The following is a 144,179-nucleotide window of genomic DNA, read 5'->3' on the forward strand; positions in this document are numbered from 1 at the left end:
ATGATTTCTGGCAGCATCATTTGTAACTAATAGACGTGGTGGATCTTTAATTTTCAAACTATTTTCACAGTGAAAATGCTCTCATACAATTTGAATTTTTTTAATATTGCAACAAAAAGCAGAGTGTAAAGAATGACTTACTTAATGCCTTATATTATTAAGCGGTCTCATCTGCCTGCTACCTTTGGATAAATTCTAGTAGAAGTTGAAACAAATCATCCAAACATTTAACTGTTTTTCAGCTCATTTCCTATGTGATAAGGACAGTCTGCTTTAGCCAAAACACAGAAATAAGGAAGGAAGGAGACAATAGATTTGGGTCAAAAAAAGACCTCCCAAGCACATTTCTCTTTCTCTAAACCCTACTATGCTTGCCACATACAAATCTTGCATCTCGTGATCATTGAGAAACCAGTTCTCAGATTACAATGTCGCAAAGCTTCAAGATTTTTGTTTTTAAATGTTATATATTAGAAAGAAAGCTAAAAAGTTACAGGCCCTGTTATAATATCAGTGTTTGCTTTGTAGTTAAGAGCAGAAGACTAAAAAACTCAAAGTAATCACCATTGTGTTTATTAGCTATTTGCTTTGTTAGATAATATTTGATGAGTAAGACGTTTGTGGCTTATTGAACAGACTCTCTGTAGCAATTGATAAGAAGTTTTTATGTAGTTTATAGTTTTGAACCTTTTTCTATTTGTCCATTTTTCATTGTCTTGAGATCAGATTTATTTATTTATTGCTGTTAAAGGAGTTCTTTTCTTTTCTTTTCTTTTTTTTTATTCTTCCCATCTCAGCCAGGGCAATTTGTACAGTTTATTTTTTTCCTCTTAACAATTGTTTTATTAAATCATAGTGTACATTAATACATTTTGGGATACAATGTGCTGATTTTGTATACAATTTGGAATGCTTACATCAAGCATACGTGAGGTTAACATAGCCTTGACCTCACTTACTTCTTATGTTAAGACATTTTTACTCTACTTTTAATAGATTTGACATGTACCCTTGTAATATGCACCATAGGTGAGGTCCCAGAGATTACCCTCCCTCCACCAGCCTCACCCTGCCCCCCCCTTCTTCATACTGGTCTATAGTTGTGTTTTGTCTTTTGTGTGAAAGTGTGAGTAATTATATATTGGCTTTGTAATAGTACTGAGTACATTGGATACTTTTTCTTCTATTCTTCTAAGTAAAGTATCTCAAGAATGGAAGAAAAAATAATGTTACAGGAGTTCTTACTGGTGCATTCATGTTAGGATAATTAGAAGAGTCTGGAATAACAGGACCCTTGACACAGGTGCAAGCAAACCACAAAGCAGCACAAACCATCGTCTGTGGTCCCCCGGGCTGTGTCAGCATCCCTTTTGACCTCCCCAGGTCTGAAGGTGGCAGAGCAGACTGCATACCTGAACTCAGAAGGCAGACGTGTGGAGAAGGTTGTCTTGAGAGGAGCCAGTGTCAGAGGAACACAGGCAGCGTGATGCCACCATGCAGGGAGGGAATCTGAGTGTAAAATACTCTGAACTAACCTCCATTTTTCTCCATGATCTCTTGTGAGAAATTTCCAAACCCATTTGGCAGCCAGCCATCAAGGGACCCGCTGTTATCCACATGGGGCAGCGTCCTGAGGTGGTGAGCAAGGCAGAGCAGGTGTTTCTTTTTAGACTTTCCTTTTCTGCCTTTGCTGCCCGGTGGCAGAACTCACATATGAGGGGTTAAGACATGCTTTTCCCCTTTTACTCCCTGGCACTTATCTTGAATTTCTATTCACACAAATGTTAATAATCCGAAAACCATGCTGTAGAGCAATACCAAAATCAACCAATTTACTTGAATCTGCATTGCCCTTATTTTTAAGTCAGATAAAATGGCTTTCTTGTCCTGTCCAAAGATTCCTTTGGACTGGAGATGTCTTGTGCAGTGTCTCCACTTGGGTTGCTTCCTCTCTTGTGGTGAGAACATGACACTGTGGGCAATCTTCCACCTTGCTCCCTGTGGACGTGGGCAGGGATGGTTTTGGCAAAGTTACTTGGGCACATGCACCTGATTCACTCCACCTTTTTATTCTATTCCTAGAGAGAGTTGTAGCTGCAAGGACAGGGTGAGTAAAGGAATAGACTAGATTTTTAAAAACATGCTTGGGTTGATCTAATATAGTTTTGTTTGTATGAATTATTCAAGTATCACAGCAGAGAAAGCAATTGGCATTAACTTCCTCGACCTGCGCTTGTATTTTTTAAAAGACATGTAAATTCTGTTGAATTTTTCTTAGTAAAGGTAGTCAAGATATTATGCTTTATGAAGTGACATGCAGACTGAAGATGGTGTTTGTTTCAGCATGTTTTTCTGACAGCTTGTTTCCTATTATTGACTTTTCAGAATGTGGATACTTTTAGATAGTATTCTTTAATTTTATATTTCTTTTTTCAGTTTGGGACTACTAAATGGGTAGACATGATATTTCTTTTATCAGTTTGGGAATAGTATAGAGGTAGACATGATTTACCCCTAATACGCTTTTGATCACTTCAGTCAAAGTTGAAAGTGTTCTGCACCCCAGAAAGGGGCATTATACCAGTTAAATGTGAACTCACCTAACCCATCTTCCCACCTCCTATCTACTGGGTTTCTATTGAGTTTTACTTCCAGATGTGCACCTAAGTTTGGAATTTTATATGTCATGGATGAGATCCAGTTCTCCCCTAAAGACCATGGGGATTTGTATACTTTATAGATTGTGCATCTTAGACCCTTAGCACTACTTGAAATGTGAGGAGGCAATTAGTCACTTTGGCTGTCCATTGATTTAGTTTTCTAAAAGCCCTTCAGGCTCTTAGTTATTCTCAATTGTCATCTATTTTAAATGAAAGCTCTGGGGGAAAGAAAACTATGAAGAGCTTCATTAATAGTCTTTTAATGTATGCCAGTCAAAGGAATGCTTGTTGAGAAGTGAATGTCAGCACTCTGACTTATTGAAAAAGTTCTTGAAAGAATTCAGAGATTTCAGTGCAATTTTCTGTGGTGGATTTGTGCTTTGTGAACTACTGACATCATTTCAACAACTTTATCTGAATTAATAAAATTCACATAATTTATTTATCTGAATAAATAAATAATTCAGGGTGATTTATCTGAATTAAATTGGCCTCAAATAAGATGGTTGAGTGCATCTTAGGGTGGACCAACAGATCATTTCTAATGGCTTGAATAGCCTTCAGGAAAGCGTATTTTATTTTCTTTACCTTCAGGATAGTTGATACAGTTGTTTCCTTTCTTCCTTGTTATTGTTCAGAGCTGGAGAACATATGTCCTATCGCTTTTGAAGAATATTGTGTCCTAGGGCCAGGCGTGGTGTCTCATGCCTATAATGTTAGCACTCTGGGAGGCTGAGTTGGGTGGATTGCCTGAGCTCATGGGTTCAAACCCAGCCAGAGAAAGAGTAAGACCCTGTCTCTAAAAATGGCCAGGTCTCCTGGTGGACGACTGTAGTCCCAGCTACTTGGGAAGCTGAGGCAAGTTCACTGCTTGAGCCGAAGCATTTGAGGTTGTTATAAGCTATGACTGACCAGGGGACGCTACTGAGTGTGGCAAGGGGGGACTCTGTCTGAAAACAACGAACAAACAGAAAGAATATTGTGTTCTATATTCATGTTGCAATAACTGTTTGGCAAATCAAATCTGAGTCCTTAAGATAAATAGATTTCAGATGTGACTATGTCTTACAGTTTCTATTAATTTGTATACAATTACTATAATTTAAATACAAAAGTATTAAGTTGCCATTCTTTCTTTGAGAGAGCTCTTTAGCCTCTTGATTATATAACTTTGACAGCTCTAATTATGGTTAATTGGGTTATTCTTTGCAGAACATCAAGCCGGGCGTGTCTGGCAATGGCGTGTTCATCTATAAGGAAGAGCTGACGTTCTGTCGCTTTGACTGGGGTAACATCTCAAAGGTCTCCTGTAAGGGCAGTGAGTTTTTACTGAGACTGAGGTTTCAAGAGGTAAGCAATCGTTCATCACCGTTGGCATATCTAATCGCTTGCGTCAGTTTGCTGCTTTACAGCCTTGAGCTAAATAAATTCTTTCCCACTAAAATTTTAAGAAAATGAACTATTCTCTATTCCATTATAAAAAAGTCAGTCTTTTTGATGATCAGCCTACATATACATATTTTTGCTACTAAAAACACACACACACAGACATGCACAGAAAAAGTCATAAATTCTTAGCACACAGTAGGGATGGAACAATAGGTTTTTGTTATTAAATTAATTCAGTGGTGGAGATGAATAGGAATGCAATAAAAGGAGTTTAGTGGACACAGAAGTTGGTCGGTTGGTTGATGTTGAATAACTTCTCCTTGATTTTCATAGAAAATGGTGTATCAATCTCTGAAAAGTCCATTTTGTATGAGTACATTAGATATACAATATTTACCTTTTTCAAGAAGAAAGACTTTTTATAGAGCCATCTAAATCCATGTTTCTCAGTAGCTTCTCATTGCCTTTTATGGGAATATGCTGATAGATTTTGTGTATTTATTCCAGAAGAACAAATTTGATGGCACCATTGCATTTCAAATGCCAAGACCCCAGGCAGCCAAAAGGTTCTGGAAGGAGTGTGTGGAGCAACATACCTTTTTCAGGTAATTTTAGAAATATAGTGTGGTATTTTCCTTGATAGCCTCTACTGATTTAGAGACGGTAACATGGATAGTATATTAGGTTCATCCACCCTGGTGTCCTTGGGTTCTCTCTTCTACTCTGTGCCTTATCTCCTTTGTCTGCAGTCCCTTCCATGTCCATTTTTGTGGCCTAAAGCCCTGTCTTATACTCAGCCATTCAGACCTGAGTCACTCTGCAGCTGTCCAGAAGTCCACTTCCTGACTCAAACCACTTTCCTCCCACCACTACCACACTGCCCTGCACCTTCTACCTTTTTTCTCTCTATTGTCACTCATCTTAGCTTCCGTTTAGATGATCTTATCAGCTCCTTCTTGGCTTAACTTCTTTCCAAAACTAGCCTGAGGCCTGTCATCTTGCCTCCTGGCTACATCGTCAGAACAGTCCTTTCTCATGCCGAGACCTGTCTTCACATTGACCTTCCCAGTCTGTTGGTCCCGGATGAGTCTTTGTGCTGACTGTACCCCTTCTGTACCTGTGCTACCAGTTCCACCTTAAGCAGCACAGTGATGGCAACACAGGCAAAGTATTCTTTGTAACAGAACCTAACACAATTCTGAGGATTAGTGCTATTACAGATAAGTAAGTCACAGCATAAGCCAGATCCTCAGTGGAACTGGACAGTCAAGCAGTCTTTTTACTTCCTTTGCCATTCCAGATGTCCACAGTCAGCTTGAGTTCCTAGTCCCCCCGCCACTCTCCTCTGATGCCGTCCATCGTGTGGGTCACTGATGGTAGGCGTGTGGGTCGTGACTGTTCTTAATGTCGCACACCTTCTCTTTCTCCCCTTTTTCCCTGACCTGAGCATCATTCCTCCTCTCCAACTAGCTTTCATTCTTTTCCTCATCTCCTGTCACAAAGAGGAGATAGCGATTTCTATGCCTTGGTCCCTCATTTCGTGCCTCATAAAGAATCCTGCTTTATACAATAAAATTTTTACACTCCATTGCATGCTTTTGGCTTCCTTGCCCAATAAAAATATTCATGTCTTGATTTTTTAGAAACAAATTCCTTTGACTAACTATCCATCTTTAGCTTATGTTCTATCTCCTTTCGTACTTCTCTTCAAGGACATCTGTTTACATGTAGTTTGCTTATCCTTCTTTTATCCATTTCTGCAGTTTTCTATCACTGCACTCTACACAGCTTTGTGTCTAAATCATTCATCTTTAAGGTCTTTGCTCTGGGCTTTGGGGCTAAGGCTGTTCTACCACACACTAGCTGTGTGACTGTGATAAGTGGCTCAGCTTCTCTGAGCTCCAATTTCATCATCCATCTTTGGTGATAGCCATAATATCTTCCTGATAAGATTGTTCTGAAAATCGAATGAGGATAAAACACTCAAAGCAGAATAATTTTTAGTGGTTCATGCAGATTATCTTCATTATAATTATTACCATTATTCTTAGTTTGATAACATAACACAGTTTGTTATTTTGAAAGTGAGTTATCAGCTGGCACAAATTACTCCTTTGTAAAATTAAAATAACCCATATTTTGGAGACTACTCATCCATATTTCTTTTGAAGGAGAAATGTACCTCATAACAAATCTTTGAATCCATCTGACTCAGTTACACTGATCTGATAATTCTTTGATGAGTTGATAATTTCTCCTGGTAGCTATGACCAATTTCTGCTCAATTCCAGAGTAGCCTGTTTTCTATAAAGGTAGTAAAAGACATTTATGGCACAAATGTAAGACAGATGACAGCAGCTTTTGCTGTGCAATAATGTTAATAATAGCAATAATTCTTTAGAAAGGATTGACATATGCTAACATACATTGAGCATTGCTTGTTGTCAGACACAGAAGTGATTGGTTTCTATTACAATGATTCATTTATTTCTCATCTCAGGGAAGGCAGCTGGTGCTTATGGGCAGGTGCCTGCAGAAGAACACAGCAGCCAGGCACTGAGCAGAGACGGAGGCCCAGCCCTGTGACTCTGAAGCCCACAGATTCCACCACTGTGTTGTCCTCTTCTTACATTCTTCTAGCAAGAGTTTCTGAGATATGTTAGCATTATTCTCCTTCATTATTTTTGCTAATGTACCATGGACTCCAGTGTAAAAGTAAACCAATTTGATCCTGCAAACCATTGAGATAATGGTTAACAACATCCCTTTTAACATTTCAAACTTTGTGTAGCATTGTATTATGTAACAAAGCTATGTAAAACAGTATAGATAACAAAGAAAAGGCAAATGTATTTTGTCTACAGAGCTCTTTGAATCAGATCAGTGGTTTTTGTTTTGTTTTAGATCAAAGGCAAAATGTTTTTTTTTCCAGAAAATTATAGAGGCTTGCAGATTGAAGTCATTAAATAAATATATCTTTCTGTTGATAGTAGTGGAATGAGAATATAATAAAGCTGCTTCTTGTGATTGGGTATGTAATGGAATTGTAAGGGGTGTACAATGATTGTTTTAAGGTTTATATCAAACCTTTCCATATGGAGAGAATGAGGAACAGAAGAGCTATGAAACATGCCCTAAGGTAGTAAGTGGTGGATGTAGAATTCAAACCCAGGTAGTGTGGCTCCAAGTGTTTGTAAACATATCCAGGATGTTATACTGCTAAGTTGTATTAACAGCAGATAGGAACCTCTTTCTATTTTTCTTAATGCCTAAATTGTTCTTATTGTCATTTGAACTAGAGATTAACACGACAGTCTTGTAGCTTAACATTAAACTATCTCTTAAACTTGGCATTGTAGGGCCGGAGTAATCCCATGTGTGTTGGTGTCACTGGTGGCTTCATTTAGAGCTCTGTGGAAATACTTGTATTACTTAAATGTATGATTAACTTTAGTAAATAAGTGGATTTTTTTTTTAAATTGAAACTGAGTCTCTTTATGTTGCCCTCAGTGGACTGCCCTGGCATCACAGCTCATAGCAACCTCAAACTCCTGGGCTTAGGTGATTTTCTTGCCTCATCCTCCCATGTAACTGGGACTACGGGTGCCTGCACAATGCCTGGCTAATTTTTTGTTGCAGTTGTCATTGTTGTTTAGCTGACCCCAGGCTGGGTTCGAACCTACCAACCTCGGTGCAGGTGGCCAGCACCATAACCACTGTGCTAAGGAAGCTGAGTCAGATAAGTGGATTTTTAAATATTCTTCTATACTCCATAAAAATCATTAATGATATTTGATTTATAATGGCAATATTTAAAATATTCAAATGGTCATGTACTTCTTATGTATGAATTCCTTTTTGATGCATCATTGATATGCACATCTTGCTCAAGGCCTTTAAACTTTTTATAAAGTTTAGTCCTTTTTAGTTATTTTTATCATCCCAAAGTGAAATGATAGATGTCTTTAGTGATTTTGATGTTACAAAGGGAGTCTTGTAACTAGTCTACATTTCTGCAGTTCCAGCATTCTCATGGGAGACATTTCAATGCATGATTGGAAGCACTGACCATTGGCAAATTGCACTTCTCTGTAGCATCACCTTTGTTTCCTTTGAAAAGCAGGAAACACCTCTATTACTCTCCATGAATAGATACAAGCCAGGAAAGCCAGAGTGTACGGGTTCTTCTTTTATCAATTACTTCTGATATGCTGTTTGTCCAGGTGAATAGAGTTGATGGAGGATCCCTTCTTGTATTTATGACATTTAGACTCACCTGGAATTCCATAGCTTTCATTGCAGAAGATTTCTAAAAAATCCTACTGAAGATCTAGTAATACTTGAAATGGTAAAAAGCTGTTTAAGCAATCACTCTCTTTGGGCAAACAATAGGAAAATTTTGAAAGAGCTCTCCATATTCTTGTGTTATCAACTGAAGTCTTATTTAATGAATTGTATAAGAGTTATGAGACTGTCTTTGTTTAGTAAGCTCTTGATCAGATAATGAAAACAAAATAATGTCCATTTATTCCAAAAAGATTGTCTAATTTACTAAACATAAGCTTTTACAAAAGTCTGGATATATTTGGCCTCAAGGAAATTTGAATTGTACTGTGAACCCAGGGTTTATAAAGTAGAATTGTGCTAACAAGACAGCATCTTGCGTCCTCCAGTTGCATCAGTTGCTTCTCTGCAGAGCAACTCTGTGTTGTGTTCTTGAAGAATCATTGGATGGAGCAAATTCCCAAGTTAGGTGTTTTTTCCCAGAAGAAATAGACTTAAGCATTAAGAAACACTAATTGTAATGGACTGCTACTTAGCATGTACAGCTGGCAGGAAGAATTCAAGTGGGTATCTATGGAAATGATTTAATCTAATACAAATAAATAACCTTTGATAAACAGTGACAACCTCTGCTCCTTTGCTTAGGTTGAGAAAGACATCTCATTTGTGTATCCACGAATGTAAATTTACTCACACTATTCCTGTCATAAAGCTGTCTGTTTAGGAGCATTTATAATGTTCTTTTCTCATGAGAAAGCTTAGGTAGCATTGTTTTTGAGATATAATCTAATTTAACTATGTAGTTTTAAAGTTTCTTTAAGCCCTCTCATCTAACTTAGATCCTTTCTTTCCCATATAGGCTGGAGCAGGCACCTAAATCGAGATTTCTCACCTGGTCCAAATTTCAGTACAGTGGCTGGACCCTGGCACAGGTCTGCCTGGCAAACGCCTTCATCTGCAGGGAAACACCAAAGGTTAAGCGTACTCCTCCCATGTACATCTATGCACCTTTCATTGAAGGTAAATACATTTATGATACTTTCGGATTTCACTTACCTTTCCTGAAACTAGTAAGGTTAGAAAATATTGATATAGTTAACAGTGTCACCAGAAGCACTATAAAGGGATAGCCATTCCTTTCCTTGAGTAAAGAAAATGCTCATTACACATATTCACAAGGAAATAATTTTGTAGTGCTTTAAAAATGTCACTCTAAAGATACATTCTCTTAGTTCAGATTGAACATCCGAAATCTGAAATCCAAAGTGCTCCAAGGTCTGAAACATTTTGAATGCCAACAGGTGTTCAAAAGAAATGGTCACTGGAGCGTTTTGGATTTCAGGTGTTTGAATTTGGGATGCTCTGCCAGGAAGTGTACATAATGCAGGTTTTCCAAATCTGAGAAAATCCAAAATCTGAAACATTCCTGGACCCACACTTTTGGATAAGGCATACTCAACTTTGTTCTTAGTGAACAAAAATATTCCTTAAGAGTTCTTGCTTATGAGTTGTTAGACTTGATTATGGTGTGGTTTATTTGGTTCAATTTCTAGAACTTGGATTTAATGATAAATGAACTTGAATTAATAAATGAAATCCTAAGGGCTTTTAGCATATGCACCTTACTTCAAATTAACATAAAACATTTCTACCATTATCACATTTTTGAGTTAAAAAAAAAACTCCTACTGAAGCTTATAAGACTTCCCATAATATGAAATGTTCATTGTTTCAAGAGAACAATTTTAAATACAGCATTTTTACAAAAAGAAAGGAAATCAATTTATTTGTTCTTCAACCCAAGGGGAGATATGTTTAAATGTGAATTTTTTTCTATTATCATTATTATCAGCTACATACTTGTAGTTTTATATGAGTTACACATGGAAATAAACCGATGTTACTTCATATGTGCATCTCATTACCTGGTTTGCTTTGGGGTTAATATGTTTTCTATAAAAGAGTTAAAAGTAGATTCATATTAGAATGCCTTATGAAGGACTTAATTTTTATTTCTATGTAAGAGAAAGTGATTAGTATGGACAATATTCTACCTGAAGAAATAGTTTTCCTACATTTTTCATTGATTATTCCCATTTATATATATATATGTATATGAACACATAAGTTTGAGACATATACTTATATGTATATATGCACAGAAATGTAATATCAATTTTGAAATTTTATTTTAATACTGTTTATTAGCAGAAATCTTTTTGATTATTTCTTGATATATTGTAGAATAAGTAACAACTTATATTTTAAATAATTATGTAATATAGACCAGATACTGCTAAGAGAGAAGACAGCTCTCTCATCAGTGCAGTATTGGCATCCATTCGTCTTGATCTATTTTTCCTAGAAAATATCTTGATGCAGGTGGACACATGCAGACAGATCTATCCTAGAATTTGTTGCTGGGCATTTTTGTAAATAGTTATTAAATCTTGATTCTGGTGAAGCTCTCATGTAGTATCATGAGGCCACATAAAAACTATACAAGGCCAGGTGCAGTGGCTCACACCTGTAATCCTAGCACTCTGGTAGGCTGAGGCAGGTGGATTGGTTGAGCTTTGGAGTTCAAGAATAGGCTGAGCAAGAAGAAGACATCATTGCCACAAAAAAATGGAAAAAACTAGCCAGGCATGGTGGCACATGCCTATAGTCCCAGTTACTTGGGAGACTGAAGCAGGACGATGGTTTGAGTCCCGGAGTTTGAGGTTGCTGTGAGCTATGATGCCACAGCACTCTACTCAGGGAGACAGAGTGAGACTCTGTCTCCAAAGAACAAAAAGGAAAAAACATAACTATATAAGAGAACCATGAACCATGCTTCAAACAGATGTCTATACTTGCAAATAGTAAGAACAGAAATTCAGTGAATTATACTCCCCCAACTAACAGGCAAAATGTAAAGGTATATGGCACTCCTTTCGGGTGTAGAACACAACTACAACAGGGACCTTACCTAACTAATGTAAACACTATAACCTAATGATTTGTACTACAGTATTAATCTGAAAGAAAAAAGAAAGCGAATTATGAATGTACTACATCTGTCAGAATATCTTTTAGCTCATTACTAACTCTGAGCCCCTTTTTAAGGAAATAAAAGTGCCAGTCCATGTAAATATTTTACAAGCCTTACCCCTTTACACAGAGAATTTATGCAAGTGCTGAATCAATGAAGTCACTGTTGTTTAATGCCCCATGAGAAATTATTGCTCTTTCTGGAACTCTGTTTTCAGCAGTTATTTGAAACTCTGAGGCTCTGTAACTACTATATGGCGAATTTTAGTGTTTAAGAGAACAATAACCCAATGGATTTTTTTCTCTTTGTATAAACCATGCTCAGGGAAACCCACCATGTCGTATGGGCAGTTAGCAAAGAGGGTGACAGAAGGTCTGTATCTGAAAACAATAATTTTTATAAGGAAAAGCAATGAACAGCATAGTAATCCCTTATTTTTCCAGTTGTGCTTGGGACACTGTAATTTTTCTGATGAGCAAGTCATCAAAAGCATTATTGTGACTGTAAAAAATAGGAAGTCAAATTCAGGTGCCCTCTGCAATATGTTTGGCTCAGCGCCTATAGCACAGTGGTTATGGCATCAGCCACAGACGCCAGGGCTGGTGGATTCGAGCCTGGACCTGGCCAGCTAAACAATGACATCTGCAGCAAAAAAATGCCCGGCATAGTGGCGGTTGCCTATAGTCCCAGCTACTTGTGAGGCTGAGGCAAGAGAATCATTTAAGTCCAAGAGTTTAGGGCTTTAAGATTATTATGAGCTGTGACACTGCAGCACTCTGCCCAGGGCGTCATAGTGAGAATCTGTCCTCAAAAAAAAAGGAAGGCTTTGATGCCAACACATGACCAAACAATCAGTGAACTCTTGGTTTAGGGCTATGTTCTTTTTTTACCCCATGAAAAGCTAGGCAGTAGCCTGGAACTGAGCATTATTTTCTTCACCACCTCTAACTAATATTACCTTTATCTCTCATTGACATGTGCTGTTTTTCCTTTTTACTGTTCATATAAGTTAGGCTAGAATAATTTAAGTATATAAATAATCCTCCGTCTGAAGTTTGGCAAGGTAAAATAAATCCTCCACTAATTACATAGAAAGTAAAAATAAATGTTCTATCTAAACATCAAATATCAAAATAAAAATCAATGTTGATCAGCAATTTAAAATGGCAAATCCTCCAGGATTAGAAAATTTAACTAAAAAGAAGGCAAGTCATCCATTTAAGAGAAAAAATCACCAAGCTGCATGGTGACCGGAGGGGTGTGAGAGGGAAATAATTTTCTGAAAGTAGAAAGTATGAGCAGGGGCGCTATTTAGACTGGATCACAGAGGAAGGGAGGCCTACTGAGGAAGAAGCAAGTCCGCTGAGACTTGAAGTGTGAGAAGGAGGCAGCCAGTGGAACGGCCGGAGTTTCTAAAGCATTGTAGGAAGCAGAGGTGGCAGGACTAAGGGAATAAGTGAGGAAGAGCTGAGTGCTTAAAGGATGCAGAGTCAGCATTTTGTCAGCTTTTATTTTGACATTCCTACAAATTTTAATATGTTACATTTGAACCTGTATTAGGTCTTTTTTATTATTTCAGAATATTACAGGGGTACACATGTTTTAGTTACATAGTTTGCTTTTATACATTTTAAGTCAAAGTTGTAAGTGTGCCCTTCACCCAGAATGTGTGCATTAGACCAGTTAGGTTGAATTTACTCAATGTCTTTTTCCTCTCCCTCCTACCTGATTTCTATTTAGTTCCAGATGTTCACATAACTATCGATCTACTAGTTGCAATATAGTGTGAAGTATATGTGTTGTTTTTCCCAATTTTGTGATATACCACGTGGAATGGCCTCCAGTTCTACCCAGGTTGTTAAAAACATCGATGATCACCATTTTTTTAATGAATGATCACTACTGTATAGTATACATATATCATATTTTATTTATCCACTGATAAATTGATAAGCACTTGGGTTGTTTTGACATCTTTCCAGTTGTGAACTGTGGTGGTATAAACATTCAGGTTGCAAGTGTCCTTTTCAAGAACTTGCAGCCTAATCTGTCTGTTAGTGCTTGTTTATGGGCATGTCTCTGAGACTGCATAGAATGGGTCCTGACAATGTGTCAGAGAAAGGGGCTGGGGTTGAGTTGCCTTTGGGTTGCTCTTGGCAGTGACATGTGTGGGAAGGGCAGGAACAAAGTCTGTTTGCAGGAGTACAAATAGATGCCCACCCTGGGCAGAAGGTCCTTGTTCTGGAGTCAAGCAAATCACCTAGAACCCTGTGGATTTCACAGTCTGGGCTGGAGAAATCTGTGTGTGTGGAAAGAAACTGAACAAAACCTGAAGAATTGAAGACCTCTGAGGAGGACAAAGGCCCAAGTTAGGTAGAGAAGCAATATAGAACCTGCCATCCCCTTTTGAGTCTCTGGGGACAGAAAGTGCTCTCTGTGGGTTGGGAGGCCCGTGAGCTGTCCACAAGCAGTTCCCAGCTCACTGGTGGCAGCAGCCTGTGTGTTCATGTGGGGAAAAAGTCTCTCCAGCAGGTACAGAGCCCATCAACTGCCAGAGATGTGGGGGAAGGAGAAGAAATTGCTCTCTCTACCCTTCTCACTGTACACTAGGATGTCTTCCTCCTTTGTGTTCTACTCTGAAACTCTGTCATGGAATCATCTATAGGTTCTGATGCTTTTCTATAGAAATTATACCCAATCTGTGATTGATTCTTTCTTTTTCATCTAAAATACTTTCTCAGATGATCCAGCATTAGTGTATCTGGTCAGCCATCTTGTCTCTCTCTTTATGGCGGTGGTTCTCAACCTTCCTAAAGGCCTCGTTAGTACAAATTGAACAAAGGGGTCATGACACAAAAGTTGAGAACCACTGTGTATGGCATATTTTTTAGTTATCCAAAGATTCCTGAGTGTTTCTAATAGGTGCTTTGAAATCATAACCATAAGCTAAGGAGTTAATCATGGCCATACACATAATTTCCAAAGGAAAATTATTAAAATATTATTAAAGTTAGAAAGAAAACCGCTGAAAATTTGTTAAGGGATGATGTGTTCTTGAAAGGTGAAGTGGAACTAGAAAAGGGAAGAATGGTTCACATTCAGAAATGTATCGAAGGACCTTGTTGGGCATGATGGTAATGAGGGATGAAGAAGAGGCCTAGAACATGTCCAGGTCCCTGGCCTAAGAAAATACTTCAGTGGAAAGATGAGAGTAGCTTCCCTATGGTGTCATCGAGTAGGAGAGATGAAGAGAGACCACACGAGTGCCAGGGCTGCTGGGCGGGGGAGGTGGCTATATATTAGATTTACTGTCCATTGTATTGAGTCATGGAAGACAGAGATTTAAACAATAAAAAATATTAAACATGAATATAGTTAAATTCCTCAAATTCACCTTGGTTTTCTTATCTTTTGAATGGTGTTCACATTAAAAATGGCCTTATGGATTAATTTTAATATTTATTGAAGGGAATCATTTTAATAATTATATAACTATTCGTTGCAATAGATAGATTCAGAAGTAAATCCAGGCAAGATCAAAGCAACTCCAAAGAATTGTACTCTACAATTGTAATTCTGAAGTTTTGCCCAGATTGTGGTATTTCAGCTGATATTACAGACCCTCCCACTGTCCTGCTCCATGATCAGGGTATATCCTTTAAAAATCTGTGATTCGAGACCCTATGTAGTTGAGTTGTTTACAATGCTGAGTACTTTCAGACTTTGGTAAAAATCTAAAACTTAAGTTGCTTTTATATAGTGGCATTTTGAGAACTCAGTCAGTATTTCCATTCCTGTTAATTGTTTACATGCTGTCTGTTGATCTGTTTAACAGGGATTTCCATAAAATGTTAACATTTATATTTTCTAAAGTAATTGAAAATTTCCCTTCTTTACTAGATGAAATCCGTCCTTTGGACAAGTCCTATGAAGGATGTTCCTGTCTGTCCTGGAGAGATAATATCAAATGTTCCTGGCGTCGTCATCATTGCCATTGCATGACACAGGGCCGGCAGAAAGACACCGAGAAGACTAAAGACCTGCACTAATTGAAAGGTACAGAACATGAGTACCATATGTGGTTTTAAATGTTTGCCTAGACTCAAGGTTATCTGTGGCATTTTCTGTTTCAGAAATCAAATATTCAAAATTAGCCATTGTATTTTCTCTAACTGATAAAATTTTCCCACTTTCAAATATGTGTAGGCTATTGCTGGCTTTCAATGTGGTCTCTAACCTTTTTAGCAAGATATTTTCATGCAAATTGTTATTAATGGAAATAAGTAATTTACTGGACTTTTCAACTGTCTTCATAATCATCTGGCAAGATTCCTAAATTATGAGAGCTAAAATGATTCAAAATGTAGATTTGGTTTGTTACAAGTACATTTTAAAGTGGACCCTATGACTTGGTGATCTGAATTATGTTGACTTCAATTTTCAACAAGAACAAAGATGTTCTTTATGAAAAATTTTAAACTATAACTGATGAAAGGAAATGTAACTGTTTTGTGAAGAGTGAGTACAAGAAGGTGTGTTGCCCTTGGCTTTATTTTGTGCATACACCACAGTGAATGGACAAGTAACCTATAAAGTATTTTTCAAATACCTCTAAAATCACTGGAATATTGATTTGAAGAGTCTTGGATTTCTTCAGATCTCTTTCCCGTGTCTGCACAAAGTAATTTAAATTTTTAAACATAACATGGGAAGTAAGTATACTCACAAAAAAAAAAATGAAATCAGCCTGTGCATTTATAATGTTTTCTAATACTAACTTTGAAAATTTTAAAAACATGCAACATGAATTTATAGTGAACCTGCCAGATAAAGTAGCTGCCAGTGCCCGAGGAATCTTGTACCAGTAGCCCCTAGTATGCAGCACGGAGGCAGTCTCAAGGACCATGTGGACCTTGGCTCATGCCACAAGTACAAGTGATTCATATAGCCTGTGACATTAAATTGTTTGCATTTCATTGTAAAAGAATTTTTGGCTATCATCTTGAAATATTATTTGTTTAAACATTAGATTTGAAAACAATAGAAATTCTGTCCAATAAGGTGGTATCCTTCAACTTCTGAGACACTGTCAGAAACATGTTTTTGTAATCATTCCAACAGGCACCCAGTAGAGTAACTCCTCACATCTGAAACAGAAGAGCACAGCGTATCATGAAGTATCTTTTTCACTTTGCCTACTTAATTTAAAGCACCTCCACCTTATATTAGGTCATCTACTCCCTTCATATGAGAATTGAGTGCATTGGATTCTTGCTTCCCCATTCTTGTGAGGCTTTACTAAGAAGAATGTGTTCCAACTCAATCCGGGTTAATACAAAAGATTAATACATAAATTAATTAATACAAAAGAATACTATGGCTGCATAATATTCCATGGTATACATATACCACAGCTTCTTAATCCATTCCTGTGTTGTTGGGCATTTAGGTTGTTTGCATATGTTGGTGATTGTAAATTGAGCTGCAGTGAACAGTCTAGTGAAAATGTCTTTATGATAAAAGGATGTTTTTTCTTCTGGGTACATGCCTAGTAATGGGATTGCAGGATCAACTGGGAGGTCTAGTTTGAGTTCTTTGAGGATTCTGCATACTATTTTCCACAAAGGTTGTATTAGTTTGCAGTCACAACAGCAGTGTAAAAGTGTTTCCTTCTCTCCACATCCACACCGGCATCTGCAGCTTTGAGACTTTGTGATGTGGGCCATTTTCACTGGGGTTAGGTGATGTCTCAGGGTGGTTTTGATTTATATTTCTCTGATGATCAGGGATGATCATTGAGCATTTTTTTCAAATGTTAGGCATTTGTCATCATCAGAGAAGGTTCCGTTCATATCTCTTGCCCAGTGGTAGATGGGATTGCTTATTTTGTGTTGATTGAGTTCTCTGTAGATTCTAGTTATCAACCCTTTGTCAGATACATACATTACAAATATCTTTTCCTGTTCTGAAGGTTGTCTTTTTGTTTTGTTGTTGCAATGACGGCTGACGTCTTTGTCCAAAAAATCATTCCCCAGTCCAACATCGTCAAGAGTTTTCCCCACAGTTCCTTCCAAGATTTTTATCATTTAGTGTCTTATATTTAAGTCTCTTTTCCATCTTGCATCAATTTTTGTAAGTGGTGAAAGTTGTGCATTGAGTTTCAGTCTTTTACATGTGTTTATCCAGTTGTGCCAGCACCATTTGTTGTAAATAAAGGTTTTAAAGATCAAGATCCATTTCTTTCAATTTTTGTATATTACTGGATTCCTACAATAACTCTAAAGAGAGTTTAATTTTAGCTTTTCCTTACAAATTTATGAGTCATTAAAAAATGAAATGGTTATCTGATAAAAGCAGATTCAAAGAACTAAAGTAACAGTCAGAGAATATATCCCTACACATTGTTCTCCCTGTAGGTTTTCAGGTCCTGGTAATATCAGGGGTTTATTTTCTATGACATCATCTAGGCTGGGGAAATGGAAGCTGTGTTCAACAAATGCTGCACATTCACTGAGCAGAGAAGCACAGATACCACCTTTCAAAGAACAGGAACAAGCAGGAGGACTGAAGGTCTCATGTAACTGCCAAATCCAATTTGATCAGTAGTTTTATCCATTTCCTCTCAGCATCCACTACTTTCCTTTTTATAGTTGCTATCTTGGAAAAAGTGTTTGTGTTTTCTTCCTTGATTTTTTTCCCTTGCTTACAATCAAGCATGTGTATGTAGGGGAATGTAAAAGTGTCTCCCAAGAAGGCTTTTAATTTTCTTTTTGCTTCTTTCCTAAGTGTATGGCCTCATATATGCAACCTCTATAACCAACCTCTGATTGTCATACAGTAAGCTTTGGTATTCCGTGAGGCATGAGTTGATCAACCATTGATACCCTTGGTGTTCATAACAGTGACCATTTCATATGGTACTTGGACTCTTAAGTTTTGTCCCAAAGTCAACTTATCAGCCTCCTGCAGTAGTATGGCAGGGGCTACATGTGTTCTCAGGTATGGAGGCCATCTTTTCGGGCCCTTGGCAAGTTGCTTAGAGAGATAAGCAACTGATCTTGCCAAGGATAATACATTTGGGTTGAGCACTTCCTCAGGTGTTCTATTCCTCTCTGATACGTATAGTTTAAAAGGGGTTGGCCAGGTCAGGGAGGCCTGGCACCAGGACTGTTCATAGTTCTTCCTTTAGCAGCTCAGAGGCTTTTGGTTGGCTGATTTTTACTCAACTGGCCCTTTGTCTCCTCCCTTACTAATTTCATATAATGGTTGGCCAGTTTGTATGTTTCATTTAGTCTTTCACAGAAATTCTCAGGGCTTTCATCTGGCTTCTGCCTGACCTCAGCCACCTTGCATATGTTTGCGGCTCTCTGGCTTTCTTATACTGACAAGGCCATAGTCAAGGTTGGGTTCAGTGTAAGAGAATGAAACCATTTAGCAGTTAAGTATAAATATCGGCAAGTTCTGGATTTCAAGGCTAAGATTCACCTGGAAATTCACAGTGAGAACATTAGTATTCTTATCTACAGACTTAGCACAGTTTTTAAGATAATACCTAGGTTTAAGAGTTCCTATGGAACTGATCCAAAGGTCTGGACAATTCAAGTGAATATTCTTGCACATCAGTTGAATATTGGGCCTTTTATGAGGCCATGTTACATTCACATCATTTACTGGGAAAATCTCATTCAAGTTCCAGTTTTTTTTTTTTTTTTGCTCTCAAGGTATCTATATAGACAAAAGAGATAACGTTTAATACTACACAATTGTTTTCAGTGTGGCCAACAGGTGATCTTTGTTGACACTTAAGTCTTCAGAGTAAATATAATTACTGTATATAGCTTTATATTCTTTGGCCCATATCTTAGTCCCATTTAACAGATCAGTTTAGTAAAACAGCTATGTCTCATTTTATGAGCTGGCATTGCAGACAAGGCTGGAATCTAATACAGGTGGTGTACAGTTTCTTTTTTAGTTTCTTTTTTCTTTGAACTACTTTTCTCTTTCTAATTTCTCACTTTACTAAAAACAAATGATAGCAGAATTAATTCAATTGCCAAAATAAGCTGTACTTTCAGGATACTGGGTGTGATCATTGGCATAAAGTCCATGAAGAATAATTGTTAGTTACCTAGGCCTTTCTTCCCTTTAAAATTGCCTTTGCTGTAACTTTTTATAAGGAATCTCAGGTTAGAGTTGAAAGCCTTCCATGAGCCCAGATTTCATATGTGCCATTACATACCTACATGTATTGGATAAATTCTTTGTCTTTTGAGATCCCCAAGCAAATTTTGGTTCCCAGACCTGTCAAAAAGTGACATTCTTTATTTAATACAGACCAGAAAATGTTATTGATGGGTATCTGGCCAGTTTTTTCAATGAACTTATCTTTTATTGGCCTTATAAAGTCAACTTTAATTCCTTAAGGAAGTCTGGACACCTCTGAAAATGCTATTCCAGTGAAAGCCTTGGTAAAATACCAGTGTTCTTATAATATCCTATAGAACCAAATATATTCTTATTGAACTTATGCAAATAATTGTATTGTCAGAAATTAGGAATACTTACAGATGGCTTTCAAATTCAAGAGAAATGAAGGAGAGAGGAAAAACAAATGTTTCACCTTCCGCCTATCAGTATATACATTTCTGAAGCTCAAAAGACAGAAAATGGTTTTCTTGACTTCTGGAAAACAGAACACAAAGAATCAGCAATGTTTTTTTTTTTTTTTTTTTTTTTTTTTGTAGAGACAGAGTCTCACTGTACCGCCCTCCGGTAGAGAGCCGTGGCGTCACACGGCTCACAGCAACCTCTATCTCCTGGGCTTCCGCAATTCTCTTGCCTCAGCCTCCCGAGCAGCTGGGACTACAGGCGCCCGCCACAACGCCCGGCTATTTTTTTGTTGCAGTTTGGCCGGGGCTGGGTCTGAACCCGCCACCCTCGGCATATGGGGCCGGCGCCCTACTCACTGAGCCACAGGCTTAAAACAAAAAAATATAACAAACCAGCTGAGTTCCATGTAACTGATTTTTGTTCCGTTTGAAGTTAGGTTAAGAACACTTACAGACATGTTAGTTTTCTAATTAAAGTCTTAGATGTTTGCCTTTAGCGTGATGCTATTTAATTATCAAAGACACCAAAAATTTGAATTGGAGAGAATTCCTCAGTCTTTTTTAATAATTTCTCTTGAAGGACAAACTTTAAACTCAGTCAGTTACAAAACATACTTTTTATGATGAATTAAAATTATTAATGATAATATATATTAAGACAGACTAATATTTTATATATTGGAATATACATATAAAAATAATCTATATAAAATTATTTCATAATTGACAATATTTTCTATACATTTTTGGTATATTGAGTAAGTTTAATATGTATTTCTCAGATTTTCAGTGGTCTTGATATTTCAAAAAGAGCAAATTTAGAGTTTTTATTTTGGAAGGTTTGTCAAATATTACAGGCTGAAAACATTTCTTTAACAAGATGACAAGTCAAAAGATTTTAAAGGCGGTACTGGATACTCATCTGGATTATATGTAAATTCTTTCAAAAATAATCTTATGAACTTTCTTCAATCCTGCACAGACAATTGAAAACATTCTAAATGTTCTAGATTGTCCTGCCTATTACTTTCTTAAATAATCATTCTGTTTTAGGAGAAAATTTACCACATAAGATCCTTTTCTTACACAATGCTATTTTCCTTTCTGCCTATTTGTTTTTTACTCTCAAAAAAACTACTTATTAGAAAACAAGATCACAGTTTACTATGAAGTTAATTATTTACTTGGCTAAACTAATAATTAGAAGATTTAGAAGGCAAGAATCTTATTCTTTGACAAAGACTCAGTTTCCCAAATAATTAAAATAATCAAATTATTATGTTTTACAAAGGAGAGACATTTTGTGGAATATAATATTGATACAGGATTTTCCCACTCAGGGCTAGACAGGGACGCCCCATTTTTTAGGCTCAGATGAGCTCAGAAATCACATTCCCATTTTTAGACACAAACAGGCTGCACCCTGCAGACTACATCCTCTGAACTGAGCAAATCCAGGATTAAAGCAGCCTGAACAAAGAGTAAATATCCTAATCTCCTCCCTATGACAAAAACCTAATAACCTTGCCCCAGTGAAGGGACTGCATTCATTCATTTGTTAAAACACTCAATCAGTTTTAAAGGCATCTTCCCATCTAACAAGCCTGGCGAAATTTCTTTTAGTGTCAATATTAATCCTAGAAAAAGGACCCATTCAGGATTCCTCTGACTTGGGCCTCCTCCCCACGAACAGAAGCTCTGGCATAATTCACTCTGTCTGCCTGCCCCTCCCACCAACAAAATCAAAATTTATCATTCATCTGTGACCCATAGGCTCAACTCTTACTCCCTGAGACTAAGGATTCACTTAAGAAAGAAACTCCAGCAACAATACCATAACATAAGTATTCTTTTTGATGTCTTTTTATTGTTCCCTTAAGTCAAACACAGCCACGTAGTAAAGATGGCCATCAAGGACAGGATCTGCATCCAAAACAGAAAGCAGAAAACCTGGAACATCCAGTTTCTTTCAGAATAGCCAGTGGGAAAAGTTGGAGCAGGGAAGAAAGGAGCCATGTGGGCTAGGCTGTGCCCTGCAGTTGCTGGCCTAAGTAGGGGAATGAGCTCACCCAATTCAGAGATTTAAAATTAACAACACAAGCTCAAGGTCAAATCCAGCAAACTTAGAAATATTATAGAGGTAGCAGTTCTATAAACTTTGAACATTTTAACTTTAGTAACAGGTTTAAAACAAATTCTATCTTAAATGATACCACAATCACCTGAACATCAGGCATGTAATTTATTCTTCTTTAAAGTTCTCAGTCTTCCAGAGACATGTTGCAGTAGTCTCTCCACAAGAACTTTTCCAAAATCTTTCAGCACAGTTATTAACAGGGCAGCCTTTTTCCATGTGCTTCTCATCCCTTTCCCTCAGACAAACTGTAAACACTTTATATACAGGGATACAGACAGCAGCCAGCACACAGTTATTTTCCCTATGAAAAGGGGAAGGGGGCATGAACTCCTCCTGCCTATTATTACCCATCTCAGTTAGTTTCCAAGCATTCACATGCACACAATTCCAACACATTTCTTAACCTTGGTACCCTCGATTTCTTACACAAACTGTCACTTAGCCACAGAAGGTAAACCAACACTGTCCTGGTATTCGTGAGGGGAAATGGGGAACTCTACAGTTGGTGTCCAGTCTCAGTCCCACCACACACACACACACACTCTCCTAGACCTCTCAACAGTCCTGCCAGGAATCTAACATCCAGGGGTTGATCAGACACCTAATTCCATTAAAATAGTGGGGATCCTGGATCAATTCTTTGTTGTCTTAGACATTTCCCAGTGCAGATGTCAGTTTCTTCCAGCCAGTTGGTAGCTACCACGTGCATCTCAGCCTATTCTCTCCTTGAGTGGTCTCGCTTTTTTATACCCACTTCACATACACAAAGCCAGGGAAGGGGATTACGGAATAAAATCAATCACTGATCAATGTAGGGGAACTGGTCCAGGTGACCTGGCTTCCCAGTGACCACTTGATGGACCACAGTCATAAGAGTTGGGTCAAGGGAGCCAGTAGAAGGCCACCCTACATTAAATCTGGTCCATTCAACTTCACAGAGGAGTCGGAGATGGTTGTTAGAGTAGTGGACTCCATAGTCATTGGAGAAGCCAGCAGTGAAGTTTTTTAACATGCACTGTGGGGGTATCAGGGTTTCACTTTATTGAGTTCCCACAATTGTGAACCCAATCAAAAAGAATAGAAATCAGAACAGACACTAAGAATAGTCAGCACACTGATGACAATAATGACAAACAAACTCATGAACAAAGAACAAATCAAATGTGCCTCTGAGGCTGAGTCTCCCCACTGGCATCCTGCTGTTTTCAGAAACCTGGGACAGGTCTATCCAGCATGAGCCAACTCTCAGGAGCTCCTATCTTTCCCTCATGAGTCTCTCCCGGGCAGTATTCAGGAGTCCCTGTGCCTCCTTCTTGGGTGCCTGTCATTCTTCCTCTGCACTAACCTGGATCCCTGGGGCACTTAGCAGCATCCCGACAGCACTGGAGTCTCTGTGACTATTCGGTGGGCTGTTCTTGGTAATGTAAGGTTGCATCCTGAACACAAATAAACTACACTTAGAAAAAGAACACTTACCTCTTGAGTGGGAGTTTCAGACCCAGGATTTTGGTGGAATCCATCTGAGTTTCTTCAGAGTCCTCAATAGGATTTCAGGAAATCAAAGGGCCTGGAATGTCTCAGGGTGCACCTCACCTTAATTTCTGCCCTCTGCAGGGGGTGTCACAGGGATTTCAGACACTCCAGCTAGCGAGATCTCACTGGGGCCTCCAAATACTGTACCCAATGCAAGTGGAATTGTATAGAAAAACCCAACCCACTGTTTCAATTGAGTATCAGGTCCTTTTTCAGCTGGATGACCAAGAAAGGTTCACATCTGAAAATTCTCTGCACCTGCATGACAAAAGAAAAGAGTATTTATACCTTTCTTTCAGTTGGAGTGGGGAAGAAAAGCAAGCCTTTGCCAGGTTAGATTTACAGGGTAGGGTGTAAATCCAGGGGTTGATTTACACAAATAAACTGAACACAAATAAACTGAGGGGAACTGAGGATAGGAATGCCCTTTTACAATGATCTGCTGTAACTTTGGACTAATCCCCTGTCTCAGCAGGATATGTTTATTTAATAGCCCATTTCTGCAAGGCCTATGTGCTGAAGAGGATGGGAAAGAGAATGCAAATCAGGGTCTGTTTGCCTTTTCATTCCCTACTTTCTCCCTCCACCTTAACCGCTTCCTCAAGGGCAGGGATGGGTCTGCCCAATCTGACTATGAGTCCCCAAAGTCCACATTCTTTTCCCCATGGTGGTCCAGTGGCAGTATCATAGATCCCATCACTCCTGTACACATAAATACATCCATCCTTCCCAAAGGTTACAAGCTTAAACACTCACATTTATTTTTAATTTTCTGTCCCCAAACTATTAAAGAAAAAAAAAAGTAATGAATGGCCAATGTTAACTTAAAAAAAAAAATCACATAACAAAATGGATTTCCATTTTCTCCTGAGAAGTGAAAAGGTCTGGCAAGATCTTTCTGGATACAGCCACCTCAGTGTCTGGTCCTAGTGATAAGTGCTGCCTGGCATCCAAGTGGCATCTCTGCTGGGCTTCAGCAGCCAGACATCTGTGATGTTAGAGTTTCCAATCTCTGCTTTGTAGCACCCTTGTCTAAATACCAATGTCAGGAGGACTGCGTGATTTTTTGTGTGCTTTTTCTCTCAGCAGAGGAGTTCCCTACCCGTACATACCCAGTTAAATAAACTAGTGGGTGATCTCTACTGGTTCAATCATTTCCTGTTTTGCATTGTGTCACTTAAAATGAACACATTAACCCTTAATTGTAGTTTGTTTCATCATACAATTTTAAAATGGGAGGGGAGACAATATTGTAACTTGGCTTTTGCCAAGGTTGTGCTGTGCACTGCCTCCTCCAAAATGACACGTGAGGTAGGAGCAGACCTATGAAACCACCAACACAAAATGCTTTAAGTAAATAAATATCCAGTCCACTGAAAGCTGATACCCAAGGTTATTTGCAGATAATTTCCTACCTGTGAACATCTTTCATGAAAACATTAATGTATTTCTTGGAGCCCATATGGGTTGCAGTCATCTCACCAAAAACAGTATCAGAAGAGCAGTCACATTTATCAACATTCAGGGCCATTGTATTGTTTTAACGTCAGTCTAGAATGTGTGAGAGGGAATGGCACATCTCTCCTTTCATAAAGAAATGAGACACTTTGGTCCATACCCGCAGTCTATATCCATACAGATGGGCATATTGGATAAATTTAAAATAGTTACTCTTTATCATGCCCAATTCTACAAATCAGTACTGTGAACAACAGAGAATTACAAAATAAAAGGGGATGATGGGGAAGCATAAACTTTTCAATGTGCAGTCGTCGTGGAGCACTACAAATGTTAAATTTTGGGATAAATGGCCCAGATGCTAAGTCTGTCTTTTTTGGCATGTGTATGTGGGGTGGGGGACAGTAGAGGTGACCACCTAATACAGAAAGAGGCTGCAAAACTCTGCCTGTCCAGCTAGTCAGCCATCTGGATTAGTTTGCTTTTCTAAGATACCGGGGATTTTGTTCAGGAGGCATCTAGTCTACACAAATTGATCTGCTCTACCTGCCCCGTAAACTCCTCTGCAAACATGTTCTTCTACCTTTTGTAACTCAGACTGTTAGAAGCAGCCTCACTGACTCCCACCCCCAGGTCATAAAACTCCTAGTAGCCAGCCAGTATATTAAGTCAAGCTATGGAAATCCTTTAAAATGATTCACTAAAATGAAAAGGAAAGAAGATCCAACATTACCAAAATGGGGAAAAATCATTCATGGATGGGAGATTTTTTTAAATCAGATGCTATCTGTTTGTTTTAAGAATGGGATGAGAGATTGTGTGTCATTCAGCCCTAACACCACCCTAAATGTAAGTCCCATTATTATGATCCTCCCCTTTTTCAGGTGCGAAAACTGAGGAGGAAAGACAGTGAGTAATGTGCCCAGGTGAAGCAGGAACTGGGGCAGCTGTTGTTTGAAACTAGGTGTTGTGGCTCCAGATGCCACCTCTCTGAACTCCCAAAGAAGCCCATGATCCCGCTTTACAGGTGAAACCTAAAGGCCGAGATTTAGCTCCAAGGGGTCAAACAGGAAAATGTACATGATCATTAATAAACAACCAAAAGACAATTTACTTTGCAAATTCAAATATTTCTTTTCTGAATCTCAAAATAGACACAGCACTAAACAGAGACAGAGAGATTAGACATGAATGAGATCTAAATGAGCCTCCATTACCAACTTCATTGTGAGGGTTGATCATCTGGGACCAAGTTTGGGACTGGCCGTCTGCTTTGCAGGGAGAATCTTTTCTCCCCAAATGTAGTCCTCTAGCACACTAGCCCAATCTTTCTGCTATTTGTTTCCACCCACTGAATATGTAGCAAACATCCTGCACTCATTTTGTGGTTGGTAAATAAATCCCTGTAGTTTATTTAGTGAAGAGGTCTCAAGGATGTCCATTATGATTTTATAAATTGTAACTTGTTTTCCAGACTTCCTTAACCTGAAGTCAATTAAGATACTGTTTACACACACAGTTTCGTTAAAATTGGGGATGGTGAGATGTTTCAGGAAGGAAAGAGGGAGCCTCATTTGCTTTCAAAGAACCAGTAGGTTATTTTATTTTTTAAATACATGCGAAACAAAAAGCCACACTGAAAGTTTCACTTTCTAGTATCTAGAAATAAAACCCAATTCTGTTCCTTAAAGCCCTGAATGAAAAAGCATGTCAGCCTTTCTTTTTTGTTTTCCATTTCTTTTTCCTTTCACCATCACTATTAGCACCCGGCTGTCTCACTTGCTAAGAGCTTTTGCACACACTCTTCTGCATGATGCACAGGGTTGCAGCCTCAGGAAGTCTGATTCTGGTCACTGATGATCACTCCAAACACACAAGTGTATCCATGTACCTGACCAAGGCCTAGGCTGTCCTTTTTTTTTTCCTATCTGACAGCCATATTGTTGCAGCATTGACCACAACAAATCAGAAATGTTACCCACATGGTTAAACTCTCTAAACTCCTACTCCTCACCCCTATGAAAGAAGTTTAGAAAACTGGAATGGGTAAAGAGAAATGAGCATCCCTCCAAAAAAAAAAAAAAAAAGCCTTTTTTTGGCTGGGTAAGGTCTATCACATCACCTCTCTCTGCAAACACAGACAAGTTTTCAGCATACTATACGTCAGGGATAAATATTTCAAAACAACAGGTTAATGTCATGTCCAGCATTAGCTTGAAACCCCAAATTACTTCAAACACATTCAAATGATTGAACTGGCTAGGCTGCCACCATTGTGGATTCCCAGGAGCAAGGAGAGCACCTGGTTCTCAGCTTGGGAGACGGCTCCAGTTCCAGCACTTAACAGCTGCATGCTCTTGAGCAAGCTCCTAATGCCAAGACTTCAGTTTTCTCATCTGTCAAAGGTACTAATGCTTGCATATTTCTCAGAAACAGAGGCCAGGTCCAACAGACCAACACCGTTATCTGTGGCTATGGCCATGATGTTGGCTACTAATTCAGCATTCAAGGAGAAACACCTCCTCATAGTGGATGAGGACGGTAAACACCCTTTTCATGTCCTGTCCTATACATGGCAAAAGGCTCCTGGCATAGCGAGAACTGCAATTCATCAAAGTGTGGATTTCACTGGCTTCTCACAACCTTTATGTGGGAATGTGGCAGTGTGTAATTTATTTCAATTAAATTTTGTTTCACATACTCTTTTGCAAGTCAGGAATATGTGTCAGATTTTTCAAAAATGGGACAAAATAAAGAATGGAAAGAAGTTGCAGGGTCTGATCATTGCGTTATTAGCAGCCCAGTGTTTGCATGGTCTGGGTGGAAGCCTATCTTTGAATACTCAGCTCTGTGGAGTCCTCCTGGCCCACAGAATCACAGACTCTCAATTTCCTGGCTGAAGGGCCTATTTTTCTGCTGTAAGTGAAATCTCTCAATTCTCAAAAGTCAGTGGGAAGGACTGACTTCCCCTCCTTAGATGGGAAGGATCAGATAGACTACTCGAAATAAGTTTCACTAATCAAAACACATGACGTAATATAATTAGTATTTTACAATTAAGGGAGAAAAGATGGAACTAAAAGCCACCTGTCTCTGCAACTCTCAGTACATCTTATAATCACTCGATACATCCTCCTGCCCTGGGGAAACACAAGTTTGCCTCCAGGCCTCTGTTCATGGTGGGATCATGGGCAACCCCAAAACTTGGGAGTGTTCTAAGAGTTCCAATTATTATTTGATCCACTGACTGCCCAGGTTAGGAGTAGGTGAGACCCATGGCTTGGGGATTTGAAAATGTGGCTTTTCTGCATTGGGTGGTCCTCAAGCTTCTTCCTTCTGGTTTTCTCAGCAGGGCACAAGAGGCCACACAGGCTCCTTTGTCTTCCCTCCACTCTACTTTTCTGGGACTGCCCTGCCTTTTTCCCTTTTCTTTTCATGGTCAATTATGAACAAATGACTTACAGAAAACACAGTGGAGTGACCCCGTCTTCAGGAAAGCCTCCTATAGGACACAGTTAATGACTGTCAGAGTCCATATTGGATAGGCTGACACCACTGTGGATTCCCGGGGTGCTATTGTTTCTCACACAGTGGAAATGCCGTCAGGGAATGGGGGGTACCCAGCGACTATAAAATGGAAAGGGATCTTGAAGACTTAGCCACTTATGCTCCTGAGTAATTAGGAGCCATCAAATGAGAAAAGTTTGCAGGAGTCTCCAGCCTCCTAAACCAGACAACAGGCTGGCTTTCCAGAGTCCTAATGATGACAATAGGAGATAGAAGATCAAGGAAACCATTTAACACCACCAGCATCTACCAGGCAGAGTGATGCCCTAAAACCTGCGAGGAAGAGGCCTTAGAATGCCCATACAGCTTCCACAGTAGCATCCCAGGGAAAGCCAGCTAGAAATAACAATAAATATGAAGGCATCATGTTATCAGAATTCAGATTATACTAAAAGTCTATAATGCTCAAAATAGCAAGGTACTGGCACAAAAACAGAGATTCAGATCTATGGAATAGATTAGAGAATCTAGAGAGGAACGCAGCCACATACAGCCAGATGATCTTGATAAGCCTAACAAAAGGACCCACTTGGAAAAATAATTCTTGTTTAACCAATGATGCTGGGAGAACGTGTCAGCCACATGTGAAAGACTGAAACTTGACCTGCACTTCTCACCACTGAAAAACATTAATTCTCACTGGATAAAAGATTTAAATTTAAGACATAAAACAATAGAAATTCTAGAAGAGAGTGTGAGGAAAAGACACTTCAAGATATTGGCCTTGGGAAAAACTATATGAGGAATATACCCATGGCAAATCTAGCAACACTACAAATATATAAATGGGATTTGATCACGCTAAAAGTTTCTGTGTAGCTAAGGGTACCACAAACAAAGCAAACAGATAGCCTTAGGCATGGAAGAAAATTTCTCCTGTGATGAATCTGACAAAATCCTGATAACTAGAATTTACAGAGAACTCAACTTAATCACCACAAAAAAGAGCAAACAACCCCACTTCTATGTGGTCAAGAGACTTGAACAGAAACTTCTCTAAAGAAGACAGATGAATAGCCAACAAACACATGAAGAAATGCTCATCGTCTTTAATCATCAGGGCAATGAAAATCACAACCACTCAGGTGAGATATTACCTAACTCCAGTAAAATTAACCTACTTCACAAACTGTCAAAACTGCAGGTGCTGGTGTGGATGTGGAGAAAAGGAAACACTTTTACAGTGCTGGTGGGATTGCAAACTAATATAAACTATGGAGGTTCACATTGATCTCACAATCCCCTAATTAGGCATCTACAAATCATTTTACCACAAAGACATTTTCACAAGAGTGTTTACTGAAAATTAATTCATAATTGCTAAGTCATGGAAGCAGCCCAAACACTCATCAACCCATGAACAGATTAACAAATTGTGCTACATGCATACCATGGAATACTATTCAGCCATAAAAAAATAGAGACTTAACATCTTTTATGTTTACCTGGATGGACTGAAACATTTTTGACGTAAAGACTTACCATCTTTTATATTTACCTGGATGGAGGTACATTCCTCTTAGTAAAGTATCTCAAGAAAAAAAGTCCCATGTACTCAATAACAATATGAAAATAATATATAAACAATTACATCCTTATATAAATGACAAAAGAAAAATATAGACTAGAAAGAGGGAGAAGTGAGGAAGGAAATGGGAGGGGGATGTGGGAAGGGCAGTTGATGGGAGGAGAGAAGGTATTTGGTGGATCCCACCTAAGTGCACAATGATAGAGTGTTTAGCAAGCCCCCTTGGTGAGGGGTTCCTCTACATCTTGAACTTTACCTTGGAAGTGAGAACAATATAACCTAAAAATTTGTGCCCTCATATGAAATTGAAATAAAAAATTTATTAAAAAAAAAAAAAGAAAGAAAAGTATAGCGGGATAGAGACACCAAAGAGGGACTCTTTGCACTTTATGTGAACAGCTGTTAGGCTGTGCTTTCTGCTGGGGACATCTGCATCCCCACAGCTCACATGCTCCCTCCAGGAAGTCCCCTCTGAGTCCTCAGCACATCAGGCTCCACCTCCCTTGCTGGCTCCACCCCAAGCTCAGTGCTGCCTCTTGGCTGCTTGTTACTCAAACTTCTCAGCACCTGGCAGGGACCTAGCACACAGATCAGCCTAAAGCTTGGTAAATCAGGACCTTTTTGGGTTCCTTTCCTTCAGAAAAACCGAGTAATGACCCTCCTGGGCACTCACTTCCTTAAAGTAGATGTTGCCTGTCCATAAAGGATACAGGCCTATTTGTCCCAGATCTACTAAGGTTGCCTTGGGGTTTGCACAGCTGGGATGGGGTGGAGAGCCCCCCCCAGCAGGCTAGGGATCTGTAAGGATTGTAGAAAGACATTTGTTAAATGGGCCTATTGAGGGACAGCTGAGTCTACAGATGGGTCTTCGCCTTCTCCCCTCTTGCTCCTGGCATAACAGAGCAGGGCCAGGATGGTCACGTGAGCCTCCAGACCTGCGAGTGTCTCCTTTACTCCACCTGACATCATCCACCCCAGCCTTGTCCCATGTTCCCTGGCTTTCCCTGCCTCCCCTTAGTCTGAGTCTTTCCCAGTGGCTGAAGAAAGACCAGATGTTCAGGTGGCAGGAAGCCCACCCAGCTGAGCATATAGCATGGAACTCCGATTCCTGACCTGGTCTGGGTGGAACTGGGCACCTAGAGCCAGACCCTTTTTGTCAGAAGGCCAGCAGCTCTGGCAGACCATGGCTCATCAGCCAAACAGCTTGAGGGCCCAAATCCTTTTGAAATTTCCCAAGAAGCCAGAAACATATTTTTATGTGAAATCCCTGGAGTTCTAAACATCAACCAGCAATTCCAGGCTTTCAGAGGCTCTGGGTGAGTCAAGCCAATCAAGTCTGCAGATTGTTAGCAGTGGACATACACCTGCCCTTGGCTTTCCTGCTGAGATTGCCTGCTACAGCCACTTCACAAGCCCAGGCCTCTGGGCACCCCCTTGGCAAGGGCTCAGCCTCCCGTATTCAGGGCGGGAATGTTTTTGTAGGAGCAACACTCATTCTGGGCAGAAACACCTGGGGCCTCCAGCCCTAGGCTTTCCTGGTCTCCCTCCCCAGTTCCCCTGGTCTCTGCAGCAGCCAATAAACACACTTCTGCCTGCTCTCTTTCTCGTCATCACCCTGGGCCTCACTCAGTAGTCTAGCTGTGGCTGTGAAATCATTCTCTGTTCAGAGACATTTTTGGAGCAGTGGTTAAGGAGAAGAGCTATTGATAACCCACCCCGTGAATGTATTAATTTTCAAAAATAAAAAATAAGGCCAATGAATGGATAAAGAAAGACCTGAGCTTTTATTGAATGGCCATCTTGCAGTGGGATTTGAGGCCTGGGCAGTCACTCCACCCTTTCTTCTGCATGGAAGTATAAATCATGTGTTCTTCCACCGGCTCTGTGCTTAGAGAATGTACAGCCACCCTACAACTATTTCCTGTGATTTGTTAAATATTTGGCATGCATTTCTCTTTATTTTTGAATAAATATTTAAGTGACAGATGGCCAGAGAGCAAAAATCAGAAGTAAACCCCAAAGCGGTAAGGGTCTAAGGGTTTGAAGGAGCCCAGGGGGCTAACAAGGAGCTCTGAGGAATCCTGGAAGTTTCAGTAGTGGATGATGGCCCAGTCCTCTTGTCCCCTTTAGAGATTTTGCTGCTGAGAGGTCCAGTAGCAGAAGGTCCTGGGTGTTTACCTTTTACCCTGCATTTCCCCAATGCCTGGTAATAAATAAGAACCATCCATTAGAAGAGACAAAATGCAGGTATCCAGTCCCTCAGCATTTGGACTTCAGGATGTGTGGTAGCCTTCAGGGGGTGGTTCTCAGCATATATCTGATTTCTCTCGAGGCTCCCTGTCTGGCCCCAAGGTTCCAGCAACCAGGATAGTGACTCTGGAGGCTGCCGGCGCTGCCTACGATCTATAGTTTTGAAAGCACCTTGTAGGTGTCTGTGCCTACAGCCAGAGTCAAAGGCTGAACTGTAAAATCTCTCCGTTCAGCTACACCAGGCTCTGAGTCTCTTTGACCCTGCCAGGGACCCCGGCACCTGCAGGTATGGGCGCGTGTGCGCACGCGCACGCACACACACACACAGGTTGCCACTCCTGCCCCAGGTGCTGAGCACCACCCTGTTGTTGTCGTAAGTGGCTGAAACTTTGGGGGATGCAAGCCCCCTGGGAGGCTTCTGTAGCCCCTTAACAAAAACTTCCCCTTGCTTCTGAGCGGTTGGTAATTATTTCTAGATGCTGTACATATGCTTTTTGTGGATCATTTGCAGTCTGATTTCTCACCTCAAACACTCTTGAAATATTTTTCTTTTTAAATATAAACCCTGACTGGACACTCAAGCTTTTGACTTTCTCAACCACAGCAGGGAGAAGTGTCTAAACTCTGCTTCTCCTGCTTCCATGGAAGGACATTTGGGGAATCAGGGTGATGGCTGGGGGACTACCTGTGCCTGTCAGAGTGCTTCCCTCTGCTCCAGGGCCCTGAACCAAGAGGACTTAGAGACCCCATTCCCTTTCTGAGAGCCTCTCCTCCCTTTCCTGGGCAGAGTGTTCCTGGGGTTCACCAAATCTCCCCTGAATCAGAGGAGCCAGTTCACATCCAACACTCGGACTTGGCTTTTTCTTATGTGACAAGCACTTCAGGGGATTTTAAAAGGGTTTCTAGATTCCAGGGAAAATAAATTCACAAAAGAATCAGAGTCATTGGTTGTCTTAAGTTTGTAATAACATTTGATTCATAAAGTAGTGCAGTTATCTGTATCTGCAGCATCAGAAAAGCAGAGCCAGATAGGGCCAAAGGGTCAGTGTGTTGCCTACTTCTCCTGTTCCCCTGGATCTCCTTTAAAAGCAACTGCCAGTTGCCTGTTTCTTTGCACAGATCCAGCTGGCCTGGTCCCAGTGTGATCCAGGCAACCAACTGAATATGAGCCACTGTTTACTCCAATTGGACTCTTATCCTTAATAAACCATTTCTAGAAACTTCAGAAATTTCTTCAACTGTAGAAAAGATTCAGGTCATTCTCCCACAAACAATGCCTCATTCTTAAAAACCATCCACATTGGTCTCAAAAGGATCTTCTGTTTAAGTCCCATTAAAGGAGTTTCCTTGCAAAATACTCTTCAGAAATACAGTTAAAATCATACTAAAATCATTTTCATAAAATGTGTTTTAAGAAAAGACAAGCTTAATTCTCAAAGGCTCCATTATTGGAAAAAAAGTAATAATTGTACGGTTTCTAAATTGAAATAAAATTGCAAAGATGCAAATAACAACCTGTATCATCACGTATAAACCAGTCACAAATTTTAAATCAACTGTAAAAAGTATTTAAATCTACATGAATAATTTTAGTAACTGATATGAAATCATATTTTCTGCTACCTTCATTTATTAACCACTTCTCCAATAGCAATGAAGTTATAGTGGATATTTGCAATACAGAGACGTTCCCATATAATGCTGCTGATCATGACAAGGGTGCCTTATCCTTGGGGCGTTTCTCCTTGGAGAACCCCATCACTTTCTGGTATATGGTGCAGAGAATGGACTTGGAGAGTGAAAGCCACATGATTTACACACGCACAAATTTGCCATGGAGTCTCAATAAGCATGCCTAAGACTTTATGCACAAGGTTTTACATTCAGATTGTGCATAGTTAAAAGCAAGGGAATAATTATCTGGTAGCACCCAAAATAGCCTATGTCAAAAGACACTAAATGTCAAGTAATTTCTTGAAGCATTTGGAGTTTAAAAGCAGAAGACATTTCTGTGAACCCTCACTATTGAACACCACTTTCATAGAGAGAAGTTCAGAGGGTTGTCATCTCTGTCGCTCTAAACATGCCTTCTTGGTAAAGAATAACTAGACCAAAAAGTCTACAAATATCTCATCTTCCTTTGGGGTACCAGGAGTCACAGGAATTGGAGTATTCACTACTATTGCCTCTGAACATGAAGCAGAAACAGAAATCTCACGCAGAGAACACTGTAACTAAGGTTCTTTGAGTGTTCCCCACCTCCCTCTCTGAGCTTTCTGCTCACTGTCCTGCTGCGGGACAACAGAAACCTACTTTGGATCACTAAGGCTCTAGGCTCATTGCACCTTGAACACTTGAGTCAGCAAAATTGAGGGCAAATTTGTTTGTCTATTTACACAGAAGAAATGGAGATGAGCTGTGCTAACCCTAATAAGCATCTCTATCCCAAACTTTAAATGGCATATCCACATCCCTAGAGATAGGAGAAAACAATTCTAAGATTAGTAGTCATCATCCTATAGATAGCTACAGGAATCAAAGCCAAATAATATGAAGCCAGGTAGAGAAACTGAGCTTTGTACTGTTGTCTGTGCCTCCCAGCCACCTTCAGCTGCCTAAGTCTCTCATGGAAACTGAGGTTGAGGAAAAGGTGGGAAGGTGGGCAGTGCAGTCCAGCCTGATACCCAATGACCTGCTCAATCGGCCTGGTCTCATTCTCCTCCTTGACTGCAGGCATGTCTGGAGGGACCATGTCTGAGCTGCCCTGCCCTGTCTACTTGGTCCTCATGTCTAAATGCCAAAAGCCACCCACTGGAAATGCCCATATGACCACCTCACACGCTACTAGAGGCTTTCCTTGACGTCCCAAGGTTACAGAGACAAGCCTTCCCACAAATGGGAAGTGCCTTGGAGTTCATGTCTAGGGTTCAAGTTGGCCTCCTCCAAGGTGGGTGGTGATTTGTCTGGCAAATGGAATGTCCTCATCTCTAAGGTGGGGTAACTCCTGGAGTGCACCAAAGCTCCAGCTGCCCACTGGGCTTGACAGCACACACATTGCTAGCCTCTTTCCCTTCCTGAGAATAAGTTATTGATCACATCAGGTCAACCTGAATCCTTAACTCCAGTTCTGCTTCCCAAGAATTCACCATGAGAGCAGGACAAGCAGAATTCCACCAAAGGAGATGCCTTCACCTGACATGATCCGTGCCTGATTTTGCCTAACACACAGCACAACTGCACCCTCGCCAGCTTCAAGTGGTTCATGGTGCGTTGTGTTTGGTGCATGGCACAAGGCTCTTGGTGCCAGCAGAGAGCTCTGTTTACAAGACACTGGGTGATGCCCTGCCAGCAGTCCCTGTCCACTTGGGCCCCTATCAAACTGCTGCTTCAATGCTGCCAGCCTGCCTCCTCCACATAAATGTGTCAAGAGTTGACTCATCTCTGAAACACACTGTCTGCCTCCTGGAGAAGTTGTGTGACCTTGCACATCATTTTGCCCCTAAAGTTAATTTCCGTGATGGATGCAATATATTCAAACTTGTGAATCTGTCTGAAGGACTCAAATGATGAATTATTGACAGCTGATGGAACGCAAGTGCAGAGATTAAGAGAGTTTTCTTAAATTATTCCATCTAAATGTTGGAATGTTAGTATTGATCAAAATATAACGTGCTACAGAACCCAACATAAATCTAAACTGTTAGATTAACACAAGCTTTCAAGTAACGTAAAATGGCAATGTAGGAGAAAAGTGCTGTGTGTTGGTCACTGGGAGTATTTTAGCCATCAAGATGGGGAACCTGAAATTGGGGTGTGTGCTTGAGTGGGTTTTGGCCACACCGGTGTGTGTGTGTGTGTGTGTGTGTGTGTGTGTGTTTGTGTGTGTGCGTGTGCATGCGTGAGGTTGGAGGTATACTCCGGAGAAAGGGACCGGTGGCAGCACTGAGGGCACCAAGGCTTCAGCCTAATGAGGAAAGACTTGCTGTGGCTTCTTGGTTTGACTCTAATTTGCCATCATTTTCTTTTTAAACTTGCCGGGATGAGCAGGGCAATGGAGCTGTGTTGGTGGTGGCGATGCCAGTGTCCTGTCAAGTGTGAAGACTAAGACCTGAGTCAGCTCCTAAAAGACAAAGAGAACACTTTTTGTGGATTCAGGACCCCACTGTCGGGCATCTGGAATTGTCCCGGCTAGAAGAGAGCAGATAGCTGAAACTGAGCAGGAGTCTGGGAAGAGAAGACCAAACAGAAACATGACGAAAGGAAGGTAATGTCACAATGTCATGCATGAGTCTGTGGGGCCAGGTGAAAGACCCCAGCTTCCTTGGGTCTGACCTATATGGTTCCCATGCGGGTCCCCAGCAGGACTGAGGAAGCTACTGTGAGATTCCCGTGGCCCTGTCTCATATCCCCAGCCTCCCTTCTGCACCCTGTGATATTCTACCCCCCCAAAAATTGGCTACACCCAAATCTTTTTCTCAGGATCTGATTCTAGATGAATCCAGGAACTAAAATCTAAAGTCACAGAACTCGTAAGTGGAAGAAAGTAGAGGTCAGTGGTGTGTGTGTGTTTAAACCAGAGCTTCTCATCAGCCTCTCACATTCTTATTAACAGATTTTTGAGCTAGGAATGGACAGAAACCAGATTAAAACATCATTATAAACAAGAAGGAAGTTTGGAAGCTGAGCTTTCAGATTTGACCTTGTTTTCTGTATGGATCCAAAAATTCACTTTTCTGTAGAAGTAATACCCATGTTTAATGTGAGGCCAGGCTAAGGTCTCAAAACGTTTGTCGAATCTAGTTTGTGTTCATCAATTTACTAGTTCGTGTGCATGTATTATTACATAAATTTTGCACTTCAACACACCAGCTTGGAAATGCCCAGGACACAGAGGTGGAGGAAGCCCTGGGGATGACCTGAGTTTCTACATTAAGATCACAGTCTGGGGTTTCCCAACACACAGGAACCACCAGAAAAGGACACACCTTTTGGTAATCACTTGTCAGAAGTTCTGAGTCACAGAACAAAAAGGGAAGTTAATTCCTCTGTCCTGGTTTAGTTTCTCTGACCAAGTAATCTATTATATTTTTCTTGTGGAGAAAAAATGAACCCTAGGCTAAGAATGAGGTGATCAAGTGAATAGCTGCATGACCCTAGAGTAGCGGTTCTCAACCTACAATGTGTAACAATGAAAATAAATCGTGCATATCAGATATCTACATTAAGATTCACAACAGGAGCAAAATTACACTTACGAAGTAGCAACAAAAATAATTTTATGGTTCCGGGTCACCACAACATGAGGAACTGTATTTAAGGGTTGTAGCATTAGGAAGTTTGAGAACTACAAAGCCTTGGCTGGATGGGGGAGGTGTCCCACAGTGCTGAGTAGTACCCTTGGGACGCAAAATGCTGACTGGACTCATGAGAATCCCAGTGATGAGAGACCTTCTGGGGTGATTATTAGCAGGTCCACCTCCATCCTAGAGGCTCAGACCCTCCCAGCAGCCCTTCTAGTGACATCAGGCCCAGACAAATGCTCTGGGGAAGCTCACCAAGTGAGGGTCTTGAAAACTGCCAGGGTTGGAAGAATGCATTTTGGAATTGAGACCCATCGAGCTGATGCCATTTGTTCAACACTGCAGCAAATGGTTACCATTATTTTTAACATCCCTTCATGAGACACCACATGTGCTACACACATGAATTAGGCACATCCGAAGGTTGCTGTGAACTGCCCACCTCCTGCTACCTCTGGGTGCTGAAAAAGAGCCACCTCTCTCCAGGCCGAGTCCAGGCCCCTGCAGTGCTTGGGGTCTCCACTCTGCCCTTTCCTTTTCTGCTCCAATCACGGGTGCTCTGCCTGTGAGCCCCAGAGCCACCTGGATGAGGCGGCCATCTTCATAGCATGGTCATTGTCTTTCTCCAGCCCTGCTCCTTGTCCATGCCTCCACCCCTCCATACCCTCTGCATCCTCTCCAGCCTCTTGGAGCAGGGCAGCCTCCCTGAGGGATCAGAGAAATCTGCTCCCAGTTGTGAAGGCCTCGTTTGTGTCACAGGCACTTAATAACTTCCTCTAGGACTCAGACCAACCCCTTCCCCTAAAACAGGCCTGAACAGGTGTCACGGGGACACTGCCTAATGAATTGTAGTCACCCAGGTACTTGTCTGCCTACCCCACGGCCATCTCCTGGCAGACAGTAATAAGGATTTGTCCATCCTTGCCCTGTTGGGATCTGTCATGGGCCTGGCATGCATGTGCACTAATTGAGCAAGTAAACAGATGATCGAATGGGAGAGTGAGTCGTAGGGAATGGTCTCAAGGAAGTCTGAGGCTGGAACCTAAGGATGGGCAGGATCGGATGGGGGAAGAATGTAGGATAGAACAGCAGGACAGTCCGGGCCCTGCAATGGGAAATTGTCCGTTCACCCCAGAGAATGAACTGTGCACCTTCTGTATGCTGGTGCTGTCTCAGCCTCCCTCGCAGAGACACAGCTGACAGGTGGACACTGCCTCTACTTACTCATGTGCTGCTGGCACCAAGTCCAGAAATGGCTCGTGTCTTTGGGGACATAGGACCAGATTAGCAGTTGTTGAAAATCCCTTCCCCAACAAAACCAAACAAAAGTCTTTTTGAATCTCAGAGTGAAAAATCCATTAGCTGGTATCAGTCTCTTCAGAATCTCAGTTTCAAACCTGGCAGAGCGTAGAAGATAAAACAATAGGACAGAATAACAGCCTGTGTTCAGTAGGGGCTTACATGAGCTAGGCACCATGTAAAGAGCCTTCTTTGGATGGATTTTCTTATTCAATCCACATGGCTATCGCTATGCCAGAACAATAATTATGACCAATTTCACAGGCAGAACACTTCAGCCCAAAGGAATTGTGGAACTTTCCAAGGTCTCATAGCTAATGGGGGCAGAAGACAGGAGATTTGAACCCAGGCAGCTTGACCCCAGTGCATGCACTAACCTTCCCTCCTTATGCCACCTGGAGAAGCCATCCAGCCTTGTTCTAGGAAGGAACTGGAGCCTACAGGGATACCAAGCGAGAGGGTAGCCTCTGACACTGGGTGTTACTGAGCTCATGCCAGGCCCCAGACTAAGATGCCCTTGTGTCCTGGGAACATCCTCTCCCATCTGCACAAAATGAACAGAGAGGGACTGGCTGGTTGGAAGATGCATGGGTCTGTGTGACTCTGTATCCAGGTCTTTTACCCGTTTTCTTCTCCTCTCTCCTGTGAAAAGAAGGAACAACTTGACCTCACCCCACATTACACCCTCAAGCCTTGCACATGGCAGGCGCTCCATAAATGCCCATTGTCTCACTGAAGACATAATTGAACAGAAATAAATTGAGGTCTTTCTTCTTTTACATTTTTCCAAGAGTAAAAACATATTTTACCCTCATATATGTTCCCAATACCCTGGTGATGATAAATCTGGAAATTGGTCAGCTGAACTCCCCACCACGACCACACACAGCCCATTACAGAACAGTCTCCAAGGTTTTCTAAAATGGGCAGCCCACTCCTTCAGGCGTACGGTACCCTCTTGGGGGACCTCAGGATTCTCCCGGCTTAGGTATTTGCACTGGGATGGCAAATAATGCTGCGAGGCTGAGACCACAAAGACTGTGCCCAGATACTTAGTCCTTGCTGCCTTTACACTGCAAGATGCTGATGAAATTCCTTTGACAGGAGGTCTCCACCTCACAGAAGTTGCTTTGGGGGAACTTCCAGCTGGACAACACACTCCTGGAAAACAGAAGACTTTCTGCCTGGGGGAAATGGGTGGAGTAGGTGTACACACCAAGGCGGATCTGAAAACACGTCGTCTGTCCAGAGAGACAGGGGACACTGCTTCTGCTCCTGTGCCCCAGAAAGCATGAGGCCCCTGCTGCCACTTTTCTGAAATTCTCAGAGACTGCCTGATATGCTCTGTAAGATATCCTGGATTTTAAATACAGGAGAGGTTTTTGGTTTTGGTCAATTTTTTTGTTTGTTTTGTTTTTCTTTTACTAATGGAGCAATGAAAAGCTGTCCTGGGGCCCCAGCTCTGAAGCAGAGAACTAGACCAGTGATGTCTCCAGGCTCCTCCTCCCCCATGTGTGGGCTTCTGGGGATTCTGCTATCCCCAGGACCGAGCATGGTTCCTAAGAACACCACACCCAAAGCTCAGAAGTTCCAGGGTGCAGAGGGAGAAGAGCCTGTTGAGTTTTAGCCCAAAAAAAATGTGGGTGCCATTGCTGTTTAAAGGCTGCCATCTACTGGTCGAAGGAGGCAAGAACAGCCAGCATCCCCAGCAGAGGACCAGGAGAGAAGAGGGAGAAGGCGAGCAGGAGGGGAGAGTGGGGAAAAAAGAAGGAAAAGAGAGGGCAGAAGGGACATGAGAGACAGGAATGAATCCAAAAACAGGGGACTGACAGCTGGGGAGTTAAGGAAGAGACACCAAGATTCTCAGAGTTTTGGGGGGATGAAGGGGTAGAGCTTCACCTGCTGCTGAAAGGGGACAGGCCTGAGTACAGGTGAGCCGGTGGCAGTGAATCGTGTTCACATGTGTGTCTGTGGCACATCTGCACACAAGCTCCTCTTGTCTCTGGCCAATGACCTCTCCTCCCAACTCAGCTCTCTGAGTACAAGGGAAAGTCCCCCGTTGGCCCCACAGTTCTCTCCACAGCTCCTGATCAATCCCCAGCCTGTTTTCCAGGAGTGTGCCCACCAAACAATGACAACTACAACCAAAAAGCAGGCAGGCATTGTGACGAGCGCCTGTAATCCCAGGTACTTGGGAGGCCGAGGCAAGAGTAATCACTTAAGCCCAGGAGTTTGAGCTTTCTCTGAACGTGATGCCACAGTTCTCTACCCACGGCAACAGCTGGAGACTCTGTCTCAAAAAAAAATATATAAAGAAATAAAAAGAAAAGAAAACTGTGGTGTTATAATAATAGTGCATAAAACATTTTAATTGTGCTATAAAATTGGAAAGACAATAAAATTTTATACAGAGGTAATGTTAAGTTACACCATATTAATGTATCTTGTAAATTCAAAAGATTTTAGGAAATTCTCACGATAAAAATAAAGAATACTTACAGAGATACAGAGAAGAAAATGTGAAAATACACTATGTCTCTAAAAGTCAATGAGACACAAAGGATAACAATGAGAAAAACAGCAAATTCTGACAAACGTAGAAAACAATCAGAGAAAGAATAAGCTGTTGCCTTTTTAAAAATTACATGAAGTTGATGCAATAGATGCTCCACTTAAAAGACATATGGAAATCCCTTCCACAAAGGGACTATCAAAAATCCAACTACATTGTGTACAAGAGTCTCAACTTGGTATCTAATAAAAGCAATGTACTAAAATTGGTGTGATAGAAGAAACATGCCAAAAAAAGATGTTAAGAATAAGAGAGCAGGCTCAGCTCCCGTAGCTCAGTGAGTGCGGCACTGGCCACATACACACAAGGTGGCAGATTCGAGCCCAATCCCAGGCCTGCAAAACAACAATAAGAACTGCAACAAAAAATGGCCAGGCATTGTGGTGGGCACCTGTAGTCCCAGCTACTTGGGAGTCTGGGGCAAGAGAATTGCTTAAGTCCAAGAGTTTGAGGTTTCTGTGAGCGGTATTACCGAGGGTGACATAGTGAGACTCTGTCTCAAAAAAAAAAAAAAAAAAAGAATATGAGAGCAGAGGAGATCACAATTATTGTAGGCACATCACATTTTATGTTAAAAATATTACATTTTAAAAAATATACTTTAACTACTTTCACAAGAGATAAGGTTCATTAAATAATAAAATTGTCTTGCTTGGAAGCATAAATAATATATGTATGCATAATATATATATATCTTTCTCTTGAACTGAAGGTCACGAAAATGTAAACACATTGACAGAATTGCAGCAAGAAATAAAAAAGCATATAATAGAATACTTCAATATTCTACTTTCAGTAATAAATAAATTCAGATTATTAATAAAAAAAACTTGAAAATACTATAAAGCAATGAGGCCTAATAGGTATATAGAGACATAGAATATCAGAATATACAATCTTCTCATTAGCTCATAAAACATTTTCCTGGAACTACCAACCGTTCTGTCACAATTTTAAAAATTGAAATTTTATACTTTCATTTCTTACGAAAATGGAAAAGAAGTATAAATCAATTAGAAAGAACAGAAAAAATCCACAAATACATGGAAATAAACTCTTGTTCAAGCACTCGAAGATTTAATGCTGAGAAGATGCCCATACTGCTCAAATTTATTTGCTGATTAAATGTAATCCTTTTAAAACTCCCATTTTATTTTTGCAAAAAGAAAAACAGTCACCCCTCAAATCCCCTGGAATCCTAAGGCACCACAGAGATCCAAACAATCATTAGAAAGAGAAACAATGTTACAGACACCACACTTTCTGATTTCAAAACATTAAAAAGCTATAGTAATCAAAGTAGTTTTGTACTGACAAAAAGGCAGGCAACTAAACCAATAAATCAGAAGAAACATAGGTATAAATTCTTGCATGTATTTTCTAACAGCTATTTACAAACCCACATTAATGCACTAATGTTCACAAAAACCAGGAGATGAAAGCAATCCAAACTGCCCTTACTAAGAAATACAATTTGGAATATAATGTATTATTTTTGAGGTTTTCAGAAGCAGATAAACTTATCATAGATGCAATAGAGATATATACCTTGATGACATTATGCATATTTAAATATAAGTCAAAAATATACAGATGTAGCATATCTGATTGCACTTATATAATACTATTTCTGATGTAGTTACACTCTTGGAAACAAAATAAAATAATGATATTTTTCAGGGGTTAGGCAATGGTGAAATGGGTTTTTGTTTTATATTACTGAATTTTAGTCTCGCAAGATGTGTGCATTTTAGACATACATTGCATAACATTGTAAATATAATTAACATGACTGATGTGAATAATTAAATTGTGAATTTTATATTGTGTTTTACAATAACGAGAAGAAAAATTATATCTCAAATATACACTTATAAAACTTTTCAAAATTTCCCTTCAAATTACAAAAGTAGCTCTCTCACATAAATGTAATACATATTCATCAATATATAGTTGCAGAAATCACAATTTTCATGAATACTCACCTAGACCGAATCAAACACATTTTGACCAAAACCACTAAAACAAACATACTAGAGATATTTTTTATTCATACAGGCTAATAAACAGAGAGATATCAACAGATATCTCTCAAATAGAGAGATATCAAAATTCAGAGAGAATTTTATTGGAAATGAATAAATAAGTGATTTATAGTGAAATTTTTAATCATGCTAAACAATAGAGTTCAATATTGTCATATACAATTGTAACATATCAAGAGGGGAAGGTCAGCGGCTAGGGCACCAACCACATACACCAGAGCTGGTGGGTTCAAATCTAGCCCAGTCCTGACAAATGACGACAACTACAGCGCCACCCCCCCAAAAAAAGTAGCTGGGCATTGTGTCTGGTGTCTGTAGTCCCAGCTACTTGGGAGATTGAGGCAAGAGAACTGCTAAGCCCAACAGTTTGAGGTTGCAGTGGGCTGTGACACCATGGCACTATCCAGGGTGACAGCTTGAGACTCTGTCTCCAAATAAATAAATAAATAAATAAATAAATAAATAATGGGACAAGATGAACAACTAGAAGCAACATTCACCAAAAGCCCATGTCCAAAAGAAGAAAAATTAAACTGAAGGCAACTTTAGGAAACTGAAATTGGAGAGTTGAACACAATGACAAAAAAAATAAATAAAAAGGTACACATTATCCCCACTAAGGCAAACTGAGAGGGTGAGAAAAAGAATAGAGATCAGATAAGGAGCAACTAGACAGAATGCACCTGTTGCCAACCAGGAAGGGAGACATCCCCCCAAATGGGGAGCTTGAAATGGGCTTTCTGTGAGTGAGTCAGGAACAAAGAACCACTTTGAGAGCCATGAAGCCTCTTCTTTTATGCCAAGAAATTCTCACCTCTGGTTTCCCATGCTGCATGCGGCAAAAGGGAACAAATTTTCCTCTGCAATCCTGAGCCCACAGCCCATCCTCTCCACTTTCTGGTTGCCTGACAGAATACCCCCCGCAGATGTCAGGGTGTTTGACAAGATCTCTCAGAGACCTCTCTATTGTGTGGGCCACTGAGTTAAATGCTACCCATCCCCAGTTGTGAGAGGCAATTGTGGCTGTGCAACACTCCCTTTGACATGGCGTGGATTCTCCTGGATCTCCCTTGTTCTAAGGAGGATCTTTTCTCTACCCTCTGGAGAGTTCTTGCCCAGTAACTGTGCCCAGTGTCTCCTCACACCCCTCCTGCCAACTTAGAGAGAGACATTCCTAGTCTCAGGTGACCTAGGCTGGGAAGGTCCAGGAACCAGATCCTCCTCCCCAGCCACAGGTGATGGCTGCCTTGTACCAAGTCTACAAATCAGATTTTAGGGGTAGTGCTACAGCTTCCTTGAAATGGTTTTCACAAGGAATGTTTGCACCACTGGAACAGAAACGGTTAGATCGACTGGTGGATTCCCCTCCTATAGCTGGTGCTGCTGGTGGAGGGCCATAGGTTTGCACTGATGTAAATATGTTTGCACAAGGGAGTTAGCACCACGAGAGCCATAATTGGTGGTCTGTTCATGGACTCCTCTCCTCCAGCAATTACCAATAGGGTCCATAGTGGTTCAAATTTTTTACAACAGGGACTGCAGTGAAATATGATGACTTCTTTAAACTGAGTAGAGAATGGGCTGACACCAGAACAGTAGTAGTTTGCATTATCTTGTAGCCTCCCCCAACTCAGGACACTTACCTGGTGGCCTGCCCCTCTATGCTGCCCACCAAAACTGGAGAGAGTAAAGCTTACTGTCAGAGATACCCACACAGCAGGCCCCAAAAGGAGATCCATGATGCTGTGGGGGAAAGGGCCATAGCATGAGCTCCTGATAATTGGTGAAGGGGTGGTAATCTTCACTTCCTAGGGCCTCCAGATCTGATCTCACACACCGGTTTTAGTTTTCAAATAGGTCTCTGGGGTGCTGCTTAATGTCCTTAATTAGATTATCTCTCAATAACTATTTAGGGACAACCTAACATTTCAGCTAAGAAAAAGTATAATTAATATGAAAAATATGCTGAAAATACACATGGGGAGGAACCAGCAGAATAATCTTGACAGCATGAAACATCAGACCTGATCAATTACCTCAAAAGAATTCAATGAGTTAAAGAAGAAAATACCATCAATAGAGAAATCTTTTAAATGTCAGAAATACAATTTAGAATATAGATGACAAAGACATGAATGGAAATGAGGAATAGAAGGAAAAAAATACAAAAAGTTGTCTCAATAAATTAGTGAAATCAAAGAGAAAGTCACCAAACATCTACCTATAAGTAGAAAAGATACAACAGAACTTAAGGAATTGAAACAAATATTCAAGGAGCTTCAAAACACAGTACAAAGCTTCAGTAATCGAGTAGAACATAGTAAAGAAAGAAATTTAGAAATTGAAGACAAGACTTTTGATCACTCAAACAGGCAGACAAAAGAGGAAACAAAAAACATTATATTTCCTGAGAGAGTTATGGCATTACTCTAAAAGGTCAAACATCCAAATTATCAGGATTCCTGACAAAAAGATGGTCCTAACAGCACCAAAGCTCTACTTCAAGAAATCATGGTATAAATTTCCCCAAGCATTAAGAAAGACACAGAATTAAGATAATAGATAGTTTCAGAACCCCAGCACAACTCAATCCAAACAAAGCATTTCCTACACACACTGTAGTTAATATTGCCAAAGACAATTTAAAAGACAAAGTCCTGCAAACAGCCAGTAGTAAGTAATGTCTTACCTACAAAAGGAAAAATACCAGGATGACAGCAGACCTATCACCTGAAATGTTTAAAGCCAGAAGAGGGTGGTCATCCACCTTTAATTTTTTTAAACAAAACAATTTTCAGCCCAGGATCCTGTACCTTCCTAGACTGATTTTCATATGCAATGAAGGAATCAAACATTTTACTGACATGAAAATGTTGAGAAAAATTGCCACAACTAACCCAGATCTACAAGAAATACTCAGACCCTTGCTTCCAACTGACCAGGAGGGTGATCCATCAACAATGTATAAACACCCAGAAATTTAAGAACAAAGCCTAGCTTCCACAGTGACACAAGGGATACAATAAAGCAACAGACCTCCTCAAAACAAGACAAACAAAACTCCACATACCTATCAATTCTCTCAATAAATGTGAATGGCTTGAATTTCCTGCTACAGAGGCACAGGATGGCTGATTACATAAATGTATACATCTTCTGTCTCCAAGAAATGCACATAACCTCTAAGGATGAAATGTGACTCAAGGGGAAGGGATGCAAAACAATATTCCAGGCAAATGGAAATCAAAAAAAGCAGGGGTAGCAATCTTATTTACAGATAGAATTGGCTTTAAACAAAGAAATATATCAAAAAACAACAATGGACTCTATATACTGGTCAAGGGAAATATACAACATGAAGAGATTACAATTGTCAACACCTGTCCACTCAATCTAACTGCTCCTAAGTATAAAAAAAGAATGGCAAATAATCTGAACAATATGATATATTCAAGCTCCATAATAATTAGAGATTTCAATGCCCCTCTGACATTACACGACAGATCTTTCAAGCAGAAATTAAACAAAGAAGTAATCTAGAACAAATGGATTTAATTAACAAATACAGAACTTTTCATTCAATAAAACTCAATACACATTTTCATTATCAGCCCATGGATTATCCTTTAAAATTGGTCATATATTAGGATACAAATAAAATCTCAAAAAATCAAAAAAATAGAAATTATACCATGTATCTTCTCATGCCATCACAGAATAAAAATAGAACTCAACACCAACATAAATATTCACACCCACATAAAGTCACTGAAGTGAAACAACCTGTTCATGAAAGACAGTTGTATTAAGGATGAGATTAAGGAGTAAATCATTAAAATTTTTTAACAAAATGATAATGATAGCCACAAGCTATTGAAACCCGTGGGATACTGCAAAGACAATCCTAAGAGGGAAATTTACAGCATTAGACGTCCTTATCTAGAAAACAAACACAGAGAAAGCAAGTTAATAACCTAATGGGCCATCACAAGGAAATGGAAAAGAAAATACAATAAAATCCCAAACCAACCAAAAACAAACAAACAAACAAAAAAGAAATATATAGCTAAAACTAGAGAAGAATGAAATGAAATTAGAAATTAAGAATTATTCAGAAGATCCGTGAAACAAAAAAATTGGTAATTTGAAAAGATTGATAAAATTCATAAATGATTGCCAGAAAGTAGAAAAGCAAGATAAATAACTTCAATCAGAAACAAAGAAGGGGGAAATAAGAGATACCACAGAAATACACGAGATCCTCCAGAATTATTACAAACCACTTTAAGCCCAGAAATCTGAAAATGTAGAGGAAATAAACCAAAACTAGAATCACACCACCTTCCTAAACTCAATATGAAAGATCAGAAATTTTGAATAGACCTATATCAGGCACTAACATTACATCAAAAATACAAAATTTTTTAAAATAGAAAAGTCCCGGACCAGATGCTTTCACACCATTATTCTACCAAACTTTATTGAATAATCTCAACACAACATAGAGAAGAAAGGGATCCTTCCTAACACATTCTACAACGAAAATATCAACTGGATTCCAAAACTAGGATAGCAGCCAACAAATACAAAAAAACTATTAGTCCAATATCATTAAGGAGTATTGAGACAATAATATCCAGTAAGATCTAAACAAACAGGATAAAGTACACATTAAAAAGTTACACATCATAATCGAGTAGGCTGTATCCCAGGGGTGCAAGGTTAGTTCAACATAGATTAATCCATAAATGTAATTCATCACATAAAGGAATATCAAAAGTGAAGACCAAACGATTGTGTCAATTGTACGTCTTAATGCAGAAAAAGCATTTGACAAAATCCTGCATCCATTTTGTGAGATTAACACTTAAGAAAATAGTCATAGATGGGACATTTCCTAAACTGATAGAGCCCATCTACCACTAACCCACAGCCAATATCATATTGAATGCAGTAAAACTGAAGGCATTTCCACTTACCACTGAAATCAAACATGGATGTCTACTATCACCACTGCCATTCAATATAGTGCTGGTAGTTCCAGCTAATGCAATCAGGCAAGAGAAAAAGATCAAGGGTATTCAAATGGGAACAGTGAAGGGAAAATCTTGTTCTAAGCAGATGACATGATCTTATACCTGGAAGGCCCCTGGGACTCAACTATACGGCTATTAGAGGAGATCAAGAAATACAGTAACGTCTGGATATGCAGAATTAATGTCCAAAAATTAGTAGCCTTCATAAAACACCAATAATTGGCTGAGAATCAAATCAAAGACCTAATGTAATTCACAGTAGCTCCAAGGAAAATTAAATACCTTGTAATATATCTAACAATGTATGTGAAGGATCTCTATAAAGACAACTATGAACCCCCAAGAAAAGAAATGGCAGAAAATGCTACAAAATGGAAAAACATATCATCATCATGGCTGGGAAGAATCAACCTTGTTAAAATGTCCATACTACCCGAAGTGATCTGCAGATTTAATGCAATTCCCATGAAAACACCCAGTCATATTTAAAGGACTTCAAAAACTGGTACTTTCTTTCATATAAAACCAGAAAAAAAAAAAAACTAGCCAATACAATTCTTAGGAATAAAGAATTTGTATTGCAGGTATCCATTACCTCTGGAAGCATCACATTACCAGAATTCAATTTGTACTACAAGTCTATAGTTATCAAAATAGTGTTGGGTTGGCAAAAAATAGAGATATACACCTATTGAATAGAATAGAGAACCTACGGATGAACCCAGCCACATATCATCATCTGATCTTTGATAAACCAAACAAAAGCATGCACTGAAGAAAAGAATTACTATTTAATGGTGCTTAGAGAACTAGTTAGCCACATGTAGAAGATTGAAATTGGATCAGCACCTCTTACCACTGACAAAAATTGAGTCCTGCTGTATAAAAGATTTACATTTAAGACACAAAACCAAAAATTCTAACAGAAAATTGAGGAAAACTCTTGACAAATAGACCTGGGAAAAGATTTATTTGAACAAGACTTCCTTGGCAGTTGCAGAAACATCAAAAATAAATGAATCGTATGTCATTAAGCAAAAAATCTTCTGCATAGCTAAAGGTACCACAGCTAAAGCAAACAGACAGCCTTCAGAATGGGCAATGTATTTGCATGCTATGAATCTGACAAAAAGCTGATAACTAGAATCTACTGAGAACTCAAATTAATCAACAAAAAGAGCAAACAACCCCATTCATAAGATGGGAAGAAACTTGAACAGAAACTTCACTGATGATGACATGTGAATGGCCAAAAAACACATGAACAAAGACTCATTGTCCCTAATCATCAGAGAAATACAAAGCAAAACCTCTACAGATATTGCCTAATTCCAGTGAGGTTAGCCCACCATACAAAATCCCAAATCTGCAGATGCTGACGTGGATGTGGAGAGAAAAGAACACTTTTGCACTTCTGGTGGTAATGCAAACCAATTCAACCTCTATGGAAAGAAGTACGGAGAATTCTCAAATAACTAAAAGTGTACCTTCCATTTGATCTCACAATCCCATTACTAGGTATCTATGCAGAAGAAAAACAATTATTTTACCATAAGGACATTTATACCAGAATGTTTATTGCATCTCAGTTCACAATTGCCAAGACATGGAAGAAAACCAAGTGCCCATCAACTCCTGAATAGATTAACAAACTGTGGTACATGTATAGCATGGAACACTATTCAGATAGAAGAAAAGATGGAGAATTTACATTTTTTGTGTTTACTTACATGAAGTAGAAACACATTCTACTGAGTAAAGAATATACAATTGTAAATTTGTAACGTAACAGTGTACTACAAAAACACTATTAACTGAACTTACTACAAGATTAGATGTTATACAGATAATACAGAAAACATGTCCCATTGGAACAAAATAAATTTTTAGGAATTAACCCTTGAGAAACGGAGATCTTTGCATTATCTGAAAAAGAATTAAAAATAACCATCTTAAACATACACTACGTGCAAAAGCATTACACAGAGAATAAAATCATCAAAATTATGCCTGAGGAAACTGAGATATTAACAAAGAGATGAAAACTATACGACGCATCCAATTTAAATTGCAGACCTGAAAAATTTAATACCTTAGTTGAAATATTTAGTATGCATGTACAATAGTAGAATTAATGAATCGGAACAAACAGAAAAAAATAAGACATATTTGTTATACAGATTGATTCATGGAAACAAAATTTTAAAAAGGAAAACTGAAAGTAGAGTATAAAACTGACTAGACACAATCAAGTTGATCAATATATTTAAGAAAGGAATCCTAGAAGGAGTATACAGAGGGAAATGATAGAAAGTTTATCTAGGAAACAAAAGAGTTGAGAACTTGAAATTTGCTCTTACTTAAGAACAGAAGAAAAATGAACCAAATAAGCTGAATCAGAAATGAAAAGGATAACATTGCAGAAATACATACTGCAGAAATAAACATCATCCATGAATACTAGATAAATCACTATGCACATAATGTAGAAAACAGACATTTTCAGACATACAGTTGGATGATGGTTTGCCTTGCTAACATATTCATGTTGATATGTTGAATTTCTTTTCAAACATATAATTTTAAACATTACAAGCATTTGTTATTAAGTTCACAGAAACATAATTATGTTCAAATTCTCAGGAATTAAGGACTAACCATAACATTGTCAGTTATAATTAAATTTTGATGGCAAGTTTGTTACCTCACTTGAGTGGGGCCTTCCCCTCCCCCTCAGTTCTGAGAGAATACAATATGTATAACAGAACATTAATAATTTCAAAATTTTCATTAAAAAAATCATCTATGTCACACTTTATGGGTGCAGGACATGATTGCAAGAGGGACTTTACCTAACAATTGCAATCAGTGTATCCTGGCTTATTGTACCCTCAATGAATCCCCAACAATAAAAAAAAAAAAAAAGTTAAGACAAAGAAAAAAATAAAAAAATAAATAAAAATAAATCATCCATGAATACTAGATAAATTGCTATGCACATAATCTAGAGAACAGAGAGAAAATAGAAAAGATCCTAGAAACACACAACCTCCAACACTTAACCAGAGAGAAATAAAACTGAGTAGACCAAAAAAAAAATAAAGAAAAGTGAGACTAAACCGGTAAGGAAAAATCTAGTCAAAAAAGAGAAGCCCTGCACAAGATATGTCCATAACTGAATTCTGTCAAACCTACAATGAATACTGGGCACATATAACATAGAAATTATTCCATAATATTGAGAAAAAGGGAAACCGTCCTAACTCATTCTATGAAGGTAATGTTACAGTCATACAAAAGCCAGGGAAAGACACAATGATAACAAAAGAAAAGTAGAAACCAATATCCCTTATGAATACAGGTGCAAAAACCCTAAAAACAAAAACAAAAACAAAAACTAGCAGTCTGAATAAAACAGTATACTAAAAAAAAAAAAAAAAAAAAAAAAATCAAGCGCCAAGATGACTTCATTCCATATGCAAGGATAGCAAACAAGGCATGATAAAAACCCTGAACAAACTAGGCATAGAAAGAAAATATCTCAGAATTATAAAAGTCATATTTGGAAAACACACAACTAACTTATTCAACGGAGAAAAGTTGAAAGCATTGCAAATAAGAACTAGAGTAAGACAAGGATTCCCACTATCACCACTCTTTTTTGACATAGTGCTAGAAGTCCTAGGCAAGACAAAAAAGAGGAGAATATTAAAGGTATCCAAACTGGTAAAGTGGAGGTCAAACATCGCTTTTTCCCAATGATATAATCTTGTACCTAGAAAATCCCAAAGGTTCTACCGAGAGTCTTCTGGAATTAATAAATTAAGCAAGTCTTAGGATAAGAAGCCAATATACATAAATTAATACTATTTCTATATAACAATGACAGTTAAGCCAGGAGTCAAATCAAAGACTAAGTAACATTCATAAAAACAAAAACAAAATAAAATAAGTAGGGATATACTTACATGCAAGTAAGAGAGTAAAATTTCTCTATCATGGAAAACAATAAATCTCTGAACAACAAAGTTGCAGAGGGTATAAACAAATATCCTGACTTAGTAGAAACAATAATGTTAAAATATCAATACTACCTAAAGTGATTAATAAATGCAATGCGATCTCCATCAAGTTGCCAAAGTCATAATTCACAGATAAAGAAAAAAATTATTTTATACTTTGTTTGGAGCCATAAAAGAGCCTGAATCTTAACCAAAAGAACAAATCTGTAAGACTCCCAGTGCCACACTTGAAGCCATACTATGAAACTATAGCCTTGTAGTTTAACAAAAACAGCATGGTATCTCTACAAAAATATGGAAATACACCAATGGAACGGAGGACCCAGACATAAAACCACCTACCTTCAACAAAGTTATCATTGACAACGCAGGCAATAACATACACTGGGGAAAAGAAGCCCTATTTATATTTAATAAATGGCTCTGGGAAAATTAGATTGTTACATGCACCAGAATGAAGTAGGACCACTACTTCTCACCACTCAAACTGAGGATATACAAAAGATTTATGGCACAAAATCATAAATATTCTAGAGGAAAATGTAGAAAAAGCTCTTCTAAATATGATTCTAGGAAAAGAATTTAAGAAAAAGACCCCAAAGGCAATCATGGCAAAACCAAAACTGGGATTTGTTTCAGCTAAAAAGCGTCTGCACTGCTACAGACACAATTACCAGATCAAAACAGACAACCAACAGAATGGAAGAAATAGTCACAAATTACACTTCCAATAAAGGACTAGTAACTAGAATTTACAAGTAACTCAAGCAACCAACAGGAAAAGACAAACCATCTTATAAACAAGTGGGCAAAAAAACATGAAAAGACAATTCTCAAAAATCAGAAAAAATGGTCAGTAAACATGCGAAAAAATATTCAATTTCATGACTTATTAGGGTAATGCAAATTAAATTGACAATGACATTATCACCTTACTCCAGTTACAATGGAATTTATTAAAATTCCCAAATCAACAGGTGCTGACATGGACACAGAGAGAAAGGCATTTTTGTATGCTGTTGGTTGGAGTGCAAATTTGTAAAACTTCTATGAAAATGAGAATGAAGTTTTCTCAAAGAACTAAAAGTAGACCTACAATTTGACCCAGCAGTCCCACTACTGGTTTTTTTCCCAAAAGAGAAATTATTTTACCAATAAGACACCTGCATTTGAATGATTACTGCAGCACAATTCATTATTGCCAATATGTGGAAACAAACCAAGTGCTGACAAATTCATGAGTAGACTAATTAAATGTACATGTATTCCATGGAGTACCACTCAACCACAAAAAAATGATAAATTAATACCTTTCACAACAATCTGTATGGCACTAGAGACCATACTTCTAAGTGAAATATCTCAAGAATGAAAAACAAACACCACATACAGTCACTATTAAATTGGAGCTAACTGATGAGCTCACATGTGCATAGAAGGAAGTAAAAGTCTGTGGAAATCAACCAAGGGAAAGGGGTAGAGGGAAGGAGGCAAATGGACTAAGCCAACCTAGTGGGTACTGTGAATACCATATGAGTGATGGGCATACCTATAGTCAGGACTGTAGCATCACAAAAATGATCCATGTAACGTGAAATAGTTTTACACCAGTAATACGTTGAAACAAAATAATCCATTCATTTTTGTGAAAATATAAAAAATCTTCTAATCTATTTTCAGTCCATAAATACCCAGATGGATTTTAAAAAGAATGCAGAAAGGGAGGCTCCATGATGACAGACTAGAGACATTTCTTCATCAGCTGCTCTCAGTAAAACTGATGAGCGGAGTCTGTAGGTGCCTCCATCTGGATTGTGCTGTCCAGAAACAACATTGCAAAGGCACAGTGAGACACAATGGAGAACCAGGAGCAAAACGTTAAGAAGGGTGAGAGGCACGCATGAAAAGCAGATGCAAAGTACGGCAGCAACCCAGGGAGAGAGCCTGCCTGTGGAATCCATGGGGGATTAATTTTGCAGGTGATTTCCCCACACCCCACCATGGCATTCTGTAGGAGTGGACTGGGGATTGAACTGAACTCTGAGAGGGCCTGTCCATCCATGCCTGAAGACTGATACGAAACAAGCCGGAATATAGGTCCCACAGGACGTTCAGGTGCACAGAAGCTGGCCTTTTGTTGAAGGGTTGGAGAGAGTATAATCTGCCTCTTAGGGACAAAGCCAGAGGCCTGAACCCAGGCTATCATTTTAGTGCCACTGGCTGGGCAGATCTGGTACTGGAGCCTGTTCAGTGTGAGGCCTGGCAGCCTGGTCCCCACTGCTGACACTGGAGACTGACAAGGCAGGTGTGGATAATGCTAAAACCTTGAGGTGGCTGACACCAAAGGGAGCCAAGCTTGGAGCAGCCTCACAGTATCCCATTATGTTAATGCTTCTGACTCCAGCAGTTGGAACTACCCCAGGGCTGACTTCCTTGGACACATGGGCAGAGGTGAGCAGATTATGCCTACGACATTGCCCCATCTGTGGCTGCAGGGAACTGTTGGATGGCAGAGTCTTCCCCGCCTCCCCACCTCATAGTCTGGCATAAGCTTCAGGAATTTGCCTCTACCACCCCCATGGGGATTCACCTCTTATACAGTTAGCTATCAAGCCCAGAATAACATCAATGAAGCAGGAAAACAAGACTGGATCTCTTTGGCAACTAGCTGATAACATCCCACCCCTACCAGATGCAGAATACAGAGTACTGTTTTTTTTTTTCCCTTCTTAACCAAGAAGTGCCACCTATTGTCATTAGGAAGAAAAGGTTTTTTCTTTTTATTTTGCTTTTCCTAATCCTGGAGCATTACTTACGGACCACGCAATACATGTACTTTTAATATTTTCCCTTTTTTTTTAACTTTTAACTAAGTTTCATATTCAATGGATAATATCAAATGTTTTCCTTGCAAACAAACATTGAAGAAATTTGCCACTATAAGACCACCTGTCCAGGAAGTATTCCAGAGTAATATTACACATCGAACATAACAATGTACCACAAGCAAAGACACACAGAAATTAATGGTCATAGCCTAACTTACTCAATGGTACAAGTGATAAATGTAGGCGGCAACCTTCACAAAAGACAAACACAAATCCATCATAGTCAAGCCATAGTGAATGGCTTGAATTACCCACTGATGAGACACAGACCAGATGACTGGATCAAAAGCACAAGCCAACTATATGCTGTCCTCAGGTAACATATCTAACAGCTAAGGACAAAACAAGACTCAGGTTGAGGGATTATAATCAATATTTCAGGCAGATGGAAATCAAAAGAAAGCAGGGGTCACAATTTCAAGATACATTGGGCTTCAAACCACAAAAGGAAAGGAATGATAAAAATGAAGTACACTACATACTGGTCAAGGCAATAATACCAGAAGACATCTCAATCCTAAGTATTTATGCACCCAAATTAATTAAATGTTTCCAGAATTACAAAATTAACTCTAACAAGTCTGAACTATATAATATCCTATAACAGCATAATTTCTAGGGACTTCACACCCTATTGACAGAACTGGACAGACCCTCCAAACACAAACTGAGCAAAGAAACAATCGACTTTAACATGACGCTACAAAACATACCACCCCAATATTACCAAATACACATTCTTCCCGTTAGCTTATGAATAATTTTCCAAAACTAACCATATCCTAGGACACAAATCAAACCTCGCCTAATTTAAAAGAATAGAAATTATATCTTGTATCTTACAGACTACTATGGAATCAAGGTTGAACTCATTTCCAACAAAAACTTTCATTCCCCAAATCATAAAAACTAAATGATCTTATGTGAAACACAACTATTTCAAGGAGAAGACAAAGAGAAAATCATTAGATATGTCTAACAAAATGATGATGAAAAACCTCCGGGATACTGAGAAAGCAGTCATAAGAGGGAAATTTATTGCATTACATGCCCACAGCCAATAATAATAAAAGGCACAAATCAACAATCTAATGCATCATTTCTAGGAACTGGAAAAGAAAGAGCCATCCAATCCCAAACCTAGCAGAAGGAAAGAACCAAAATCAGAGCAGAAGAAAATGAAATTGAGAACAAAAGAACCATTCAGGAGATTAAGAAAACAAAAAGTTGGTTCCTTAAAATAAATAAAATAAAAAAAAATTGATAAAACTTTGGCTAGTCTAACTAGAAACAGAAAAGTAAGATCTCTAATAACTTCACTGAGAAATGAAAGAGGGAAAATAACAATAGATGTCCCAGAAATACAAGAGATTATCTCTGATTGCTACAAAAATTGCTATGCCCAGAAATTTAACATTGTGGAGGAAATGGACTAATACCTGGAATCATACTACCTACCTAGACTTAACCAGGAAGAATTAGAACTCTTCAACACACCAATATCAAGCACAGTAATTGCAAAAGTAAAATAGCTTCTAACAACAACAACAAAAAGTCCTGGACCAGATGATTTTACACCGGAATTTAAACAAACATTCAAAGAAGAGCTCATACCTATGCCGCAGAATCCATTCAAAAACATTGAGAAGGAAAGAACACTCCCAATTCATCCTCTGGAGCAAATATCTTTCTGATACCAAAACCATAAAAAGGACCCATTAAGAAAAAGACACACACACACACCAATTTCACTAATGAATACAATCCAACAATACTCAAAATCCTAGGAAATAGAATACAGGTGTGGGACGGCGCCAGCGCCCGGGCTGCTGCGGCGGGTGACAACGGTCCCCACGTCAGTCTCACCTCCCGGGCTGTGGTGGCGACAACCGCTGCGGCTCCCCCGCGCCTCGCCGCCTCAGCCTCCAGGAGCCCCGTTTCCCTCAGTCACCGCCTGTCCGACTGCGCGCCACGTGACCTCGTCACGTGACCCGGCGAGGCGAGCGGTGAGTCCCAGACCGGTCTGGCCATCCTGACCGCACGCGACGACCGTTCCTGGCACAGCATCCATCCGCCGCGCTGCGCGCTGCCGGGGCGGATAGTTTGGCGACCTCCTCCCGCTCGGCCTGCCATTCCCGAGCCATCTCGCGAAGCCTCAGCCAGCGGCGCCGGACCCTCTCCAGCCTCCACCGCACCTAGCCCAGGTAGGCGGCCTGGGTGAGTGGTTGCAGCCGCTCGGCCAGTTGGGCACGCAGCAGCGCGGCTTCGGCGTGCAGCAGGGCCCAGGCGGCGCCATCGGCCTCGGCCTCCCGCAGTACCTCGCGCACCCGCGCGCGCACTTCGCCTAAGCTGGGCCCAACGTGAGTGCGCTGCGGCACCCGGCAGGCCCGTCTCGGGGTCCAGAACGCCGCTTCCAGGCACTGCCGGTCGCGCAGGCGCTGGAGGACCGCGTCCCCGAGCACGTCGGACCTCAGCGGCGCCTCAGGCCAGCGCGTGCTCCACGGAGGCCCTGGGCCAGGAGGCGGCGCTCGCCGGCGTCGTCCCCGGGAAGGGCTGGCACTGGGGCTGCGGCGAGGCAGTTGCGGCGGCGACGGCACCGGGTAAAAGGCGTCGCCGCCGCCTCCACTGGAGGCTTCCGTGGGGGCGCGGGGCTGCAGAGACAGCGGAGGCTGGAGGAAGGGGGCAGAGGCCCCCGGAAAAGGGGCGAGCCGCTGGGGAAGAGGCGGCGGTGGCGGCGGTGGCGGCAGACAGCTAAAGAGAGCGGGAGGCGGCAGCCGAGTGGGCGGTGTGCCCGGGCGTCCCTGGGCGAAGAAGGGAGGCAGAGCCTTGTTCTCCGGGGAGGTGCTCTTGAGACGGGGCTTCTTTCTTTTGAGGAAGTTCTAAACTCACATTCCTAAATGTTCCCTCCCAGTGTCTGACTGTTTTTCTGGGAAAGAATGAGAAAATGGTCTTCTTATGCAAGAAGACATGCAATCATGTGATGATTTTTGTAAATTTGATTCTTAGTAGACATATGCTATTGGCGTAGCTTTGATCTGAAAGTGTGTAATTAGTTTAGTCAGCACATCTGTGGATCCAGAGTAAAATAGGTACGCTGTTTGCAGATGTTCTGGAAGACTCCAGCATTTTTCCAGGGCTCTGATACCTTCACTGTCTTTACTTCTCATTGGTTCCACAAGGGCCACTATTTTTACTCTTTGAATCTGGGTTTATAGTTAGGCCTGCTTGCTCCTTTCTTCCCATGTACCCATAGATTCTCCGAGTGCCTTCAAATGACCACTCTAACCAGCTCAGTTCGCTAAGCCTCATCTCTGCCAAAATTTCATTGTAGCTTTCAGTCAAAAGATAATTAGCGAAGATAAACGTTAATTTTTGAGTTCTGACAAACATCAACCTCATTGTTCTTGTTGAAAATTTGCCTTTAAAACCTTTATTTTCTCAAAGTTACCTGAAAAGACTCCATCTGTTGAATACTTGCATATGATTAATATGTAAACTGTTTATAGCTAGAAGGTCTGTTGCTATATAGCTGGGTAAAAATGATGATGTGGCAATATAAAATGAAATGAAAATTTAACTTGAAAATGACTAGGAGTAGATTTTGAGTGTCCTCAACACAAAAACATATCTGAGGTTTAACAACTATGTTAATTTGCTTGATTTAGCCATCCCAGAATGTATTCATACTTTACAACATATTATCATGAACCAGAAATATATACAATTTGTATTTGTCACTTTAGAAAAAGACTAGTGTTATGGATACATTTCATTACCTTTTAGAAAACATAGGCATTCTATTAGAAATTTGTTCCTGTAGTCATATCCAGGCACTCAAGTGCTTTGTTAATACCTAGAAAAAAGTCAACAAGGAAACATTATGAAACCATAATCCTGTGATGACATTGCTTTATTCTGGAGTGGCAGTCACCTCCAAAAAGTATGTTTTGGTACACAGTGCATGGATGCTTGATGCTGTCACCAAAGTGCTGCAAGGCCAGAGACATAACATTTAACAGTACTCAGAAAACTCCTGTATCCCAGTATCCTATTTTTATATGTGTAAAGTAAACCTGAAATCTGACTTTGGTAGGATTGGCATTATTAGTAGAACAGTGATGTAGTGCCTCAAATACAGCAAAAGTGCATATATGTCCACAGTAGCCATTCAGAAACTATTTGTGGACTATTGAGTTAGAGGAAAGGGAGTGTGCTGGCAGGGAGAAAAAGATAAAATGACACATTGAAGAAGAAGATGGTACTTAAGATGGTACTTTCAAGTCAAGAAATTAGAGATCTGGCGAGATCTTTTAAGGTGTATATGCACAGCCTTGTTTTTATTTAAAAATCCTGTGAACTTGGAGCAGAACTCTAAATTCAGTCTAATGGAGTGATTTGAATACTCTTAGGAAAGTAATACCTGCCCCTTTCGCTATAGTTTTATTATTTTGAGCATTCAAAATGAGACACATCACAACGTTAAGTTTTAATGCATAAATGGTAAGATTTATTTTTAAAAAGTCATTTATGATATGAATGATTATCCTTTAGATCACAACACAGAAAACTTGATGTTATTTGAGTATACTTAAACTTATTGTATAAAGCCTGGGGAACAATTTTGTTGTCCTTAAGTATTGTGAAGTTTTACCAAACCTTCCCCTTTCTGGTATCCCTTTCACACTTTATTCAAATACTACATCCTATTAGTAATACACTGAGTAGTATTATTCCCTTCCCCCAACAAAGTAGAAATCTTGCAATGCTTTTTGTTTTTTAATTTTCATTTTTTTAAGAAAATGGCAGAGAATATTTGGCAACTGAAAATCCTGTGGTTAAAAGAAATCTTATTTCTAAACTATTACTTGGAGGTCATATTAAAATGTTTGCATAATGGATCACCATATAAACATTTATTAAAGTAGAAATGAATATTTTTCAGGAAGTGAATGTATTAATATTAATGATGGGTTATTTGTGCAGTTGATTTCTAATTTTTTATTTTCTTTTTGTTTGGTAAATTGTATTCATTTACCAAAATAAAATTCTGCACATGGATCTGCAATGAGATTGGTCTGTACCGTTTGATTAAGTTTTATCAAAAATGTTATTCTATTGATTGTTTAAATGATCATGATATTTAATTCTTAGAGATCGCAACTGGCTTTTTACCTTCAATGTCAAATTGTACCCATCATGTGCTTCTCAGATGACTGAGAGTATTACAAGGTACTTTATCTTTGCATTTTTAAATTAAGCTTTCCGTATACCATTTATTTATTTCTGGGAGCATAGTAGTAATTTCAGGGTTGAAAACTAACAGTTTTTAATTAAGGTAAGCTTTAAAAGTTTCTTTAGAATTGAGTAATCCCATTTAGTTTGAAATGTTGTCAATTTCAAAAAATTTTACTCCCTTTAGCTCTTGGTTTTTCCATTTGAGAAATGGAAACATAAAAAAATGTTATAATGGGAAACTTTGTTTTCTATGTGGTCTTTTAAAAAGTCACTGATGTTTAATCTCCTAAACTTTAATACTGGTGATTTTTACTTTAGAACTCACGTATCTGTACACTAGTCTCATAACAAAGGTGATATAGAGATAGAAAAATGAAACTATTTTTAACAGGCAATTGAACTGGTAATTTTTTGTCCCCTGACCCCACCCAAACCACCAAACTAAGTAGGCTTTCCCTTGTAGAGTCAATAGCTATTCCAATTCCATGTCTGAGAGTGTGTGGGCTATTAAGACATACTGCACTTCAATTGCAAATAAAGGACTCAGGTTAGTAAGAAGAGAATATTTACTGTTTCTGAGAGAATTTGAATGGTAACTACAGAGTGTTTTCCTTTTTGTGACAGTCATTTTTATGTACAGCCTTTTAAAATGGCTTATCTCGTGGCCAAGGTCAACTGTGTGCAGTGTATGCACTTCTGAGAAACTAGATGGTCTTATGGGAAAAAATGCTCATCTCTGGTTCCTGTGTCTTTGATGCTCTGCTAGGCCAATTTTGTTGCCAAGTAACAGGTTAGAGAGGTACTTTAAAGAGTGCACAATAATGCCTTTAGAAAGGAATGACAGGCTGGGCGGTCCATAGCTCAGTGGATAGGGTGCCGGCCACAGGCTCCGGGGCTGGCGGGTTCCAACCCGTCCCAGGCGTGCTAAAAAATGAAAGAAAACAAAAGTTGCCAGGCTTTGAGGTGGGCGCCTGTAACTCCAGGTATTTGGGAGGCTGAGGCAAGGGAGTTGTTGTAAGTTATGACACCATGGCACTCTACCAAGGGTGACAAAGTGAGACTCTGTCTCAATTCAAAAAAAAAAAAAAAAAAGGAATGATAAGAGATTTCTTGATAAAATTGGATAACTGGTGGGTCTTTCTTTTTCTTTCTTTCTTTACCACTTCTTGTTGAATAGGAATGTACTAATTAAGCTCTGATTGGATTTTCTTGAGTGAGTCAATAATGAAAAGGAGCTTTTGTTATGCACAATGAGCTGCTTAGAGCACAAAACCTGACCCCTTTATTTGTGTAGAAGATGAAGCTTCCCCATAGGAGCCCCTGGAGTACCTGTAAAGAATGCTTGCAGTTGGGGCATTGTGACCCAACACACTCTCTATGTGTATTCTCCTTGTTGCAGTAATTTTGGGGGATGATCATGATTACAAGTTTATTGAACTGGTAAGGACCTTGGTTTTCTGTATCAATGGGGCTTTAACTGTCTGCCTGTCTAGTGGGAGGAAAGATACTGTCTACTGAGTTCACTAAAGACTTTAGTGGTATAGCCTGAGACCAACCACCTTCTTGTCCTTGTGGCCTGGCAACTTAAATGTCACCATGGAAATCATTCTCATGACTTGAGTGAACATTTTGAGGCAGCCGAGAAGACTATTTAGAGTAATGTGTCATAGCACTGTGTGAAATAGACGGAGTTAAAAATTCAGAAATGTCTTGCCATTTTTATCTGAAGTTTTTAGGACTTAGAGGTATGCTTTGAAAATGGGATGGGAGCCATGTGAGAAGCAACGAGATGGAATCTTTGTGGTTGGGTTATAAAAGTATGAGAAAGTGTGGCGAACTAGCACCATTGCTAAGAATCTGAGGCTAACCAGGAACCATAGTTTAAAATTTAATTTCCTAAAGTAAGTCCTCTGATGCTCATATTGTTGTATGGGTTGAGGAAGCATCTACTCCTCATTCTAAATAGTGTTCCTGCAAGCCACAGAAATTCTCAATGTTAGTGATAGAGAGACAACATCTATTCTTTCAGAAAATCATCAAGCATTGTCATGTAGCGAGTACTTTGTTACCCGTGGACAGGGATGATGATGACGAGCAGAGTCCCTGCCCTGCCTGATGAAAGATTTGGGTTGTAATTCAGGTGCAACTGATCTAGATTGTGTGCTGGGTTGTGCACGCAATCTAGATCAGTTGCACCAGCACTTCCCATTTGACCATCTTGTGTAGAGAGCAGGAAGAAGACTGGGCTCCCAAACCTAGGCCGGGCAAAAATGTCCATAAGGTGAAGCTGGCTAGCTGCTAATAGGAATGGTAGTCTCCAAAAGATCTTTGGGAATGAGGGTATGGCCATTGATTTCAGAGGATGGGTGGTGACGTCAGCAGGATCAGTAATTTGCCTGAAAGGAAAAAAAAAAATTAATACACTTAAAATCTCTTGCTTCTGCATGTTACTTGGTGGAAAACAAAAATTCATTTTTTTTCTTTTCAGATTCTTTCTGTCCATGTAGTCCATCACTTGGAACATTAAATAAGAATAACTATTATGGCCAATAATTCTTATAACTTCCTAAGTTATTGATTCCCAGGCAGGTATCTAATTAATGTTATGTAATTTTTACCCTTCCTTTCAAAAGAATGTCAAGTTCTTCTCCTCTTATAGGTAGGAGATTCACCTTAGGCAAGTGAGTTAACATGGCACTAAGTCATAGAGAGCCAGCTCTTCCTGGCTCCGAAGCCCATGCCTTTTCTACTAAACTGAGTGAGGCACCTCTTTAGCTGGACTGAGTAGACAAGTAAGGGCTTCAAAGTAGGGATTTCTTATAATTGTTAAAGTTCTTTTAGGAAAAAAAGAAAGTAACGTGAAGTGGGTAGAGATGATAAAGAAGGGTAACCTTAGCTTCTTCTAGCCAATGATTAAGACTCTCATTATTTTTAAAATTTCATTAATCTTCAGAACTTTAGAATGGCAAGCAAATGTTTGTTAACATTTAAATCTAAGAAGACAATTGATGTGATGGCATTTTTACTTTATTCTAACAGTAATCATCGACTATGACCAGAACAGCAGTTAAGAATTTCCGTTCTAGGGTTGGTGCCGGTAGTACAGTGGTTAGTTACAGTGCCAGCCACGTACACCGAGTGTGCCGGGTTTGAACCCACCCCAGGAAACGTAAACAACAACAACTGTAACAAGAATAACAAAAGGCCAGGAATTGTGGTGGGTGCCTGTAATCCCAGCTACTTGGGAGGCTAAGGCAAGAGAATCATTTAAGCCCATGAGTTGAAGGTTGCTGTGATGGCACGGCACTCTACCAAGGGCAAAACAATATGACTCTATATCAAAAGAAAAAAAAACACAAATAAATAACATTACCATTCTATTCATTAGCCTTTGAAACTCAGTTTCTGTAAATAAACCAAAGGTTAGGAGGCCAAGGAGTGAGAGAAGGCTTCTTCATAGAGAATACCCTTTTTTCTATGGATATGATGCGGGTTTATATTGTATATTTCTTTCCAAAGGGACATCAGCATTGAAGGATTAGAAGTGCTGCAGTCTTAACTAATTTTTCTCCCTTTGTTCCTTACAGATACATCCTATGCCTCCAGATCCAGGTACACATTGTTTCTGGGTGCCTGCCCTGTCCCCCTGTGACTCGTGCCCTCCTGGAATCCTACACAATCCAGGCAGAACGTGGAAACTATGTGGATGATGAGGATGTCAACAAAATCAAGTCACATACTGATTATTATTTTGGGACCATTGACACCGAGGAGATGGACGACTTGGTGGTAAATTTCTACAAAGCACATATGTATGTTGTTGTGCTTCCTGGAGGGAGACTGGTCATGGTAGATTTAAATAGGGTCTCTTGTAACACTTGGTAGACATTTGAGCACAGTTTTGGGGATTATCCAGTTTTCTTTTTGGATAACCTAGCTCTGATCAAGCCAACCCGCACCCCCTGACATCTCCTGTCATTGGTTGGGTGACTGTAATATGAGGCCCTATGCTCATGTTCAAATGCTTCATTTACTGGATGAATGCACTTTTCCCTAGGACACCTCCTCTTCCTTTAACCTATATACACTGGAAACAAGCATATACAAATACATGTTTGGCATTTCTATTTCTTCTGCCTTTTAATGGTTTTTAGTATTGTGGTAAAAAGCCAGGGAGATAACAAAGCATTGAGATTTGTAAATAAAAACAAAGGAGAAGGTATTGAGATTTGAATTAAAATTGTAGGTGGTGATGTATGCAGGAAAATAGCAACAGAAATGTGGAGGTGGGGCTGGGTGTGGCGGCTCACACTGTAATCCCAGCACACTGGGATGCCAAGCTGGGAGGACTGTTTGAGTTGAGGCATTCCAAACCATCCTGAGCAAGAACAAGACACTGTCTCTACTAGAAAAACTATCCATACCTCATGGCTCACACTGTAGGTCCATGTACTTAGAAGACTGAGGCAGCATTTTCACTTAGCCCAGGAGTTGCAGGTTGCAGTGTGCTTTGATAAAGCCATGGCACTCTATCTAGGGCAACAGAGTGAGACTCTGTCTCAAAAAAATAAAAATAAAAAAAAAACACTGAAGAAACCTAGTAATACACAGATGTTACTTTGTGCATACAAGATGACTCCTTTGGCTTAGCTAAAAGATGACTTAAATTACATTAGTAATTCAATACCATATTATACTTTGGGAATGTTTCTATCTGTGTGAAAAGAGAATGGGTTTTTACACAAGTTTTTAAAAGCCTAGCTACACAGTTATAATTTTTTCTGTCATTGAAAATTGTAGATTTATAGGGCGATGCATGTGGCTCAAAGGAGTTTGTGCCGGCCCCATATGCTGGAAGTGGTCTGTTCAAGCCCAGCTCCGGCCAAAACCTGCAACAAAGAAGAAAACTATAGATTTATAAAATACTTTGTAAACGTTCTACAAGAAACTTTCACATATTAGAAAACAGGCCACATTTTTTGACTTTTTTTAAAAAAATAAATACAACATTTCACTCTGAAATTGTTACTGTGGTTTAAGTTGTAATCAACAGGTCTTTATTGTGTAGTTCTAATATGAATTATCAGGTACTGAAATGCCTTGGAGAATATAAAGATTAATGGAATATGGACTTGTTCTCTAGGAGCTTAAAATTTGTTGAGTTATGGTTAAGAATAGAAATATTTGTAGTGTGGACAGAATGTGATTATCTATCATAGGTATAAAATGAAATGCAAGTCATTTCAGTGTTCATTATTTTCAGTCCTAGCAACATAAAGTAGGGAGTAAGAATTTTTCTATATCATAGAAATGAAGTCACTTAAAAAAAATTCTCTGTTAACTTATACCCATTAATTCTGTGGCTTTCTTCACCAGTAGAAATAATAAAAATCAATTCTCTTAACATACAAATCAGGGTGGAGGTATGTGACTCATTGCTCTTAGCACGTTAAGATGAGAGGATCTTTTTTATTTACTTTTTTTTTTCAGAGATAGTGTCTTACTCTGTCACCATTGGTAGAGTGCCATGGTGTCACAGCTCACAGCAACCTAAAGCTTTTGGGCTTAGGCTATTCTTTTGCCTCAGCCTCCTGAGTAGCAGAGACTACAGGCACCCACCACAATGCCTGGCTCCTTTTTGTTGCCGTTTGTCTGGGGCCGGGTTTAAACCCACCACCCTCGGTCTATGGGGCCGGTGCCCTACTCACTAAGTCACAGGTGCTGCCCTAGATGAGATGATCTTAAGAGAAAAATGCTAGAGTTGAGGCTGTTTTCCCATTTCCTAGTCTTCTGCCAACTTTCCTGGGTTAAATCCTCTACTCCAAGCTATCTAATCTTAGCCACCCCTGGCTCTGTTTTAAACACTTCTTTTTTGCATATATTCATAGCAACCATAATGTAATATTGTTTCTTTTTATTCTCAGTGGCATAGCTTCAGCAGAAGCTGATTATCAGTTCATAGAGCACGCCAGGGGACTGCCCATGTACAGCGTTCATCTGCATGAGGCCAAGGTACTGTCATTGTCATGGAAAGTAACTTCACTCCAGTGTGTTCACTAAACTTTTCCCAGGGTCTAGGTTTAGAATAGACTAGTTTCATAAAAAAGAAAGAGAGAGAGAAAGGAAGGGAGGGAGGGAGGAAGGAAGAAAATAACGAAAGAATGGCCTAGTTCACTATTGGAAAAAGACTGTTGGCCTTCACTTGAGGGTTTCTAATATTTCTTCGGTTAATCATGGGGTTTATGGTAGTGGGAGGAACCATTTATTCTCCCCCTACTTCTTTTCAGTAGTCTTTTTAATGAATACCTTTTCATGGGTAGTTATTCTAAGCACAACTTGTCAGCCTTTTTTACCTCTTATCCTGGTTTATACTGAGTCCCAGCTTCTAGGGGAAGTGCTGTGTCTGCCCCCACTCCCTCTCCCACATTTGTATTAGGAGAGGGGAGCAGATCTCAGTAAACCTAACAGGGCTGAGGTGGCACAGTTCTGACTGCTTCCAAAAGCTTCTGGGCTGTGAAGGAGCTCTAGCCTCGGGCTCATTCCTATAAGTCTGTTTTGTATTTTGTGAAAGATCAAGTACACTGGCCCAGGCTCACATGATGAAGCACCTTCAGTCTCATGTGAGAGGTAGTAAGATCATGGAATAAGGAATAGTGGAGCACTAGTCATGATCCTGAAGATACGATTTTGAATGCCATAGTCCTGAAAAATAAAGTCCTAAAGAAAAAATTTCTGAAAAAATAATTACAAAAACATTGAAAACATATTTATTTGTATATTTAAAAGGGGTTTTAATTGAGAAAAATAAAAACGTGACAATACTTCATAGGCCACTTCATACAATAAAATAGGCAATAATATACCTATTTTATTGAGCATAGATACTGAGACATTCTAGTGATATTCACTTCAACATAATAACAGTTATGAACAGGTGAACCCTATTCATCAATAAATGAAAATGAAATCTGTAAATGCATAATTCTATGGTTATTACTAGTGACAAATGTCACCTATTTCATGATTCTAGCTTAAGTAATTACGTAGTTGGGAGAGTCAAGGAAGAGAATGGGAGCCAAGGTGAAAGATGGATTTGGTTTTGAGAAGTGTGTCCACAGTCAGTGGAATGTACTGAGGGAACCCACAGTTGTGAGCTTTGAAATATCTCTGTCAAAAACTACCTGCAGTTTAGTAGCCCAGGTTGCATGATTTAGGAAATCTCTAGGAAAGCTTCCACTAAAACATAGGTTTCCTTTCTATGCCTCATATTAATAATTCTTAAATTATTAAGGTTTTCAATGTCTATCAAAATAAAAATAGTGCCAAACAGAACAAAATAAAAGGCACTTACATGTCTTCATATGAAAATAAGCACTGTTAATACTGTGATACATTTTTTTCTGAGATTGTGAGCAGTTAAATTCTGATGCCTTTCTGAAATAGGTTAGTACTCTGAGTATCATTCTTATTAGTTTGTTTTTTTTGATTTTAACTTTCTTTATAAACATTTTTTCATCTCACTAAATGATTTCTGGCAGCATCATTTGTAACTACTAGACGTGGTGGATCTTTAATTTTCAAAGTATTTTCACAGTGAAAATGCTCTCATACAATTTGAATTTTTTTAATATTGCAACAAATGCAGCGTGTAGAGAATGACTTACTTAAACCATATATTATTAAGTGGTCTCATCTGGCTGTTACCTATGGATAAATTCTAGTAGAAGGTGAAACAAATCATCCGAACATTTAACTGTTTTTCAGCTCATTTCCTATATGATAAGGACAGTGTGCTTTAGCCAAAACGCAGAAATAAGGAAGGGAGGAGACAATAGATTTGGGTCTGAAAAAGACCTTCCAAGCACATTTCTCCTTCTCTAAACCCTACAACGCTTGCCACATACAAATGTTGCATCTCGTGATCATTGAGAAACCAGTTCTCATATTACAAAGTCGCAAAGCTTTAAGATTTCTGTTTTTAAATGTTATATCTTAGAAAGAAAGCTAAAAAGTTACAGGCCCTGTTATAATATCAGGTAAAAGATTAAGATCTTTTATCCATCTTCAATCAATTTTTATTTACTTTTTCTTTGTTTCTTTCTTTTTTTTTTTTTTTTTTGTAGAGACAGAGTCTCACTTTATTGCACTTGGTAGAGTGCCGTGGTGTCCCACAACTCACAGCATCCTCCAACTACTGAGCTTAGGAAATTCTCTTGCCGCAGCCTCCCAAGTAGTTGGACTACAGATGCTTGTCACAACACTTGGCTATTTTTTTCTTGGAATTTGGCTGGGGGCGGGTATGAACCCACCACCCTCGGTATTTTGGTCTGGCGCCCTACCCACTGAGCCACAGGTGCTGCCCCTAATCAATTTTTCTAACAGGAGAAAGGTCCGGGTCCAGTTTCAGTCTTTTACATGTGAATATCCAGTTCTCCCACCAACATTTGTTGAATAGGGAATCTTCTCCTCAGTGTATGTTCTTCTTTGGTTTATCAAAGATTAGGTGGTTTTAACATGTTAGTTTCATTTCCTGATTTTCTATTCAATTTTAAATATCTATGTCTCTAATTTTGTCCCACTATCATGCTGCTTTGACCACTATGGCCTTGTAGTGCAGCCCAAAGTCTGGTATGCTGTTGACCCCAGCTTTGTTTTATTATTAAGAACTGCATTAGCTATATGGGTTTTTTTTTCTGGTTTCGTACAAAACAAAGAGTTTTTTTTTTCCAAGTCAGTAAAGAACATTGTTTGTATTTTAATAGGGATGTTGTAGAATCGGCAGATTGCTTTCGGAAGTATGGACATTTTAACCGTGTTGATTGTTCTCAGCCATGAGCATGGTATTTTCTTTCATTTGTTAATATCTTCTGCTATTTCCTTTCTTAGGTTTCTATAATTTTCTTTTTAGGCTCCTTCACCACTTTTGTTAGGTCTATTCCTAGGTATTTCGTTTTCTTTGAAGATATGGTGAAGGCAGTTGTGTCCTTAAGTAGACTCTGATCTTGGCTGTTATTGGCATATACAAAGGCTACTGACTTGTGGACATTGATTTTATATCCTGAGACATTACTGTATTTTTTGATGACTTACAGGAATATTGTGGTTCCAGTCTTTGGGGTTCTCTAAGTATGAGATCAGATCATCAGCAAAGAAGGAGTGTTTGATCTCCTCTGCTGCCATTTGGATGCCCTTTATTTCCTTGTCTTGCCTAATTGCATTGGCTAGCACTTCTAGCACTATGTTGAATAGTAGTGGCAAGAGAGGACACCCTTGCCTCTCTGGGTCCAGTTATAAGTGGAAAAGCTTTCAGTTTCACTCCATTCAGTAATAGATTAGCTGTAAGGTTGTCATAGATAGCCTCAATCAGTTTAAGAAATGTGCCACATATGCCTATACTCTTCAGTGTTCTAATTACAAAAGGATGCTAGATTTTATTGAATGTTATTTCTGCATCTATTAAGAGGCCCAAATGGTCTTCCGTTTGGCTTCTGTTGATAATGGTGAATAATGTTTATGGATCTGCATATGTTAAACAAGCCTAACATCACTGGGATGAAACTGACTTAATAATAGTGTGAGTTTTTTGATGATAAGCTGTAATCTGGCTAGGATTTTGTTGAGAATTTTTGCATCTATATTTATTAGTGAAATTGGTCTGAAATTCTCATTTTTAGTTGGATATTTTCCATTTTTTGTTATCAGGGTGATGTTTCTTCATAGAACATGTTAGGAAAGATTGCATCCTCACGAATTTTTTGAAATAATTTCTGCAGTGTGGGAATAAGCCATCAGGCTGTATCACTTTCTGAGAGCTTTTGCACACACTCTTCTGCATGATGCACAGGGATGCAGCCTTAGGAAGTCACTTCTGCCTGGTGATCCTGGTCACTGATGGTCTCTCCAAATACACAAGTGTATCTATGTACTTGACCAAGGCCTAGGCTGTCCTTTTCTTATTTCCTATCTGACAACCACCTTGTCGCAGTAATAACCAGAATCAAGCAGAAATCTTACCCAAAAAACCAAAAGTTCCAAAGTCCTTCCCCTTAACCCTATCAAAGAAGTTCAGAAAGCTGGAAAGGGTAAGAAGAAATGAGGATCAATCCAAAAGAAAAAGTTTTTGTTTGGCTGGGTAATGTCTATCACATCTCCTCTCCCCACAGACACAGACAAGTTTCAGCATTTTAGCTCTTACTATGCGTCATGGCTAAACATCTCATTGAATCTTCAAAACAACAAGATAATGTCACGTCCAGCAATAGGTAAAAGCCACAGATTACCCCAAACACCTTCAAATGATTTTGAAGAGTAAGGAGAACACCTGGTTCTCAGCTTGGGGGCCAGACAGCTCCAATTCCAGCACTTAACAACTGCATGCCTTTGAGCAAGCTCCTCCTAATCGCCAAGACTTCTGTTTTCTCATCTGTCAAAGGGGCTAATGCGTGCATTTTTCTCAGAAAAAGAGGCCAGGTCCAACTGGATAACACTGTTATCTGTGGTTATGGCCATAAGGTTGGCTGCTAATTCAGCATTCAAGGACAAACACCTCATCCTGTGGTGGATGAGGGTGGCAAAACAACCTCTTTGATGCCCTGTCCTGTACATCTAAAAGGCTCCTGGTATAGCGAGAGCTCAAATTCATCAAAGTGTAGATTTCACTGGCTTATCACAACCTTTATGTGGGAATGTGACAATGTGTAATTTATTTCAATTAAATTTTGTTTCACATACTATTTTGCAAGTCAGGAAGATAGGTCAGATCCAAGAAGGGGACAAAACAAAGAATGGAAAGAAGTTCCAGGGTCTCGGCATTGCATTATTAGCTGCCCAGTGTTTGCTTGGCCTAGGTGGACGCCTATCTTTGGAATACACAACTCTGTCTGTGGAGTCCTCCTTGCCCACAGAATCACAGACTCACTATTTCCTGGCTGAAGGGCCTATTTGTCTGCTTTAAGTAAAATTAGTCGATTCTTCAAAGTCAGTAGAGCATGTTAGAGGGGAAAGATCAGGTAGACTACTCAAAATAAGTTTCATTAATCAAAACACACGATGTAATGTAACTAACATTCTATAATTAAGGGAGAAAAGATGGAACGAAAAGCCCTCTGTATCCGCAACTCTCAGTACATCTTATAATCACTCGATACATCCTCCTACTTTGGAGAAACACTCTTTTGCCTCCAGTCCTCAGTACATGGGGGGATCATGGGCAAACCCCAAACTTGGAGGTGTTCTAGAGTTCCAATTATTATTTCATCCTCAGCCTGGCCAGGTAAGGAGCAGGTGAGATCTGTGGCTTGGGGATTTGAAGATGTGGCTTTTCTATATTGGGTGGTCCAGAGGCTCCTTCCTCCTTGTTTTCTCATCAGGCCACAAAAGGCCACACAGGCTTCCTTCTCTTCCCTCCAGTGTGTTTTTCTGGGACTGCCCTTCCTTTTTCCCATCCCTTTTCACGGTCAATTATGCACAAATCACTTACAGAAAACACAGTGGAGTGACTTTATCTTGAGGGAAGCCTCTAGGACAGAGTTAACCACTGTCGGAGTCCACATTGGGTAGGCTGACACCATTGTGGAATCCCAGGGTGCTATTCTTTCTCACACAGTGGAGATGCCATCAGGGCAGGGGCGGTACCCAGAGACTATTGGATCGAATGAAGCTTTGAGGACTTAGCCACTTCTGGTCCTGAGTCAGTAGGCCAAATGAGACAAGTTTACAGGAGGCTCCAGCCTCCTAACCAGACAACAGGCTGGAATTCGGGACTCCTAATGATGACAATAGGAGAGAAAAGATCAAAGAAACAATTTAATACCACCAGCATCTACCAGGCAGAGTGCTTCCCTAAAACCTGCAGGGAAGAGGCCTTAGAATGCCCATCCAGCTTCCATGCTAGCATCCTAGGAAAATATAGCTAGAAATAACAATAAATCTGAAGTCATCATGTTACCACATTTCAGATTATTCTACAAGTGTATAGTGATCAAAATAGCAAGGTGCTGGCACGAAAACATAGATGCAGATCTATGGAATAGATTAGAGAATCTAGAGATGAACCCAGCCACATGTAGCCATATGATCTTTGATAAGCCTGACAAAAGCATGCACTGGGAAAAAGAATCCTATTTAAAATGGTGCTGGGAGGACTTATCAGCTACATGTGGAAGACTGACACTGGACCTGCACCTCTCACCACTGAAAGAAATTGATTCTCACTGGATACAAGATTTACATTTAAGACATAAAACAATATAAATTCTAGAAAAGACTATGAGGAAAACACACTTCAAGTTAGTGGCCCTGGGAAAAAAAATATGAGGAATATTCCCATGGCAAATGTAGCGACACCAAAAATAAATGGGATTTGATCAAACTAAAAAGTTTCTGCAGAGCTAAGGGTAACACAGACAAAGCAGAGAGCCTTAGGAATGGAAGACAAATTTTCATGTTATGAATCTGACAAAAGCTTGATAACTAGAATCTACAGAGAACTCAAATTAACCACCACAAAAAAAGCAAACAAACCCACTTGTATGTGGGCAAGAGACTTGAACAGAAAATTCTCTGAACTTGACAGATGAATGGCCAACAAACACATGAAGAAATGATCATCATCTTTAATCATCAGGGAAATGCAAATCAAAACCACTCAGTTAGGTAAGATATCACCTAACTCCAGTAAGATTAGCCTACATCACAAACTCTCAAACGTGTGATGCTGCTGTGGATGTGGAGAAAAGGGAATACTTTTACAGTGCTGGTGGGATGGCAAACTAATATAACCTCTATGGAGGTTCACGTTGATCTCACAATCCCATACTAAGCATCTGCAAAATCATTTCACCACAAAGACAGTCAAGCCAATTAATTCTGCTGATTATTAGAAGTGGACACACACCTGCCCTTGACCTTCCTAATGAGATTGCCTGCTGCATCCACTTTACCAGCCCAGCCCTCCCAGCAGCCCCTTGGCAAGGGCTCAGTCTCCCCCATTCAGGGCGGGACTGTTCTTGCAGGAGCCACACTCAGCCCTGGCACCAGAAGCTGAGGCTTCCAGCTCAAGGCTTTCCTGGGCATGCTCCCCAGTTCCCCTGATCCCTGCAGGAGCCAAGAAGGGCACATCCTCCTCCTCTCTTTTCCTTCCTTCACCACCCTGGGCCTCACTCAGTAGTCTAGCTGTGGCTCTGAAATCACTCTATGTTCAGAGATTATTGTGAAGCAGTGGTTAAGGGGAAGAAGCTATTGATAATCGACCTCATGGATTAATTTTCAGAAACAAGAAAACAAATGCCAATGCCTGGATAAAGAAAGTCCTGAGCTTGTATTGAATGGCCAGTTGGCAATGTGATTTAAGGCCTGGGAAATCACTCCAACACTTTCTTCTGCCTAGAAGAATAAATCACCTGTTGTCTCCACTGGTTCTGTGCTGAGGAAGGCTACAGCCACCCTACAACTATTTTCTGGAACTTGTAAATATTTGGCATGCATTTCTTATTATTTTTTATTTATTTTATTTTATTTTACTTGTTTTATTTTATTTTATTTTTTGAGACAGAGCCTCAAGCTATAGCCCTGGGTAGAGTACCATGGCATCATAGCTCACAGCAACCTCCGACTCCTGGGCTCAAGCAATTCTCCTGCCTCTGCCTCCCAGGTAGCTGGGACCACAGGCGCCTGCCACAATGATCGGCTATTTTTTGGTTGCAATGGTCATTGTTATTTGGCGGGCCTGGGCTGGATTTGAACCTGCCAGCTCAGGTGTATGTGGCTGGCGCCTTAGCCACTTGAGCCACAGGCGCCAAGCCATCTCTTTATTTTTGAATGAAGATTTAACTGACAGATGGCCAGAGAACAAAAACCAGAACTAACCCCAAAACTGTAAGTGTCTAAGGGTGTGGAGAAGCCCAGGGGTCTACGAAGGAACTCCGAGGAATCCTGGAAGTTCCAGATGTGTAGAATGCCCCAGCCCTATTGTCCCCTCTAGAGATTTTGCTGCTGAGAGCTCCTGCAGCAGAGGATCTTGGGTGCATTTCCCCAGTTACTGGATATAAATAAGAACCATCGTTTAGAAGAAGGGGCAAAATGCATGTTCCCATGTCCTCAGCATTCAGAATTCAAGATGTGTGGTAGCCTTCAGGGGATGATTCTCAGCATATATCTGATTTCTCTCGAGGTTCCCTATATGGTCCCAGGGGTCCAGCAACCAGGATGGTGGCTCTGGAGGCTGCCAACTCTGCCCAGAATCTACAGTTTTGAAAGCACCTCATAGGTGTCTGTGCCTACAGCCAGAGTCAAAGGCTGGACTGTACCAGCTCTCCTTTCAGCTCCTCCAGGATCTGAGTCTCTTTGACCCTGCCAGGGACCCCTGCGCCTTTCTTAGACCTCCTCCTCCCTTTCCTGGGCAGAGTATCCCACTCAGGGTTCACAAAATCTCCCCTGAATCAGAGGAGGCAGTTCATATCCAACACTCTGACTTGACTTTTTCTTATGTGCCAACCTCTTCAGGGGATTTTAAAAGGGTTTCTTGTGCCAGGGAAAATAAATTCACAAAGGAATCAGAGTCATTGATTGTCTCCATTTTGTAATCACATATGATTCACAAAGTAGTGCAGTTATTTGTATCTGCAGCATCAATGGAGTGCCAGATAGGGCCAAAGGGTCAGCGTGTTACCCACTTCTCCTGTTCCCTTGGGTCACCTTCGCTACTGTGGCTCTGGGCCTGGGAGCTGTGGTGAGTGTCCTTGCCAAGGTAGACTGTGCTACTCTGGGAGGCCTTGTGGCTTCAGCCCCTTACTATGGCAGATGGTTGAGTACGGCTGACAGTGGCCAGGGACGTGAGTGACAAGAACCCTGTCTTTTCAGCCCATGCTGCACTCTGTAGGTGCACCACAAGACAACAGGGGACCTTTCAGAAACCAAAACCAGGAACAACTATGACACCTGCACACCAGTCACCAAGCTTTTAAGATAGTATCTACTGAACTAAGACAAAAACTTAGACGTGAACAATCCCAAGATAACCACTCAGAGGCCCATGAAACCAAAAGCACCTGCCAGTTGTCTTTTTGCACAGATCCGGCTGGCCTGGTCCCAGTATGATCCAGGCCACCAACTGAGTATGATCGAATGTTTACTTCTAATGGGCTCATAATCTTTAATAAACCATTTCTGGTAACTTCAGAAATTTCTTAAACCTTAGAAAAGACTCAGGTCATTTCTCCCACAAAAAACTCCCCTTAAAAAACACCCATGCTAGTCTCAAAGGATCATCTCTTTAAATCCCATTAAAGGAGTTTCCCTGTAAACGTTCCTCAGAAATATATTTAAAATCATTCTCATAAAATGTAATTTGAGAAAAGACAAGCTTAATTCTCATAGGCTTCATTATTGGAAAAAAATATTAATTGTACTGTTTCCAAACTGAAATAAAATTGGAAAGATACAAAATCAACCTATATCATCATGTATAAACCAGTCACAAATCTTCAATCAACTGTAAAAACTATTTTAAATCTACATGAATAATTTTATTAAATGATTTGAAATCATATTTTGTGCTACCTTCATTTATTAACCACTTCTCCAATAGCAATGCAGTTATGGGGGATATTTGCAATACAGAAATGTTCCCAAATAATGCTGTTGATGATAACAAGGGCGCCCTCTCCAGGGGTAAAAGAGGAAGTCTATGACTTTCTGGTAAGTGGTGCAGAAAATGGACTTGGAGAGTGAAAGCCACATGATTTACATACCTACAAATTTGCCATGGAGTCCTAATAAGCATGCCTAAGACTTTATGCACAAGGGTTTGCATTCATATTATGCATAGTTAGAAGCAAGGAAATAATTTTCTACAAGCAGACAAAATAGCCTATGTGAAAAGACTCTAAGTGTCAAGAAATTTCTCAAATCATTTGGAGTTTAAAAGCAAGGGGACATTTCTGTGAACCCTCACTACTGAAGATCCCTTTCATAGAGAGAAGTTCAGAGTATTTTCATCTCTGTAGCTCTAAACATGCCTCCTTGGTGAAGAATAACCAGATCAAAAAGTCTACAAATATCTCATCTTTCTTTGTGTCCTCCAGGAGTCACAGGAATTGGAGTGGAGATTCACTAATTGCCTCTGAACATGAAGCAGAAACAGAAATCTCATGCAGAGAACAGTGTAACTAAGTTTCTTTGAGTGTTCCCCAATTCCCTCTCTGAGCTTTCTGCTCACTGTCTTGCTGCGGGGCAACAGAAACCTACTTTAGATCACTAAGGCTCTAGGCTCATTGCACCTTGAACACTTGAGTCAACAAACTCAAGGGCAAATCCATTTGTGGAGAGGAGCTGTGCTAACCCTAATAAGCATCTCTATCCCAAAGTTTAAATGGCATATCCACATCCCTAGAGATGAGAGAAAACAATTCCAAGATTAGTAGTCATCCTCCTATAGATAGATACCGGAATCAAAGTCAAAAAATATAAAGCCAGATAGAGAAACGGAGCTTTGGAGTGTTGTCTGTGCCTCCCAGCCACCTTTAGTTGCAGAAGTCTCTCATGGAAAAGGGGGTTGAGGAAAAGGGGGGAAGGTGGGCCGTGGAGACTATCCTGACACCCAATGACCTTCTCAATCAGCTGGGTCTCATTCTCCTTTTAGACTCCAGACATGTCTGGAGGGACCATCTCTGAGGTGCCCTACCCTGTCTACTTGGTCCTCATGTCTAAATGCCAAAAGCCACCCACCGTAAATGCCCATAGCACCACCTCACATCGTAATCTTCATTGTGTTTCACATATAATACATATTTTCAGAAATACTTCTTTGGGACTACAGGTGTGTGCCATCACACCTAGTTCTATGTTTGTAGCACTTTTGAAGATACTCAGGGCATTACTCCTTGGCCAGGATGCTAGGACTTTTATGACTAGTTAGAGAAAAAACAAAAAAAATATGATCTGCTATCTCTGCCAGGCCCTGCCTATTCTCTATGGCAGTTGTTCCCACACTTTGAAAGTCCCTTTGCCTGTGTAAATGTACCCAACAGTCATTTTCAGATTTAATTTAAATTTTGTTTCCATGAGTTGTGATAAAATCTGGATCAAATCAATCATTAGATATGTTTTTTCTCCTCTAGAATTTCTTCATTTGGTTTGGATTAGGGTCCATGGACATTTGTCTTATCATCATGTACACAAATAAAAGAGTAAGCGAAATGGACAGGATGGAGGTTTTACAAGTGTGATTATAGTTTGAGTACCTTTCTCAGAAAATTAACTTTTGCATTGAAACAGTGATAGCAAAAATGGTGTGACTGGAACACAAAAATGAGATATCTTTGCTCTAGATTTAATGTTATTGCTATTAGGCACACTACATTTAAAATCTGTTGCCATAACTGCTAGCATTGTGGTATATTTTGGTTTTAATGTGTAAATTTGCAATAAAATTGGGCTTCAATACTTTGGTGATAACATTTTCCTATTACCACATATAGAAGGAAGAAAACTAAGTACACATAAAAGTAAGTATCCTATACAAAACTGGACTTTGGGGGTTAGTTGTCATTTATAACTTGTTGAAACCAATGAACAGTAGTACCTATGGTCTTGGTCACTTTAAGGTGTAACTGTCCTGATTTAGAATTCTATTGTGATGCTGGTTTGGGTTCTGTGACTCAGACAGAATTCTGAGAGTCAGACTACCAGTCTTCATTTTCTCCTATACTTTTGAACCTTCCTCTTGTGTGATTTCTCCCTGTTATCTCTCTGCTATTCCCCTTCTCACCCTTTCTTATTCCACTCCTTGCCAAAACTATATTTGAGAGAGTTTATAAAGTACCATTTTATGATTTTGTTTCATCTACAGCATAAGCTGTAATGATGATCACGGAAGTAGGCTCTGCCTCTCCGGAAAAGACTGAGATAAAAGCAGAGGCCTCTGCTAAGGGCAGGAAGAAGACCCAGATGATGAAGTGTACTGTGGTCCTCTTAACTGGTTTCAAATACCTCTGTGAGGTAGAGGTGAGACAGAGCTGAGTGGAGAGCTGTAGTGATGTGTGGTCATGACATGGCACAGTGAATGTGTTTCACCAGGTTTCTGTAATCTACTTTTCATACATTTGTATTAAAAGAATAGAAAAAAGTCATTTCCATTACAAAAAAATTTACCTGTCCCTTAAAACAAGCAGGGTCAATGTCCTCCAGTCCTGTGTACTCTGTGTTTGTTCTGAATGGTAATGAAATATTCTGATTATTACCTCTGGCTGTAAGATGTTTCTACTGAGGACACCATATGGTAGTAGGTTGGTATTTCTGAATAATGAAGTGTAACTCCAAATGTTTTACCTTGAGATAGATAATAGCTAAAATCTAGCTTATTTATGTAGTTTCATTTAATGAGAAAACACCCATGATTTACAAAGGATAATTCCTTTGACAGAAGCCTGACAAAAACCAATGACAGAAGCCAGCGTCATTTTTGAAGCCTTCAGTACCTTATCATTTTATGTCAATCAGAAGAATTTACTGCTTTTTACAACTAATTACTTAATTCACATGACATACACTAATAGCTAATGTTTACAGAAGAACTGTTTGAAATGCTTTGATTATGTCACTTAATATATATGAGACTCTGTGTAAGGTGGGCATCATTAGTATTGCCAGTGTTACCGTGAGGAATATGGGGTAGAGGTATGAAACAACGTGGCCCATGTTTCACAGCTAGTTTGTTGTTGAATCAATATTGTAGCCCTGGTAATTTGATTCTAGAGCTCATGGGCCTTACCACAGAATGATACTGTTTCTTCTGCCAAACATGGGACTGATCTTCCTGGTTAAAAGCTGCTCTAGTTGATTTCCTATTAACATTTTTCCTAACTTCCGACATTCTTGTTAAAAATAGAAGTTATACTTTAACAACGATGAAACAGTTCAGCTTGGTAATAACATCTTAAGTGTATCAAGTAGAACAGTAGTTTATTATGTATTCAGATGATTTATGGTTCTTGTGCTCACCTTGATATTTCAATTGTGTTGAAAGAGAGGGAGAAGCGAAAGGGGATTGAAAATCTATGTCTTAATTCTTGTTACCATAACAAAATGCCTTAGCCTGGGTCATTCATAAACACCAGGAATTAATTGCTTTCAGTTCTGGAGATTGGAAGTCCAAGACTAAGGTGCCAGGAAATTTGGTATTTGATGAGGAGCTACTTCCAAGATGGCTGCTGCTTCTTGCATTTTCACCAAGTTCTAGGAACAAGTGCTGTGTCTTCCCTTGATGGAAGGGACAAGGCTGCTCCTATACAGGGAAAAGAATAGAAAAGAATGATTTTCTGAACTTGGGTCAAGGGACCCCATGTCCCTTGTTTTTCCTACCTACCGTAAAAGTGAGGGAATCTAGATTTTTGAGCATTTAACTTGATCCTAAGTGACCTTGAATCATTGATTCAATCTCTCTGGGCCTATTTCTTTATCTATAGATTATAGGACTATTTAGATGATCCAAAATGCCTATTAATTTATAAATTTCTTTTGAACAGTGAACCACAGGAGTGACCATTGTCCTTTATTTTTTAAATCTAGTTTTGTTCTATCTTTTCTTAAAAGTCATGAATTATTTAAAAAACTATAAAAACACAGAAACAGTAGAAGGGACAGTTGATATCCACCATAAACATTTAATCAGACATTACTATCTTATTGTGTGTTTTGGATCTTTAGCCAAATAAAACATTATGGACATTGCTTCATCTCATTGTCATCTTTTCCTTCTTGCTTTGTATATCATTTTATGATATGTAAATCTTAATTTGTTTTAACAGCTGTAGAGTATTCCTTTATATGACTGAACCATTTATTCCCCTTCTTTATGTACAATAATGGCCCTTCAGTGAACATTGTAGGATGAGTTTCCTCATCTACTGTGCAAGAGTTTCTTTAGGGTAGACAGACAGTGGTGAAATTATTGATGAAGTTTCACTTCACTTTTCACAGATACTGCCAAAGTGAATGTGCCAATAACTTACATTGTAACCAGCAGTCATTTAAGTTAGATTTTACCACATTATCATTAACATATCTTATTATCAAACTGATTACTTTTGATCAATAATATATATGGGAAATCACATTAGTATTTTAATTTGTCTTTACTTGATCACTGCCAACTTTCACTAGGTTATGCTGCAGTAGCAACCAGCGTTATCTAGGGAATTGCTATTAAGGATTTCTAAATGGGGCACACAACAGGGTACTGAGTGTTCATGTTTTCTGATTAAAATGTTGTATATCACGAGAATTACAAAAATGTCAGTTACATGCTAACTGATCTAGTTGGCAACTGTTATAACCTAAAAACTGACTTTTCACACACACACACACACAAAAAATTATTTATATGGTGGTGTGGTTATTTCTTATTCTCAAAGATAATGGGCGAGTATGATGTAGTGAGTCAGATTCTACCAGCCACTCGGTTTTGCTACTTTTTGGTGAAACCTGAATCAGTTCATTAGTAGGAATAATAAAGTATTTTGTAGATGTTCTAAATCACAGATAAAGGATGAAGAGTGGATTAGCTCTTCATGTAATCATCATTACTAGCACATTCCCTACTAATTAACATTTTTATGTTTGCTTTAAAATAACTAAAAGAACATAAAAGCAAATCTCAGAAACAGTTTGCTGTTAATATCTACATATTTTGTAAAAAGGTATACTTTGTTCTGTTAAAACCTTTGTTGACTTTTCTACAGTGATTCTTTCCTTGATTTAATAAAAGTGTTAGTTTTGGAAGTAGAAAAAAGTAAAGAAAATTCTGTCTACAATTGTGGTAAAAAGTGAAACATCAAACTAAAATGTTGGTGGAATAAATGATATTAGGATATAATGAATAATGGGACTGATTGATTTTCCTGGGGACTATCCAGGCGTATGTCATGAGCCACCTGAAGGAATAAAGGGAAGCAGTCTCACCAGATTTTGTACCATTGTTAACATTAGTAAATGAACTGCTCACATAGTGCCTTTTTAGTCCTTTTTGTTACGGGGACTAGTATCAATAAAGCAGAGGGCATTTTATGATGATTTCACTTTAGATTTTCTGCTTTTTTTATGAGTGGGAGGTATAAGGGCTAAAGTGAAAAGCATTATGAATCATTTTCATATTGTCATAAAATTGGGAAATAAATATGTTAGGTTAATTTACACTGTATCGTAGATCTGCCAGTATGTTCTGTAGTTACAGTACTCATGAAATCTTTAGTGCTTGAAAAGTAAAAAATGCTGCTTTTTTCTTCAGAAAAATTCAGTGGGACAAGTATTATTGGACAACGTATGTGACAATCTGGATGTGCTAGAAAGGGACTATTTTGGGCTCATGTTTTACGAAAATGTTGAGGAGAAGGTAAGTGACTTTGACTCTATCTTTACTTTTAAGAACTTTTTAAAACAAGTTTTTATCAGTATAAAATTTATCTTTAAAATAACTTATGTGTTATCAAGACTTCACCTTAGAAATCTGGTAAATATTGAAAAACTATCTTGTGTAGAGAAAATGATCTATACGTTTTGGGAGTTTTTTTGTATGTGTGTGTTTTACACTTGTAAGCAGACAGAATGTAATTGTCATCGATTGAAAATTGGTGTTCTGACATAAAAACAACACAGAGTTTTAAAAATGGCATTAAACGTTTGGTTTTCAATGTCTCAGTCTGCCTTTTTGTTGCTAAGGATGGATAAATCAGCTCACACTGTGTAGGCACCTGCATGGTGGGTATTAAGGGTGCCTGACACATGGGATGGAGACACATTGGAGAGATTCTATGTGAGGATACCCAAGGCTCATGGTGACAGTAAAAGGGATTACTGTTTGAGACCTAACACTCAAATCACAGAAAGAAGAATAGAAGGGTGAGTACAGAAACCTGAGTGTGCATTTTATTTGCCTACATGACATCATTGTTTGTATTTCCATGTCCCACTAATAAAATACAGGGTAGGAAGGATGGCATTATAGAACAGGACATTTTCTGAACTTGCTTACTTTTCTAATCTTGATGTTTAGTTTGTGTTAATTTCATGTTTAGACTAGGGGCAATTAAATTGCCTGCCGGCCTGCTGAAGAGTGTGTGAGTACCCTTACTAGGTCTGTGTGTACAACACTCTTCTCAGAATTAACAACATAAATGACTAAACTGGAAATTTTTTAGGCTATAAATTATAAGTTGATCTTAATAGTGTTTCCAAGCATGTACTTCTTTGTCGGCCTTCAAAGGCATAAAAGAGAATGTGGTGAGAATGGTTGTTGTTATCTAAATTTTTGAACTTACCAGTTAGTAGTTTCCTATGAGATTTAATCTTTGGAAAATAGGGACAAAATTCAGTGTGTTGCGAATGTATAGACTGATGTGTTCTGTTAGTAGAAATAGACTATGCTATATTTAGAAATCCAGAATTTCTTGAACACTAGTTTTGCATAAGAGTGATATTTACATAATGAGATTTATTATATTTTATTTTGATAACTCCTAATATATGTGTCTAATTTATATTCTACTCATAATCTCAGCCTACTGTAGAGGGGATTTGGTAATTTTTCTGCCTGTGGTCTACAAATGTAGTACAAATGTTATGTGTGTGTTATTCTTTCCTGCTATGACTCTGTGAACTCTTTGAGGATACAAATTTTGCTTTATTTATTTTTGTTGCCTCACCATATCTAGACATTAACTAATGCTTGTTACCTATAAACCATCTCAGACCCTGTCCATTGTCATCACAAGAAAATAAGAGGTATCAACAAGGATGTGGAGAAAGTTAAACCCTTGTGCGCTGTGTGAGGGAATGTGAAATGGTACAGCTGTTAATAAAAAACAGTATGGACATGTCATAAATATGAAAAGTAGAGGTATCATATGGCACAGCAATCCCGCTTCTGGGTATAGATCAAAAATAGCTGAAAGTGAGACCTTGAAGAGGTATTTGGACACTCATGCTTATTGTAGCATTATTCATAATAGCTGAGAGGTGGACGTAGCTACATGTCCATTAATGGATAAAAAAAAGTGGGGTACATACATATAAGGGAATGTTATTCAGTCTTAAGAAAGGAAATTTGGCATATGTTATAGCATGAATAAATGTAGAAAATGTTAAGTGACATAAACACTGTATGATTCTACTAGATGAGGCATCAGAAGAATCAAACTCATGGAAACAGAGAATAGAATTGTGGTTGCCTAGGGCCGTGAGAAAGGAAAACGGGGAATTGTTCAAGTGGTTTCAGTTTTGCAAAATGAAAAAGTTTTAGAGATCTGCTGTACAATAATGAGAATATAGTTAACATAACTGTGCCTTAACAATGTTTAAAATGGAAGGTTTTATACTATGTGGTTTTTTACACAATAAAAAAAAAAACCCTCCCTATGGGCAAAATGGCAAAGGATCCAATAGAGAACCATGAACACAAAGACCCTGGCCTCCTAGATGTCTCTGTTATATTCTAGATGAGGAGACAGAGGAAAGAACTAATTACCCTGTTACTACATTTTGATTCCTGCTCTACAGGAAAAATTATGGACACTAAACAGAAATACTGTTTTTTTTTGTTTGTTTGTTTTTTTGAGACAGTGTCCCATTTTGTCACCCTCGGCAGAGTGCCCAGCTGACAACAACCTCAAACTCTCAGGCTTAGGCAATTTTCTTGCCTCTGCCTCCCAAGTAGCTGGGACTACAGGTCTCTGCCACAATGCCTGGCTATTTTTTTGTTGTTGCAGTTGTCATTGTTTATCTGGCCTGGGCTCGTTTGAACTCACCCACCGGTCTTGGTGTTTGTGGCCTGCGCTATAACCACCATGTTACGGGTGCCGGGGTGCCGGGACTCCATCTCGGAAGACCGTTCTTAAGAGGGAATGTTGTTTGAGCAGAGACCTATGGTGTGAGTGGACCTTGGCTGGGTAACAGAACATAGGAAGTACAGACATGGGACCCTGAGTTTAGGGCAGCTATCTGCTTGAAAATTCTATAGAAGCCTGTAGGGTAGGGCTGGGCATTAGCAGGGGTCAGATCATGTCGGGGTATCTAGGCTATTCACTGAGTCTTGGGTAATTTCTTTTATCCTACCAAATGGTAAGTCATTGATAGGATGAAGCAAGTATGTGAGATGAGCACTTTTGCCTTTCAAGAGGTCACTTTGTAGCTGGGCCTTGTGGCAGATCCCTGTAGTTTTAGACACTTGGGAGCCTGAGGCAGGAGGTTAACTTGAACCTAGAAGTGTGAGGTTGCTGTGAGATGGTTAATAACACAGTACTCTAGCCTGGGGCAACAGAGTGAGACACTGTGTCTAAATAAATAAATAAATAAATAAATAAATAAATAAATAAATAAAACACTTGTGCTAACACTAAGAATGGCATGAAAGGGGACTTGAATAAGGGTGATTACTGAAAGCACAAACATGGCTTTAAGGTTGTGGCAATGGAAATAGAAAAGTGAATAAGAGAGTCTTTGCAATTAGACAGAATCAATCTAATGATTGACCGGTATGAGCAAAGGATGGCAGATACCAAGAATAAGTAAGGCCTGGTTTTTGGGAAGTTGGAGGAATTTATTTAGGAGAAGGAAGACGTGATGGGCCGTGGAAGGCGATAGAATGGATATAGTTTCCAACAGTTTGAACTTTGGCTCAGATAACCTCTGGAAAGAATAAGTAAACAAATGAATTTAATTTTGGATGTGTCTTAAAAGATAGCATCTAGCATGAAAAATGCTCCATCTGTAATCCATCTCAAATGTACCTAGTGCATGAGATGCTTTTTTTTCTGGATGAAAATACCGTACTTGTTGGGTTGAGGCTTATAACCAGGCATAATTACTTAGAATTTATTTTTTTTAAGAAGCAGATGTGTCATTTACCACAAAGACATTAGTACTAGAGTAGAAATGCCTGTTACCAGCTGATCATTCTGGGATTGGCACTGTGTGGCCGGCACAGTTCTCAGCACCTTATACATGTTGTCTCAGGGAGTTTTCAGAAGAGGCTTCCAAGGTAATGATTATCAGCCACAATGTGAAAATGTGAGGCATAGAGAAGTTAAATATTTAACCCAAGGTGCCTAGGGCAAAACATGTTATAGATAAGTTTGAAACTCAGGCAAAACTAGGTAGAAAAAAGTAGATTTTAAGCAAAATGCAAAATTGTGAACTTCCTGTTCATTAAGAATAGGCACAGTGTTTCGTAGCTATCATAACTGGGAATATAGGAGTGTACCATCTTTTCTCGGAGGAATTTTCCATGTCATCAAATTCTGAAAGTCCTCTTGCAAGACTTTCTGTATAGGGTGTTGAAGGACGGTGCTGGCAGAGTTTCTATTATGAGTTTGACTGTTGATCACTCTATAATGACATTAATACATGTGTGACTTGAGCTAACTTACAGATGGTAATAGTGTGCCGGTCTGTGCCAGTGTTATTCGAAAGGGACTTCCTTTTTCATATGAGAATCACGGAAGAGACAGAATTAGGAATTAATTAATTAGGAATCTTATTTATCTCTCATCCTACCTCCATTCTTCCTAAATACGCACCAAATACACTAATACATATGAATGATTATGTTTACTGGGCATGCCATTATTGTCCCCTTCCCAGTTAAAAAAAATACTAGCTCATTGTTTAATTTGCATAATTTGTGTAATTTATTGAAAGATGTTATAGCAGGAGATGTTATAGGAGTGGAGATTTATTGAAAGATGTTATAAGATGTTACCAGGTGGACTATGAGATGTCATATTGCTCAGGTATGTTGGAACAGAAAATGGATTAACCATTTGGTGAGGCTAAAATTATCAAGTGTATAACCTCCTTGTAATCTAACTCTATTCATTATCAGAGCCTACTATACTCTGTCATAAATACCTGCCTGACATTTATTAGGGAGTAGAGAGGAGACAATTTTTGAAGTTTTACTGCCTGGCATGAATATTTTGTGTTACATAAAGGCAGATCTATCAATTTGGGAATGAGATGAACAGTTTAGTGTTGACATAGCTACTGAAAATTAGGGGCAATATTCTGGATGTGAGCAGGGAAGGGACATTCTGCACAAGAGAAGCAGCGGCTCCAGCATGGAAGGTCCTGATACACATGAGGCATTTTAAGCTGTCTATTGGGGATGGCGGAGGTGGCAGTGTCATCATCTCCACATAGAAAAGATCCAGGAGGCACAGGCATATAGGAAAGAGGAGCTGGGGACCAGTTTTAAAGCCGTGTTTTCTCAGCAAGTGCTGTGTTTTCTCAGCAAGTGCTCTCTTTCAGCTGGAATCCCAGGTTGGTTTGGGGACTCTGTGGGGAGTGCTGATGGAGATGCTGGGAAAGCAGCTGGAAAGATAGGCAGAGACCATTTTTGGAATATATTGTATCTCATGTTAAGGAATCCAGATTTTAAGAAGAAAGATTTTTGGTCAGATTTACATTTCAGAAAGAACTTGTTCCTGGAGTTGAAAGCGATTACACAGGGACCTGAGACCAGAGACAGGGAGGTCAGGAGACGATTGTGACCATCTAGCCCCGAGGTGATGAATACCAGGGAGGTGGTATTAGGGGTGAAGAGGAAGACACAGAGACACTGTGTGGGGAATGTGCCTGGCAGGCTGTATGACCCATCACCTCTGGGGTGTGATGTTGAGTATGGAAGGTAAGTTCAAACGTCAAAGTTGGGCGCTGGGGAGTTTGTGGAGACTTTACATAGGTCTTTGGAGGAAAAGTAGCAGTTTGGGTAGAGTTAATCACTGGAGAGTAAATTTAATTGTCATTTTGCCGAATTGGACGTGTTTGTAGGTTGTTGGCTAGATAATGCTTGGGGATCAAGGAGTAGGTGAAGCCATAGAAAATTAATGGTGTAGAATTTCAGCACATGTGTGAACTATTATTTTAAGAGCCTGGCCATGAAAAGAACAGAAGGGAAGGTGACATTAGAGGATGTACCCGAGTACTTCCAATAGACGTTTTCATTTTGGTGAGAATTTGGAATACCTGCCTTGTCCAGTAGCTGTTGGTGCAACTTGACAGCAAATGAATAACATCTACTCAGTCCATTTGTGTTGTACTGAGGGACCTGGGGAGGCCATCACCCCTCTCTATGTCCCTCACAGGCTTTTATTGAAGTCTCAGGCATGAGAAAATAGAGCACAGAGCAAAGCTTAGACAGAGGGTAAGGGTGAAAACACAAGGCATTTATCTTTAACTGCATGATGGAACTTTTAACATATTTTGTTTCCTGCACTTCTGTCTTGCCTTTTTCTTATCACTGCTAAATATGACTTAGGGCTGAGACACCAGTTCTGTGTAGTGAGTATCCTTTTTAGTATGCAGGGCCAGCAGTGATGCTTGGGTTTCCCCCGATCACTCTGTCATAGTGCCTTCCACTTTTATCTCCATTTCCCACCCCCTGTTTTGCTTTTTAGAAAACATTGAAATTTCTTACAGGGAAATATAAGAGGAGGATTTTAATCATGTTGTTTTTAAAATAACTCAAGTTAGTATAACATGTGACCCCATCTCTCTGTTCATGTCAGAAAGATCTTGGGACATGGATTAGTTTCTGTTTCTAGAGTATTATTTGTAAGGTGTATCCACAAGGAGCCACAGGGGGCTGTTGATCACTTGAAATATGGCTGGCATGACTGGTGAGTGGTGGCTATCATACTGGACAATGCAGAGAGTTGACTAACGGTTGGGGGGGTTGGAGGATTTGCTTTATTGTAAATAGCTTTGGCTTTCCTGTGAGAAATCCCAAGAAACATAGATGGCTGATGACAGAGGAGAGTGATGATGAGAAACTGTTCTAAATTCATGAAAATGATGAGCCTCGAGTGAAGAGAGTGACCTCATCCAGAGTCTGCAAGAAACAGGATAAGAGGTGGTGTAGTGGTTAAAAAATTTGAGTTATATAAAATGCAGTATAAAATCTCTATGAAACAGGTGGCAAAACCATCTGTTTACGAGTGAGTAGGGTTGCAGTGTGACCATGAGAGACAGCCAACCCAAGAGCTAGCACAGGGGTTGCTATCGACTGAGATTGGAGATCATAAAATTGTGACGACAATAGAATATATTCGTGCATTTTTCTCTAACTGCCTTCATCAAACTGGGTATAATAGTGGAGAAATGGAGTATTGGATAGGTTCTCTCTTGGCTGTGTTTATGGTAGTTACAGTTAGAGGAAAAAGCAATGAGAAATTGGAGATGTTGATGAGATGTAATCAAGATGATTAGTCAGAGGATCTTAGGAAGGAAAGTAATTGAATCTGAAATAGTAGATTGGCTTCGAAAAAATATCTTAGGGAAGGGGTAGAATTGCAAAGATGTTGAAGATTAGGCACAGTTGTAATATGTGTTTAGAAAACTTAGATGAGAGGAAATGACTGTTTCTGAGAAGTGTGATGACAATGACCTGGCCTGTGGCCATGAAGGCTATGGCTGAAGTCAAGGAGAGGTTAAGGTCATTAAGTCAGATGATATTAACATAAGGACAAATTTGGGTGGGGTTTAGCATAGCATTCTTGGTCATAAATATGCTAATGCTAAATAATAATTTATAATTCCTAATACATCATAGTTCCTCTTAGAAAAATGTCAGATGAAAATACACAAACATTAGGCACACACTTTCTGTCTAGGCTTTAACTGAAAACTTCCGGGGAATAAAAACTGAGATGTCCTTTCTGAGAAAATCAGGTTTCAGGAAATCATTGTTCAAATATATTTGGAAGTGAATTAAATTATTCATATATAATCTAATTTGATTTTTTAACTTTTGTTCCATAAAATTTTGAAAAGGTCTTCCTGTTTGTTGTGGACACAATCCAATCCTAAAGTAACGTAGGCAAAGAATGCTTTTTCTTCCTGGATAGATTTGTATAACATTCTGTTTTATTTCCCACAGAGATGTATTACTATTCTACTAGCTTGATTTAATCAGAGTTACTTTGTTTCAAACCCTTGCAGTTTCAACAATAGTGATTGATCTTGGATTTCCCATCCTCCAAGACTGTGAGAAAATAAATTGCTGTCATCAAAGTAAAAAAAAAAAAAAATTTAGGACGCAGGGATAGGTATAGGAATCACTGCCCTGGAAATTTGAAATGTACAAGAGAGATTAGGTTTGATACTGAAGACAATATGGTAGGGTGGGGATTTGTAGTTGTGAATCAGTGTGGGGGGCAGCTGGGTCTTGCTGTTCATTTTTAGAGCTGCTTATTATTATGGGGAGCAGTATTTGGATGGGGAGCAGTATGTGGAATCAGTTCCCTGCTAGGGCTTTCTGTAGGGTGCTGACTTGACAACTCAGTGTAGGCTGATAAGCCAATAAGACTTGAAAACTGTCTGTGTACATTTTGCTTTGGGAAAAAGCAATCATTTCTATGTCAAAAGAAATTTTGGGCTGTCCTACTCAAAAGGTAGTCCCAGGAGCAGCAGTGTTAGCACAATGTAAAAACTTGTTAGATAAACTCCAGGCTGCATTTTTTACTAGATGTTCAGTTGATTCATTCATATGCACTTGAAAGTTAGGGAAATATTGATGAAGGGGATAAAATAGGTATGAGAGAGTTTGAACTGTTACAAAAGTCAAGAGAGTTATGGGGTCCTAATAAGCCCATGTGGTTTGTGTTCCCACAAGTGTTCAAATATACAGGTTATGAAGGAGGTAGGTTGTATAGTTTTGTTTGTAAGTTGAATCTGTATGTAAGATAGAACAGATACATTTATCCATTACCTGTGATAGCCTCCATTTCTAAGTATGAGTTGTAGGTTAGTGAGATGTTTGTAACTTCGGGGCCTACTGTAATAGCCTCCATTCATAAGTGCAAGCTTTATGCAAATCAGATATCTGTAATTAGGGGACTGCCCGGATTCATAGTGACTTAGGCATGAGTTTGACCAATCCCACTCTCTGTGGACATTTTAACCATATATTCTGAGCTTCTTTCTAACACTGCTCGTATCCTATGAGTAGACATATGCTATTAGGATACATTGTCTAGCGCTCTTTTCCCAGATTTTTCTGTCATGAGAGGATCAAGCCTCATTTGGAACACTTTTTCTCTGAGAACGTGTATTAAAATGTTGTAGGGAAATGTCAGAAGACTTGGTTAACCAAGACTGTTGCATCCTCAGATCTGAAGTGTAGGTCCATTTCAGATCCAAGAGAACGAGGCCATAAGAGTCACCTTAGAAGCATTTAGTGTTTAATTAAAGCACACAGAAACTCAACACACGTAAACACATGCACTGAAAACCAAGTCACTACTTAGCCTAGTGAAAAGCTAACAGAGGAAAGCTGCTTGGAATAGGACTTTATGAAATTGTGCTTACACTTTAACAAGTAGGTGAATCGTAAATAGTTCTATTTGTGACTGTGGAGTTTTTCTTCTGGGTTCATTAACCTTTTCTGTCCTCCTGCAGATATGGCTTGATCCCACAAGAAAGATAAAAACACAAATGCGAAGTGAGTATTTAAATCATATTTTGGGGTTGTTAAGTTAATCATTACATCTATTCATCCCTTTATTATCTGTAACATTTATAGGAATATAAGCTGGGATAATAATATAGTGCTAGACTAATCAGTTCTGTTTTGCATGTAATACCATCTTAGGAGTTAATAATGCTAATGATATTTTTGTAGAATTGTGACTATTTTGAACTTGGCTTAGGGTCTTCTATTTTTTAGGAAGTTCTAGACTCACATTCCTAAATGTTCCCTCACAGTGTCTGACTTTGTTTTTCTGGGAAAGAATGAGAAAATGGTCTTCTCATGCAAGAAGACATGCGATCTTGTGATGATTTTTGTAGATTTGATTCTTAGTAGACATATACCATGGGTGTGGCTTTGATTTGGAAGTGTCTAATTAGTTTAGTCAGCATATCTGTGGATCCAGAGTAGTAAAAGAACACTGGTTGCAGATGTTCTGGAAGAGTGAGGACTCGAGCATCTTTCCAGGGCTCTGATACCTTCACTGTCTTTACTTCTCCTTAGTTCCACAATCAAGGGCCACTGTTTTTACTCTTTGAATCTGGGTTTATAGTTTGGCCTGCTTACCCCTTTCTTCCCATGTACCCATAGAATCTCTGAGTGCCTTCAAATGTCCACTCTCACCAGATGAGTTTTCTAAGCCTCATCTCTGCCAAGATTTCATTGTAGCTTTCAGTCAAAATATAATTAGCAAAGGTAAACGTTAATTTTTGAGTTATTTGTGACAAATATCAACCTCATTGTTCTTGTTGAAAATTTGTCTTTAAAACCTTTGTTTTCTAAAAGTTACCTGAAAAGACTCCATCTGTTGAATGCTTGCATATGATTAATATATAAACTGTTTATAGCTAGAAGGTCTGTTGCTATATAGCCGGGTAAAAATGATGATGTGGCAATATAAAATGAAATGAAAATTTAACTTGAAAATGATTAGGAGTAGATTTTGAGTGTTCTCAACACAAAAATATATCTGAGGTATAACAACTATGTTAATTTGCTTGATTTAGCCATCCCAGAATGTATTCATACTTTACAACATAGTATTATGAACCAGAAATATATACAATTTGTATTTGTCCCTTTAGAAAAAGACTAGTGTTATGGATACATTTCATTACCTTTTAGAAAACATAGGCATTCTATTAGAAATTTATTCCTGTAGTCATAGCCAGGCACTCAAGTGCTGTGTTAATACCTAGAAAAAAATCAAAAATTAACCATTATGAAACGATAATCCTGTGAGGATATTGCTTTACTCTGGAGTGACAGTCACCTCCAAAACGTATGTTTTCATACACAGTGCTTGGATGCTTGATGCTGTCACCAAAGTGCTGCAAGGCAAGAGACATAATATTTAACAATACTTAGAAAAATCCTGTATCCCAGTATCCTATTTTTATATGTGTAAAGTAAACGTGAACTCTGACATAGGATTGATATTATTAGTAGAACAGTGACGTAGTGCCCCAAATACAGCAAAAGTGCATTTATGTCCACAGTAGCCAGTCAATAACTATTTGTGGACTATTGAGTTAGAGGAAAGGGAGTGTGCTGGTGAGGAGAAAAAGATAAAATGACACATTGAAGAAGAAGATGGGACTAAAGAAACTTCAAGTCAAGAAATTAGAGATCTGGCAAGATCTTTTAAGGTGTATATGCACAGCCTTGTTTTTATTTAAAAATCCTGTGAACTTGGAGCAGAACTCTAAATTCAGTCTAATGGAGTGATTTGAATCCCCTTAGAAAAGTAACACCTGCCCCTTTCCCTATAGTTTTATTATTTTGAGCATTCAAAATGAGACACATCACAACATTAAGTTTTAATGCATAAATGGTAAGATTTATTTTTAAGAAGTCATTTATGATATGAATGATTATCCTTTAGATCACAACACAGAAAACTTGAAGTTATTTGAGGGTACTTATGCTTCTTGTATAAAGCCTGGGGAACAATTTTGTTGTCTTTAAGTATTGTGAAGTTTTACCAAACCTTCCCTTTTCTGGTATCCCTTTCACACTTTATTCAAATACTGCATCCTACTAGTAATGCAATGAGTAGTATTACTCCCTTCCACCAACAAAGTAGAAATCTTGAAATGCTTTTTTTTAATTTTTATTTTTTAACAAATGGCAGAGAATATTTAGCAACTGAAAAGCCTGTGATTAAAAGAAATCGTATCTCTAAGCTAGTACTTGGAGGTCATATTAAAATGTTTGCATAATGGATCACCACGTAAACATTTATGAAAGTAGAAATAAATGTTTCTAAGGAAGTGAACCTATTCATGTTAATGATGGGTTATTTGTGTAATTGATTTCTAATTTATTTTTTATTTTCTTTTAGTTTGGTAAATTGTGTTAATTTTTAAAATAATAAAATAAAATTCTGCACACGGATCTGCAGTGAGATTGATCTGTACCATTTAAACATTGACCTTAAAGTTTTATCAAAAATGTCCTTCTGAGTGGTACCTGTGCCTCAGTGGTCAGGGCACCGGCCCCATATACAGAGGGTGGTGTTTTCAAACCCAGCCCTGGCCAAACTGCAGCAGAAAAATTTCCGGGCATTGTGGTGGGCGCCTGTATACCGTGCTACTTGGGAGGCTGAGGGAAAAGAATTGCGTAAGCCCAAGAGTTAGAGGTTGTTGTGAGCCGTGTGATGCCATGGCACTCTACTGAGGGCAATAAAGTGAATCTCTGTCTCTACAAAAAAAAAAAAAAAAAAAAATCATTCTATTGATTGTTTAAATAATCATGATATTTAATTATTGCAGATCGCTCCTGGCTTTTTACATTTAATGTAAAATTTTATCCATCTTGTGCTTCTCAGATGACTGAGAGTATTTCCAGGTACTTTATATTTGCATTTGAAAATTAATCTTTCCGTATAGCATTTATTTTTTTCTGGGAGAATAGTAGTAATTTCAGGGTTGAAACCTAACAGTTTTTTATTAAGGAAAGTTTTAAAAGTTTCCTTAGAATTGAGTAATCCCAATTAGTTTGAAATGTTGTCAATTTCAAAATAAGTTTACTCCCTTTAGCTTTTTGATTTCCATTTGAGAAATGGAAACATAAAAAAATGATATAATGAAGCAACTTTGTTTTCTTTGTGGTCTTTTAAAAAGTCACTGATGTTTAATCTTTGAAACTTTAATACTGGTGATTTTTACTTTAGAGCTCGTGGATCTGTGCACTAGTCTCATGTAACAAACGCGATATAAAGATAGAAAACTGAAACTATTTTTAAAAGGCATTTAAACTGGTAATTTTTTTTTTTGTTCCCTGATCTCACCCAAACCACCAAACTAAGTAGGCTTTCCCTTGTAGTGTCAGTAGCTATTTCAATTCCATCTCCTGAGATTCTGTGGCCCATTAAAACACACTCCACTGCAATTGCAAAAATAAAGGACTCTGTTTAGTAAGAAGAGAATATTTACTGTTTCTGAGAATTTGAATGGTAACTTTTGTTGTAAATGCAGGGGCTATGGAGAGACAGTCTTGTAGCCTTAATGGATAAGCTCCTTCCTGTATTGTTAAGGAAAGGAGGCAAGAAACTTGTTAAAGTTCTTTTAGGAAGAAGAGAAAGTAACATGAACGAGGTAGAGATGATAAAGAAGGGTAACCTTAGGTTCTTCTAGCCAATGATTAAGACTCTCATTATTTTTAAAATTTCATTAATCTTCAGAACTTTAGAGTGGCATTCTAATTTTTGTTAACATTTTAAATCCAAGAAGACAGTTGATGTGATTGGCATTTTTACTTTATTCTAACAGTAATCATCGACTATGACCAGAACAGCAGTTAAGAATTTCCATTCTAGGCTCCGCGCCTGTAGTACAGTGGTTAGTTACAGTGCCGGCCACGTACACCCAGTGTGCCAGGATTGAATCCACCCCAGGAAACCTAAACAATAACAACTGCAACAACAACAACAACAGAAAAAGGCCAGGAATTGTTGCGAGTGCCTGTAATCCCAGCTACTTGGGAGGCTGAGGCAAAAGAATCACTTAAGCCCAAGACCTGTGAGCTGTGAGCTGTGATGTCACGGCACTCTACCAAGGGCAACACAGGGTGGAGTCTATATCAAAAGAAAGAAAAACAAATAAATAACATTACCATTCTATTCATTAGCCTTTGAAACTAGTTTCTGTAAATAAACCAAAGTTTAGAAGCCCAAGGAGTGAGAGGAGGCTTCTTCATAGAGAATACCCTTTTTTTCTATGGATATGAAGGGGGTCTATGTTGTATATTTCTTTACAAAGGGACATCAGCATTGAAGGAATAGAAGTGCTGCAGTCTTAACTAATTATTCTCCCCTTTTTTCCCTCTGCTCCTCACAGATACCTCCTATGCCTCCAGATCCGGGCAGACATTGTTTCTGGGCGCCTGCCCTGCCCCCCTGTGACTCGTGCCCTCCTGGAATCGTACACCATCCAAGCGGAACGTGGAAACTATGTGGATGATGAGGTCCTCAACAAAATCAAGCCACATACTGATTATTATTTTGGGTCCATTGATACCAAGAAGATGGAGGACTTGGTGTTGAATTTCTACAAAGCACATATGTACGTTGTCGTGCTTCCTGGAGGGAGACTGGTCATGGTAGATTTAAATAGTGTCTCTTGTAACACTTTGTAGACATTTGAGCACAGTTTGGGGGATTATCCAGTTTTCATTTTGGATAACCCAGCTCTGATCAAGCCAACGTGCACCCCCTGCGATCTCCTGTCATTGGTTGGGTGACTGTAATATGAGGCCCTATGCTCATGTTCAAACGCTTCATTTACCGGATGAATACACCTTTCCCTAGGACACCTCCTCTTCCTTTAACCTATACACACTGGAAACAAGCATATACACATACATGTTTGGCATTTCTATTTCTTCTGCCTTTTAATGGTTTTTTTTTACTATGGTAAAATGCCAGGGAGATAACAAAGCATTGAGATTTGTAAATAAAAAAGAAAGGACAAGGTATTGAGATTTGAATTAGAAGTGTAGGTGGTGATGGATGCAGGAAAATAGCAACAGAAATGTGGAGGTGGGGCTGGGTGTGGCGGCTCACACTGTCATCCCAGCACACTGGGAGGCCAATGGAAGGACTGTTTGAGCTGAGGCATCCCAAACCAGCCTAAGCGAGAGCAAGAAACAGAAAAACTACTAGAAACAGAAAAACTATCAATATGTCATTGCTCACACTGTAGTTCCATGTACTTAGAAGACTGAGGCAGGAGGTTCACTTAGCCCAGGATTTGGAGGTTGCAGTGTGCTGTGATAACACCATGGCACTCTAGCTAGGGCAATAGAGTGAGACTCCATCTCAAAAAAAAAAAAAAATCTGAAGGAACCTACCAATAAGCAGATAGTTACTTTATGCACATAAGATGACCCCTTTGGCTTAGCTAAAGATTACTAAAATTACATTAGTAATTCAATACCATATACTTTGGGAATGTTTCTATCTGTGTGAAAAGAGAATGGGTTTTTACACAAGTTTTTAAAAGCTAGCTGCACAATTATAATTCGTTCTGTTATTTAAAATTGTAGATTTATAGGACAGCGCCTCAGGCTCAAAGGAGTAGGGTGCTGGCCCCATAAGCCAGAATCGATGGGTTCAAGCCCAGCCCCACCCAAAAACTGCAATAAAAAAAAAAAAAGAAAAAGACAGAAAGAAAGAATATTGTAGATTTATAAAATACTTTGTAAACGTTCTGCAAGAAACTTTCACATATTAGGAAACAGGCGAAAAGAAAGAAAAAAGAAAAGAAAGAAAGAGAGAGAGAGAGAGAAAGAGAAAGAAAGAAAGAAAATGTAGTTTTATAAAATACTTTGTAAATGTTCTGCAAGAAACTTTCACATATTAGAAAACAGGCCACATTTTTTGACTTTTCTTTAAAAAATAAATACAACATTTCACTCTGAAAATGTTACTGTGGTTTAAGTTGCGATCAACAGGCCTTTATTGTGTAGTTCTCATATGAATTATCAGGTACTGAAATGCCTTGGGGAATATAAGATTAATGGGACATGGTCTTGTTCTCTAGGAGCTTAAAATTTGTTGAGTTAGGGTTAAGAATAGAAATATTTCTAGTGTGGACAGAATGTGATTATCTATCATAGGTATAAAATGAAATGCAAGTCATTTCAGTGTTCATTATGGTCAGTCCTAACAACATAAAAGTAGGGAGTAAGAATTTCTCTATATCATAGAAATGAAGTCACTTAAAAAAAATTCTCTATTAACTTATACCCATTAATTCTGTGGCTTTCTTCACCAGTAGAAATAATAAAAATCAACTCTCTTAACATACAAATCATAAGGGTGGAGGTATGTGACTCATTGCTGTTAGCACGTTAAGATGAGAGGATCCTTTTTATTTACATTTTTTTTTTTTCACAGATTGTGTCTTACTCTGTCACCTTTGGTAGAGTTCCATGGTGTCACAGCTCACAGCAACCTAAAGCTTTAGGGCTTAGGCTATTCTCCTGCCTCAGCCTCCCGAGTAGCAGGGACTACAGGCACCCACCAAAATGTCTGGCTATTTTTTGTTGCAGTTTGGTCGGGGCCGGGTTCAAACCCACCACCCTGGGTATATGGGTTCGGCGCCCTTCTCACTAAGCCACAGGTGCTGCTCTAGATGCGATGATCTTAAGAGAAAAATGCTAGAGTTGAGAGTTGAGTCTGTTTTCCCATTTCCTGGTCTTCTGCCAACTTTCCTGGGGTTACATCCTCTACTCCAAACTATATAATCTTAGCCACCCCTGGCTCTGTTTTAAACACTTCTTTTTTGCACGTATTCAAAGCAACCGGAATATTGTTTCTTTTTATTCTCAGTGGCATAGCTTCAGCAGAAGCTGATTATCAGTTCATAGAGCACGCCAGGGGACTGCCCATGTATGGGGTTCATCTGCATGAGGCCAAGGTACTGTCATTGTCATGGAAAGTAACTTCACTCCAGTGTGTTCACTGAAGTTTTCCCAGGGCTCTAGCTTTAGAATGGCCTAGATTCATAAAAAAGAAGAGAGAGAGAAAGGAAGGAAGGGAGGAAGGGAGGGAAGGAGGGAGAGAGGGAGGCGAAGGAAGGGGGGGGAGGGAGGAAAGAAGGAAATAACGAAAGGATGGCCTAGTTCACTATTGGAAAAAGACTGTTGGCCTTCCCTTGAGGATTTCCAATATTTCTTCGGTTAATCATGGGGTTTTGGTAATGGGAGGAATCATTTATTCTCCCCCTACTTCTTCTTTTCAGTAGTCTTTTTAATGAATACCTTTTCATGGGTAGTTATTCTAAGCACAACTTGGCAGCCTTTTTTACCTCTTATCCTGGTTTATACTGAGTCCCAGCTTCTGCTAGCAGAAGTGCTGTGTCTGCCCCCGTTCCCTCTTCCACATTTGTATTAGGAGAGGGAGCAGATCTTAGTAAACCTAACAGGGCTGAGGTGGCACAGTTCTGACTGCTTCCAAAAGCTTCTGGGCTGTGAAGGAGCCCTAGCCTTGGGCTCGTTCCTATAGGTCTGTTTTGGATTTTGTGAAATCTCAAGTACACTGGCCCAGGCTCACATGATGAAGGAACCTCAGTCTCATGTGAGAGGTAATAAATCAGGGATTCAAAAATAATGGTGGAGCACCGGTCATGATCTAGAAGATACGATTTTGAATGCCATACTCCTGAAAAATAAAATCCTAAAGATCAAATTTCTGAAAAAATAATTACAAAAATTGAAAACATATTTATTTGTATATTTAAAAGGAGTTTGAATTGAGAAACATAAAAACATGACAGAATACTTCATAGGCCATTTCATACAATAAACTAGGCGATAATATACCTATTTTTGTGAGCATAGATACACAGATATTCTAGTGACAGTCACTTTGATATAATAAGAGTTATGAACAGGTGAACCCTCTTCATCAAGAAATGAAAATGAAATCTGTAAATGCATACTATGGTTATTACTAGTGACAAATGTCACCTATTTCCTGATTCTAGCTTAAGTAATTACATAGTGGGGAGAGTCAAGGAAGAGAATGGGAGCCCAGGTGAAAGATGGATTTGGTTTTGAGAAATGTGTCCACAGTCAGTGGAATGTACTGAGGGAACCCACAGTTGTGAGCTTTGAAAGGACTCTGTCAAAACCTACGTGCAGTTTAGCAGCCGAGGTTGCATGATTTAGGAAATCTCTAGGAAAGCTTCCACTGAAACAGATTTCCTTTCTATGACTCATGGGTCCCAAAAGACCTCCCAAGCACATTTCTCCTCTAAACCCTTCTATGCTTGCCACAAGCAAATCTTGCATCTCGTGATCATGAGAAGCCAGTTCTTAGATTACAATGTCACAAAGCGTCAAGATTTTGTTTTTAAATGTGATATCTTAGAAAGAAAGCTAAAAAGTTATAGGCCCTGTTATAATATCAGTGTTTGCTTTGTAGTTAAGAGCAGAAGACTAAAAAACTCAAAGTAATCACCATTGTGTTTGTTAGCTATTTGATTTGTTAGATAATATTTGATGAGTAAGATGTTTGTGGCTTATTGAACAGACTCTCTATAGCAATTGAAAAGAAGTTTTTATGTACTTTATAGTTTTGTTCCTTTTTCTATTTGATCCTTTTTTATTGTCTTGAGTTCAGATTTATTTATTTATTGCTGTTAAAGGAGTTCTTTTTTAATCTGCCCTTCTCAGCTAGGGCAATTTGTACAGTATATTTTTTTCCTCTTAACAATTGTTTTATTAAATCATAACAGTGTACATGAATACATTTTGGGATACAAAGTGCTAATTTTGTATACAATTTGGAATGCTTACATCAAGCATATGTGAGGTTAACATAGCCTTCACCTCACTTACTTATTATGTTAAGACATTGTTACTCTACTTTTAATACATTTGACATGTACCCTTGTAATATGCATCATAGGTGAGGTCCCAGTGATTACCCTCCCTCCACTAGCCTCACTGTTCCCCACTCCCCTTCTTCATCGTGGGCTACAGTTGTGTTTTATCTTTTGTGTGAACGTGTGGTTAGTTATATATTGGCTTTGTAATAGTACTGAGTACATTGGATACTTTTTCTTTCTAGCAGAGTATCTCAAGAATGGAAGAAAAAATATACAATGTTAGAGGAGTTCTTACTGGTGCATTCATGTTAGGATAATTAGAAGAATCTGGAATAAAAGGACTCTTAACACAGGTGAAAGCAAACCACAAAGCAGCACAAACCACCGTCTGTGGTCCCCCGGGCTGTGACAGCATCCCTTTTGACCTCCCCAGGTCTGAAGGTGGCAGAGCAGACTGCATACCTGAACCCAGAAGGCAGATGTGTGGAGATGGTTGTCTTGAGAGGAGCCAGTTTCAGAGGAACACAGGCAGCGTGATGCCACCATGCAGGGAGGGAATCTTAGTGTAAAATACTCTGACCTCCCCTCCATTTTTCTCCATGATGTCTTGTGAGCAATTTCCAAACACATTTGGCAGCCAGCCATCAAGGGACCCGCTGTTATCCACATGGGGCAGCGTCCTGAGGTGGTGAGCAAGGCAGAGCAGGTGTTTCTTTTTAGACTTTCCTTTTCTGCCTTTGCTGCCCGGTGGCAGAACTCACATGTGAGGGGTTAAGACATGCTTTTCCCCTTTTACTCCCTGGCACTTATCTTGAATTTCTATTCACACAAATGTTAATAATCCTAAAACCATGCTGTAGAGCAATACCAAAATCAACCAATTTACTTGAATCTGCATTGCCCTTATTTTTAAGTCAGATAAAATGGCTTTCTTGTCCTGTCCAAAGATTCCTTTGGACTGGAGATGTCTTGTGCAGTGTTTCCACTTGGGTTGCTTCCTCTCTTGTGGTGAGAACATGACACCATGGGCAATCTTCCACCTTGCTCCCTGTGGACGTGGGCAGGGATGGTTTTGGCAAAGTTACTTGGGCACATGCACCTGATTCACTCCACCTTTTTATTCTATTCCTAGAGAGAGTTGTGGCTGCAAGCACAGGGTGAGTAAAATAATAGACTAGATTTTTAAAAACATGCTTGGGTTGATCTAATATAGTTTTGTTTGTATGAATTATTCAAGTATCACAGCAGAGAAAGCAATTGGCATTAACTTCCTCGACCTGTCCTTGTATTTTCTAGACATGTAAATTCTGTTGAATTTTTCTTAGTAAAGGTAGTCAAGATATTATGCTTTATGAAGTGACATGTAGACTGAAGATGGTGTTTGTTTCAGCATGATTTTCTGACAGCTTGTTTCCTATTATTGACTTTTAAGAATGTGGATACTTTTAGGTAGTATTCTTTAATTTTATATTTCTTTTTTTAGTTTGGGAATACTAAATGGGTAGACATGATATTTCTTTTTTCAGTTTGGGAATAGTATAGAGGTAGACATGATTTACCCCTAATACGCTTTTGATCACTTCAGTCAAAGTTAAAACTGTTCTGCATCTCAAAAAGGGGCATTATACCAGTTAAATGTGAACTCACCTAACCCATCTTCCCACCTCCTATCTACTGGGTTTCTATTGAGTTTTACTTCCAGATGTGCACCTAAGATTGGGATTTTATATGTCATGGATGAGATCCAGTTCTCCCCTAAAGACCATGGGGATTTGTATACTTTATAGATTGTGCATCTTAGACCCTTAGCACTACTTGAAATGTGAGGAGTCAATTAGTCACTTTGGCTGTCCATTGATTTAGTTTTCTAAAAGCTCTTTAGGCTCTTTGTTATTCTCAATTATCATCTATTTTAAATGAAAGCTCTGGGGGAAAGAAAACTACGAAGAGCTTCAATAATAGTCTTTTAAAGTATGCCAGTCAAAGGAATGCTTGATGAGAAGTAAATGTCAGCACTCTGACTTATTGAAAAAGTTCTTGAAAGATTTCAGAGATTTGAGTGCAATTTTCTGCGGTGGATTTGTGCTTTGTGAACTACTGACATCATTTCAACAGCTTTATCTGAATTAAATAAAATTCACATAATTTATTTATCTGAATAAATAAATACTTCAGGGTGATTTATCTGAATTAAATTGGCCTCAAATAAGATGGTAGAGTGCATCTTAGGGTGGACCAACAGATCATTCCTAATGCCTTGAATAGCCTTCCGGAAAGCGTATTTTATTTTCTTTACCTTCAGGATAGTTGATACAGTTGTTTCCTTTCTTCCTTGTTATTGTTCAGAGCTGGAGAACATATGTCTTATGGCTTTTGAAGAATATTGTGTCCTAGGGCCAGGCGTGGTGTCTCATGCCTCTAACCTTAGCACTCTGGGAGGCTGAGGTGGGTGGATTGCCTGAGCTCATGGGTTCAAGGCCAGCCAGAGGAAGAGTAAGACCCTGTCTCTAAAAATGGCCAGGTCTCCTGGTGGACGCCTGTAGTCCCAGCTAGTTGGGAAGCTGAGGCAAGATCATTGCTTGCGCCGAAGAGTTTGAGGTTGCTATAAACTATGACACCAGGGGACTCTGTCTCAAAACAAAAAATGAACAAACAGAAAGAATATTGAGTCCTATATTCATGTTGCAATAACTGTTTTGCAAATCAAAGCTGAGTTCTTAAGATAAATAGATTTCAGATGTGCCTATGTCTTACAGTTTCTATTAATGTGTGTACTATTACTATAATTTAAATACAAAAGCATTAAGTTGCCATTCTTTCTTTGAGAGAGCTCTTTAGCTTCTTGATTATATAACTTTGACAGCTATAATTATGGTTAATTCGGTTATTCTTTGCAGAACATCAAGCTGGGTGTGTCTGGCAATGGCGTGTTCATCTATAAAGAAGAGCTGACGTTCTGTCGCTTTGACTGGGGTAACATCGCAAAGGTCTCCTGTAAGGGCAGTGAGTTTTTACTGAGACTGAGGCTCGAAGAGGTAAGCAATCGTTCATCACCGTTGGCATATCTAATCGCTTGCGTCACTTTGCTACTTTACAGCCTAGAGCTAAATAAATTCTTTCCCACTAAAATTTTAAGAAAATGAACTATTCTCTATTCCATTATAAAAAAGACAGTCTTTTTGAAGATCAGCCTGCATATGCATATTTTTGCTACTAAAAAAACACACACAGAGACATGCACAGAAAAAGTCACAAATCTTAGCACACAGTAGGAAGGAACAATAGGTTTTTGTTGTTAAATTAATTCAGTGGTGGAGATGAATAGGAATGCAATAAAAGGAATTTAGTGGACACTGAAGTTGGTCGGTTGGTTGATGTTGAATAACTTCTACTTGATTTTCATAGAAAATGGTGTATCAATCTCTGAAAAGTCCATTTTGTATGAGTACATTAGATATACAATATTTACCTTTTTCAAGAAGAAAGACTTTTTATAGAGCCATCTAAATCCATGATTCTCAGTAGCTTCTCATTGCCTTTTAAGGGAATATGCTGATAGATTTTGTGTATTTATTCCAGAAGAACAAATTTGATGGCACCATTACATTTCAAATGCCAAGTCCCCAGGCAGCCAAAAGGTTCTGGAAGCAGTGTGTGGAGCAACATACCTTTTTCAGGTAATTTTAGAAATGTAGGGTGGTATTGTCCTTGGTAGCCTCTACTGATTTAGAGACAGTAACAGGGATAGTATATTAGGTTCATCCACCCTGGTGTCCTTGGGTTCTCTCTTCTACTCTGTGCCTTATCTCCTTTGTCTGCAGTCCCTTCCATGTCCATTTTTAGGCCTAAAGCCCTGTCTTATACTCAGCCATTCAGACCTGAGTCACTCTGCAGCTGTCCAGAAGTCCACTTCCTGACTCAAACCACTTTCCTCCCACCACTACCACACTGCCCTGCACCTTCTACCTTTTTTCTCTCTGTCACTCAGCTTAGCTTCCGTTTAGATGATCTTGTCAGCTCCTTCTTGGCTTAACTTCTTTCCAAAACCAGCCTGAGGCCTGTCATCTGGCCTCCTGGCTACATTGTCAGAACTGTCCTTTCTCATGCCGAGACCTGTCTTCACATTGACCTTCCCAGTCTGTTGGTCCCGGATGAGTCTTTGTGCTGACTGTACCCCTTCTGTACCTGTGCTACCAGTTCCACCTTAAGCAGCACAGTGATGGCAACACAAGCAAAGTATTCTTTGTAACAGAACCTAACACAATTCTGAGGATTAGTGCTATTACAGATAAGTAAGTCACAGCATAAGCCAGATCCTCAGTGGAACTGGACAATCAAGCAGTCTTTTTACTTCCTTTGCCATTCCAGATGTCCACAGTCAGCTTGAGTTCCTAGTCCCCCCGCCACTCTCCTCTGATGCCGTCCATCGTGTGGGTCACTGATGGTAGGAGCTGTGGGTCATGAGTGTTGTCAGTGTTGTGCAACTTCTCTTTCTCCCCTTTTTCCCTGACCTGAGCATCATTCCTCCTCTCCAACTAGCTTTCATTCTTCCCCTCATCTCCTGTCACAAAGAGGAGATAGCGATTTCTTTCTTTTTTTTTTTTTTTAATTTTTGCCAGGGCTGGGTTTGAACCCGCCACCTCTGGCATATGGGACCGGCGCCCTACTCCTTGAGCCACAGGCACTGCCCGAGATAGCGATTTCTATGCCTTGATCCCTCATTTCGTGCCTCATAAAGAATCCTGCTTTATAGAATAAAGTTTTTACGCTCCATTGCATGTATTTGGCTTCCTTGCCCAATAAAAATGTTTATGTCTTGATTTTTTACAAACAAACAGATTCCTTTGACTAACTATCCATCTTTAGCTATGTCCTATCTCCTTTCATACTTCTCTTCAACGACACATGTTTACATGTAGTTTGCTTATCCTTCTTTTATCCATTTCTGCAGTTTTCTATCACTCCATTCTACCCAGCTTTGTGTCTAAATCATTTGTCTTTAAGGTCTTTGCTCTATGCTTGGGGCTAAGGCTGTTCTACCACACACTAGCTGTGTGACTGTCGTAAGTGGCTCAGCTTCTCTGAGCTCCAATTTCATCATCCATCTTTGGTGATAACCATAATATCTTCCTGATAAGATTGTTCTGAAAATCAAATGAGGATAAAACATACAAAGCAGAATTATTTTTAGTGGTTCATAGAGATTATCTTCATTATAATTATCACCATTATTCTTAGTTTGATAACATAACACAGTTTGGTATTTTGAAAGTGAGTTATCAGCTGGCACAAATTACTCCTTTGTAAAATTAAAATAACCCATATTTTGGAGACCACTCATCCATATTTCTTTTGAAGGAGAAATGTAACACATAACTCGTTGAATCCATTTGATTCAGTTACACTGATCTGATAATTCTTTGACAAGTTGATAATTTCTCCTGGTAGCTATGACCAATTTCTGCTCAATTCCAGAGTAGCCTGTTTTCTATAAAGGTAGTAAATGACACTTATGGCACAAATGTAAGACAGATGACAGCAGCTTTTGCTGTGCAATAATGGTAATAGTAGCAATAATTCTTTTAGAAAGGATTGACAAATGCTAACATACATTGAGCATTGCTTGTTGTGAGACACAGAATTGATTGGTTTCTATGACAATGATTCATTTATTTCTCAGCCCAGGCAAGGCAGCTGGTGCTTATAGGCAGGTGCCTGCAGAAGAACACAGCAGCCAGGCACTGAGCAGAGACGGAGGCCCAGCCCTGTGACTCTAAAGCCCACACTTTCCACCACTGTGTTGTCCTCTTCTTACATTGTTCTAGCAAGAGTTTCTGAGATATGTTAGCATTATTCTCCTTCATTATTTTTGCTAATGTACCATGGACTCCAGTGTAAAAGTAAACCAATTTGATCCTGCAAGCCATTGATATAATGGTTAACAACAGCCCTTTTAACATTTCAAACTTTGTGTAGCATTGTATTATGTAACAAAGCTATGTAAAACAGTATAGATAACAAAGAAAAGGCAAATGTATTTTGTCTACAGAGCTCTTTGAATCAGATCAGTGGTTTTTGTTTTGTTTTAGATAAAAGGGAAAAATGATTTTTTTTCCAGAAAATTATAGAGGCTTGCAGATTGAAGTCATTAAATAAACAAATCTTTCTGTTGATAGTAGTGGAATGAGAATATAATAAAGCTTCTTTTTGTGATTGGGTATGTAATGGAATTCTAAGGGCTGTACAAGGATTGTTTTAAGGTTTATATCAAACTTTTCCATATGGAGAGAATGAGGAACAGAAGAGCTATGAAACATGCCCTAAGGTAGTAAGTGGTGGATGTAGAATTCAAACCCAGGTAGTGTGGCTCCAAGTGTTTGTAAACATATCCAGGATGTTATACTGCTAAGTTTTATTAACAGCAGATAGGATCCTCTTTGTATTTTTCTTATTGCCTAAACTGTTCTTATTGTCATTTGAACTAGAGATTAACACAACAGTCTTGTAGCTTAACATTAAACTATCTCTTAAACTTGGCATTGTAGGGCCGGAGTAATCCCATGTGTGTTGGTGTCACTGGTGGCTTCATGGAGAGCTCTGTGGAAATACTTGTATTAGTTAAATGTATAATTAACTTTAGTAAGTAAGTGGATTTTTATTTAAATTGAAACCGAGTCTCTTTATGTTGCCCTCGGTGGAGTGCCGTGGCATCACAGCTCATAGCAACCTCAAACTCCTGGGCTTAGGTGATTTTCTTGCCTCATCCTCCCATGTAACTGGGACTACAGGTGCCTGCACAATGCCTGGCTATTTTTTTGTTGCAGTTGTCATTGTTGTTTAGCTGACCCAGGCTGGGTTCAAACCTACCAACCTCAGCGCAGGTGGCCAGCACCATAACCACTGTCCTAAGGGAGCTGAGTCAGATAAGTGGATTTTTAAATATTCTTCTATACTCCATAAAAATTATTAATGATACTTGATTTATAATGGCAAGATTTAAAAAATTCAAATGGTCATGTACTTCTTATGTATGAATTCCATTTTGATGCATCATTGATATGCACATCTTCCTCAAGGCCTTTAAACTTTTTATAAAGGTTAGTCATTTTTAGTTATTTTTATAATCCCAAAGTGAAATGATAGATGTCTCTAGTGATTTTGATGTTACAAAGGGAGTCTTGTAACTAGTCTACATTTCTGCAGTTCCAGCATTCTCATGGGAGACTTTTCAACGCACGATTGGAAGCACTGACCATTGGCAAATTGCACTTCTCTGTAGCATCACCTTTGTTTCCTTTGAAAAGTAGGAAACACCTCTATTACTCTCCATGAATAGATACAAGCCAGGAAAGCCAGAGTGTACGGGTTCTTCTTTTATCAATTACTTCTGATATGCTGTTTGTCCAGGTGAATAGAGTTGATGGAGGATCCCTTCTTGTATTTATGACATTTAGACTCACCTGGAATTCCAGAGCTTTCATTGCAGAAAATTTCTAAAAAATCCTACTGAAGGTCTAGTAATACTTGAAATGGTAAAGAGCTCTTTAAGCAATCACTCTCTTTGGGCAAACAATAGGAAAATTTTGAAAGAGCTCTCCATATTCTTGTGTTACCAACTGAAGTCTTATTTAATGAATTGTACAAGAGTTCTGAGACTGTCTTTGTTTAGTAAGCTCTTGATTAGATAATGAAAACAAAATAATGTCCATTTTATTCCAAAAAGATTGTCTTATTTACTGAACATAAGCTTTTACAAAAGTCTGGATATATTTGGCCTCAAGGAAATTTGAATTTTATTGTGAACCCAGGGTTTAAAAAGTAGAATTGTGCTAACAAGACAGGATCTTGCATTCTCCAGTTGCATCAGTTGCTTCTCTGCAGAGCAACTGTGTGTTGTGTTCTTGAAGAATCAGTGGATGGAGCCAATTCCCAAGTTAGGTTTTTTTTTCCCCAGAAGAAATAGACTTAAGTATTAAGGAACAGTAATTGTAATGGACTGCTACTTAGCATGTACAGCTGGCAGGAAGAATTCAAGTGGGTATATATGGAAATGTTTTAATCTAATACAAATAAATAACCTTTGATAAACAGTGACAACCTCTGGTCCTTTGCTTAGGTTGAGAAAGACATCTCATTTGTGTATCCACGAATGTAAATTTACTCACATTATTCCTGTCATAAAACTGTCTGTTTAGGAGTATTTGTAATGTTCTTTTCTCATGAGAAAGCTTAGGTGGCATGGTTTTTGAGATATTATCTAATTAAACTATGTAGTTTTAAAGTTTCTTTAAGCCCTCACATCTAACTTATGTCCTTTCTTTCCCGTATAGACTGGAACAGGCACCTAAAGCCAGATTTCTCGCCTGGTACAAATTTCAATACAGTGGCCGGACCCTGGCACAGGTCTGCCAGGCAAACGCCTTTACTCGCAGGGAAACACCAACGGTTAAGCGTACTCCTCCCATGTATATCTATGCGCCTTTCATTGAAGGTAAATACATTTATGATACTTTTGGATTTCACTTACCTTTCTTGAAACTACTGAGGTTAGAATATAATGATCTAGTTAACAGTGTCACCAGAAACACTATAAAGGGATAGCCATTCCTTTCCTTGAGTAAAGAAAATGCTCATTACACATATTCACAAGGAAATAATTTTGTAGTGCTTTAAAAATGTCACTCTAAATATACATTCTCTTAGTTCAGATTGAACATCCCAAATCTGAAATCCAAAGTGCTCCAAGGTCTGAAACATTTTGAATGCCAACACGTGTTCAGAAGAAATGGTCACTGGAGCATTTTGGATTTCAGGTGTTTGAATTTGGGATGCTCTGCCAGGAAGTGTACATAATGCAGGTTTTCCAAATCTGAGAAAATCCAAAATCTGAAACATTCCTGGACCCACACTTTTGGATAAGGGATACTCAACTTTGTTCTTATTGAACAAAAATATTCCTTAAGAGTTCTTGCTTATGAGTTGTTAGACTTGATTATGGTGTGGTTTATTTGGTTCAATTTCTAGAACTTGGATTTAATGATAAATGAACTTGAATGAATAAATGAAATCCTAAGGGCTTTTAGCATATGCACCTTACTTCAAATTAACATAAAACACTTCTACCATTATCACATTTTTGAGTTAAAAAAACTCCTACTGAAGCTTATAAGACTTCCCATAGTATGAAATGTTCATTGTTTCAAGAGAATAATTTTAAATACAGCATTTTTACAAAAAGAAAGGAAATCAATTTATTTGTTCTTCAACCCAAGGGGAGATATGTTTAAATGTGAATTTTTTTTCTATTGCAATTATAATCAGCTACATATTTGTAGTTTTATATGAGTTACACATGGAAATAAACTGATGTTACTTCATATGTGCATCTCATTACCTGGTCTGTTTGGGGTTAATACGTTTTCTATAAAAGAGTTAAAAGTAGATTTAAATTAGAATGCCTTATGAAGGACTTAATATTTATTTCTATGTAAGAGAAAGTGATTAGTATGGACAATATTCTACCTGAAGAAATAGTTTTCCTACATTTTTCATTGATTATTCCCATTTATATATGTATACTCATATGTACACATAATTTTGAAACATATACTTATATGTATATATGCACAGATATGTAATATCAATTTTGAAATTTTATTTTAATACTGTTCATTAGCAGAAATCTTTTTGATTATTTCTTGATATATTTTAGAATAAGTAACAACTTATATTTTAAATAATAGGTAATGTAAACAAGATACTGCTAAGAGAGAAGACAGCTCTCTCATCAGTGCAGTATTGGCATCCATTGGTGTTGATCTATTTTTCCTAGAAAACACCTTGGTGCAGGTGGACACATAGAGACAGATCTATCCTAGAATTTGTTTCTGGGCATTTTTGTATATAGTTATTAAATCTTGATTCTGGTGAAGGTCCCTTGTAATATCATGAGGCCACGTAAAATCTATACAAGGCCAGGTGCAGTGGCTCACACCTGTAATCCTAGCACTCTGGTAGGCTGAGGTTGGTGGATTGGTTGAGCTTGAAGTTCAAGAATAGGCTGAGCAAGAAGAAGACATAATTGCCACTAAAAATGGAAAAAACTAGCCAGGCATGGTGGCACATGCCTATAGTCCCAGTTACTTGGGAGACTGAAGCAGGATGATGGTTTGAGTCCCGGAGTTTGAGGTTGCTGTGAGCTATGATGCCACAGCACTCTACTCAGGGAGACAGAGCGAGACTCTGTCTCCAAAGAACAAAAAGGAAAAAACATAACTATATAAGAGAACCATGAACCATGCTTCAAACAGATGTCCATACTTGCAAATAGTAAGAACTGAAATTCAGTGACTTATACTCCCCCAACTAACAGGCACAACATAAAGGTATATGGCACTCCTTTCGGGTGTAGAACACAACTACAACAGGGACTTTACCTAACTAATGGAAACACTGTAACCTAATCATTTGTACTATAGTATTAATCTGAAAGAAAAAAAGAAAAAGAAAGTGAATTATGAATGTACTACATATGTCAGAATATCTTTTACCTCATTACCTACTCTGAGCCTTTTTTAAGGAAAGAAAAGTGCCATTCCATGTAAATATTTTACAAGTCTTACCCCTTGCCACAGAGAATTTATGCAAGTGCTGAATCAATGAAGTCACTGATGTTTAATGTCCCATGAGAAATTATAGCTCTTTCTGGAACTCTGTTTTCAGCAGTTATTTGAAACTCTGAGGCTCTGTAACTCCTATGTGGTGAATTTTAGTGTTTAGGAGAACAATAACCCAATGGATTTTTTTTCTCTTTGTATAAACCATGCTCAGGGAAACCCACCATGTCGTATGGACAGTTAGCAAAGAGGGTGACAGAAGGTCTGTATCTGAAAACAATAATTTTTATAAGGAAAAGCAACAAACAGCATAGTAATCCCTTATTTTTCCAGTTGTGCTTGGGACACTGTAATTTTTCTGATGAGCAAGTCATCAAAAGCATTATTGTTACTGTAAAAAATAGGAAGTCAAATTCAGGTGCCCCCTCCCATACGTTTGGCTCGGCGCCTGTAGCACAGTGGTTATGGCGTCAGCCACAGACGCCAGGGCTGGTGGATTCGAGCCCAGCCCTGGCCAGCTAAACAATGACATCTGCAGCAAAAAAATACCCGGCATTGTGGCGGGTGCGTATAGTCCCAGCTACTTGGGAGGCTGAGGCAAGAGAATGGTTTAAGTCTAAGACTTTAGGGCTTTAAGGTTATTATGAGCTGTGACGCCGCAGCACTCTGACCAGGGCATCATAGTGAGAATCTGTCTGCAAAAGAAAAGGAAGGCTTTGATGCCAACACATGACCAAACAATCAGTGAACTTTTGGTTTAGGGCTGTGTTCTTTTTTTTACCCCATGAAATGCTAGGCAGTAGCCTGGAACTGAGCATTATTTTCTTCACTAGAATAATTTAAGTATATAAATAATCCTCCGACTGAAGTTTGGCAAGGTAAAATAAATCCTCTAGTAATTACATAGAAAGTAAAAATAAATGTACTATCTAAAGAACAAATATCAAAATACAAATCAATGTAGATCAGCAAAAATGGCAAATCCTCCATAATTAGAAAATTGAACTAAAAAGAAGGCAAGTCAACCATTTAAGAGAACAAATCACCAAGCTGCATGGTGACCGATGGGGTGTGCGAGGGAAATAATTTTCTGAAAGTAGAAAGTATGAGCAGGGACGGTACTTAGACTGGATCACAGAGGAAGGGAGGCCTACTGAGGAAGAAGCAAGTCAGCTGAGAAGGAGGCAGCCAGTGGAACGGCCGGAGTCTCTAAAGCATTGTAGGAAGCAGAGGTGGCAGGACTAAGGGAGTAAGTGAGGGAGAGCTGAGTGCTTAAAGGATGCAGAGTCAGCATTTTGTCAGCTTTCATTTTGACATTGCTACAAATTTTAGTATGTTACATTTGAACCTGTATTAGGTCTTTTTTATTATTTCACTATATTACAGGGGTACACATGTTTTAGTTACATAATTTGCTTTTATACATTTTAAGTCAAAGTTGTAAGTGTGCCCTTCACCCAGAATGTGTGCATTAGACCAGTTAGGTTGAATTTACTCAACGTCTTTTTCCCCTCCCTCCTACTGATTTCTATTTAGTTCCAGATGTGCACATAACTATCGATCTACTAGTTGCAATTTAGTGTGAAGTATATGTGCTGTTTTTCCCAATCTTGTGATATACCACATGGAATGGCCTCCAGTTTTACCCAGGTTATTAAAAAACATAGATGATCACCATTTTTTTAATGAATGATCACTACTCTATAGTACACATATATCATATTTTATTTATCCACTGATAAATTGATAGGCACTTGGGTTGTTTTGACATCTTTCCAGTTGTGGACTGTGGTGCTATAAACATTCATGTTGCAAGTGTCCTTTTGAAGAACTTACTGACTGTTAGTGCTTGTTTATGGGCATGTCTCTGAGACAACGGGCTGGTGTTGAGTTGCCTTTGGGTTGCTCTTGGCAGTGACATGTGTGAGAAGGGCAGGAAAAGAGTCTGTTTGCATGAGTACAAATAGATGCCCACCCTGGGCAGAAGGTCCTTGTTCTGGAGTCAAGCAAATCACCTAGAACCCTGTGGATTTCACAGTCTGGGCTGGAGAAATCTGTGTGTGGAAATAAACAGAACAAAACCTGAAGAATTGAAGAGCTCTGAGAAGGACAATTGCCCAAGTTAGGTAGAGAAGCAGTATGGCACCTGCCATCCCCTTTTGAGTCTCTGGGGGCAGAAAGTGCTCTCTGTGGGTTGGGAGGCCCATGACCTGTCCACAAGCAGTTCCCAGCTCACTGGTGGCAGCAGCCTGTGTGCTCATGTGGGGAGAAAGTCTCTCCAGCAGGTACAGAGCCCATCAACTGCCAGAGATGTGGGGGAAAGAGAAGAAATTGCTCTCTCTACCCTTCTCACTGTACACTAGGATGTCTTCCTCCTTTGTGTTCTACTCTGAAACTTTGTCATGGAATCATCTATAGGTTCTGATGCTTTTCTATAGAAATTATACCCAATCTGTGATTGATTCTTTCTTTTTTATCTAAAATACTTTCTCAGATGATCCAGCATTAGTGTATCTGGTCAGCCATCTTGTCCCTCTCTTTATGGCGGTGGTTCTCAACCTTCCTAAAGGCCACGTTGTTACAAATTGAACAAAGGGGTCATGACCACAAACGTTGAGAACTGCTGTGTATGGCATATTTTTTCATTATCCAAGATTCCTGAGTGTTTGTAATAGGTGCTTTGCAATCATAACCATAAGTTAAGGAGTTAATCATGGCCGTACACATAATTTCCAAAGGAAAATTATTAAAATATTATTAAAGTTAAAAAGAAAACCTCTGAAAATTTGTTAAGGGATGGTGAGTTTTTGAAAGGTGAAGTGGAACTAGAAAAGGGCTAATGCTTCACATTCAGAAATGTATCCAAGGACCCTGTTGGGTATGATGGTAATGAGGGATGAAGAAGAGGCCTAGAAAATGTCCAGGTCCCTGGCCTAAGAAAATACTTCAGTGGAAAGATGAGAGTAGCTTCCCTATGGTGTCATCGAGTAAGAGAGATGAAGAGAGACCACACGAGTGCCAGGGATGCTAGGCGGGGTAGGTGGCTATATATTAGATTTACTGTCCATTGTATTGAGGCACGGAAGACATAGATTTAAAAAAAGAAAACTGTTAAAGATGAACATAGTTAAATTCCTCAAATTCACCCTGGTTTTCTTATCTTTTGAATGGTGTTCACATTAAAAATGGCCTTATGGAGTAATTTTTAATATTTATTGAAGGGAATCATTTTAATATATAACTATTTGTTGCACTAGATAGATTCAGAAGTGTATCCAGGCAAGATCAAAGGAACTCCAAAGAATTGTAATCTACAATTGTAATTCTGAAGTTTTGCCAAGATTGTGGTATTTCAGCTGATTTTACAGACCCTCCCACTGTCCTGCTCCATGATAAGGGTATATCCTTTAAAAATCTGTGATTCGAGACCCTTATGTAGTTCAGTGGGTTACAATGCAGAGTACTTTCAGACTTTGGTAAAAATCTAAAACTTAAGTTTCTTTTATATAGTCTCATTTTCAAAGAACTCAGTCAGTATTTCCATTCCTGTTAATTGTTTACATGCTGTCTGTTGATCTGTTTAATGGGGATTTCCATAAAATGTTAACATTTATATATTCTAAAGTAATTGAAAATTTCCCTTCCTTACTAGATGAAATCGGTCCTTTGGACAAGTGCTATGAAGGACGTTCCTGGAGAGATAACATCAAATGGCCCTGGCGTCATCATCATTGCCATCGTATGACACAGGGCCAGCAGAAAGACACCAAGAGGACTAAAGTCCTGCACTTTTTGAAAGGTACAGAACATTAGTACCATATGTGGTTTTAAGTGTTTGCCTAGACTCAAGGTTATCTGTGGCATTTTCTGTTTCAGAAATCAAATATTCAAAATTAGCCATGTATTTTCTCTAACTGATAAAATTTTCCCACTTTCAAATATGTGTAGGCTCTTGCTGGCTTTCACTGTGGTCTCTAAACTTTTTAGCAAGATATTTTCATGCAAATTGTATTAATTCCAGTAAGTAATTTACTGGACTTTTCAACTGTCTTCATAATCATCTGGCAAGATTCCTAAATTATGAAAGCTAAAATGATTCAAAATGTAGCTTTTTTTTGTTACAAGTACATTTTAAAGTGGACCCTATGACTTGGTGATTTTAATTATGTTGACTTCAATTTTCAACAACAACAAAGATGTTCTTTATGAAAAATTTTAAACTATAACTGATCAAGTCATCCTTAAAGAAATGTAACTGTTTTGTGAAGAGTGAGTAGAAGAAGGTGTGTTGCCATTGGCTTTATTTTGTGCATACACCATAGTGAAAGGACAAGTAACCTATAAAGTGTTTTTCAACTACGACTAAAATCACTGGAATATTGATTTGAAGAGTCTTGGATTTCTTCAGATCTCTTTCCCGTGTCTGCACAAAGTAACTTTTATTTTTAAACATAACATGGGAAGTAAGCATACTCACAAAAAAAAAAAAATGAAATCAGCCTGTGCATTTATAATGTTTTCAAAAACTAACTTTGAAAATTTTAAAGACATGCAACATGAATTTATAGTGAACCTGCCAGATAAAGTAGCTGCCAGTGCCTGAGGAATCTTATACCAGTAGCCCCTAGTATGCAGCATGGAGGAGGTCTCAAGGACCATGTGGGCCTTGGCTCATGCCACAAGTACAAGGGCTTCATATAGCCTGAGACATTAAATTGTTTGCATTTCATTGTAAAAGAATTTTTGACTTTAATCTTGAAATATTATTTGTTTAAACATTAGATTTGAAACAATAGAAATTATGTCCAATAAGGTGGTATCCTTCAACTTCTGAGACACTGTCAGAAACATGTTTTTGTAATCATTCCAACAAGGCACCCAGTAGAGTAACTCCTTAGATGTGAAACAGAAGAGCACAGCGTATCATGAAGTATCTTTTTCACTTTGCCTACTTAATTTAAAGCACCTCCACCTTGTATTAGGTCATCTACTCCCTTCATATGAGAATTGAGTACATTGTATTCTTGCTTCCCCATTCTTGTGAGGCTTTACTAAGAAGAATGTGTTCCAACTCAATCCAGGTTAATACAAAAGATTAATATAATAATTAATTAATACAAAAGAATACTATGGCTGCATAATATTCCATGGTATACATGTACCACAGCTTCTTAATCCATTCCTGTGTGTTTGGGCATTTAGGTTGTTTGCATATGTTGGTGATTGTAAATTGAGCTGCAGTGAACAGTCTAGTGCAAATGTCTTTATGTTAAAAGGATGTTTTTTCTTTTGGGTAGATGCCTAGTAATGGGATTGCAGGATCAACTGGGAGGTCTAGTTTGAGTTCTTTGAGGATTCTCCATACTATTTTCCACAAAGGTTTTATTAGTTTGCAGTCACAACAGCAGTGTAAAAGTGTTTCCTTCTTTCAACATCCACACCGGCATCTGCAGCTTTGAGACTTTCTGATGTGGGCCCTTCTCACTGGGGTTAGGTGATGTCTCAGGGTGGTTTTGATTTATATTTCTCTGATGATCAGGGATGATGAGCATTTTTTTCAAATGTTAGGCATTTGTCATCATCAGAGAAGGTTCCGTTCATATCTCTTGCCCAGCGGTAGATGGGATTGTTTATGTTGTGTTGATTAATATGAGTTCTCTGTAGATTCTAGTTATCAGCCCTTTGTCAGATACATACATTAGAAATATCTTTTCCTGTTCTGAAGTTGTCTTTTTGTTTTGTTGTTGAAATGACTGCTGAAGTCTTTGTCCATAAAATCATTCCCCAGTCCAACATCGTCAAGAGTTTTCCCCACAGTTCCTTCCAAGATTTTTATCATTTTGTGTCTTATATTTAAGTCTCTTTTCCATCTTGCATCAATTTTTGTAAGTGGTGAAAGTTGTGCATTGAGTTTCAGTCTTTTACATGTGTTTATCTAGTTGTGCCAGCACCATTTGTTGTAAAGAAAGTTTTTAAAGATCAAGATCTATTTCTTTCAATTTTTGTATATTGCTGGATTCCTACAATAATTCTAAAGGGAGTTTAATTTTAGCTTTTCCTTACAAATTTATGACTCATTAAAAAATGAAATGTTTATCTGATAAAAGCAAATTCAAAGAACTAAAGTAACAGTCAGAGAATATATCCCTCCACATTGTTCTCCCTGTAGGTTTTCAGGTCCTGGTAATATCAGGGGTTTATTTTCTATGACATCATCTAGGCTGGGGAAATGGAAGCTGTGTTCAACAAATGCTGCACATTCACTGAGCAGAGAAGCACAGATACCACCTTTCAAAGAACAGGAACAGGCAGGAGGACTGAAGGTCTCATGTAACTGCCAAATCCAATTTGATCAGTAGTTTTATCCATTTCCCCTCAGCATCCACCACTTTCCTTTTTATAGTTGCTATCCTGTAAAAAGAGTTTGTGTTTTCTTCATTGATTTTTTTCCTTGCTTACAATCAAGCAAATGCACGTAGGGGAATGTAAAAGTGTCTCTCAAGAAGTCTCTTAATTCTCTTTTTGCTTCTTTCCTAAGTGTATGGCCTCATATATGCAACCTCTATAACCAACCTCTGATTTTCATACAGAAAGCTTTGGTATTTGGTGAAGCATGAGTTGATCAACCAATGATACCCTTGGTGTTCATAACAGTGACCATTTCATATGGTACTTGGACTCTTAAGTTTTGTCCCAAAGTGAATTTATCAGCCTCCAGCAGTAGTATGGCAGGGGCTACATGTGTTCTTAGGTATGGAGGCCATCTCTTCGGGCCCTTGGCAAGTTGCTTAGAGAGATAAGCAACTGGTCTTGCCAAGGATAATACATTTGGGTTGAGCACTTCCTCAGCTGTTCTATTTCTCTCTAATATGCATAGTTCAAAAGGGCTTGGCCAGGTCAGGGAGGCCTGACACCAGGGCTGTTCATAGTTTTTCCTTTAGCAGCTTAAAGGCTTTTGGTTGGCTGATTTTTACTCAATTGACCCTTTCTCTCCTCCCTTACTAATTTCATATAATGGTTGGCCAGTTTGTATGTTTCATTTAGTCTTTCACAGAAATTCTCAGGGCTTTTATGTGGCTTCTGCCTGACCTGCAGCCACCTTGGATATGTTTGCGGCTCTCTGGCTTTGTTATACTGACAAGGCCATAGTCAAGGTTGCGTTCAGTAGAAGAGAACGAAACCATTTAGCAGTTAAGTATAAATATCAGCAAGTTCTGGATTTCAAGGCTAAGATTCACCTGGAAATTCACAGTGAGAACATTAGTATTCTTATCTACAGACTTAGCACAGTTTTTAAAGTAATACCTAGGTTTAAGAGTTCCTATGGAACTGATCCAAAGTTCTGGACAATTCAAGTGAATATTCTTGCACATCAGTTGAATATTGGGCCTTTTATGAGGCCATGTTACATTCACATCATTTACTGGGAAATTCTCATTCAAGTTCCAGTTTTTTTTTCTCAATGTATCTATATAGACAAAACAGATAACGTTTAATAATACACAATTGTTTTCAGTGTGACCAACAGGTGACCTCTGTTGACACTTAAGTCTTCAGAGTAAATATAATTACTGTATATAGCTTTTTATTCTTTGGCCCGTCTCTTAGTCCCAATTGAACAGATCAGTTTAGTAAAACAGCTATGTCTCATTTTATGAGCTGGCATTGCAGACAAGGCTGGAATCTAATACAGGTGGGCTACAGTTTCTTTTTTTTCTTTGAACTATTTTTCTCTTTCTAATTTCTCACCTTACTAAAAACAAATGATAGCAGAACTAATTCAATTGCCAAAATAAGCTGTACTTTCAGTATACTGGGTGTGATCATTTGCATAAAGTGCATCAAAATAATTGTTAGTTACCTAGGCCTTTCTTCCCTTTAAAATTGCCTTTGCTGAAACTTTTTATAAGGAATCTCAGGTTAGAGTTGAAAGCCTTCCATGAGCCCAGATTTCATATGTGTAATTAGATACCTACATGCATTGGATAAATTCTTTGTCTTTTGAGATCCCCAAGCAAATTTTGGTTCCCAGACCTGTCAAAAAGTGACATTCTTTATTTAATACAGACCAGGAAATGTTATTGATGGGTATCTTTCCAGTTTTTTCAATGAACTTATCTTTTATTGGCCTTATAAACTCAACTTTAATTCCTTAAGGCAGTCTGGACACCTCTGAAAATGCTATTCCAGTCAAAGCCTTGGTAAAATACCAGTGTTTTTATAATATCCTATAGAACCGAATATATTCTTATTGAACTTATGCAAATAATTGTATTGTCAGAAATTAGGAATACTTACAGATGGCTTTCAAATTCAAGAGAAATCAAGGAGAGAGGAAAAACAAATGTTTCACATTCTGCCTATAAGTATATACATTCCTGAAGCTCAAAAGACAGAAAATGGTTTTCTTGACTTCTGGAAAACAGAACACAGAAAGAATCAGCAATGTTAAAAACAAAAAAACATAACAAACCAGCTGAGTTCCATGTAACTGATTTTTGTTCCATTTGAAGTTAGGTTAAGAACACTTACAGACAGGTTAGTTTTCTAATTAAAGTCTTAGAAGTTTGCCTTTAGCCCGATGCTATTTAATTATCAAAGACACCAAAAATTTGAATTGGAGAGAATTCCTCATTCTTTTTTAATAATTTCTCTTGAAGGATAAACTTTAAACTCAGTCAGTTACAAAACATACTTTTTGTGATGAATTAAAATTATTAATGATAATATATATTAAGACAGATTAATTTTTCATATATTGGAATATACATACAAATATAATCTATATAAAATTATTTCATAATTGACAATATTTTCTATACATTTTTGGTACATTGAGTAAGTTTAATATGTCTTTCTCAGATTTTCAATGGTCTTGATATTTCAAAAAGAACAAATTTAGACTTTTTATTTTGGAAGGTTTGTCAAATATTACAGGCTGAAAACATTTCTTTAACAAGATGACAAGTCAAAAGATTTTAAGGGCAGTACTGGATAGTCATCTGGATTATATGTAAATTCTTTCAATAATAATTTTATGAACTGTATTCAGTCCAGCACAGACAATTGAAAACATTCTAAATGTTCTAAATTTTCCTGCCTATTACTTTCTTAAATAATCATTCTGTTTCAGGAGAAAATTTACCACATAAGATCCTTTTCTTACACAATGCTATTTTCCTTTCTGCCTATTTGTTTTTTACACTCAAAAAAACTACTTAATAGAAAACAAGATCACAGTTTACTATGAAGTTAATTATTCACTTGGCAAAACTAATAATTAGAAGATTTAGAAGGCAAGAATCTTATTCTTGAAAAAGACTCAGTTTCCCAAATAAATAAAATAATCAAATTATTATGTTTTACAAAAGAGAGACATTTTGTGGAATATAATATTGATACAGGATTTTTCCACTCAGAGCTAGACAGGGACACCCCATTTTTTAGGCTCAGATGAGCTCAGAAATCACATTCCCATTTCTAGGCACAAACAGGTTGCACCCTGCAGACTACACCCTCTGAACTAAGCAAATCCAGGATTAAAGCAGCCTGAACAAAGAGTAAATATCCTAATCCCCTCCCTATGACAAAAACCTAATAACCTTGCCCCAGTGAAGGGACTGCATTCATTCATTTATTAAAACACTCAATCAGCTTTAAAGGCTTCTTCCCATCTAACAAGCCTGGTCAAAATTTCTCTTAGTGTCAATATTAATCCTAGAAATAGACCCATACAGGAGACCTCTGACTTGGGCCTCTTCCCTACGACCAGAATCTCTGGCATTTTTCACTCTGTCTGCCTGCACCTCCGTCCAACAAAATCACAATTTATCATTCATCTGTGTCCCATAGGCTCAACTTTTAGACCATGAGACTAAGTATTCACTTAAGAAAGAAACTCCAGCAACATTACCATAACATAAGTATTCTGTCTGATGTCTTTTCATTGTTCCCTTAAGTCAAACACGGCCACATAGTAAAGATGGCCATCAAGGACAGGATCTGCATCCAAAACAGAAAGCAGAAAACCTGGAACATCCAGTTTCTTTCAGAATAGCCAGTGGGAAAAGTTGGAGCAGGGAAGAAAGGAGTCATGTGGGCTAATCTGCGCCCTGCAGTTGCTGGCCTAAGTAGGGGAATGAGCTCACCCAATTCAGAGATTTAAAATCAAGAACAAGAGGGACTTTACCTAACAATTTTAATCAGTGTAACTGGCTTATTGTACCCTCAATGAATCCCCAACAATAAAAAAAAAAAGAAACATAAAAAAAAAATAAAAAATAAAATCAAGAACACAAGCTCAAGGTCAAATCCAGCATACTTAGAAATATTATAGAGGTAGCAGTTCTATAAACTTTGAACATTTTAAGTTTAGTAACAGGTTCAAAACAAATTCTATCTTAAACAATGCCACAATCACCTGAACATCAGGGCATGTAAGTTATTCTTGTTTAAAGTTCTCAGTCTTCCCGGAGACATGTTGCAGTAGTCTCTCCACAAGCCCTTTTCCAAAATATTTCAGCACAGTTATTAACAGGGCAGCCTTTCTCCACATGCTTCTCATCCCTTTCCCTCAGACAAACTGCAAACACTTTATATACAGGGATACAGACAGCAGCCAGCACACAGTTATTTTCCCTATGAAAAGGGGAAGGGGGCATGAACTCCTCCTGCCTATTATTACCCATCTCAGTTAGTTTCCAAGCATTCACATGCACACAATTCCAACACATTTCTTAACCTTGGTACCCTCGATTTCTTACACAAACTGTCACTTAGCCACAGAAGGTAAACCAACACTCTCCTAGGATTTGTGAGGGGAAATGGGGAAATCTACATTTCGTGTCCAGTCTCAGTCCCACCAAACACACACACTCTCCTACACCTCTCACCAGTCCTGCCAGCAATCTTACATCCAGGGGTTGATCAGACACCTAATTCCATTAAAATAGTGGGGACCCTGCATCGATTCTACTTTGTCTTAGATATTTCCCAGGGCAGATGCCAGTTTCCTCCGGCCAGTTGGTAGCTACCCGGTGCATCTGAGCCTATTCTCTCCTTGAGTGGTCTCGCTTTGTTGTACCCACTGCACATACACAAAGCCAGGGAAGGGGATTATGGACTAAAATCAATTACTGATCAATGTATGGGAACTGGTCCAGATGACCTGGCTTCCCAGTGACCACTTGATGGACCACAGTCATGAGAGTTGGGTCAAGGGAGCCATTAGAAGGCCACCCTACATTGAATCTGGGCCATTGAACTTCACAGAGGACTCAGAGATGGTTCTTAGAATAGTGGACTCCATAATCATCAGAGAAGCCAGCACTGAGTTCTTTAACATGCACTGGAGGGGTTTCAGGGGTTCACTTTATTGAGTTCCCACAATTGTGAACCCAATCAAAAAGAATAGAAATCAGAACAGACACTAAGAATAGTCAGCACACTGATGACAATAATGACAAACAAACTCATGAACAAAGAACAAATCAAATGTGCCTCTGAGGCTGAGTCTCCCCACTAGCATCCTGCTGTTTTCAGGAACCTGGGACAGGTCTATCCAGCATGAGCCAACTCTCAGGAGCTCCTGTCTCTCCCTCATGGGTCTCTCCTGGGCAGTATTCAGGAGTCCCTGTGCCTCCTTCTTGGGTGCCTGTCATTCTTCCTGTGCACTAACGTGGCTCCCTGGGGCACTTAGCAGCATTACCACGGCACTGGAGTCTCTGTGACTATTCGGTGGCCTGTTCTTGGTAATGTAAGGTTACTTCCTGAACATAAATAAACTACACTTAGAATAAGAACACTTACCTCTTGAGAGAGAGTTTCAGACCCAGGATTTTGGTGGAATCCATCTGAGTTTCCTCAGAGCCCTCAAGAGGACTTCAGGAAATTAAAGGGCCTGGAATATCTAGGGATGTGCCTCACCTTAATTTTTGCCATCTCCAGGGGGCGTCACATGTATTCGGACACTCCAGCTAGCGAGATCTCACTGGGGCCTCCAAATACTGTACCCAATGTAAGTGGAATTGTAGAGAAAACCCAACACACTGTTTCAATTGAGTATTAGGTCTTTTATCAGCTGGACGACCAAGAAAGGTTCACATCTGAAAATTCTCTGCACCTGCATGACAAAAGAAGAGAGTTTTTATACCTTTCTTTCAGTTGGGGTGGGGAAGAAAAGCAAGCCTTTGCCAGGTTAGATTTACAGGGTTGGGTGTTGGTTAGTTACCAGGGGAACTGAGGATAGGAATGTCCTTTTACAATGATCTGCTGTAACTTTGGACTAATCCCCTGTCTCAGCAGGATATGTTTATTTAATAGCTCATTTCTGCAAGGCCTATGTGCTCATGGGGGTGCTGAAGAGGATGGGGAAGAGAATGTAAATCAGGGTCTGTTTGCTCTTCATTCCCTACTTTCTCCCTCCGCCTTAACGCTTCCTCATGGGGCAGGGATATGTCTGCCCAATCTGACTATGAGTCCCCAAAGTCCACATTCTTTTCCCCATGGTGGCCCAGTGGCAGTATCATAGATCCCATCACTCCTGTACACATTAATGCATCCATCCTTCCCAAAGGTTATAAGCTGGAGACACACACACATTTAATTTTACTTTTCTGTCCCCAAAACTATTAAAGAAAAAAAAAGTAATGAATGGCCCAAATTAACTTAAAAAAAAAAATTACATAACCAAATGGATGTCCATTTTCTCCTGAGAAATGAAAAGGTCTGTCAAGAACTTTCTGGAAACAGCCACCTCAGTGCCAGGTCCTAGTGATAAGTGCTGCCTGGCATCCAAGAGGCATCTCTGCTGGTCTTCAGCAGCCAGGCATCTGTTGTGTTAAGTGTTTCCAATCTCTGCTTTGTAGCACCCTTGTCTAAATACCAATGTCAGGAGGACTGGGTGATGTTTTGTGTGCTTTTTCTCTCAGCAGAGGAGTTGCCTGCCCGTACACACCCAGTTAAATAAACCAGTGAGTGATCTCTACTGGTTCAGTCATTTCCTGTTTTGCATTGTGTCACTTAAAATGAACACACCAACCCTTAATTGTAGTTTGTTTCATCATACAATTTTAAAATTGGAGGGGAGCCAATATTGTAACTTGGCTTTTGCCAAGGTTTTGCTGTGCACTGCCTCCTAAAAAATGACATGTGAGGTAGGAGCAGACCTATGAAAAAACCAACACGAAATGCTTTAAGTAAATAAATATCCAGTCCACTGAAAGTTGATACCCAAGGTTATTTGCAGATAATTTACTACCTGTGAACATCTTTCATGAAAACATTAATGTATTTCTTGGAGCCCATATGGGTTGTACTCATCTCACCAAAAACAGTATCACAAGAGCAGTCACATTTATCAACATTCAGGGCCATTGTATTGTTTTAACGTCAGTCTAGAATGTGTGAGAGGGAATGGCACATCTCTCCTTTCATAAAGAAATGAGACACTTTGGTCCATACCCTCAGTCTATATCCATACAGATGGGCATGTTGGATAAATTTAAAATAGCTACTCTTTATCATGTCCAATTCTACAAATCAGTACTGTGAACAACAGACAATTACAAAATAAAAAGGGATGATGGGGAAGCCTAAACTTTTCAATGTGCAGTCGTGATGGAGCACTACAAATGTTAAATTTTGGGATAAATGGCCCAGATGCTAAGTCTGTCTTTTTTGGCATGTGTATTTGAAGTAGGGGAAAGTAGACGTGACCTCCTATTACAGAAAGAGGCTGCTAAACTCTGCCTGTCCAGCCAGTCAGCCATCTGGATTAGTTTGCTTTTCTAAGATACTGGGGATTTTGTTCAGGAGGCATCTAGTCTACACAAATTGATCTCCTCTACCTGCCCCCTAAACTCCTCTGCAAACATGTTCTTCTACCTTTTGTAACTCAGACTGTTAGAAGCAGCCTCACTGACCCCCACCCCCAGGTCATAAAACTCCTAGTAGCCAGCCAGTATATTCAGTCATCTATGGAAATCCTTCAAAATGATTTACTAAAATGAAAAGGAAAGAAGATACAACATTGCCAAAAGGGGGAAAAAATCATTCATGGGTGAGAGATTATTTTTAATCAGATACTATCTGTTTCTTTTAAGAATGGAATGAGAGATTGTGTGTCATTCAGCCCTCACACCACCCTAAAGGTAAGTCCCATTATGATCCTCCCCTTTTTCAGGTGCAAAAACTGAGGAGGAAAGACAGTGAGTAATGTGCCCAGGTGAAGCAGGAACTGGGGCAGCTGTTGTTTGAAACCAGGCATTGTGGCTCCAGATGCTACCTCTCTGAACTACCAAAGAAGTCCATGATCCCGCTTTACAGGTGAAACCTAAAGGCTGAGATTTAGTTCCAAGGGATCAAACAGAAAAATGTACATGATCATTAATAAACAACCAAAAGACAATTTACTTTGCAAATTCAAATATTTCTTTTCTGAATCTCAAAATAGACACAACGCTAAACACAGAGAGAGATTAGAGATGAAAGAGATCTAAATGAGCTTCCATTACCAACTTCATTGTGAGGGTTGATCATCTGGGACCATCTGTTGATCATCTGGGACAGGCCCTCTGCTTTGCAGGGAGAATATTTTCTCCCCAAATGTAGTCCTCTAGCACACTAGTCCAATCTTTCTGCTATTTGTTTCCACCCACTGAATATGTAGCAAACATCCTGCACCCAGTTTGTGGTTGGTAAATAAATCCCTGTAGTTGGATTTGTGAAGAGGTCTCAAGGATGTCCATTATGGTTTTATAAATTTTAACTTATTTTCCAGACTTCCTTAACCTGAAGTCAATTAAGACACTGTTTACACACACGGTTTGGCTAAAATTGGGGATGGGGAAATGTTTCAGGAAGGACAGATGGAGCCTCATTTGCTTTCAAACAACCAGTAGTTTATTTTTTAAATACATGCGAAACAAAAAGCCACACTGAAATTTTCACTTTCTAGTATCTAGAAATAAAACCCAATTCTGTTCCTTGAAGCCCTGAATGAAAAAGCATGTCAGCCTTTCTTTTTTTTTTCTATCTCTTTTTCCTTTCACCATCACTATTAGCACCCGGCTGTCTCACTTGCTAAGAGCTTTTGCACACACTCTTCTGCATGATGCACAGGGATGCAGCCTCAGGAAGTCTGATCTTGGTCATTGATGGTCACTCCAAACACACAAGTGTATCCATGTACCTGACCAAGGCCCAGGCTGTCCTTTTTTTATTTCCTATCTGACAGCCATATTGTTGCAGCATTGACCACAACCATTCAGAAATCTTACCCAAATGGTTAAACTCTCTAAACTCCTCCCCCTCACCCCTATCAAAGAAGTTTAGAAAACTGGAATGGGTAAAGAGAAATGAGCATCCCTCCAAAAAAACAAAAAAAAAGGCTTTTTTTGGCTGGGCAAGGTCTATCATATCTCCTCTCTCTGCAAACACAGACAAGTTTTCAGCATACTATGCATCATGGATAAACATCTCAAAACAACAGGTTAATGTCATGTCCAGCATTAGCTTGAAGCCCCAAATTACTTCAAACAGATTCAAATGATTGAACTGGCTAGGCTGCCACCATTGTGGATTCCCAGGAGCAAGGAGAGCACCTGGTTCTCAGCTTGGGAGACAGCTCCAATTCCAGCACTTAACAGCTGCATGCTCTTGAGCAAGCTCCTAATGCCAAGACTTCAGTTTTCTCATCTGTCAAAGGTACTAATGCTTGCATATTTCTCAGAAACAGAGGCCAGGTCCGACAGACCAACACCGTTATCTGTGGCTATGGCCATGATATTGGCTGCTAATTCAGCATTCAAGGACAAACACCTCCTCATGGTGGATGAGGACGGCAAAACACCCATTTGATGCCCTGTCCTGTACATGGCAAAAGGCTCCTGGCATAGCGAGAGCTGAAATTCATCAAAGTGTGGATTTCACTGGCTTCTCACAACCTTTATGTGGGAATGTGGCAATGTGTAATTTATTTCAATTAAATTTTGTTTCACATACTCTTTTGCAAGTCAGGAATCTGTGTAAGATTTTTCAAAAATGGGACAAAATGAAGAATGAAAAGAAGTTGCAGGATCTGATCATTGCATTATTAGCAGCCCAGTGTTTGCATGGCCTGGGTGGAAGCCTGTCTTTTTTAATACTCAGCTCTGTGAAGTCCTCCTTTCCCACAGAATCACAGACTCACAATTTCCTGGCTGAAGGGCCTATTTTTCTGCTTTAAGTGAAATCTCTGAATTCTCAAAAGTCAGTGGGAAGGACTGACTTGCCCTCCTGAGATGGGAAGGATCAGATAGACTACTCCAAATAAGTTTCAGTAATCAAAAGACATGATGTAATGTAATTAGTATTTTACAAATAAGGGAGAAAAGATGGAACTAAAGCCACCTGTCTCTGCAACTCTCAGTACATCTTATAATCACTCGATACATCCTTCTAAACTGGGGAAACACACCTTTGCCTCCAGTCCTCAGTTCATGGTGGGATCATGGGCAACCCCAAAACTTGGGAGTGTTCTAAGAGTTCCAATTATTATTTGATCCCCTGACTGCCCAGGTTAGGAGTAGGTGAGACCCATGACTTGGGGATTTGAAGATGTGGCTTCTCTGCATTGGGTGGTCCTCAAGCTCCTTCCTCCTGGTTTTCTCAGCAGGCCACAAAAGGCCACACAGGCTCTTTTGTCTTCCCTCCACTCTACTTTTCTGGGACTGCCCTGCCTTTTTCCATTTTCTTTTCATGGTCAATTATGAATAAATCACTTACAGAAGACACAGTGGAGTGACCCCATCTTCAGGAAAGCCTCCTCTAGGACACAGTTAATGACTCTCAGAGTCCATATTGGCTAGGCTGACACCACTGTGGATTCCCAGGGTGCTATTCTTTTTCACACAGTGGAAATGCCGTCGGGGGTGGGTACCAAGCGACTATAGGATGGAAAGGGACCTTGAAGACTTAGCCACTTCTGCTCCTGAGTAATTAGGAGCCATCAAATGAGAAAAGTTTGCAGGAGTCTCCAGCCTCCTAAACCAGACAACAGGCTGGCTTTTCGGAATCCTAATGATGACAATAGGAGATAGAAGCTCAAGAAAACCATTTGACACCACCAGCATCTACCAGGCAGAGTGCTGCCCTAAAACCTGCAAGGAAGAGGCCTTCAGATCTATGGAATAGATTAGAGAATCTAAAGAGGAACCCAGCCACATACAGCCATATGATCTTGATAAGCCTAAAAAAAGGACCCACTAGGAAAAATAATTCTTGTTTAACCAATGATGCTGGGAGAACGTGTCAGCCACATGTGAAAGACTGAAACTGGACCAGCACCTCTTACCACTGAAAAAGATTTATTCTCGCTAGATAAAAGATTTAAATTTAAGACATAAAACAATAGAAATTCTAGAAGAGATTTTGAGGTAAAAACACTTCAAGATATTGGCCTTGGGAAAAACTATATGAGGAATATACCCATGGCAAATCTAGCAACACTACAAATAAATAAATGGGATTTGATCACGCTAAAAGTTTCTGTGTAGCTAAGGGTACCACAAACAAAGCAAACAGATAGCCTTAGGAATGGAAGGAAATTTCTCCTGTGATGAATCTGACAAAATCCTGATAACTATAATTTATAGAGAACTCAAATCATACACCACAAAAAAGAGCAAACAACCCCACTTCTATGTGGTCAAGAGACTTGAACAAAAACTTCTCTAAAGAAGACAGATGAATAGCCAACAAACACATGAAGAAATGCTCATCGTCTTTAATCATAAGAGAAATGCAAATCAAAACCACTCAGGTGAGATATTACCTAACTCCAGTAAAATTAGCCTACATCACAAACTCCCAAAACTGCAGATGCTGGTGTGGATGTGGAGAAAAGGAAACACTTTTACAGTGCTGGTGGGATTGCAAATTAATATAAACTCTATGGAGGTTCACATTGATCTCACAATCCCCTTATTAGGCATCTATGAAATCATTTTACCACAAAGACATTTTCACCAGAGTGTTTACTGAAATTCAATTCATCATTGCCAAGTCATGGAAGCAACCCACACACTCATCAACCCATGAACAGATTAACAAATTGTGGTATATGCATACCATAGAATACTATTCAGCCATAAAAAGATAGAGACTTAACATCTTTTATGTTTACCTGGATGGAGATACATTCTTCTTAGTAAAGTATCTCAAAAAAATAAGTCCTATGTACTCAGTACCAATATGAAACCAATATATAAACAATTACATCCTTGTATAAATGACAAAAGAAAAATATGGTTTAGAAAGGGGGAGAGGTGAGGAAGGAAATGGGAGGGGGATGTGGGAAGGGCAGTTGATGGGAGGAGAGAAGGTATTTGGTGGATCCCACCTAATGTGCACAATGATAGAGTGTTTAGCAAGCCCCCTTGGTGAGAGGTTCCTCTACATCTTGAACTTTAGTTTGGAAGTGAGAACAATATAACCTAAAAATTTGTGCCCTCATATTAATTTGAAATAAAAAAATTATTAAAAGAAAGAAAAGAATAGCGGGCTAGAGACACCAAAGAGGTACTCTTTGCACTTTATGTTAACAGCTGTTAGGCTGTGCTTTCTGCTGGGGACACCTGCATATCCACAGCTCACATGCTCCCTCCAGGATGTCCTCTCTGAGTCCTCAGCACATCCGGCTCCACATCCCTTGCTGGCTCCACCCCGAGCTCAGTGCTGCCTCTTGGCTGCTTGTAACTCAAGCTTCTCAGCAGCTGGCAGAAACCTAGCACACAGATGTGCCTAAAGCTTGGTGAATCAGGACCTTTCTGGGTTCCTTTTCTTCAGAAAAACCAAGTAATGACCCTCCTGGGCACTCACTTCCTTAAAGTAGATGTTGCCTGTCCATAAAGGATACAGGCCTATTTGTCCCAGATCTACTAAGGTTGCCTTGGGGTTTGCACAGCTGGGATGGGGTGGAGAGCCCCCCCAGCAGGCTAGGGATCTGTAAGGATTGTAGAAAGACATTTGTCAAATGGGCCTATTGAGGGACAGCTGAGTCTACAGATGGGTCTTCGCCTTCTCCCCTCTTGCTCCTGGCATAACAGAGCAGAGCCAGGATGGTCACCTGAGCCTTCAGACCTGCGAGTGTCTCCTTTACTCCACCTGACAGCATCCACCCCTGCCTTGTCCCATGTTCCCTGGCTTTCCCTGCCTCCCCTTAGTCTGAGTCTTTCCCAGTGGGTGAAGAAAGACCAGATGTTCAGGTGGCAGGAAGCCCACCCACCTGAGCATATAGCATGTAACTCCGATTCCTGACCTGGTCTGGGTGGAACTGGGCACCCAGAGCCAGACCCTTTTTGTCAGAAGGCCAGCAGCTCTGGCTGACCATGGCTCGTCAGCCAAACTGCTTGAGAGCCCAAAGCCTTTTGAAACTTCCCAAGAAGCCAGAAACATATTTTTATGTGAAATCCCTGGAGTTCTAAACATCAACCAGCAATTCCAGGCTTTCAGAGGCTCTGGGTGAGTCAAGCCAATCAAGTCTGCAGATTGTTAGCAGTGGACATACACCTGCCCTTGGCTTTCCTGCTGAGATAGCCTTCTACAGCCACTTCACAATCCCGGGCCTACCGGCACCCCCTTGGAAAGCGCTCAGCCTCCCCCATTCAGGGCGGGAGTGTTTTTGCAGGAGCAACACTCATTCTGGGCACAAACACCTGGGGCCTCCAGCCCAAGGCTTTCCTGGTCTCCCTCCCTAGTTCCCCTGGTCCCTGCAGCAGCCAATAAACACACTTCTGCCTGCTCTCTTTCTCTTCATCACCCTGGGCCTCACTCAGTAATCTAGCTGTGGCTGTGAAATCATTCTTTTTTCAGAGACATTTATGGAGCAGTGGTTAAGGAGAAGAGCTATTGATAACCCACCCCGTGGATGTATTAATTTTCAAAAATAAAAAAATAAGGCCAATGAATGAATAAAGAAAGACCTGAGCTTTTATTGAATGGCCATCTTGCAGTGGGATTTGAGGCCTAGACCGTCACTCCACCCTTTCTTCTGTATGGAAGAATAAATCATGTGTTCTTCCACCGGCTCTATGCTTAAGAAGGTACAGCCACCCTACAACTATATCCTGGGACGTGTTAAATATTTGGCATGCATTTCTCTTTATTTTTGAATAACTATTTAACTGACAGGTGGCCAGAGAACAAAAATCAGAAGTAAACCCCAAAGCAGTAAGGGTCTAAGGGTTTGAAGGAGCCCAGGGGACTAACAAGGAGCTCTGAGGAATCCTGGAAGTTTCAGTAGTGGAGGATGGCCCAGTCCTCTTGTCCCCTTTAGAGATTTTGCTGCTGAGAGGTCCAGTAGCAGAAGGTCCTGGGTGTGTGCCCTTTACCCTGCATTTCCCCAGTGCCTGGGAATAAATAAGAACCATCCAATAGGAGAGACAAAATGCAGGTACCCAGGCCCTCAGCATTTGGAATTCAGGATGTGTGGTAGCCTTCAAGGGGTAGTTCTCAGCATACATCTGATTTATCTTGAGGCTCCCTGTCTGGCCCCAGGGTCCTGATTCACCAAGCTTTAGGCAGAGCTGTGTGCCAGGTCCCTGCCAGGTGCTGAAAAGCTTGAGTAACAAGCAGCCAAGAGGCAGCACTGAGCTTGGGGTGGAGCCAGCAAGGGAGGTGGAGCCAGATGTGCTGAGGGCTCAGAGGGGACTTCCTGGAGGGAGCATGTGAGCTGTGGGGTTGCGGGTGTCCCCAGCAGAAAGCACAGCCTACCAGCTGTTCGCATAAAGTGCAAAGAGTCCCTCTTTTGTGTCTCTAGCCCGCTATGCTTTTCTTTCTTTTTTTTTTTTTTAATAAAATTTAGCTATCTGAAATCAGCTTGACCAAGCTGACCTATAACTTTGGGATATTACATTTTCTTTATTCTCACATAAACTCTCTTAAAAATCATATTATCAGTGCCAAAGTTCAGTTATTTTCACATCAATTCTTAAATTCTCACCAGTGAGTAGGGAAGTGAAGACATGGGCCTGTCAAGTGTCTCTCCATCCCTGTGGGAAGGCCAAGCTCACATCAGAAGCTGTGACCTCTAAGTAGACTCAGTCTCTCTAACAGGCCCAAACCAGGGGAGCAGGGAAACTATGCAATTTGGAAACGTTAGAAAGAAGTATCCAAGCTAAAGGAAGTTAGGAGTATGGGATACGGCACACTGCGTGGAACTGGGTTTTTTAAGAAGATTTCTTGAAAACGTATGAGCACTGATTTGGATAACCAAATAACACTCTCTCAAGGGCTATCTGTGTAAGGAATCAAATTTTGGATGCCAAGCAAATTATAAACTTGTCACAATAAAATCTACATCAGAAGATCTCATCATCAGTTTTTATGCTCGCTTGCCATTAAAATGACTTAAATATAAAAGCTGTATTTTTGACCAGCAAACTGTGTCTGCAGTCTCGATATATACTGTGTAATGTGAGACAAACAGCTCTAACTCTGACAAAGCAACCGCACTGTGTCCTCTCAATTCAGCTCAGATTTTCTGAAGGGCAGTGCAGTGATTCTCAGAGTAAATCAATAAAATTAAACAGCATTTTAGGGCCTATTCTCGAGAAAGAAATTAAGCCTGCTGTGTAAATTCAGACCCTTTTCCAGTAAAGTTTCTAAAATGAAATCATCAAATCAGGATGTCTTGAGTACCAAGAAGAGAGCTACTACTATTTCACACTTCAGTTTTGCAAAACAGTTTTTGGCCAGGGTCAGGTTTGAACCCACCACCTCCAGTATATGGGGCCAGCAGCCTACTCCTTTGAGCCACAGGCGCCGCCCCCAAATAGTATTCTTTATCACTTGGTAATCTTAGAGAAGAGGATTATATATACCTAGTCCTACACACACAATATCGTGAAGAAACAAAGTAAGAAATATTCTTTAGGTGTGGCTTACAAATGGAATAAACTTCAAAATGAGATTGCAAACAGATGTACAGTAATTTTGCATTTTTCAAATCTAATACGAAAGAAAAAATGCCAAACCACTGAAACATATACACAAAAGAAAACAGAAGGAAATCATGCCAGTTTTGAAATATTGTTTATATTTTTATCTTTTCATTACTAGTTTTTGAAACAAGTATCCCCCTGACACTACTGTAGTAGCACATACGTTTATTAAAAAGAGCACATTCATTGAATTCCTAATGCATTCCATGTTAAACATGAGGAGAAGAGATTTTTCCAGAAGGTAAGAGAAAGTACATCTGTATTCTAGATTTTGATAGGCCAAATAATATGTCCTTTAAATTAGATGATCTAAAGTCCTAAAAGCATTCCTACTTTTCTTGAATTCTAGGTATTATTTTTTGGAAGAATATTTCTAAAAGATATGACTCTAAAGTCAGAAGACTTGGTCTTACATCTGGCCATATCCGTTATTTCTTTTATGCATTTTAGGAAGTCATTTCAGAATTACCACATTTTTCTCTGCTGCAGTAAGGGTTACCACATTCTCCCCTATCAGGCATGCTATCAGGATAAAATGATACAATGATAATTAACCTTGAATTGTTTTAGTGATATACCAGAATTTTTCTACTGTTGAGAATGAATACTGCCCCAACCCAAGATCAAAGCTCCTTCTCTGGTTCTTTGTACTTTGTATGTTCACCGTCCCCTGAACCTTGAAAGCAGTGCTTTTCAACCTTTTTAAGTCACAGTACACTAGAATCTATAGCTAAACTCATATAACACACTTAAATTGTGTTGAAAAAAAAGATTAAAAAAAAAGAATACACTGTGCTTTCAAATTCTATTGAAAATAATTTAATGATCATTAAAAATTTTCACAACGCACCTAAGATCCTTCTCGACCAGTGTGCCCAGCAGTTGAAAATCAATGCTCTGAAGACCTCAACATGTTCTGGGTTTGGGACAGATAACCCCAAGTAAATCTTGCTTGTTAAAATTGGGAAGTTAGTTTCCTTCTTTTTCTGACCCCATACTTGTGAAAACCTAAGCAATCTCGAGTTTTCCGAAACCACATTAAGTAATACTGTATGAGTTTTCAAAATCTACCTTTGTCTATATTTGGCTACCCTTAATTTGTTGTTTTTTTTGTTTCTTTGTTTCTTTGTTGTTTTTTGAGACAGAGTCTCACTTCATTACCCTGGGTAGAGGGCTGTGGCATCACAGCTCACAGAAACCTCTAACTCTTCGGCTTAGGTGATTCTCCTGCCTCAGCCTCCCGAGAAGCGGGTACTACGACACCCGCCACAATGCCCAGCTATTTTTTGTTGCAATTGTCACTGCTGTTTTAGCTGGCTGGAGCTGGGTTGGAACCCACCACCCTCGGTATATGGGGCCAGCACTCTACCCACTGAACCACAGTTGCTGCCCACTACCCTTAATTTGGAGATATAATAATTATTTTCTTTTCCCCTAGTTAGTTACCTACATTTGCATATAACCAGAACAAATGACATTAGGGCATATGCATATTTCCACTGCGACAGGGGCACCCAAAACTACAGCCAGGCCCTAGGAGGTACAGATATTCTAGTTATTTGAGCCTCTCAGAATTAGAAAATGAAGCAATGTCAGACAGAGTGCAAAAAACTTGTGCACATTTTAGAAGTGTACACTTGAAAAATTATGTTTTTAGCACACAGAGAAACAAAATAAGAGGAAATTTTGAAGTATCTTCTTTATTTTCTGTTCTGTGCATATCTTTATTAACCTCTTTTTAATAGTTCCAGAGCATTGTGCTTTTATCCTCTGTGCTGTGGCGGGAGGAGCAGAAGATCCCCAGCTGCTCCAGAGTCTTTGGCTGCAGACACTGAGAGAAAAGGGGCAATGTGAACATGTGATCTGTCTGAGCTGAGCTGACTGCATGGGCATCACTTACTTCCTTTTTTGCACGTTTCATAATTAATTTATGCAGTTATTTGATATCCTTAAGAAAACTGTTGATCTTGAATTTCATTCAAGTTAAAAGGAATGCAATTAAAACATCAATAAAGAAGTGTGTTTGCTCCTGAGGTAAACAAACTTTTTCTTTAAAGGGAGAGATAGTAAATATTTTAGCCTTCACAGACCATATAATATTTCTGGTAACTACCCAATTTTGCTTTAGTAGCATGAAAATAGCTATAGATATGTAAAAGAATGGTTGAGACTGTGTTTCAATATAACTTTTATTTATGGAAATTTGAATTTCCTGTAATTTTCACAAATCACAAAATATTTTTCTTTTGATTTTTATCAATCATTTAAAAATGTAAAATCATTCTTAATTCAGGGGCATATAAATCAGAAAGTGGGTCAGATTCAGCCTTCTGATGGTAGTTTGCCCAGCCTTTTTTAGTCTAGTTAATCTAGTTTAACTTAAAGTTGCAAAAAAGGTGACCAAGATTCACCTCTGTTCCCAAGTGAAAAACTACATAAAAGACACCTGCTTTAGATTTATTCAATTTTTTTCTTAAAAACATTAAATAGACTTAGTCTATTAATGAAAATTTCTCTGAATTTTTTTATCAATTACATTGAAAAACTTCCAATGTGCTCATTTCAACTGTGAAAGCCATCGAGGCAACCTCTATTTGGACTCCATATCGAGGTTAATAAACTTTCTGTTATCTGAGACCATATTTTAGGTTAAATGTATGTAACAAAAACTTCTAAAGCAGTGGTTCTCAACCTTCCTAATGCTGCAACCCTTTAATACAGTTCCTGTGGGTCGCGACCCACAGGTTGGGAACAACTGTTCTAAAGCTTTCTGCTTCTGTTAAACTAGTAGATACCCATAATTTGATGAACGCTGGAATGAGGCATTGGAGGAAAAGTAGAAGGAACAGAATTGTCTTCTTCACTGTATTATTTTGCGGAAAGACTCAGAAGTGTGTATGTTGATTATTCTCCCCCTAACCTGAATAACTTTGCCATTTAACATTTCAAATAATTTGATTATCTTTGGAAATAATGCTGACTCTTTATCCCACTGATCAGCTTCACCTTTATTGCTGCCATTGTTTTCAATATTCTCTTAAAGCTCTATCTGAATGTCCCACACGGCAATTTCATTTTTCTCTCAGAGTTGTTTGTTCAGGGACATTGGGCTAACAGGCACGGTGGCTCACACCTCTAATCCTAGTACTCTTGGAGGGCGAGGTGGGTAGATTGCTTGAGCTCAGAAGTCAAGACCAGCCTAAGCAAGAGCAAGACCCTGTCTCTACTAAAAATAGAAAAACTAACTGGGCATTGTGGTGGGTGGCTGTAGATCCTCCCAACTACTCAGGAAGATACTTAAGCCCGAGTTTGAGGTTGCTGTGAGCTATGATTCCACGGCAGTCTACCCAGGCTAACAGAGTGAAACTCTGTCTCAAAAAAATAAAAATAAAAAAAATAAAGTCACTGGGGCAACTTTAATCAGATGTAGTTCATGAGGCCTCCTCGAAAATTGTGGCTGAGAGTCCATTTATTACAGTAACTATTTGTGATTCCTCAATCCTACCACTACAAAAGAACTCGCAGTTTGCAGTAACAATATTACTGCAAAAATGAGTAAGTCCCTAGTCAACTGTAAAACATACACACAATAGCAGCAGCAGTGACAAAAAAATTAGTCCACTTGGCTCCTCAGAGCTCACAGCTACTGCATTGATATGGAAGCTGTGTGTATAGGGTACACCACACCAGCCATATGTTGACTAAGGCTAAAACCAGCTCTCTGGGGAGAAAAGTCCTCATTTGCTGATTTCCACAGTGTGGATACTTACAGCGTGGCCCATTTGTGGCCACCAATGTGACACCTCTGAATGTGGAATGGGGAGACTTCCTCTCCATTGGCTCTTTTCAACTGAGATGAGCTGGCTTGTGCACCTCGCTGCCCGATAGTAAGAAACTACAGTAATTTTCTCCTGATATCTAAAAGGGAAACTGAAAATCAAACCTCCTTCCTATATTTATTTTCGTAATATTATATATTTCTATAATAAATAAAATCCTCTTAATGACTAGAAGGCTGCAAAATATTGGGTTATTTTATTTTTGCTGGTTTTATATTTTGAAATTTCAGAATATTTTTGTACAAATGTTTTGGTTACATGAGTTGCCTTTGCACAATTTGAGTCAAAGTTGTAAGTGTGCCCATCACCCAGACAGTATGTATTGTGTCCGTGAGATGTAAATTCATTGTTCCCCCTGGCCCTTGCCACCTGCTTGCTTTCCATTTCATTTTACTAGCAAATGTGCATATGGGTGTTGCCTGATTAGTTCCAGTTAAATAGTGAGTGCATGTGGGTTTTCTTTTTCCATTCTTATGAAACTTCACTTAGAAGAATGGCCACATCTTCAGGATAACTTACGAATGAAGGTACTGACACTAATAAAATTTAGAATTGTTACTTGTAATGAAGGGAACACCTAGCAGAGAAATTATCATTTATAAATGTCAGCAAAAGCTACATTTAAGACAGAACCTTTTATTAGGATTTTTAAAAAAAATCAAATCAGGGCAATTAAGACATAATCTTGAAATGCATTCCTTTTGTGTGTGCCTTTTAAATTCTTTTTATTTTTCCAATGTTATGTTTTACAGCAAACCATGGTTCTTATGAATGCAAATCAAATTGATTGCAATGATTCACGTAGTGTAAAGGGGGCAAGAACACCATGCTATGCTACTAGCACTGATTTGTAACATGAGTGGTAGATGTTCGTGGCAAAAAGAGAAGGAATAATCTGTGGCTTAGTTGTAGAACTGAGTCCCTAAAGCTTATCTGATGACGTGAACAAGACTTTCTCTTACAGGATAGCTATTGTTTATCTTGCCATCACTAGTTAGAGCAAGAAGCTTTACTCGTTTCGCATTCAAATGAGAGTAACAGTATGACATTTTACCTAACCTAGACAAAATGAGATAAAAATGTAAATTTAGGTGTATAGGCCAAGATTAAAATTGCTAATGCTAGGATGAGTCACACCTGTTTGTAACTGAGACCACACTTAGTAGCTCAACAACTCATCCAACCTGAGTTATTCGCATCTCTCAGTATCTGGTTCTACAAAGCTGTAGAAGACATCAGTTCAGCTTGTTTGTTTAATGATAGATTTGCAAGAGAGATGAATAGAACCTTCTCTAATGAAGACAGACGAATGGCTAACAAACATGAGAAAATGCTCATCATCCCTAATTATTACAGAAATGCGAATCAAAACCACCCTGAGATACCATCTAACCCCAGTGAGAATGGCCCACATCACAAAGTCTCAAAACTGCAGACGGCTGGCGCAGATGTAGAGAGAAAGGAACACTTTTACACTGCTGGTGGGACTGCAAAGTAGTACAACCTTTTTGGAAGGAAGTATGGAGAAACCTCAAAGAACTCAAACTAGACATCCCATTTGATCCTACAATCCCATTACTGGGCATCTACTCAGAAGAAAAAAAAATCCTTTTACAATAAGGACACATAGGCCAGACTGTTTATAGCAGGTCAATTTATAATTACAGAGATGTGGAAACAGCCTAAATGCCCACCAACCCAGGAATGTATTAACAAGCTGTGGTATATGTACACCATGGAATGCTATTCAGCCATTAAAAAAGATGGAGACTTCACATCTTTTGTATTAAACTGGATGGAAGTTAAACACATTATTCTTAGCAAAGCATCACAAGAATGGAGAAACAAGAATCCTATGTACTCAATTCTGATATGAGAATAATAAATGACTTAGCACAGGGTGGGGGTGGGGGATGGGGAGAGCAGAGAAAGGGAAGGAGGGAGGGGGTGGGGTTGGTACACCTTTTGGGGGTGGAACACTACTATGGGAGGGTCTTTATCCGACACAGCAATCAATGTAACCTGGTTTTTTTGACCCTCAATGAATTTCCAACAATAAAAAATAGATAGATTTGCAAAAACTAAAGAAGGCAGCAGCTTATGGAAATGTATACTTCAAAAGAAGATAACACATTTTAGGACCTTAATTTAATGTGATAGTTACTTAGGAAGTAGTAGGCACTCCATGATTGTAATACAGGATGTTAGCTGAGAAACGATCTCTACTAGGATTGTATAGAAAGAAAAATCAGTGAAAGTGAATCTAAAAGAAACTCTTTGTGAGACAAAAAAGTAAAAAAATGATGAGAATTGAAAAAACACATAAAAAATAATGGGCTCAATAGAATAGAGAGTTTCAAGAAGAAAGCAGCTAAGCACAGAAGGGAAGATAGTTACTTCTGGATGAAAGAACATTGATTCTGACAAGAAGATGTTTTGGGATCCTGGAGAGTATCTTGGGTAAGAAATAAACTTGTAAGGAGGAGTTGATGGGATGTATTTAATAGGTTTGGGAATCAAGGCAGATTGTGATCACTAACTGACAGTCAAATTCAAAGAATAGGAAAAGGGAGTGAGGGAAGTGAGGGAAAATGTATTAGAATGAAATAGGAATTGAGAGTCCAGTTGTCTAGCAGAGGTGGAAAGTGACTGGGTGTAAGAGGGACTGTGGCAGCCTTGCTATGTAAGAAGGCTGCCTTGAGAGGGAGAGATGGCAGGGCTGTCTGGAGCTTGTGATAAAGCAAGCCAATGTCCACAGTGCAAGTGTGATGGAGAGGATGAAGAAGGAAAAATAATGCCAGACAGCACATGCTAATAGGGCATATACGCCCTTTATCCCAGAGGTTTGGGAAAATCATACTAACAAATGTCAAATGAAGTCCTAAGGACTATGGAAGTAAATGCTTTCCCGGGGCATGAGGAACTCACCCAAGCAATGCCAAATCTTTGCTACACTAGAAATGCAAGTTTATTTCTAATTCTTCTAGGCATCCAAAAGACTCAAACTGAGAAGAGATACCTCGCTTCCCAGAGCCAGAGGGACTTTTATTCAAGAAGGAACAGGTGCCCGATAATAATGCAGTCCTATGTATGCCAGACAGAAAAATTCCTCCAAAGATGACGATGCCCTAATCTCTAGAACCTGCGCATATGTTAACTTGTTTGGCAAAAGGAACCGTATACACGGTTTTTGGCTGGGTCGAATCTAATCTCATGAGTCCTTAAACAAGCTGTGATCAGAGAGATGTGCGAGCAACAAGGCAGGAAGGATTCAAGTGAGTCTGGAAGGCCTCTGAAGCTGGGAAGGCCTCGCACAGCTCTGCAACTGTAAGAACCCTAATTACGTTAACAGCCCCCAAACACATGGCCATAGATCCTTCCCTAAAGCCTGCACTACACAATGAAGTTCTGCTGACAGCACTGACTTTAGCCCAGTGACACCTATGGCAGATTTTTTAATTCTTTCACTGCAAGATAATAAATGTGTTATTTTAAGCTCCTACTAAGTTTGTGATAATTTGTATGGCAGCAATAGAAAACACATACAATGTATGACCCAAAGTATCCGTGAGAGTATGTCTCCAAAAAACATCAAAGAACAGGGGTCAATTTATATAAACTTACAAGGAGAACAAATGACTTAAAGACCCTTTCTCCTACCCCAGGTGGTTGGAAAACATGCCAGCTACCAGTGACTCTTCCTCTCCTGTAAAGCTGAACCTCCAGGGATGAGTCATGCTTGGCCCTTAGCTTGTACTTCTCCTCTCCCTTTTGGCAAGTCACCATTATATTCCCCTGGCTCCTCAAGGCTTCCGCTCAGGTTTCTGCTTGGCAATGTGCTCTATGCTGGCCTCCAGAGGACTACACTAGGTAGGTAATAAAAATAATAATCACAAAATCTACAATCAGTGCTATAACAGAGGTCTAGATGAGACCCAAATAGCATGAGAGACAAAGCAACTAGCTCCCCTAAGGGATGGCAGAAAAAGGCAGTGGAGGCTCTGCATGGGATCTGAAATAGCGAATATAAATTTGGAAATCACACACACTGGTGGGGCTGTTTGTGCAGAAGTAATGGCACAAGTGAAGGTGTGAAGAAGTGAATAGGAATAAGAGATTTGAGTAGCAGGAGACCAAAGATGCTGTAAGATAAATAGTCAGGGTCCACATTATGCAAGACTTGCTATGACATAAAAAGAAGTCTGGGGTTTATAAATAACAGAAAAACTACTACAGAACTTTAAGCAGAAGAGAACAAAAGTGTATTTATGCTTCGGGGGCAGCAAGAAGGACAAACAAAGGCAGGTTAAGCGGGAGGTAAATGAACAGGAGCCCACACAACAATACTTATGCAAAAATTAATTAGGGCCGAAGTAATAGACATGAAGCGACGATCTGAAAGGATTGAGTTAGAGTATGCAAGATTTGATGATCTTTGAGGTGAAGGATAGTTGAGCAAAAACTTAAGAATCATTAATCACATGGTCATCACCATAATTAATTTGTGTCACTGTATTAAGTACTTTCTTTGGACTGTATCACATGGCCTGCATAATAGTACTGTGAGAAAGTTATGACTGTTGCCTACATTTTATTGATGAAAAACGGAGACTTCAAAAGATAAAGTAACTTTCGTAAAGTCATGCTATTAATATAAGAGCTGAAATCTAAACCCTGACAACTGACCCACTTATTTCAAAATCTATGCTCTCAACCACTGTGCCGTGGCATTCCCCTGGCTTCTTCCATTCAGATTTCTGGCCTGGGTGACTGAGTCCATGAGTATCTTCAATTAGAAAATCAAAAAAGAGAGATTGATAACCATTGGTTAAAAATACATTCAATTTAGGACTTTGGGTTTAAGGTACTTTTGAGACATCTATGTGATGACCAAAGGGCTCCTGGTTTTTTGGGTCTGATTTCTCAAGAGGCCCCAAAAAGAAATATCTGTTTTCTGATACTTATGATGGCTCAAAAATTAACTTAACTAGCAGGTATACAGGAGACAAGGGCACAGGTTATACCTCATCATACTACAGATTAACTTCAGAGATTAAAAAATAAAAAAGGAGAACGCTTCCCCAAATTTCCAAGGTAGTACGACACCTCCACCTACGCAGTGGCTGTCAAGGACAGTGTATCTCCCAAGTCAGTCTGAAGCCCAGTCAGGGTCCTGGGCGCGCCTCTCTGGGACTCCCCATTTCCTTCCCAGCCACAGCTTACTCTGTTTTCTCACGTTTTCCTGACCAGTGCCTCTTGAACCACAAATGGGATACACTGCTGAGTAGAAACCTGACAGGTGTCCGGCAATTAGAAAGCATGGCAAATCTTACATGTGTAAAAATGTTAATTCAATACACTCTCTTATTCCTCGTTTCTTATCTATCATTTTCTTTGTTTGCTTTGTCATGTCCTGGTTCTGAAAATGGTACTTAACACTTATTAGCCTGCAGGAAGGGAAATACCTTTGGAGACTCAATTTTCTCATCTATACACAGAGCATACTGAGGTTTACCTAACTACTGTTGTGAATGTTTAAAGAAAATGACATATGTACAATGTATACAGGAAAATTTTAATAATGTTTTGTTCCTCTAACTCCATGTATCTGATAAACAAATTACATATTAGAAGTGATGACATTCACACATATAAAGTAGTATATTTTCACAGGCCCAAACCAAAAAAATAAATTAATATGAAAATATATAAAAATAAATTTCAAAAAGTATTTAAATATGTGTGAAAAATTCTTACTGTTTTAATTACATGAAAAACACTTAACAGAAGTTAATATGAGTGAAGATAAATGATTTCTCTCAAGTATCACGGTTCTATGATAAACATAACCATTTCAATTGTGTGGTTAAGTAGAACAGCAACTCGGGTCATTGTTACTTTTGGGTGACTCCTGTTTCCAGAAACATAATTGCTCTGACTTTGGCTGAGGATATGCATCCTGCTGTTTAGTGCCTTTTTCTGCATATCCATTCATCAAGTAGTTATTACTCACTGCAAGGCGTGAGGCAGTGTGCTAGAAGCAATTTTGTCTCTTCTGCATGATGGGCATTATTGTGACTTGAATAGGACAGAGCTGGTGGGTTTATTTAGGGACAGTATAATCAGATCTCATTTGAGCACAGGGTATGAGAAAGTCCTAGTCTTTCTACATTTGAGTATGGTGAATTTGAAAAGTGTCCAAAGGACCCCTCAGTGGTGGCCATTCATATCCCTTCCTGGTAAGTTTCATGATTTTTGCTAAGGAGGTTGGCAAATGGCCCTGGGCAGTGGCCAGGAGTAAATCATCTTTGTTGTTCAAGGTTTGTGGATGTCTCAGCTAGGAAACAATGGTTGGATATTTTAGAAGAAAAGATAAAGGCCATGCGAGGCATACGGGGCAGAGAAACATTCTGTGCCAAGGAGGAAAACACACATGGAAAGAAGAACATCTTAGGGCTGCACTTCAATACTCTAAAGAGATATGATCACTTTTTGCTGCATAAATATCTTAACTGATTTTCTGATTATGCAGATAATTTGAAAATTTGACAAAATACCACATCAGGTTAGAAAATCTAAGGTTGCTCCTTTTAGTAATTGAGGATACTGCACGTGATCAATAGTTCAAATGATTCGCACACGCTGTGTCCTAGCGCATGCCGTGTCCAAGCACACATTGCTTTCCTGGCACTGCCTGCCCACCTCAGCATCTCTGTCTTACATGGAATGTGCAGTCTTACATGATCCTATTTCATCAAAAACAAAATGTACCTTAGTTGAATAAGGGCTACTTCACTGTAAAAAATAAATAAATAAATACACACACACCCACACACACACGAGTAGTCCTATCAGCTAATCTCCACTCTTTTCTCTCCGGTCCATATATGATTCCTTTCAAGATGAGCACTTAGTGATGAAGGATTCAATATTTAATTTTCTCCTAGCTTGTCCTATAAGATCACTTAATTGAACTCTCATTACAGGTGCGACTAATTTTTTTTCACTTTGGACGGAACTCTGCCATAGCACACAGATCCTAGCAGTATTTTAATGAAGGCTTTCATTAGGGTAGTGGTTCCCATGGCCATGTGCAAAGCAGTTTTCAGATTTTCCATTAGAGGCCATGCTCTAGATGGGTTTATAACTAGGAAGTAAACCTTTTTGTCAGGTTAAAGTAGGGCAAAAAAAGGTTTTAGCTTTAAGAGTACTTTGTTATTTCATAATAATAAATCAATTTTCCTTCAAGATCAGAGTGCAATAACAATTTTCTTCCAATGCTACCTCCTTGTATTTCTCCAGGTTTATATAAATGACTACCGTTCACACATTTATATCACAAGAAAGTATTCATTTAAAGTCAGGGAAGAGCTCAAGAGCGAGGCAGTTGAAGATTCCATGCACAATGTTAATACAGTATCAATAAGGGCCAGATAAATTTTGCACTGAAGGGATCTCTGGTACCACAGGCAAAGACTGTCTGTGATCCAAGTAGCCCTCTCACATGCATTCTGTGGGTCACCCAGGAACTGGACAAGCATGTG

General features: G+C 39.2%; 1 protein-coding gene across 1 annotated transcript; it reads left to right on the forward strand.

Annotated features, from left to right (window-relative positions):
* Positions 1-63,116: 63,116 nt before the first annotated feature.
* LOC128579263 (band 4.1-like protein 2) lies at positions 63,117-110,061 on the forward strand. Its single transcript, XM_053581434.1, has 12 exons — positions 63,117-63,127; positions 64,434-64,658; positions 66,771-66,858; positions 82,130-82,234; positions 91,294-91,336; positions 94,138-94,213; positions 95,704-95,928; positions 98,199-98,286; positions 103,098-103,235; positions 103,780-103,877; positions 108,531-108,691; positions 110,033-110,061. Exons 1-12 carry the CDS (start codon positions 63,117-63,119, stop codon positions 110,059-110,061), a joined length of 1,287 nt encoding a protein of 428 aa, XP_053437409.1.
* The last annotated feature ends 34,118 nt before the right edge of the window (positions 110,062-144,179 follow it).

Source organism: Nycticebus coucang, unplaced genomic scaffold, assembly GCF_027406575.1.
Source record: "Nycticebus coucang isolate mNycCou1 unplaced genomic scaffold, mNycCou1.pri scaffold_43, whole genome shotgun sequence".
Lineage (NCBI taxonomy): Eukaryota > Metazoa > Chordata > Mammalia > Primates > Lorisidae > Nycticebus > Nycticebus coucang.

What these genes read in the sequence shown, in the direction of transcription:
- LOC128579263 (XM_053581434.1), top strand. An exon ending in AATTTCTACAAAGCACATAT is followed by an intron (nt 64,659 to 66,770) that starts GTATGTTGTTGT and finishes TTTTATTCTCAG; the next exon opens with TGGCATAGCTTCAGCAGAAG. An exon ending in AATTTCTACAAAGCACATAT is followed by an intron (nt 95,929 to 98,198) that starts GTACGTTGTCGT and finishes TTTTATTCTCAG; the next exon opens with TGGCATAGCTTCAGCAGAAG.